The sequence below is a fragment of the Musa acuminata genome, chromosome BXJ1-11 (genome assembly GCF_036884655.1).
Source record: "Musa acuminata AAA Group cultivar baxijiao chromosome BXJ1-11, Cavendish_Baxijiao_AAA, whole genome shotgun sequence".
NCBI classification, from domain to species: Eukaryota; Viridiplantae; Streptophyta; class Magnoliopsida; order Zingiberales; family Musaceae; genus Musa; species Musa acuminata.
Window position 1 is genome coordinate 33,488,381 of NC_088337.1, and position 118,484 is coordinate 33,606,864.

Sequence of the window (118,484 nt, forward strand, 5' to 3'; positions counted from 1 at the left end):
AATAGTTACAAGTCTCCATAAGATGTCAAATCTTTCGTTCAGTCATACTATTTTGTTGTAGTGTATTTGTGTATGTAAGTTTCTTTTTTATGTTATATTCTTTGCAAAAAGAATAGAATCTATAGAAGTGAACTCTCCGTTATTATCGGTGCGTAATCTTTTAATTTTTCTTTCAAGAGTAGTTTCAACTGTTAACTTAAACGGTTGAAATTTTTAAAAAAACTTCTAATTTTTTTCTCACAAAATAGACCCAAGTGAACCTCCTAAAATCATCAATAAAGAGAAGCATATAACGAGAACCTAAATAAGATGATGTTTGAGTAGGGCTCATTAGATTGTTATGAATAAACTTTAAGGGGAATTTACATCTTGAAAGTAATCTATCAAAAGGCTGCCTATATGCTTTGCCATATTGACAACCTTCATAAACATCATTACTTCTAGAACTAATAAGTTAGGAATATCATTTACTAAGCTTTTTTGCATCATAATCTTTAATTTAAAAAAAAATTATATGACCAAGTCTAGTATGCTAGATTAGATTGATGCACCATCATTTGTACTCATCTTAACAACATAAGAGTTTGATGCACCATCATTTAAAATGTAAAATATTAATTTATCATCTTTCAAAATATATTTTAATTTTTTAACAGTGTTTTCTTAAGAATATTGTCTCCAGCAATTCTCGTGGAAGTAATAAAGGCAGGGGTGGATATGCAGGCGGAACACTTCCTTGATGATAGCTTTCAAATGGATCATAACGTTAAGCTCCACCTCTCTTACTTGTCCTTCTCCTTGTCTAACTTGGTCTTGTAATTTTCTCATCGCTTTTGGACTCCATTCGAGCTCCATCATGGCGTCCTCCAGGGTAACATACCATGAATGTGTACCAGCACTGAACATATCCTGCGAATTAAATTTGTTGAATAAACGAGAGCCCATTTGATATATCTTTTTTTCAAAAATTTTCATAGAATAATTTTTTATCCAAAAGATGATATTGGTCTCTTAATCTTCGTCTCATCTATCCCATCTCTGCTTGTACTATCGCTCATCACTCTTTATTGTTACCATAGTCATCCTCACTCACAAGCCCCAACCCCCTCTGTCAATGTGACAATGGGGATGGCGAAGCAAGGACGATTGATCCGCATGCCTCGATCGTCTCCTTCGCTCCACTATCCCTACCTTTATCGTCTTCGCTTGCCATTATCAAGATGTTCGATCATTGTCATCCTCGTCACTAAATGCACTCTCTCATTGTCGATCTGGCCGAAGTTTGTCTCATACTTTACTAAAAAAAAAAAAAAAATCTTCTTCATAACGAGCGGGCAGATGAGAACTTTTTTTCTTCTTCGTTTCTAAGAATACAAATGGGTTTTTGTCATAAACTATTAGATCAATAGTAAAACAGATAATAAATTTAAAAATAAATTAGAAAACAAAAGTTAGCTTATGTTGTCGAGTACAAGTTTATAAATTAAAAAAAAAATTTATGAATGACAGGCATATAAATTCAAAATAAGAATATCCTCTGTCACTACATAGTTTCCAATGATCTTTGGTGATTCAACTCATACTATCGCAAGGACAACGAATATGCACACACATGAACACAAACTTGAGTTCTCTCTTCTATTTTCAAAGCTTATGAAATTTTAATCTCATAATAAAGGATACTCTGACTTTAAAGTGTCAAAGGAGATGGATTGTTTAAAAGTTCTTGAGATTTTGCAGAAACAAGGTGCCACCTTCGCTTCCCGTCCCGAGCTCGCCGCAACGCAGGTGATTCTCTATGGCGCCTCCGACATCGGCTGGTCCCCCTTCACGGAGCTGCTCGGCGCCAAGCGCACCCGTTCCTCTACTCCGTCAGGATGGAACTGACCCATGAGCTGATGAGAGACATCTCCAGGTGAGAAACAGCACCCGTCAACCTGAGCGACAAGCTGTTCCGTCTCTCCAACGCCATCGTCTGCCGAGCGGCGGCTTCACCGTCGGATGGACAGAGGTCCAACGCGAGATACTCGAGGAGGGGATCCCAATGAGAGGTATAATTCTTTATTTTTTTCTTAATAATTTTGATTTATATTTTAAAAATGTTTAATATTATAATTATAAATTATAAATTCTTAATCCCAATCCCATCCAGAGGATCCCGATAAGGGGTATAATCTTTTATTCCTTTTTTAAACCATAGTTTTGATTCATGTTTTTAAAATCTTTAATATTATAATTATTATAATTTTTATGATGCATGATAATATTTAAAATTTAAAAGTTTATGATTAATAAATAATAATCTTACATTAACTCATCTAATAATAATAATAAATAACTCACGGAATTATACTGTGACTATTGATTGCTCTTCTCCCTCCCAACATTAGTGGAAGAGGGAGAGTTATAAATAATGTATTAATTATATATGTTATAAACTTACCGTTGAAAGCAAAGCATCTCAACCTTCCTTAAGAAAATGTCATATATGTTTAATTCTACCGAAATTCTTTTTATTTTTATTTTTGGTCTCGTTGCTGCTTTCTGAATTGGATTCGGGCTTCTCAACTTTGTTTTAAAGGTTATCCTCGTGACATATATATATATATATATATTACCATAAAATTGGAAACCTCATATTCTTAGTCATTTAAAGGCAAGCAAGATGAGGGCGAGTGCTCCTTGAAAGCAAAGCCTATCATTTTTTGTTATAGCGACTCTCCCTAATTTGATAACCACAACTCAATACTCACATTTATTAGTTAATACTTGTATATTCTCAACAATCAATAAATAATATTTTATATTGTAGAAATATTATTCTCTTAACTGCAAGTCTCTGATATGTCACATTTCTTTTCAAATCTTGCTTGAAATCTGAAATTAATTTGAATGAGGAAGTGAGTGAGTTTTATGGAACACTACGTTTTATTTCTTTCGAGCCCTTTTGATTTGAGAAAGAAATCCATCATAATTTTACATCTCCAATATTTTTTTTTAATATAAGAACATTAATAAACTTGTCTTCTTTTGAATGTGATTAGTCTTTTAAATCTATTGGCATAGCTTTTAACTCTGGTTCTCTCTCTCTCTCTCTCTCTCTCTCTCTCTCTCTCCCTCTCATATTCTCCGATGACAGAACCTCCGTTCTTGGAGGGCCTAAGCTAAGAGTTTAACGTTTAACTCTGATAAAGAGATAGATATATTCCTTCTTCTACTGAGACTCTTCAGCCAATTTGATCCTCTATCGAGCAAGAGGAGGATGGAGGTCAAAGCCATCCGTCCGTCTTTGGGTCATCCAATCAAGTTTGCTATCATTGCAGCTGTTGTTTGTGGATCCTGATGCGGTCTGCACCCGTTTAAGTCGTGATCTCGGGACGTCACGGCTCGGTTCAAGGGTCCGGATGCCGGAGGTCACGGGTCGATCCTCCTGGTGTCTTCGGGGTGAGCGCTCATAGCCAGCCGGCCTGCGTGTGATCCTTCGTGGTAGTCAGCTGCGGTCTCCCAGCAACGTGGTCGCCGTGTACCTGCACACAAGTCGGACCGTCCTCTGGGCCCGACCCCTCCGACGGTCTAGTTAGTCGACGAGAAGGGGGTTTTTTTGTCTTCCCCCCTTGGCCTTTTGGCCCTGGACTCTTTTATAGTTTCGGTTTGATATTACCTGATGTTCCTGCTTGTCAGAACGGGGTCGTGCCTCTGACTGGATTTGACGTTGCCATTAGGGTGGCGTGTCGGATCATCCGGCCGCAGGGTATGGGCGGCATCGATCGTCGCCCTCTGCGTTTGAGTGAACGTGTTGGGTGTGGGCGAGGGAGTCGCTGGCGGGGGGGGGGGGGGGGGGGTGACGCGGAGACGTCGAGTCGACATTAATGCCCGTTCATTCGGACAGGGTGCGGCCTGCGCGCGGAGGACATCGTGGCATGTCGCGTCGCCATCACTCCCTGAGGGGAGTCTTTTCTACTGTCCCGCCCTGGGATGACTGGCGTCATGGTCCATGTCCCCGTTGACCTTCATGGTGATTCCCCTATCACTCCCCCCCCCCCCCAGGCGGAGGTTTGCTGCATTGGTCTTTAGGGTTTCGTGGACAGAGGGCGTCCTCGTGCGTTTGGAAAGGGAAACCATAAGTCCGAGCGACTCGGAATGACTGGATCGTCGAGTTGCAGGTCGGGAACTGAACTGGAACGACTCGGGACGCCGAGGTCGTCGAGTCGTAGGTCAGAAACGGCACTGGGACGACTCTGAACGAGGGGATCGTCGAGTCGTAGGTCGGAATTTGAACTGGAACGACTCGGGATGACTGGATCATCGAGTTGCAGGTCGGGAACTGAACTGGAACGACTCGGGACGCCGAGGTCGTCGAGTCGTAGGTCGGAATTTGAACTGGAACGACTCGGGATGACTAGATCATCGAGTCGCAGGTCGGAACCTGAACTGGAACGACTCGAAATGACTGGATCATCGAGTCGCAGGTCGGGAACTGAACTGGAACGACTCGAAATGACTGGATCATCGAGTCGCAGGTCGGAACCTGAACTGGAACGACTCGGGATGACTGGATCATCGAGTCGCAGGTCGGAACCTGAACTGGAACGACTCGAAATGCCGAGGTTGTCGAGTCGTAGGTCGGAATTTGAACTGGAACGACTCGGGATGACTGGATCATCGAGTCGCAGGTCGGAACCTGAACTGGAACGACTCGAAATGACTGGATCATCGAGTCGCAGGTCGGGAACTGAACTGGAACGACTCGGGACGCCGAGGTCGTCGAGTCGTAGGTCGGAATTTGAACTGGAACGACTCGGAACGAGGGGATCGTCGTGTCTGGGACACAGGTCTTTCGCGTACCCGGGAGTTATTGCTTTGCTGTCTTCCGCGGGCGGGAAGGTGGGCGCCATGAGTTGTGGCGATGGGACGTGCGGCGCTGTGCGCCACGCGGCGCTCCGAGGGAGTGCGGTGTGGCTCCTGGGGATCAGGTTCCCTTGGGCGGGTTCTCCGAAGTCGGCGGGCGCGGGATTCTGAGGTGCCCTGCTGGCTTCGGGGGCTGCAACTTGCCTTTTCTTCCTTGGGAAGCTCGACCGTCGCCAGCGACTCCTTATATATAAGCTTTCCCCCGGGGAAGCTTCCCTGTGATCGCTTGCCTGCCGTTGTTCTGTCCGGCCGCTGCCGTTTGTTCTTTCTCGACTCAGGCCCTTCTCGCTACCCTGAGGTTAGGATGTCTTCGTCTTCTTCCTCCTCTCTTTCAACCTCTACCTCTTCTTCCGAGCGCCCTGGGGTTAGGCACTTGTCTCCGGGGAGCGTCCCCTTAGAGGTGGGAGGGAGTTCCGCCCTGCTTGAGAAGTTCAAGCAGTGGCATGACGTGGACTCGGTGGTGACGGAGGAGTTCCTGGGGGAGCTCCGGACTCGTTACTGGATCCCGGAGGGTTATACCCTGTTCGCCCCCCGTCCGGGCCAGCGCCCGTATGACTAATTTCCGCAGGGGTTTGGTCTGACGGCGGGCGCTCTCGAGGCGGGGTTACGTTTCCCACTTCATCCCGTGATTGAGGATTGTCTTCGTAAGTGGGGCATATCACCATCTCAGATGGCGCCAAATTCGTGGCGCTATCTAGTCGTCTTCCTCGGAGAGTGTCGGGCGGCCGGGGTAGATCCGTCCAGGGATCTATTTCTGGCTTGCTTTCGACTGTGTCGGGGTCGGGGCGGCTACTACCTGTCCGCACGTAGTGGGTTCAGGATCAGCGGCGCCCCTTCCAGTAATAAAGGCTAGAAGAGTCGCTTCTTCTTCGTCAGCTGTAGTCGGGGGTGGGGCTTCAGCACCGGATGGACTTCCCACACGGTCGACAACGTCCTCCCGATGCTTTCGGGCAGAGAGTCGGTGGAGCTAGATCGTTTGAGGGGCATCCTGTCCTCTTCTCGGATGATCAAAAAGATGACCGAGGAGTGGCTGGCTGACGTAGGGTTGAGCCCGGTTGCTGGGGGTATGGTTGCCTTCACGTCATGTGTCTTCTCTTCTTTGTCTTGAGTCATTTGATCGATCAGATCTCCTTTTGCAGGGATGGTGAACTTTCAGTCCGTGAAGAAGGCGTCGCTCTCCCGACCGACCGCGTCTCAACCACAGGGTGGTGCTGGCTCCGGAGAGATCCCAAAGAGGGGCGCGCCTGAGACCGTGCCGACTTCTCCGACCACGAGTCGGCCGGGGAAGAAACTGAAAACTGCGGTCAAGAAAGTGTCTGCGCGTTCGGCCGCTCGGGAGCGTGGCGCCGCGGGGTCGACGGGGGCCGCCCCGTCGGGGCAAGCGGCGGGGACCGCTAGGGGAAAGGAGGCGGTCGAGCCGGCTGGTGGCGACCCGGCTCAAGGGGCATCGGTACGCCCGAGGTCGATGCGGGACCTGTGCCGCGTCAGCCGGTTGGGGGACGAGGAGTACCAGGCCCCGATCATGGCCAACCTCCCTACCGGCGCAGCGGGAGCCTCCTACGTCCCTCAGTGGCCCGGGCTTAAGACAGACAGCAAGGTCTGGGCCGACGGATCGACGGCTCAGGAGTTTATCCGGGGGGCGCTTCACCCGCTGCTGGCCAAAGAACTTTATGGCTCCACCTCGGAGGTGTTGGCGGAACGGGCGGCGAAATCCCTGGTGTGGGTGAGTGACGCCCTTGCTTCTCCCGTTTATCCGTTACTTTGGGTGTTGATGCTGACCTGGGTGCAGGGCCAACACTATGCCATGGCGCTGATCGATCGAGTCCTTGATGCCGGGCGGCTGATCGAGCGACAGTCGAGCACTTACGCCGCGCTTCGTCTTGAGAACCAGGAGCTGAGGCAGTCGTTCGGCCCGGAGGCCGTGGCAGCGGTTGAGCAGCGCGCCTCGGTGCTGGACGAAGGGGTGAAGCGCCTGAAGGGCGAGCTGGAGGAGAGCCAGGCTCGCGCCCGAACGCTGGACGACGAACTCCAGACGCTCTCCAATGATGTTGAGTCCGCGCGGTCAGCCGCTTGGGCCGCCGAGGCAGCCTTGAAGGAGGAACAACAGGCTCTGCCCGAGCGGATAGAGAGGGCGATCGCTGAGTACAAGACATCGGACGGGTTCGAGCACGGCCTGGTGAGGTTAGGGCGGGCGACGTACGAGTTCGGGTACCGAGTAGCCTGTGCTCGCGCCCGCTCGAGTCATCCGGAGTGGGAGTTGGAGTCGGATCCCTTCGCCGACCATCCCGCGGACGAGGCGGTGGATATGCCGGCGAGCGTCCCCTTTGATGACGGGCCCGAGACACCCCCTCCGTGTTGATGTTTCTTTTTGTTTTGGGTCGGGTTGGATTTTTGGGTCTTTGTATCGCCAACCCAATGTTTGTATGAATCTTTTCATAATGGAAACAACTTATTCTGGCTATTGTCCTGCGCATCCGGCGTGATATACGTCTCTGCTTGGTTTTTTCTTACGGGTAGAATTTCTTCAGATTCATTGCGTTCCAGGTCCTTGGGAGGCGGCTTCCTTCCATAGTCTCGAGCCGGTAGGTCCCTTCTCGGACCATATCGTAGACTCTGTACGGGCCCTCCCAGTTGGGCGCGAGCTTGCCTCCCGCCCGGGTCGGGTCGGTTACTTCCACCTTACGGAGAACGAGGTCTCTGATCTCGATTGGGCGAGGACGGACTCTTCGGTTGTACATTCGTGCCACGGCCTTTTTATAGGTCAGGGCGTGCAGGTGGGCCTCGGTTCTTCTTTCCTCGAGGAGGTCTAAGCGTGCCCTCAGGCCCTCCTCGAAATCCGCTTGCTTGTAATCCGAGGTGCGAAAGGTTGGGAATACCACTTCGGGCGGTAGGACTGCTTCAGTCCCGAATGCAAGGCTGAACGGGGATTCGCCTGAAGCTGTTTTCGGGGTAGTCCGCATCGCCCAAAGAACGCTCGCCAGTTCGTCTACCCAAGCTCCGAGTGCGCCTGAGACTCGTCTCCTGAGGCCTTCCAGAACCGCCCGATTCATTACCTCGGCCTGTCCGTTGGTCTGAGGGTGTGCCACCGAGCTAAACTTCAATTGTATTCCGTACGACGAGCAGTAAGCCTTAAACTTCGCGTTGTTGAACTGGGCCCCATTGTCGGTGATAATGGCCCTCGGGATCCCGAACCGAGTGATGATGTTCTTCCACGTAAAGCCTTGAACTTGCTTCTCGGTGATGGAGGCCAGTGGTTCGGCCTCAACCCATTTTGTGAAATAATCCACCCCGACAATGAGGAAACGTCGTTGCCCCGAGGCCTGAGGGAAAGGACCGAGGAGATCGAATCCCCACTGGGCGAATGGCCAAGCGACTTCCATCGAGTTGAGAGGGACCGCCGGTTGATGCTGCAGTCGGGCGTGCCGTTGGCACGGTTGGCATTGCCGCACGTATGCCGCAGCGTCTCGGCGCATTGTTGGCCAGTAGTATCCCTGTCGGAGGGCCTTGAAGGCCAAGGTCCGACCCCAAATATGCTCCCCACAAATTCCCTCGTGGAGCTCGGCGAGGACGGTGTGGGCCTCGGGGGGCGTGAGGCAGAGCAAGAGTGGCTGTGAGAAACCTCTACGGTACAGCTTCCCACCGATCAAGCTATACCAGGCCTGCGTTCGCCTCAATCGTCTAGCCGCCGCCGGGTCATCGGGCTCCGTCCCATTCATCTTGAAGCGGAGTATCTCCTCCATCCAGTTCGGTGGGGTTCGGGTACTGACGACGCCGCAGGATGGTATGGTCGGCGCTGCTATGGGCTCGATCACGGAGGCTTTTTCTAAACCCCGTGCGGAGGCTGCTTTTGCCAAAGCGTCGGCGGATGCGTTTTGGACCCGGGGCACTTGTGTGATTGAGAACCGGCTGAAGAGACGGGCGAGCCGCTGTGTTTCCGCCAAGTATGATGCCATCGTGGGGTCCCGGGCCTCGTAGCTCCCATTCACGTGCCCTGTCACCAGCTGAGAGTCGTTGAATACCTCAAGGTTGTCTACCTGCATCTCCAAGGCGAGGCGTAGGCCATGTAGTAGTGCCTCGTATTCGGCTTCGTTGTTGGTGGCTTGGAATTGCAGTCGGATGGACCTTTCGTAGGTTTCCCCAGTAGGGCTTTTAAGGATGAGGCCGACTCCGGCCGCACCGGTGACGGCGGAGCCGTCAACATGCAGGGTCCACGCGCGGTCGGTATCCTTGCGTCCCTCTGCACAATTCTCGGGCGTTAGTTCAGAGATGAAGTCGGTCAGTACCTGGGCTTTTATGGCGTTTCGCGGAGAGTATTGGATGTCGAACTCGCTGAGCTCGACCGACCATCGTAACATTCGCCCCGACACGTCGAACTTGGATAGGATTTTCTGCAGCGGCTGGTCGGTGATGACTTTGATTGTGTGGGACTGGAAATATGGGCGTAGCTTTCGCGCTGTCCTCACCAACGCCAGAGCCAGCCTTTCGATGGGGGGGTACCGTGCCTCGGCCCCGGCGAGGACGTGGCTGACGTAATATATGGGCTGCTGCTGCGGCGGTGTTTCTCGGACCAGCACCGAGCTAACTGCCCGCGCTGACGCCGCCAAGTAAAGGCTCAAGGTTTCTCCTGGCTCAGGGGAAGCGAGTCGGGGCAAGCGGGCAAGGTATACCTTCAGGTTTTCAAAAGCTTCCTCGCACTCGGGTGTCCAGGTGAAGTTGTTGACTTGCTGCATGGCATGGAAGAAAGGTAGGCACCTGTCGCCCAACCTGGATATGAATCTACTGAGTGCCGCCAGTTTCCCTGTGAGACATTGTACTTCTTTGACGGATCGGGGTGAGCGCATCCGGGTTATGGCCCGTACCTTCTCCGGGTTGGCGTCTATTCCCCTCTGGTGGATGACGAAGCCAAGGAATCTTCCCGAGCTAACCCCGAAGACGCACTTCGCGAGGTTCAAACGCATATGGAATCGTTTGAGGGTCTGAAAAGTTTCTGCCAAGTCGGCCAGGTGCGCCTCCACGGTTTTGCTTTTTACGATCATGTCGTCCACATATATTTCCATGTTCCTGCCGATCTGGCGTCTGAACAGCTTGTCGACCATCCTCTGGTAGGTCGCCCCAGCGTTCTTTAAGCCGAACGACATCACCTTGTAGCAATATATTCCTCTGTCGGTGATGAAAGCTGTATTCTCCTGGTCCGCTGGTGCCATGCGGATTTGGTTATAGCCCAAGTATGCGTCCAAGAAGGTAAGGAGTTCGTAGCCGGAGGTGGCGACGACTAGCTGATCTATTTTCGGGAGTGGGTAATAGTCTTTGGGGCACGCCCGGTTGAGATTGGTGTAGTCAACGCACATCCGCCAGCTTCCATTAGGCTTTTTAACGAGGACTACATTTGACAGCCACTGGGGGTACTTTACTTCGGAAATGAATCCGGCCTCTGTCAACCGGTCGACCTCTTCGCTGATCGCCTTCTACCGGTCGAGGGCGAACCTGCGTGGCCTTTGCTTTACTAGCCTAGCTTCGGGATTGACGTTAAGCTGGTGTTCGGCTACCGTCCGATCGATCCCTGGCATTTCCTTGGGCGACCATGCGAAGACATCGGCGTTTGCCTTTAGGAACTCGACGAGCTGGAGCTGGTTTCCTTCGAGCTGAGCTGTGCCGATTTTCACGGTCTGACCGGGTCGGTCTCCCTTTATCGGTACCTCGGTAAGCCGCTCGGGCGGTTCAAGGTGTGTTGACATGGGGGTCTCTTCTCGTGGGTCTGGGATATGGGGGCACGCCCTTTTCGGGAGTGAGACCGCGGTGAGGTAGCACCTTCTTGACTCGCCTGGGTCGCTTCGCGATTCTCCAACCCCCGCCGAGGTGGGAAACTTGATGGCTCGGTGGTAGGTTGAGACTACTGCTTTTAGCTTGTTGAGCGTCGGGCGCCCGAGGATGACGTTGTAGGCCGAGGGCAGGTTGACCACCATGAACGTAGTCATTATTGTCTTGGTTCTTGGCTCCTCCCCAATGGAGACAGGGAGTGTGGTGGTGCCGAGCGGGGAGATTGAGTCTCCGGTGAATCCCGTGAGCGCCGAGCTCATGGGGATGAGGTCTTCAGTGGGCAAGCCGAGCCTTTTGAAGGCGTCGAGGTACAGGATGTCGGCGGAGCTCCCAGTGTCGACCATCACCCGCTTCACCCGAGCGTTGGCGATCTGGACAGAAATTACCAGAGCGTCGTCATGATGGGACCTTTCTCCCTCCTCGGCCCCAAAAGAGATTTCGGGTTCTAGTTCGGGTCGGGGGCGCTTCTCGACCGAGCTCCGGGCGTAGGATTTCCTTGCGCTTGAGCTGCTGCCGCCTGCCGCTGGTCCACCGATGATGACATCGACCTGCCTCTCCACGGGCATCCGGGGACGCGGGGTTGCTTCTCGGAGTTCCTTGAGATAACGGCCGAGGTACCCTCTTCTGATCAGTTCCTCGATCTGATTCTGGAGGTCGTGGCAGTCATCTGTGTCGTGGCCGTGGTCTCGGTGGAACCTGCAGTATTTCGATCGATTTTTGTAAGTAGCTCTCATAGGATTAGGGGGCCGCAGAAGACCTTTCTCCCTGATCTGGAGGAAGATCTCGGTACGAGGTGTGTTGAGTGGGAGGAGAGGAGGTCTCGGGAGCCGCTGCTCAGGGTGGTCGGGCCTCCGATGGGGTCGCGGGTCGACCGACGAGGTGGCGGCTCGGGGTTGCTCGGTTCGCGATTTCTTCGCGACCGGTCGTCTTCCTGCTGCTAATGCTTCGCCGGCGACGTATTGGTTGGCCCGGTGGAGCATCTCGGGGACAGTGGCGGGCGGCTTCTCGATTAGTGACCAGAAGAACCTCGAGGGTTTCAGCCCCGTCAGGAACGCCTGCATGATCAAAGAGGGGTGAGTGTCCGAATAGCCGCGGATCTCCGCGGCAAAGCGTGTCACAAACTGCGCGAGCGTTTCCTCTTCGTGCTGCGATAGTGCCAGCAGGGCGGCTACGGAAGGCCGAGGCCGCGCGCTGGTAAGGAAGTTTTGCTCGAACTCTTTGGCGAACTGGTCAAAAGATGCGATTGAGGATTGTCGCAGTCGGCTGAACCATGCGCGTGCTGGTCCTCTGAAGGTGGTCGGGAACATACGGCACATCAGCGCGTCGGATGTGCTGTAAAGGGCCATCTGAGTTCTGAACGCGGCTATATGCTCTACTGGGTCGGAGTCGCCGTCGTACGTTTCTAGGGCCGGCACCCTAAAGTTGAGGGGGGACAGGTTTTTCTTGTATTTCCTGAACGAAAGGGGACCCCCCCGAGGTGTCCTCGCTTGATTCGTCCCGCGACCTTTGGAGCTCGCGTCGGAACTCGTCCAGGCGGCGATTGACCTGGGAGAACTGTACCTTAAGGAAACTGTCTGCCGAGTCGGACGATACGGTGTCAGGCTCGGGGCGGCGCCGTGCGGCTCGAGAGGGCGCAGGAGAGACGCGCGTAGGCGAACCCTCGTGGTGGATGGCCCCGTCTCGGGTCTCACCGGTTGCATCCTGTCCCGTGCTCGGCCTTAGATGCGGTGGGTCGGCGGAGGCGTCCGTCAGTCGCCTGATTTCGGGAATGAGTGGGACAACGGTCTGCATTATCTCCATCATTCCCTGCACTTGCTTAACGAGGGCGAGGAACGCCTCGGGCAGCACGGCTGGAGGGTCGGCCGTGGATAATGGGGGTGGCATCCCTAAGTCGTTGAACAGGCGCCAATAACGATCAGGCGTTGACATCAGCATTTCTCCTTCTCCGTGGGTGACGGGTCCGAGAGGGTCGGCGTGAGGATCGTTCGGCATTCGGGCCCTCCTTCTAGCGCCAATCTGATGCGGTCTGCACCCGTTTAAGCCGTGATCTCGGGACGTCACGGCTCGGTCCAGGGGTCCGGATGCCGGAGGTCACGGGTCGATCCTCCTGGTGTCTTCGGGGTGAGCGCTCACAGCCAGCCGGCCTGCGTGTGATCCTTCGTGGTAGTCAACTGCGGTCTCCCAGCAACGTGGTCGCCGTGTACCTGCACACAGGTCGGACCGTCCTCTGGGCCCGACCCCTCCGACGGTCTAGTTAGTCGACGAGAAGGGGGTTTTTTTGTCTTCCCCCCTTGGCCTTTTGGCCCTGGACTCTTTTATAGTTTCGGTTTGATATTACCTGATGTTCCTGCTTGTCAGAACGGGGTCGTGCCTCTGACTAGATTTGACGTTGCCATTAGGGTGGCGTGTTGGATCATCCGGCCGCAGGGTATGGGTGGCATCGATCGTCGCCCTCTGCGTTTGAGTGAACGTGCTGGGTGTGGGCGAGGGAGTCGCTGGCTGGGGGGGGGTGACGCGGAGACGTCGAGTCGACATTAATGCCCGTTCATTCGGACAGGGTGCGGCTTGCGCGCGGAGGACGTCGTGGCATGTCGCGTCGCCATCACTCCCTGAGGGGAGTCTTTTCTACTGTCCCGCCCTGGGATGGCTGGCGTCATGGTCCATGTCCCCGTTGACCTTCATGGTGATTCCCCTATCAGATCCGTTGATCGAGTCCCGACTTGTCGGCCCTCAAATCCTTTTATCATGCATTATTGCACGGCCACGCCAAAGTCCACATGCGATACACTGGTAGCTGTTCTGTTCTCTCCGGATTAACCTTTTTTATATATTTTGAATTATAGCTTCGAGATGTGATATATAAGTCCAGAGGGTTTCGCCATTGCATTAGAGGTGGAAGCATATGAATAGTGGAGGTATGGGCGCCCTCTTTTTACCCTGCTTCTATGTTGCATCCCTCTCTGTGTCTCCTTAAGAGACCGACGTAAATATGGCAAACATAGCGACGTTGAAATGGAGATGCCGATATGGGTGCTGGCGCATAGATAGTCGTCGCTATTGGAGATCCAAACCTATCTGCCTGATCCGTCTTTGATTGACTTACAGTTGATACGGATGGATGCAACCCACGCCGATTGGATCTGATTAATGCCGTCGCCAAAAGATTTGTGACGGGACGGGACGTTCCAATTTATTGCTATTCGTGGTGATAGCTAAGAGGTTCCGACTTTGGGTGTCTTCCCAGTTGGTTGTACACACCAAGTCTTTTGAAATCACAAGTTTTCGACATCGTGAAGAGTGACGTCGTAGATGACTAGGATCTAAGCGAGCCACAGGAGGAATATACCATCAGCCATGTCCTTGGTGTCGTGGAGGAGAAATATGTCCCCGAGAGAATCGTGATGAGGCCACAGATATCCTTCGTCACAATCTGAGTGGAAGTTTGCCGATCTCAGTCCTGCGAGGATTAGATGATGCAGAAACACTAATACGTATCAGATTACCTGCCTTCAAGAGTCCTAAACGAAACCACAGAAATTTTGACAAAAGAAAGCATTGGGATTGGGTGGAGTTATATGGCTGATATTGAAATTTGATCTTCCTATCCCACAAATTATTCATCATGCCATTCATTCATTTCCGATTTACAGTAAGAAATTTTGTCAGCCTAAAACAAAATTGATCGTGATAGATCACAAGGAGGATAATATCATCTTTAAAAAAAATAAATAAATATTCTACGAAATTTTTTGAAATTATTGATGCTAAGAAATTTCAAAATATTTTTTTAAAAAAATTATCCTTAAAAAAATGGATAGACAGAAGAAGACGAAGACTCGACATAACTAACTATTATGTGATAGAATTAGAGTTGTAAGTGAATTTTATCTTATACTTCACTGAAAAAAAATCATACGAAACTTCGTTATTATCTCTCATAATTATTCTTGTTTAGGTAAAAATAATAATTTTTTAGAGAAAAATCGTTTTTATGATAATCCACTTTTATACTAAAAAAAAAATTCTCCAAACAAAAACTACATTGTTCAGACATAGTTAAGCGATTGATCTTTCTCGATTGACATGACTGACTGTGTTCAAAATGATTATCTTCAATAATTGAGACCACATTGTTGATTGGAGAGATAATTATCAAATCACATGACCCCATTTGTTTGTACTCTCACGTTTGTATCTTGGCCGCCACACAGTAATTCACATCATATGACTGCTTACCAATGAAGCCATGAAAAATAATTGAGATGAGCCTCATCCGTAATAGTGAAATGGTATAGGCAAAAACTTGGTTTTCAACGCTTCAACGAATCGATAATTATAAAAGAATTTTGTTTTTCCAAGTAAAAATGTACTGACATAAGTATAAAAAGTATGCACAGACGCAACTTTATTTACAAGTCACTTTACAATTCAAAACAGAAGAATATTGGATTCTTTCTTGACAATCCAAAGGAGAGTTTTTGTCTTAAACTATTATTAGATCGACATTAAAATCATGGATCCAATCAAAAAATTATCATAAATTCAAAAATAAATTATAAAACTAAAATAAATTAAAATTTATGAACGACCAACATATAAATTCAAAATAAAACTATGTCATTATGTAGATTCCAAAGATCTTTTGTTATTCAACTGACACTATCATAAAAACAAGGAATATGCACTTGCGTGAATGCAAATTTATTTTTAAATATTATAAAATTTTGATCTCATAATAAAATATATTCTGATTTAAGTGTCGAAACATTGAATTTTCCCTTTTTTTAAGATGAAAATATCTACAAATGACAACAAAAAAGGCATTATAATCAATTTAGCAGATAGAAAAGGTTGAAACTCATGCATTTTAATTTTCTAATCTCTCTATTTCTAAGTCATCACAAAAGAATTGCAAGCACATAGAGTGATTGTGGCAGACTTGTTTGTTAAATCACCCATTATAAATTATTTTCTTATATTTAACTATAATCAACATCCTGATTCTTATATTTTTAAAAATAGTATTGAGGTTCATATATTTACGAAAATAAAATATTTAATATTAATTCTCCTTTCATTATTAACTTCGTCAATGAAAAAAATGCACATGCTGTCACATACAATATGAATAAAAAAATAAAAAAATATATAATTTTATTATCTTTTAAATTATTAATTTTATATAACTTTTTGCTATGATCGATTTCCTCTTCCTCTCCTCGCCCACCAAATGACTTTATGATCGCTATGATCGATTAATTTTATATAACTTTTCGCTATTAATCCGACTCGTTTGCTGCACCTATTTGCCCATTGCACCCGCTCACCTACCGCACATGCTCGCTTGTCATACTTGCTCGTTTGTCATTCCTCTTTCCAATCTGCTTGTCTACTGCCCCATCGTCCTCACCCTGACGACCTCAACGTCGTTAGGGAAGCTTACTTTTGCTGGCACTAAGCAAGCGTCTGTGGTATGCATGGCAACTCAAGCTGCCGGATGGGATGTTGTTAAAGGGCGTAACATTATTGGCCATCAAACTAAGCGAGGAGCGGACGACGGGGGCAGCCGATGGATTTGTCGTGCACTTGATGGTTGCATGGATTTGTCGTGCACTTGATGGTTGCAAGGTTTCAGATGCCTTTGAAGAACCATAAAAGGACAGCAGCCAAGATGCTCATGAACTACAGGACTTACTGCCTCGAGATGAATTCCTTCTGAGCCCACAGAAGCCAAACCCAAGTTTAGCCCTCTACAGTTGAAAATTAAATCTTGCTCGAGTTAAAGGAGAATTCCAAGTTGAATTTGCAAGATTTTTATGGAGATAACCAAGGTTGAAGATTGCTAGGTTGTTTAATGGGAACTGGAAATTAGCTACAAGCCATCCTGTTTGTTTGTTGAAGAAAGTTAATGTTAGATCAAAAGTAACTCGGATTGTGGTTTGTGTTTGTATGTGTGTAAACAAGAATCAGAGTGGTATACATGTGCTTAACGATCGACAAATGCATTCTTTACTTACCTTTCATAAACCAAAATTGTCCGATGCAATATGTTATAACCAAAAGCATATTATAACATGATGTACCTCTTTTGTAGATTTTCTATTGTAATGCTGGTTATTTGTTCCGATCGTTGTGTAGTTGTATAGTTTTGACAGCTTATGAGCATAAATGACAGAATCCGAGAAACTATATTTGAAAAGAATTACTATGTCAATTCGGCATTTATCACCATTTTTTTAAAGAATATTTTGATTGATTTGGATCATCAACTTATATGACATTGAAGCATTGATATTATGGTCCACAATTGCGTTGTATCTTATGCGTTACGTATGATCTAAATTTTTATGTTCTTCATTCTGCCTTAGGTGTGCATATGCCTATGCTTGTATTCTTTAGAACAGAAAGCATATTAAGAATAACTTGAAATCTTTTATACTGTAGTTGTTCTTTTAGGGGCAAACATGAATGGTTACTTGATGCAGGATTAACGGTTTCTTTATGTAAAAGTTGTAGCTTTCATGGATGATGACATCTTGGGCCTCTAGCAATGATTATATGTTGTGAATGTTCGGGTGGAGCACATATGATTGTTTTGTGCTATTTTTGTTAGCATAAAATCTATAATACATTATATTAAAATATAAAAAATAATTTTTTATATCAGGATTGATATTAAATACTTAGATTTAGTTTAATGATGTGTACCTTTTGATGTCATCTGAAAAGAGATCTTTATTTGATTTGTAAAGATACCGTCTTTAATCAAAGATCGATGTCAAACTGCAAAAAGGAACTAGATCCTTCTTCCTATCTTTTTCACGAGACCACCTAGATTGATGATTTAGGGAGAAGAGTTGAGAGAAAGCTTTGATCTCTCAACTATAATTTATATTCCTCTTCTTGTATTTAGTCGTTAGAGGTTTTGTTTATATATAGACAAGAGCAGAGGGCCCGATGAGTTATTAGAAGTGTTCTTCCCATCAAATTTATCTCTTAACGAATCATACTTTAAGTAAACTTTTTTTTTCTACTGACTAATATATTTCATCAAATATAAAGGACACGAAATCTAACAATGTCTTTTATGCTACCAATGTCAAACTTAGTCGTAATTTCCAATTTAAGCTTCACTATCTTACAGTATGCACTATGTTTCTATTGGGATCAAAAATAGACTGCAAATATCAGATTGCAGTCATCCATGGCGTTCTCGGTTTATTTCCTTTCAAGTTTGCATATTTGGATACAACTTTTCTATCAATCATTTCTTTTTTTCCCCCATTTTCCTGTATGAAATGCTGCAAGTGTTTGTGCTATTTTCAGTATGTGTGATAACATCAACACAATGCTGGAATCAATGTTGTGCAATTTTCAGTATCATTGGAGTTTGAGTCAGTGTGATAATTTCCTATCAATCTCCCTTTTCTGTTGGAAGTTGTCTACATGACACCTTCTGCTACATCTGTAGTAAAAATTACAACTAAATGCACATATGAAATATAATAATCTGTCCAAAAAATCTCTATTTGTTATTCCTAATTGCATACCAGAATTTTAATTGAATGAAGAAGATTGATGAATTTACCTATATATCAGGAAAGCTTCATAATAATACAGCATACAAGTATAGATCCATGGAAAATTTACCATGACTTTGTCGTCTCACATTTATTATATCTTGGCCGCCAAACAGTGATTCACATCATATGACAGCTTACCAATGAAGCCAAGAAAAAGATAATTCTATGTTGAGCCTCATCCGTAATAGCGAAATGGTATGGGCAAAAACTTGGTTTTCAACGTTTCAACGAATCGATAATTATAAACACACGGTTAGATATTTGATTGATTAAATAATTCAAGAGTAAGGTTAACTACTTCGATTTCCAAAGAAATGGAAGAAGAAGAAGGCCGCGTCAGTTTGTGGAGGCCTCGACGGGAGACAACATCAGATAATGTTCCATAGGATTTGAAGGGCTCGTATGTGACAACTTTAATTATATGAAGATGTTATGCATACATACGTTCTTAACAACTCACAAACTTAAACCATTACCAAGTTAATATTATACATACATCACCGAGTTTCCATTAAATGGATCGATCAGCAGCAAACCCAAAGAAACATATGAATACCAGCACACGTCCTTTTCACGCACTAATCATCTGATTCCTGCCAACTTTCAGATAGTAGCGGGGACAGGAATTCTTGAAGTAGCAAGCAACTTTAGCTCAGTTTGCCTTGGTACAAGGAGTGCCATCTTCTCACGCATGTCGAGCTCCTCGGGTTTCATTCCATTGGGCATCTTCCAGTCGAAGTGGAAGAGGAGATTAGCCAGGACGAGCTCCACCACGGCCAGCCCGTACTCGATCGCCGGGCAGATCCTTCTGCCAGCTCCGAACGGCAAGTACTCGAAGTCGAATCCCTTGAAATCTATGGAACTCCCCTCGAACCTCTCCGGCTTGAAGCTCTCGGCGTCGTCCCAGTACTGCGGATCCCTGCAGATCGCCCATGCATTGACGAAGACGCGAGTGCCGGCTTCTATCTTGTAGCCCATCACTTCGCTGGTCTCCCTGCATAATCTTGGTAACAGCGGGAGTGATGGGTGAAGCCTTAGCGTCTCTTTGATAATTAGCTTCATGTAGTTTAGCTTATCCATGTCACTCTCTTCGACCCTGTTCTTTCCTTTCAGAGCTTCCCTCACTTCCTTGTGCGCTCTCTCCATGATCCAGGGGTGCCTGATCAGCTCCGACATGGCCCATTCAACGACGGTCGATGAGTACTCGGTGCCCGCCACGAACATGTCCTGCGCGCGCCAAGGACGACGAGATCGTTACACAATAATACTTGATTAGCATTAGTATGACAGGAGTTGATCCGGCCTCACCAATATCGCAGCCTTTATATTGTCCATCGTCAAGGGAATTTCCAGCTGCGGATCGTCCTTAAGCCTCAGCAGCACGTCGACCAAGTCCTCCACTCGCCCACCATCGTCGCCCGTGACGGCATCATCCTGGTGCTCCTTGAGAATCTCGTCTAGGACCTCATCAATCTGATGGTGAAGCCGGTGCATGTGTGACATGACACCGGTGAGGACGTCGAGGAACTTGAGCGACGGAAACGTGTCGGCCAATCCGAAACCTCCGAGGACATGGAACGTATCCTTGACGATCGAGACGAAACACTCTCGATGCTCACGGTGTTTACCGAAGGCCGCTCGGCAGGTGATGGCGTTGGCAAGACGGAACAGCTTGTCGCTGAGGTTGACGGGTGCTGTTCCCGACTTGGAGATGTCTCTCATCAGTTCATGGGTCAGTTCCGTCCTGATGGAGGAGAAGAATCGGGTGCGCTTGCCGCCGAGCAGCTCCGTGAAGCAGAGCCGGCGCATCTGCTTCCAGTAAGGACCAAAGGGGGACCAGCCGATGTCGGAGGCGCCATAGAGAACGATCTGCGTTGCGGCGAGCGCGGGACGGGAAGCGAAGTTGTCACCATGTTTCTGTAAGATCTCCTCGGCGGCTTCGCGTGAGGAGGCGACCGCAACGTCCACCTGGCCGATCCTGACGAGCATGAGGGGGCCGTGCTTGCGAGCGAGGTGGCGAAGTGCGCGGAAGGGTAGTTGCCCGACCAGGTGGTGCATGCTTCCGATGAGAGGCAGATTCCACGGGCCGGGGGGAAGTCTGGTGTTTGGGCCTTTGTACTTGGCGATCCATTTCTTCGTCAGGACGAGGAAGAAGAGGAGGGAGCAGAGGAAGATGGGAACGGAAGGGAGCTGAAGCAGATCCATGAAGTGGATGCGTTGGTGAAGACACCTACGTCAAAAGCCAGTTTTGGACATCTTATAATGGTTGGGGCAATCGCATGTAAACCTCATGGTGACACATGGAAACTGGTTGGTGTGTCCAACTGACAAATCTTTTGGCGACGGCATCAATCAGATCCAATCGGGGTGGGTTGCATCCATCCGTATCAACTGTAAGTCAATCAAAGACGGATCAGGCAGATAGGGTTGGATCTCCAATATCGACGACTATCTATGCGCCAGCACCCATATCGGCATCTCCATTTCAACGTCGTTATGTTTGCCATATTTACGTCGGTATCGGTGTGGGTCTCTTAAGGAGACACAGAGAGGGATGCAACATAGAAGCAGGGTAAAAAGAGGGCGCCCATACCTCCACGATTCATATGCTTCCACCTCTAATGCAATGGCGAAACCCTCTGGACTTATATATCACATCTCGAAGCTATAATTCAAAATATATAAAAAAGGTTAATCTGGAGAGAACAGAACAGCTAATCACCAGTGCGTCGCATGTGGACTTTGGCGTGGCCGTGCAATAATGCATGATAAAAGGGTTTGGTTGGTTTCTGATGTGTGACCAAACCAGCGGATAGGCTAAAAATATGAGGGCCGACAAGTCGGGACTCGATCAACGGATCCACAAACAACAGCTGCAATGATAGCAAACTTGATTGGATGACCCAAAGACGGACGGATGGCTTTGCCCTCCATCCTCCTCTTGCTCGATAGAGGATCAAATTGGCTGAAGAGTCTCAGTAGAAGAAGGAATATATCTATCTCTTTATCAGAGTTAAACGTTAAACTCTTAGCGTTGGCCCTCCAAGAACGGAGGTTCTGTCATCGGAGAATATGAGAGAGAGAGAGAGAGAGAGAGAGTTAAAGCTATGCCAATAGATTTAAAAGACTAATCACATTCAAAAGAAGACAAGTTTATTAATGTTCTTATATTAAAAAAAAATATTGGAGATGTAAAATTATGATGGATTTCTTTCTCAAATCAAAAGTGCTCGAAAGAAATAAAACGTAGTGTTCCATAAAATTCACTCACTTCTTCATTCAAATTAATTTCAGATTTCAAGCAAGATTTGAAAAGAAATGTGACATATCAGAGACTTGCAGTTAAGAGAATAATATTTCTACAATATAAAATATTATTTATTGATTGTTGAGAATATACAAGTATTAACTAATAAATGTGAGTATTGAGTTGTGGTTATCAAATTAGGGAGAGTCGCTATAACAAAAAATGATAGGCTTTGCTTTCAAGGAGCACTCGCCCTCATCTTGCTTGCCTTTAAATGACTAAGAATATGAGGTTTCCAATTTTATGGTAATATATATATATATATATGTCACGAGGATAACCTTTAAAACAAAGTTGAGAAGCCCGAATCCAATTCAGAAAGCAGCAACGAGACCAAAAATAAAAATAAAAAGAATTTCGGTAGAATTAAACATATATGACATTTTCTTAAGGAAGGTTGAGATGCTTTGCTTTCAACGGTAAGTTTATAACATATATAATTAATACATTATTTATAACTCTCCCTCTTCCACTAATGTTGGGAGGGAGAAGAGCAATCAATAGTCACAGTATAATTCCGTGAGTTATTTATTATTATTATTAGATGAGTTAATGTAAGATTATTATTTATTAATCATAAAATTTTAAAATTAAAATATTATCATGCTTCATAAAAATTATTATTTATTAATCATAAATTTTTGAAATAAAAATATTATCATGCATCATAAAAATTATACTAATTATAATATTAAAGATTTTAAAAACATGAATCAAAACTATTGTTTAAAAAAGGAATAAAAAAGATTATACCCCTTATCGGGATCCTCTGGATGGGATTGGGATTAAGAATTTATAATTTTATAATTATAATATTAAACATTTTTAAAATATAAATCAAAATTATTAAGAAAAAAAATAAAGAATTATACCTCTCATTGGGATCCACTCCTCGAGTATCTCGCCTTGGACCTCTGTCCATCCGACGGTGTAGCCGCCGCTCGGCAGACGATGGCGTTGGAGAGACGGAACAGCTTGTCGCTCAGGTTGACGGGTGCTGTTTCTGACCTGGAGATGTCTCTCATCAGCTCATGGGTCAGTTCCATGATGACGGAGGAGAGGAACGGGTGCGCTTGGCGCTGAGTAGCTCCGTGAAGAATAGCCGGCGCAGCTGCTTACAGTAAGGGCCGAAGGGGGACCAGCCGATGTCGGAGGCGCCATAGAGAATCACCTGTGTTGCGGCGAGCTCGGGACGGGAAGCGAAGGTGGCACCTTGTTTCTGTAAGATCTCCTAGGCGGCTTCACGTGAGGAGGCGACCGCAAGGTCCACCTGGCCGATCCTGACGAGCATGAGGGGGCCGTGCTTGCGAGCGAGGTGGCGGAGTGCGCGGAAGTGCAGCTGGGGGACCAGGTGGTGCATGCTTCCGATGAGAGGCAGATTCCCTGGGCCGGGGGGGGGGGGGGGGGTGGTGGTCTTGCCTTGGGGCTTTTGAACTTGGCGAACACACTCTCTTGGTGAAGACGAGGAAGAAGAGCAAGATGGGCACGGAAGGGAGCTGAAGCTGCCTCGTGGCCACGGGTCCGTTCGAAGCTGGCTGGACGTAGACGAACGGTAACTCACGTCTGTGGAAATTTGTTCCTTTGTCCAGCTCACACGACATCTAATGATCCTGCTTCGGTCCAAATATTTGGGGAACCAATTGTTGAATTAAGGATAGAAAGACAAAATATATGCACTCACTCACTCGAAAGAAACTATTGCTGCCGTTGTAGCTCTCGTTTCCAACACTCTTTTTCTCCCTACGTTTCTGCAAGTGGGAATGATATCGAGTCATTACGCGAGCCAAACCCTTTGGTTTTCTTTCGAGCATCGACTAATTGGTGTGCCGACAGATCGAGTCAAAGGCCTGCCTTCCAGGTTGAAAGATCGTAGAAGAACTACGACGCACCACCAAACTTACCAGACCGAGGGATGGCTTTCGGTGGGGTGGGGTCCTCCCTTTTTCCTGTTGCCCCTCTTTTTATCCAATCAAGTAAGGCCAAAATCCAAAGGGCGACGGACGCAGCCTCTGATGGCCCATGCTGATCTATCTATCTATCTCCTCTAATATTCGCATGCTAAAATATGTCGACGGACTCGATCAAAACTTCGTACTCACGGATGGCATCCTCGATGGTCAGCCAGCCCTTAAGCTTGGGAAAAATCTCGAGATCAATTGTTACTATCGCATCACCAGTCGATCCATAAATCACATCATAGGCCGGCCATGTCGACGACATTAAATCCATGATCTATTTACTCTAATATTCGTATGTTCAAAATATGTCGACGTGTCATGTACTCGATCAAGATTAGATATTCACGGATGACATCCCCATGATCTCGGTACCAATCGTCACTATTGCATCACCAGTCGAGCTGTAACTGCTGCAGCCGCCATAAACTATTGGAATTCCCATTCGTGTCGCCAAATATGTCACTCGAATTAGGGCCCAAATGAGAGAGAGAGAGAGAGAGAGAGAGAGAGAGAGGATGGAATGGGCAGAAGCTATGCGAGGCCTGTTCTGGCCAATAATAAATTCGATTTAGGAATTAATCGAAGATTTGACGTATTATTATTTTCTTTACATTCTGATTTTAATCGGAGAACAGAGATCAATACCGATTTTTTTGGGGAAGGAAATATCGCTGCGAGTTGACTCACTAATTTCGCTACGTGTGCGAGATATATATATATATATATATATATATATATATATATATATATATATATATATATATATATATATATATATATATATATATATATATATATATATATAGGTCTGTGGGACTTAAGATTACGTGGTTCAAAACTCGGATAATAGTGTGTGACTCCTTCCACCTCGTACTACAAAGCTGTGCAGCATTGCGTAGACAGTGTCAATTATAATCCCAACAAGCATCGTCAGACCTGACGTCGTCAAGTTTACATGCTGACTGCTTACATTTACCTTGATTGATCATTCACCGTACCAATTAATTTGATGCAAATTAATCTGGTGTCGGTTTGTGCCTCCTCGCGAAGGAAATAGGTTCTTATCTCTTTGAGCTCTCATGAGGCCATTTGTGCAATTTTTTTTGGTGGGATTCATGCATGAAGGTAGCAAAATGATATCCCTATCGACGGTGGTGTTCACGTACAGTACCAGCTCTCCTGGCCGGAAGAGAGCAACAGGAGAAGCCAACGAAACTTAAATGCAAAAGCATTCTTCCGGATCACGACAATGGCTGTCCCTACTCTTCACTGTTTATTTTGTATCATTTCTTTGTAAGTCAACAGTTACACCATCTATATACAATTTAACTAACATGGGATATTATATATATATATATATATATATATATATATATAGTCTTAGAAACAATAAGCAAGATTAGTCACGTGTTTATTCAATAGGTAAGATTAATCGCTTGTTTGATGGTGGGTTCCCAGAAAAAGAATGTTCTGCCGGCATGCCGATGGAATGCAATATGTAAACTGTGCATGGCGAATATGTTGGCAGCACACATAATTCCATATCGATGAAACGATCTGTCACTTTGTGTGCATGTCTTGTACAATTGATTGCCGCAGAAGCGAAGGGCAGTTGTCGACATGCGTCCCAGACAGTTGTTTCCGCCACGCCGCCGTCTTCCAATAATGTTGCTACCTCCAAGAACAGTCCTGATGATGCTTCACCCCATGAAAGGCCTCTGCTTACTATATGGATGTAGTATGGAATCTAACAAGAAGAAAAATCAAACTCATCCATAGAGAAGATAGAAGAAGAAGAAGAAGAATAAGAAGAAGCAGCAGCAGCAGCATGCAGAATAAGATAAGAACGATAGATTTCTACGTCGAGGAACAGTACCGATGATGTTTAATTGGTCCTAACAAAGGAAGCTGTGGCTATCGTGTAGAAGTTTATGGAAACCAACAAGAAATGATCTAGCTTTCTATCAGGACAAGTTCATGGTCGATGTCGTTGAGTTGCTAGTAAAAGTGGTTTGGAATAGTGGTCAAAAACCAACAGTCTCATAAGAATTTTAGGGATGAAATGACCTATGGTATTGTTTTTGTTTGTGTTAACAGAATATTATTTTTCTTATTTTTCAAAAATAAAGTGACCAGAAATTTTCTTAAAGCAAACATAATAATAAATGCAATAAAAAAAGGAGAGAGAGAGAGAGAGAGAAGAAGAAGAAGAAGAAGAAGAAGAAGCACAGTTAGACATGACTCTGGTCATATAATAATGGATAGAGAGGAGGCCAAAAACCAGAGGAGTGGTTCGCGTTTAATCCCATGTTTCTTAAGGGAAGGAGGGGGAGGAGTAGGAGGGTGGGCGAAGCATGGAGACAGGGAAGGGCCAAAACAGAGGGACGTGCTGCCATGATGCTGATGGTACGTAGACACATCCTCTTATTTGGACGCATCTCTCGCATCCGCGACAAGTAATTACTCCTCCCCGCCCCCACTTCTCCTTCCTCCCGGTTTGTCCCCCCTTGCTCGTACCCCCCAGGTTGGCCCCCCCCCCTCCTCCTCCTCTTCCCTCTTCTTCTTCCTCCTCTACTCATCCGTGCCATCCTTTTCTTCTTATCCTCCCGTTTTAACCAAAGTCAATATGTTGCAACGGCATGTCTTTTGTTATTCTTATCAGTACGAGAACTTACGGCATATCTATTGAGATCGAGGCACACAGGATTGCTTCACATGCCTCGGCTTTGCTCGGAACTCGGAAGTGGTAGCTAAAGCTCCTATTCATCAAAATGGCAACCAGCGATTGAGTGCATGCATCCAGCAAAAAAGCTCAGGTCTCGTCGATCCCAAGCACATAAAAGAGGGGAAGATGCGTTAAACAAATTACGCACGCTTTCCCAAGAGCTCAACTCTGTGACGTTGACATGTCTTCCCGTTCGCCGATGAAGTCAAAACACTGACCCCGGACGGGTGGCCTGCGACTCCGTCAGCTGAAGGATCGGCCACCTTTCCTCTCCTCCACTTGTTATTCTTTTCAAAGGAGGAGGCTGAGATGATGATGATGATGATAGTAACGATTAAGTCTTTGCACCCTTTTTCCTCTCTCTCTCTCTCTCTTTGTGTGTGTGGCGTCGGGAGAAGTACGCAATCCTCTCGAGGTCTCTACTCTTCTTCAGCAGTTCATCCACCACCATGAAAAGGTAAAAGAAATGGTGGGAAGAGGAATTAGAAAGAGATGAAAGGGCAGAGGATGGCGTTCGTATATGACAAGTTTGGGGGAGCGTAGGACAAGGGCTCATTAATGGTGCAAGCGTTGGTACCAGTCAGCAGATGGGGATGGGTTTTCTTGGCGCATATCCCATCCGACTTGTCCAATCCATGGTGTCCAACCCGCAGTACATCCCTAATAGTTCTTCTCCTGTTAGAATCCGACCTCTAATTATCTGCTTGCTTTTCTTGTTTTTTTTCGATGATGAGTCGCATTATTTAGTCTAATCCAATCCCCCCATCAAATAAAAAAGTAGTAGGCTATCTTGAGGTAACTCACCTTCCATCGAACATCTGATTTATGATTTGAAATGTCATCTGCAGCGTTACCATGTAAACTTAGGTCGCCCTCGATTCATAAAGAATAGCTACTAGCATCATCATCGGGCGAGTCCAACTCGATAGACTTTTACTTGTTGAAACTTCCAGCTAAAATAGTGATTCCAGGAGATGGATCGCATACTTGGTTTCATCAACTCTGTAGTATGCCACCAAGAGAAATCCCAATAATCGTGTCTAAGGAGTCCACATGTGAGATGAGAAAGGGTTCAAAGCACCCTTTTCGGAGACAGCAATATACGACAACCATTTATGCACTCCTCTCATAACATCGCTCCTTTTAGCTGTCGTCAGTAAATTTTTTGAAATAGTGCATAATTCGAAAGCTTAAAGATACTTTATCACTTCAGTTAAATCATATATCCTTCTAATTACTAATAAACATCTTCCACCGAAACATGTGTTAACCACTTTAGCCTAAAGAGTGACGTATATATTAGAAAGATCATATGAATATTTAGATTATGAAAATAATGAAGTGTTGCATCATTTGCGTGAAACATTACCATTAAGCTACCTAAGTTTATAAGGTGAACCATTGGAATGAATCGATTGCAAGTAGCCAATGCAGAATTTACTTTCTCACATATGTGGGTGTTGCTAAAAACATCACTAAGCTTGCAGGAGGTTGAATCCTCAACAAACCAGGATTTTGAGGTGTCAACTATCGGGTGCTTTAGTCCTCCTATAAACAGGGATATAATCTCCTATTATAGGCGCAGCGAGGCTACCTTTTTTCTTTAATTAATATTATATATATATATTATATTATATTATTGGCATTTGGGTTTCTTGTTTTCCAACATTATATTGATGTTTAATTTGATATTTACGAGCTTTCAAACTCTTTGCTTTTAACTATTAGGATAAGATATCCATACGAGTGAGTTGTCGTAGGTGGTGGCACTTGATTTTTCCTTTTTTTTTTCTTTTGCAAAGAATAAATAGTGAAACTTAGAACCTTACGATAAAGTAACAGCGTGGGGGAGAATCCAAGCACAGAAATCCACGCGGCTTAGGGCAGGTTCTGAATCGTTCTCAGTTGGATATGTCAACATGCACGCCTGCACGCCCTTTTGCCGCCTGAAGCCTTACATTAGACAATGAATTCGCCTCGAACGGAAGAGCGGTGTCATCAGTTGTATTTAATTCTTGTGTTCAATGAATGCTGCTTTTTTTTTTTATCCTCTCTCTCTCTCTCTCTCTCTCTCTCTCTCTCTCTCTCGTTCTCTTTAAAGAGAGCAGCAGACTAAATACGTGCAACTTTGGTACTATCAAGTGAGACCTGTTTGGAAGTTGATTTTTGCCGTGCTTGCTGCAATATGATGACTGCATACATAAAAAGGGCATATCGGAAGGGTTTCCCCGTCGAGTGGTAGCTCGAACTTGTCTCCTATTCGAAGCATCGGTGCTTTCATGACCAACAGATCGACATCCGGATCCGTACATGCCACCCCGGCCATGCATGTTCCGATACGGCGACGGACGGACTGTGGGCAGGTATTGCCGGCTTCACATGAACCACCGCCGTGGCTGCTGCAGCACGCGCGTATGCACCATTCGGATTGGTGTCGAGTCAATCGATCGCCCAATTAAACGCTGCTTCGTCGTGGAGACGTCTCTGTTCACTCTACGTGCCTCCCCTCACCTAACTCTCGGAGCCCTTGGCCGCTTGACGCAGACCCTCAGCGCGCGAGGCTTCCAACCACCCCGCCCACATTGCATTTCGCATATCCATATCTCTCTTTCTTCGATTCACTGTGACATGATCGTCCTTGGTATTATCGCCATTATCTTCCCACATAATGTTGATGGCGAGTAGAGGGATGAATTGTGGCCATCATGGCATTCATTGTGTACGCATATGGCGGGGAACTGCTGAGAGGCAAAACGGATCCATATCACGCACTGTTTGCTGACGCATTAAATGGCATATATGTATTTAAACATTTCATTTATGTCCCAGAGAGAGACACAGAAACCAACAAAGATAGACGAGGGAGAGAGAGAGAGAGAGGGGGAGACGGGTCAAGTAATCAGCGGAAGAGTCAAATCAAGACATGCTCATTCTTTTCTTACCACCCTTCCATCTCTCGATCCCATCAATTCTCTTCTTTCCTTAATAACAGTCATCGAACAGCACCCCTCTCTCCTATCCCACATCACCCACACCAACTCTATATAAATTCGCTGCCTCTCATTCTCTCTCATATATATTTTTTTGGCCGCCTCATCTCCCCCACCATCTTTTCTTTTGGTGCTAACTCTACAACTTCCTCCCTCTCTCTCTCTCTCTCTCTCTCTCTCTCTCTCTCTATTCATCCGACTCCTTTCGGCACACCCTTCCCCTCCGTTGCCGTTGGCTTCTAGTCTGACGTCGACAGGGAGGCAAGAAGGAGGCGCAGCAGCGAGCGGAGGGTACCAAACATCACGGTACATATATAGCCTATATGGTTTCGACTGTGCCATCGCCGCCGCCGTCATCGGATCCTATAAACTATATCCCATCTCTTCTTGCCCTCCTCTCTGTTACTGCAAAGTTTGTTGTAGGAGATATTGTTGCTAAATTATTCTAAATCATATCGGAATCCAAGTCCACAAGTGAAATAGTTTGACTTGTTAATTTCTATATTTGATCACACAGAGATCTCTATTATATGTTGATCAGAAAAGTTACATGTCCTTTTTAGCCAAGGGAAGAAGTTTGGGCTTCTTGGATGGCGTTGATCACATATACATCTCTGTTTATTTTCGGGTGGTTCATAAAAAGCTGTGCACTTTTTGTTGGTAGGGAATCCCTCGGTCGCCTCCTCCTCCTTCTTCTTCTTCGTCTTCTTCGTTGTCTGAGCAAATTAAAATTAACAAGCGTTCATTAGGTTTGCCGTTTTCGATGCAAGTGTGTTGTTTCCGCAAATGCAAAATCTTTCCACTTGTCTTATAAACCCCATCGACAACTGATGGCAATCATCTCTTCCTTTTCTTTTACTGCTACTCTGTCGCTCTCTCTCACATCTTCTCAAATCGGCAGCTTTCCTTCCTCAGAATCCCATAAGAAGGAGAGGGAAAACTCTGCACGATGGCGTCGTCATCGCCCCAGGTCCCGGTCTCCTCGGCCACGGCGTCCGCTTCGCCATCCTCCACCAGCTCGCCGTGCGCTGCCTGCAAATTCCTCCGCCGCAAGTGCCAGCCCGACTGCGTCTTCGCCCCTTACTTCCCGCCGGACCAGCCGCAGAAGTTCGTGCACGTCCACCGCGTCTTCGGTGCCAGCAACGTCACCAAGCTTCTCAACGAGCTGCACCCCTACCAGCGGGAGGACGCCGTCAACTCGCTCGCCTACGAGGCCGACATGCGTCTCCGTGACCCCGTCTACGGTTGCGTCGGCGTCATCTCCATCCTCCAGCACCAGCTGCGGCAGCTCCAGATGGACCTTTCCTGCGCCAAGTCGGAGCTCTCCAAGTACCAGTCAGCCGCCGCCGTCGCCGCTGCCGCCGCTGCCGGAACTCCCGGCACCAGCTTCGGTGCCACCTCCCCTGTCACCGCCGCCACCGGGCATGGGTTCATCAACGTCAACCATCCGATTGGAATGACGGGGTTCGTGTACGGGCGGGATCAATTCTTCCCGGCTGCGGCAAGGGATCCTACCCACAACCTCCACATGATGCTGAGGAATTACGACGCAGATCTGGCAACGAGGTTGGCTTCCAACGGTGCTTATGATGCAGATCTGGCGGCGGCGATGAATGCGACATCAGCCGCAGCTTTAGGACTGTTTGGCGGGCAGTTCTCGAAGCCGAGTGCGGCCGGCGGGGATGAGCGCCCAGGCATCGGTCCTTTGTAGAGATCTTAGCAGGTCTCTTCTCTGACTCTTTTTCTCTATTTGCATCTATTCTCTTCTATTCATACTTACTGTGGTAGAGTCTATTTTGGAGCTTTGTGCAGTGTTTGCCGTGAAGTCCAAAAAGATGGAGCACAAAACGATCTGTCTTTTTGTGTAAGAACTTGGAACTCTACTGTCAACCAAAGCTATAAGTAACATCTAGAGGAACCATGGAATTGATTTGGGCAGGATGTAAGAGGTGTCATGAATATAATGCATGGTTTTAGTCTTCTCAACATTTTTGTGCATGGAACCTTCCGAGTAAAGTCGGTAGTATATTTTGACATCAGATAGTTTCTTTTAGTCTCCTCTTCTTTCCCTCCTCCATTTAGAATAATCTTGTGGGAATGTTCCATTCATCGGATCGAATGACACATTGATCAGGTCATTTTGTCATCGAATCCAAAGGTACCTGCAAAGCTTAAATTAACTCAAAACTGGATAAAATTGAGCATGCCATCATCCATGATTCTCTTTATGGTTCTACCGGATTTTGAGTTGAGATTCCAGTTTTTCTTGAGTTATTGTCTGGCTAAAGTATAATAAATTGTATCATATAAATCTTGACACAAATGATAGCTGCAGACTTTACGGTGCCTAATTTATATCTTAATTGTGCTATGAGTGATAAGAGAACGATCGTGCTACACTGCAGTGTCTACAACTCTTGGAAATAGATCGCTACATGTGGATCTATTTTTGCCTTTATCTGTATACTCTACTAAATTACGGTTTATCAGGTAGCATTGTGGATCTGATTACATTAAAGGATTCGTTACGGTCAAAGTGTCGTCACTAAGAACTCCTTGTTGTTCACTGGGAAGAGGAAGAGCAGGTCGAACATTTGGATACACGATTAATTGCATGGGAGAAACTGTGACTGAAACATATGCCGACAGTCGTGGCATTTCACACAGTCAAAACACAAACAAAATGGATGTCTTCATCTTCTGCTGGTGGCTTTATGATAGATGCGAAGCGTTTTGTTTCATGACCTCCCTTTTACCCCAAGTCGGAGCATATGTTGTCATGCAAGTTTCTTTACCTCCTATTGTTGTTCTTGTTGATTTATCATCGTCTGCATATTAGCTCATGTATTTCTATTCTCTTTTTTATGTTTTTGAAGTAGAACCTAAGCATTTCACGCTTGCACAAAGCTTTTTTTGACTGTTGGCAAGCGATGCAGGTTTTAAGAGGTTTTGACTTGTAGGGTTCGCACAAATATGACCTCTGATAAGAGCTATCCTCCTGTGTTCAGGAGTTGGCTGCACAGGAGGGTGATCTTCTCTGTTCCTGCGGTAGTTGACATGGGAACTATAAACAAACATATTTCGACGAGACTGAAAGTTTCAACATGACAAGTTTTGGTAGAATCACTTGGTGTTTTTTTCATCTTGTATCAGTCACTGTATGTTTGGCATTTTCCCAGTCAGGTATGGAAAGGTACCTCGGAGTAGACTCCTCACGACATAGTCAAACAAAAGGCTGTGGTAAACAACCATTACGCACGGCCTGGAAAACTATAGATTGAATCTCTCTCCTTCATAAACTAAACATCATTTTCATGTGGATCCCAAACTTTTTGTTACTGGAACCCTGAAAAGGTCAAGATAATAATCAAGGGAGTCTGAGAGATTTAGACGGACTTCTTTGATCATAGTTCTGCTCGGTGACCAAGACGACTACAGTATGACTGTCCATCCCCGACGCGCCCTCAGAGAGAGAGAGAGAGAGAGAGAGAGAGGAAGAGTTGTTAGGCAGAAAGCACTCGGCAGAGTACAGCAGGGGACATGTCAGAGAAGACAAAAAAAAACTCTCAGACAGAAATGTTTGAGCCTATAATGAAAGGTGTCATTGAATCCTCCCCAAAAAGCCGTTCTGCAGAGAGAGAGGGGAGAGAGAGAGAGGGGAGAGAGGGGGGGGGGGGGTGAGCGGCTTTAAATGCCTTACACCATTTGTACCATCACCTATCCCTACCTCTCAGCAAAACCCTTATCAAGCAGACAAAACGGATGGAAGGAACCATAGATTTTAATACGAGAAACCGCCGATCTCTCTCTCGCTCTCTCTCGGTTCTGTGAATTCTGAGGGGACGTGATCAATAAACACAGGCTGTGCAAACTATGGCGAGCGTCTGCAACGATGACCATCCTTGAATGCGATCCACCTCGTTTCACGTCCCCGTCTCCAGACCTGCTGCTCCTGCGAGGGATGGGTCCCGACGCAGCAGACCTCATGGATGCGAACGATGCATTTCTCCGTCGTCTGCCTACTTATATCTCCTTTGATCCAGATGGACCATGTCCTCCGAGGCCACATATTTCTTCTTGGACTTGGTGTGATCCCACCTTGAACTACATCCGCTGGGTTTACTGGCGTTCTCTTCCGTCCCCCGATGCGTGCTTCTTCGTCATATCACAAAGTGTCCCCCACCGAGAGAAAGATTTAGCTCATATAATTTCTTCGTGACATTAACAAAAGAAAAAAATGATAATAACATGACATAGTTATCGACGATAGTATCTCAACACAGACCTGATTGATCTTTTTAGAGCAAAGCATAAAGCGCATCAATAACTGAACAATTGCTGGCTAATTGATAAATACAACCAACCATATTAACTCACTGTCTGCTATGCACACCTTCCTCTTCTGAGTGAGTTTTTGGGCTATCCTACTTTGGTGGTCCAAAAATGATAAGAACGAAGAGGATCGATGAAGTCAGTTAAACTCCATTCGAGTTAATCAATCCGTGGACTCTGTATCTTCGAGAACAGAAGCGAAGACGAGTCAGTGATGTACTCTTTAAGCGCCTATCTATATGATGAATCCCTGGGACTGCTTACCTTTGACCGATCTTAAGCATCTATCTATATGATGAATCCCTGGGGCTGCTTACCTTTGACCGATCTTAAGCATCTATCTATATGATGAATCCCTGGGGCTGCTTACCTTCGACTGATCTCCTTGCTCGACCAGATGAACTTACAAGGCGGTGTGCAAGTAAGTCAAGTCAAGGGAAGGGAAGGGAAGGTCAATCCTCGCGTTGCGTCCAATCAAAGAGCAAGTGTTGCACGGGCACGAATGACAACCGACCACGTACCTGGAGAAAGGTGGCCTCGGTACGTAGGACCAACTGTGCGGGAGGATTCCCGATGCTCGCTAAAAAGTCCTTCAGCTTTTCTGCCAATGGTTTCCATCGATGCGGAAGAAAGAGAGAGGATGGGACGACGTAGCTGTCACAGGGAGCAGAAAAAAGTCTCTCCGAAAAGAAATAAAAGCCTCACGGAGGGAGTAGGAACCAGAGGAGGACTGAACTCTGATCATCGCAAAGAGAATAAGGCCGACAGATGAGCAAACAAACACAGGTACGCAGTCACTTGGATCTATGCGAGTAAAATATATGATGCATACCGTATCCTTTTCTGTTTCTCAGAGTAAAGGGGTGGTGGAGTTCAAGGGGGAGGGGGAGGGGGCGGAGGCGGGGTGAGAAATGAAAGATGAGGACAGAGGCATTAATGGGACAGCGCCAAGACCGTGAGCGATCACTTATTTTGACCACTCGTGTGTGTTCCTTGGAGATCGGTGAATCGCACGCTTTCCTACACCAGTAGAGGAGGGAACAGAAAACGGATTGATCAAAGAAGACTGACTGCCCGATGTCATCCTCCTCAAATAAATACATGCTTTGTGTCCCCTGCGCCAGTAGATGACATTGAAGGCATACGGACAAAAGGGGAGAAGGGGACAGATGCATGTCCTCCTCCACCATAACCAGGCTATGAAAATGAACTCTGATGCAGCGATGTAATATCGTAGGAGTTCAGCGATGTAATAATGAACTCTGGTTGCGCCAGTTACTAAGAAGAAGCACGTAGGAGTTCAGCGACGTAATATGGTACGCGTATCGGTGCTCCGCGTGCATGCTACTTGGTTTCGGTGGGTGATGCGGTGCACTAGTGGTTTTCTAAGATGTCGTTCAACGCCAACGGGACCGGGTGGAATTGAGAAGAAAACATCTTATATCTCTTTTGATTTTGGATCAGCCAATGCATCAATTATCGATCATTCATCTGTCATCCTTCGGCAGATCGGCAAACATCTGATATATAGAGGGGGGGGGGGGGGTGGAGGAGCGAAGTAGGAAGAGAAGGTGGAGAAAGAGAAGAAAAGACAATGGGAACGAGAAGGAGTGACACGATTAAAGTTGGGTTTTATGCATCGTAGAAAGTAGCATGGTGTTAACCAAGCTTCTGTTCTTCCTGACTAGCTCAAACCAAACGCCAGTTCTACTCCACAGTGCGGTCAAAAAGATGAAGGATGGGATGCTGGATTTCTGGAGCTTTTAACGCAGAAAACAAAGGCGTGGGTTAATCGAATCCCACAATCGATGAAGGCGTGCATCCCTTTCCCGATTACTCACAGGTGCGGGAAAGCAAGGTTGATTAGCAAGCTTTTTGCCCAGTCGAAGTGACTGACCGACTGACGGCAGTGAAGAAGGGGGTCGAAGCGGTGATGTGATTGGATCAAACAAATGGTCACTGCAAAAGCTAGGATTGGGAATGGAGGAAGATCGCCACGGCTGGCAGCACAAACCATAGTTTTCTTCCTCCCATTACATCCCACCCGGTGCAAACAGCGGCATTAGATTTTGTTTGATGTATGAGGGGTTTAAATGCTGATGTGATGTGATGGTATGCTGCCACTCAACTCAAATCTCGATCGAGATGTTTTCGAGTGTGTCGTGAACCCAAAGGACGAAATCAGTCGGGCAACCATTCCATCGAAAATTTAGCTTTCGGACTGATGTCGATGTCCCATCTCATACATACTAACCACTCTCTCTCGGCAGCCAATTCTACTCGAGACTTGATTATTGTCGAAAAAATAAAATAAAACAATATAATATCGATAATAAATATGCTGAGCTAAAATTTGGAAGATCAAATTCCCCTCAACAATTCTTTTTTTCTAAAAACAAGATATTATCAAGAGGCAATCATCGCTCTGATCATGCCAATGTCGAGCGTGAAGACATGAGGGAACGATATGTCGGGCTCGAAGAAATCTGCGTCAAAGACGTGAGAGGAATCGACGGACCCAAACACCGATCTATGCGTCAGGAGCAGACACAAAACGCGTTGGATGGAAGCATGATGTCGACCTCAAGTTTACATGGCCCTAACTAAGATGACTAAACATATTATTATTAGCACGTATGATCTTTAATAAACACAAAGAAAAAAACCATAAATGTAGACATTATGAACTTCTTCTATTTCTGCTTACGAGATTGATCTATGCAAAGAAAGAAACAACCACGAATAGAATCATTCCCAACTTGTATTTCTATCTGCGATACTTTGTCCTCCTCGACTCAAAGAGTAGAGTGCAAAGTTGACCCGAATGGTCTTATTTTAAAGAATCTGTATCCCATTTAGAGTTGGGAAAAGGAAGGTTCGCTTTGAGATAAAAGCAAAATGGAGTCCCGATTAGTAAATTCGAGTTATCAAATGACTTTGGTTACTACACACATAGACAATTGGGTTTTCTGTATTCGGTCGATGGTCTTATTATTCGATGATGTATCATATGTTACAGATATATTTCATCTTGAACGGATATATTAAGCGTAACAAAAATATATTGCTTGATTTATACGCGTAGAGTATTTTAGGTGATTTTAATCCTGAGCAGTAACATTAGTAGCAGCGGGGGGATGCCTTGTCCAATTATGGCATGCTTATCTTTTGGGCAAATGCATAAAAAATAAGGGGATGTCTTGCCTAGTTAGATTAAATTATGTGTTTTGAATGCTAATCTCTCAAGCGAATGCATCTAACCTTGGAAGATACTTTTGTCTAATTACTAAACATTGGATGTTGTAAATACTTGTTTGTATGCTGTTCTTATATCAAACACTTTGAATGCTGTTGTTAAAGGCAATTATATTAGACATAGAGATGGATCGAGTTAGGATGTGCTTTGACGCGTTAGATTTATTATTATTATACGCTAGACAAATACTTCATATGTAAAAAAAAGATATATGATCTTATAGAGTTAGTGTACATCAAACACCTTTTATTTAAGTGTATAGTATACGATAAATACAATGTCTTACGTAAGGGTGGTTTTGTTTCGAGACATATTGATTAGAGGACATGAATTCCTTTAATACCTACCGGTTAAATCTGATATTGGAAGTCTATCCACATGTATGTATGCCATTAAGCAATTTAAGTTTGGTTAAAGATTAATTAATTAATTAATTAATTAATTAATTAATTTATAGAATATAAAAGAATGTAGCTAATTGAGTGGGGAAGTCTGACCCTTCCTAACCACATGTTTTGGTTCGCTGCCGTGCCAACCGTCGTATTCTTTTCGGTTATTTTGGCTCGCTTTTTCTTTTTCTTTCTTTTTGGGAGAAAAACCTTTATGGCATTTCCGAAATTTGTGACATTGAGTAGGGGGCATTCACGGGACTTCGCCTCGTATTCTACATCTTTATTTATTTATTAATATTAATATTAATATTAATATTTTGTTCCGCCAACTCACCCCACCTCGTCGATAAATTAACGCCGGTTTCGCCGTCTCCCTGCTTTCAACTCGTCCGTCTCCCCCCCAGGAAGGAACAAGAGTGCGCAACGTATGCCCCGCGCCCCCTCCTCGTCTCCCCTAGCACCTGTCGTCGCCCGTTCTCGCACCTCGTAACCCTAGAATCCCCAGCTCCGGAGCAATCGATCCTCACGGCGGCTCCTGTCCAACGACCTGGGTGGCGGCCATGTATGTCCATCTCTCATTCGGCTTCCTCTTCCCCTCGTCGTGGGAGATCGTGGTCACCGTCTCCGCGGCGCTACTCGTGATCGTGTTCTACTCCCTCTGGGGAAATTTCCCCTCCGGCGGCAACGGAGGCGAGGACGAGATGCCACTTGGCGGGGACGACCCCCCGTTGGCCGCCAGAGAGCTTCTGCTACGTCAATTGGTTGTTAAGGACAAGGTTAGTCGAATCGAGCCGGTCTCTTTGTGCGTGTCTTTTTAAACCCCGATGATGATCATAAGATGCACACTTTTGTCCTTTTTTTGTGATGGAAATTTTTTGTTTCGATGATCAATTAACTTATTTTGTTTGAATGGATTCATAAGTTGGTTGGTTTGAAGTTATTGAGACAGTAAATATGAAGAGGCTGTGATGATTCCACATAATGAGTTGCAGAGCCACGACCTCACAGAAAGCCGGCGAGTCTCACGTCGCCGAGGTGTCTTTTTGGGCCCATCTCAAAAAGACAAAACCACGATGCCCTTCATCAGACTCGGTGGAGATGTGGGGTACAAATACCCTATGGCTCTTCGACTGGACCCGCCCCCGAGAGCTTTTCTTTTTAATTCCAAATTTTACCGTGTCTTCGCGGACTAAGAAAACCCCCAATTCTGAGTCATTATGCGTGGTCATTAAATAATGGAATTGGTTGATCTAGGTATGACACCGATTTATGACCTGCGAATTCTTTTTTAACCAATGATGGTGTATCTTCATGCTAGCCTTATGACTTTGGGAACCTTCCGAAAACATGATTTCTATTTGTTTTCTCAATTGGTAACTGAACCTTTTGAGTGCCATAAGCTGTAAGACCAGCTTGAGGGCCTCTGTTGCTCTTCTCTGAAGAATGCAATAGGGAAAAATAAAATAATATTACCCGTACTTGCTTCATTAATTAATGATGAGAGCAGCAACAATGTCGAGGACTAGCGTCGGAAGTCGGGGAGAAATGTGAAGTTGCATGGGTGTGTTTATATATAAGTAAGAGTTACATTGTTCCCGGTTGAGCAATTTATAAGCGCCCTTGGTCTTTTAAAGTTGAAATGAGACAAGGAAAGAATGATAGGTCATCTGGTAGGTTGTTGCAGTAAATGATGTAATGGGCATATGGCCAACCTACTCTTGATTTGGTCTAATTCAACTTTTAAAGGTCTAAGGGCAACATAGTCCTTTCCCAGTAACAGCAACTTATAGGTTGCTTCACTCGGAGCAATATTACTCTCCCCGTATTCACTTTTTTATTTTCCTTCCTTTTTCAGCAGTCAACTTGCTTGTATAAGCATGATGGTGAAGTACTATGCTAATAACATGTGTCGATCCTCGTAGTCCTTGTCAGCTGATATAACACTGGAAGCCAAAGAACATTTAGGTAACGAACACCGAGAAAAGATGCTGTGTCTTCAAGAACATTAGAGAATGCTTTTTGTATTTTTAAGTGGAATGGTCCATGTATCCCTCCCTATATGTGGGACTAGAGCTTTTATCTTCCAATTATTGGTTTGAAACATAGATTGATGATTAACATATCCTTTTCTGTCTTATATATTTAAGTGGTCAGACAAGTTTTGGTTCATAGCATTTTGTTAATTTGTGTCTTCTTTCTGGCTTAAGTTTGTCATTCACTTGCTTGAAATTAAATGGGCTTTAGATGGAGCTTCTTTGATGTTCCTTTTTCTTGCATTCTCCTGATTTGTTCTCGTTAGGATGTTGTTTGTAAATTTTTTCTTTATGATTTTCACTATATAAGATGTCTTAAAGGGATAATTCAAGTTTTGTTGGGCTTTATCAGCTGCTTTGCATATAAAGGTTTGATAAAATATTTTTTCATTTGCTTGACATGCAGTTGTCCACTTATTTTGTAGATGAGCCATATTAAAGTTGATACTCAAGGTACTCCTGCGTATGTAGTCAAGGTACTGTTTTTTGGATATTATAAACCTCCTGAATGGGATTGAATCAGTATGTTCTTTTGCAAGTCAAGGAGACCAACTATTTGGCATGTGAAAATCTTGGAGTTTATTCTGGATCATTTAGTATCATGCTGTTTAATATTATTTTCTTTCATTTTGATATGAAAATATGGAACCTTTGTAATTCAGCTAGAGCTATTGGCTGCAAAAAACTTAGTTGGTGCTAACTTGAACGGGACATCTGATCCTTATGCAATAATTACATGTGGTGAACAAAAGCGATTTAGGTGCGTATGTATTTTATATTTATTTACCTGTAGTGTTTGTTTGACATTGCTTGAAACTAAAGTGTATTGAGATTAGTTTGTGATGTATATTTGTTAAGCTTTTGGCTTTTAGTTTGTTGAGGTAGCACTTTCATGGTTATTTTTCTGTCATAGTGGAGACAAATGGTTACTTATGAGTCATGTGAACAAAGAATATGTTGCTGAAAAAAAGGATCCATTAAATAGAAAAATAACTTAAATGTACCAACCAAACAGACTGTATTTGGACTTTTGCTGACTGATCTGATCTAAATTGGGCTCCATGTTCTAGACAGATTACACCCTTTAGCTGCATTGTTTGTGAGTAGTCAAACTTATGCTAGAATGAGATCCATAGTTTCAGTCACTTATTTTCTCTTCATCCCAAAATCATACTTGAGAATTCTTATATGCCTACCTGTCGCAATATATAAACTTCCCCCAACAGTCAACTTTATCTCTTTTTTAGTTTCTTCAACAGTTCTTATCCTTATTAAATTTAACGCAGAGTTCTCAGTTATTTTTCTTTTTAATGTCTTTTTTGTATAGTTAAGTGTAATTTTGATTTTAGGACTCTGGGGCTTAGAGATACATGGAGAGGAAGCCTTAGTGTCATGATAAAGTTACTCTCATGACCTAGGTGACCATGGTTTTAGTCATAGAAATAGTATCTTTGATTGCAGTGACAAGACTGCATACATTGGTTTCTCTCCGGACACCTTATTGACATGAGCTTTGTGTAGTGTGCCAGCCTTTTCCAACTTATTGAGATACATAGGATTATTGTTAAAATACATATGAAAGTCAAAAAGTTAAGAGCCTTTTCTTGAGTTATAAATATTTATTCTCTAATGCTCTTGTATTATTGTCTTTGAGTTGTGACTTATATATATTTTCCATTCAAGTTCAACAACTTTTATGTTATGCAGCTCCATGGTTCCTGGCTCAAGAAATCCAATATGGGGGGAGGAATTTAATTTTTTTGCTGATATACTTCCTGTTCAGGTTGTTTTAGGTTCCCGTATCTTCAAGTTCTTATCCAATCATGTTAATTGAAAATAAATTAATGAACAGTAGTTGGCATCTCTGGACCCTTTCTACAAATACCTTCTGGCCTTTTGTGCTGATTTATATTGCTGCAATTTACAATTAAGTAACTTTTTAGTATATGCATTTTGTTGCAGTTAACACTTAAAACGACATTTCAGAAGTTTTAATCTTTTGTAGTATGTTTGTACAATTTACAGGATGAAGTTTATAGTAACTATTTATATGTTATATGCTAAAACGCTACTTGTTGGATTATAGCATCTTGGTTTAATCATATTCGTGAAGTTTCGAAGATACTCCACTCAAATGATAAAAAACTCGATCAGACCAGTCCATACTGACTGGTATCTACCGGTCTGGCTAGAAAATGGGACATGGACTGAGCGATTTTGCCCTTTTTGGTTCATACAGTGCTAGCTGGTAACTATATATATGTTATATGCTAATACGTTACATGTTGGATTATAGCATCTTGGTTTAATCATATTCGTGAAGTTTCAAAGATCCTCCACTCAAATGATAAAAAAAACAATCAGACCAGTCCATACTGACTGGTATCTACCAGTCTAGCTAGAAAATGGGCCATGGGCTGAGCGATTATGCCCTTTTTGGTTCATAACAGTGCTAGCTGGTAACCCTACCAAACCAGTTACTGCTTGGTTCTAATGAATAAAACCAAGGATACTCATTACTCGTTTTTCTATATTTTTTAAGTTTTTGACAGTTGTCCTTTTCTTCTCTTTCTTTTTTCTTCTCCCTTGATGCTCCTGTATCCCTTGGTTTCTTTCTCTTGATATCACCCTCCTTTCCTTTGTTTCTTCCTCCTTGCTGCCTTGCTAGTGGGTTAACATAACTGCCATGGTGTCCCGTCTTTTCTGTCCCAATACTTCACTGCTCTGTCGCTGTGCCATTGTCGCCCCACTGTGTCACTGCTCCACCACCTCATCACCTGTTCTGCTATGTTGCCGCTTCCTCCTTCCAGCATACCGCCGCCTCCAATGCTCTTCCTCCTTTTTCCTTCTCCTGTTCTTCTTTTGCTCCCCCTCTCTTCCTCCTGTTCTCCTCTCCTTCACTCTCTCTCTTTTTGTTGGCCTGAGCCAACCTGTACACTAGCATACCATGTGTTGGTACATCAATACATACCGGATCCTTATCAGCCTGAGCTGGGATTGATATGGGACTAGGACTGAAACTTGAAACATTGTTTGGCAGTTTGGCTCAGCATTAGATAAATAAAAACAGTTCTTCTGCATGTTTAAGAGTAATCATGTTCCGTAAAACAATCTCTATGCTACCAGGCAGATGCTCACAATGTAGTTGAACCATCAAACTTTAGGAATCTGTATTTAGTGGATTTATCACACCATCTTATTATCATGCTTTTGCTAGTAGGAAATATCATGAGAACAGAAGGTCTACAGTGCTTCTAGTCATGTTTGTTTTGCCAGATGCATGCTCACATAAAAGGTTCTTTTGATATACTTGGAAACCTTTTCTATTGTATTTCTATTGCTTTATGGTGAAGATATACTAATTTTAAGAGCATTTAAATGAAAATTTTGAGAGAACCTTGAAATATTAAAGCAAGCAAGAATACTTTCTCCCAGCATAACACTGGAAGAATTCACTAGCCATTCGACTTAAATGACTCGCTATTATGCCTTCCTCTTTTTGTTGACACCTCGCATAGTTTTTGTAGTGCTCATCTTCCAAGCAATATGTTAGATGGAATACAGAATTACAGATTATGGAAGTAGTAGTCCGGAAGCATTTTATGAAAGTGCTTCTTGTTATGTTCTAGTGCCACGTAGGTTGAAAATTGATTTTGTATAACTAGTCCTTGATACCAATGATCTAGATAGTGATGTGTATCGGTTGTTTAAATAGGCACCCGGGCGCTCGCCTAGGTGCTCGAGTGAGGCAAGGCGCGGCTCGAGCACCTCAAGGCTTGCTTAGGTGACGCACTTCAGTGAAGCGCCACTTGGGCACTTGCTTGAACCTACATGTCGGGCACCTCGAGTGAGCGCTCGGTTAAAGAAAAGCTAGATTAGTTGGTTCAATTGAACCAACTAAGCTAAATAACTTTACTAAAGCTACGCACGCAAACCCAACACCCCCTCGCACGACCTCGACCCATTAACCCTACTTTGTGCATAGCCGTTGCCTCTGTCACTACCGTTTCCTTTGCCATCGACGCATAGGACCGACGCTTCCTCTGTTGCCGACGGATGGGTCCAAATGTCTAACTTTCGTGCGCAGTTCCCTTTGTTGTTGTTGCTTTCGTGTGCATCTCCTTCCATCGTCGAGGGAGAGGACCATAGCTTCTTCTGCCACTGACAGACACATTCGATTCTACCCATGATGTCGTTGTCCGCAGCTTCTGCCGCCACCGCTGTCGCTGTCTAAAGCTTTCTCCATCATTGCTACTGTCATTTGTAGCTTCCTCCGTCGTCGTTGCTATTGTTAAATAAAAAAATAGAAGAGATACAACTCAAAAATAGTACTATTTGAAGATTCTTCTTGAGGCCTATGCCTGTCTGGAACAATCTTGCAACTTGGTAGACTGCCTTTGGCTGACCAGCATTAGCTGCAGCAAGAAATAATTTGCAGGCTCTCTAAATCCCTTTTCACACCAATGCCCTTAAGATACAACACACCTAGGTTATAATAACCACCAGGCTCCTTATTTTCCACAGCTTTCTCAAAATATTCCTTTGCCTGCAAGAACAAGTTAAAATTGAAGAATGCTAATGACTATCAGTAAAATTCAATTAAAAAAGGTTAATAAGCACTAGAACATAGTAAACCAAGATTTCTTGTCAAATTAATATTCTTGAACTCAAGCCCACTTGTACAACCTGACTTCAGTGGAGAAGGATCTCAAAAGCTTGGTAATTTAATCAGACCAACTGATAAAAAAAAAAACACAGTTATGGAAAGCAAAAGATACAGTTATAGCAACATGAACATACCACAGACTATCCAATTCAAGACAAGATTTTCAACTAATGTAAGACACACAGATATGACAAAGACAAAGAATCAACAAGCTTCCTCTACCACTACTGTTGCCGTCGGCATTTTCCTCCATCGTCGCTATCGTCGTTCGAAAGTTTCTCCGTCATCGCTGCCCTCTCCTTCTCCACTTTCCACCGTCGGTGACTCTTTTCTCCCCTCTAACTACTGTTAACGGTGGATTAAATATTATTTATTAATTATATTATATATTTTTTATATTTTAATATTTCAGAGCATCTCGCTTCGTTGGGTGGGTGGGTGCCTAAGCAAGCGCCTAGCGCCTGGGGCATTTTGGGACCTTGGCACCTCTTGGCACCTATCACTTCTTAAATCACTGATGTGCATCCTTTCCGGCCATTAAGTTTTTTATTTTTACTAATCTAGGTATGTTCATGATCAAAGCGATTTCCTTCCCAATTTCCAATTCTTTTCTCACCATGTCTCAATAACCTCTTATTTGTCCTATACACAATTGCCCAAAACCTTTTTCCTTTTCTAATGCTCTCATGTGCTGAGAAGGTGTGAGAGTTTAGTAAATTGTAAAATGCAATTGTTATGTCTAATGGAGGGTCATCAGACCCTTTCTTTATAGTTAAATAACCAAGCATATTCTGGAGTTCGGTTCATGTTTTAAGGTTTTTCCTCGACTGGTACATGCTGTTATTTTTTGTCTGGGCATGAAACGGGATGCAGATTACCGCTCTTCGGGCGGTTTGGTCTAGTTTTTTTTAAATTTATTTAAAACATGGACTTAGGGTTTTGGCGCATGCAAGTAATGAACATCATGGCTTGCATCGCTGCCTACCCACCGCAGCTGTTGACGAACATCCACTACTTCTACTACCGACCCTCCTTCTCCTCCTCCTCCTCCTCCTCCTCTTCTTCTTCTTCTTCTCGTTCTCTCCGCATCCTACTCCTACTCCTCCCCTCTTCTACGTACCATGGTACATACCGGCACACTGTGTCAGTATGGACCAGAATCATATCAGTCCAATACTGGATTCTAACAATAAAAAGAATATACCTCACTTTCATCTCAGTATGCCCTGTTAACTTTGGCTATTTAGTTTCTTCTGATAAATTATTTTTCTAACAATCTTTTAATCTTAATCAGTTTTTTTGGCTCTTGGATTGTTTTTCACGTTGTTCCATATCAGTATTTGATTTTTCAACCTCTCGACGATGTTGAAACTGTCACTGATTTAATTAGCTGAACAGAATTTTTATTAGATTGGTTAATCCTTCAGAATTGACTCTCCAAAATTTAAACAACATATGCAGATTTAGTTAGAATATAAGAAAGGAATTTGATGCCTGTTATTGCCCTTTGATATGAAATCATTTTGATTTATTTTTGTAAGTTTAGGGTATTTTTTTTGCAAATGCCCTCTGTTGCTACATGGAAACATCTATTACAATCGTTCGTAAGTTACTAAAATTTCCCAATGAGTAGAAAAAGGAAGCCAAATAAAAGAAGGAACAGGACAAATCTTAGGTATGATTGAAGATTCTCAAGGAAAAGGAAGGAGATAAGTACTGTATTTGATTGATGATTTCATCTCTATGAGAAGGTTTTTCATGTTATTAAAATGAAAGTGTATAAATTAGATATATCATAAAAAAGAAGTAAATTCTCCAATCAAATTCAGAAATCTATTTTTTTTTGGAGGAAAGAGTAGATGATCTATTTGCATTGATGTAATTATAACCTTTTCTTATTTTTGTATTTTTTTTCTTGTGCATGGGTCTATAAGAGGAAAATGAATTATAATTGAACATTAAAGAATGATAGACCGTATGAAAAGTTCTTTTCCAAATTATGTGTGTGTGGTATAAGGGCACATGTATTTTTCAAATACTATGATTCTATTGTTCATATACGAGGCATGTGGAGATGTGAGGTTTTCGTCCTTGGGAGTTATTTCTTGAGCGAGAGTGAGTCTGATGGATATCTCTTCTTTTACCTAATATCTTTCACTATTATTTTCTCCCACCCCTCCCCCTGTGCTCTCTCTCTCTCTCTTAATGTCTGCGCTGCATCACCTTTAATGGAGCTTTTTGGTGAGGAATAACCATCGCAGCTGGCCCCGAGTCATTCTGAATAATGGTTCCGCTCATTGTCTGCATGATTGTGTTACTTGCAAGTTTGGCTCACATTTCTTGTGGCAACTAGTAAATCTCTTTAAGCATTGAATTGTGATCTTAGGTGCAAACTTCGTTCAGAATTGAGATCAAATTTTGCAGATTGCATAAAATGGATTGTTATTCTTGATTCCTCATTTATCAATTGGTACTTGTGGCTACTAGGAACTTTGTATTCACAATTTTTTTTTAAATGGCAGTCATTTATGTATTGTCCACACTATCTTTGAAAAACTTGTTCTTGTTCGAAATCCCAGCACATGTTATAGTATGTTAAATAATCTTAAAATCAATTGTTTAATCGAGCTGATTGATTGGTCTGTTAGCATGTGTTGGTCACTCTGCTTTTCTTGGTATTCCAACGTTGATTTATAGATATGTAATCTGAGTTTTGATTTTTTGTGTTAGCATCGCTTTGCAGTTCTGGTTCTGTTAATAGGACTAATTATTTAATAGGTTCTTTGGTTGCGATTTCATGCTTTTATTCCCTTTTGTTCACTGTATGCCACCTTGTTATATAATGTTAAAATCTTTAAGGAGTTACTTAAATGATTCCAATCTTCATATATCTGTCAAGTAAGTTATGGACAGATTTTTCTTTTTTTTGCTTAAAATGGGTTAGGTGGTCTTCCATCCTAGCTGAAATTGCTAAAAACAAACTAGTCAAAAGAATAATTCAGCTAATTTTTTTGGTCACTTTTTTAGTTATTCTCTTTTTTCACTTGGCTTTTGCTAGTTTCTGGTGTCACACTTTGTATTATCTTCATCTCCATTGTAGAGCTCCAGATTTTTGGAAATGGATGCAAATGTTCGACTACATCGATTCAACACATTGAACTTTGTGCTAATTGAAAAAAAGTTATACACTATGTTGAGATGATGAAATTTATTACTGAAGGATACTGTTTTCCTTCAAACTTACTAAAAAGGCCTTAAGCTTGGATTCTTTATTACAAATACGATATGGTAGAGTAATTGCCTACTTACTGTCTTTATTTGCTTTGACATCTGTAATAATCTGCAGATTATTGTAACAATATATGACTGGGATATAATATGGAAAAGCACTGTTCTTGGATCTGTTACTGTTCCAGTTGAAAGTGAAGGTCAAACTGGAGCGCTTTGGTACACTTTAGATAGTACATCAGGACAGGTAACATTGTAAATTTATAAATACTGAATAATATGTCAAGATATTAACAACTTCAACTAAAATATTTTCTTCCCCAGGTCTGTCTTCATATTAAAACAACAAAGCTACAAGCAAGTTTTGCCAGGTTATTTATTGCTTTTTGCTAATAAGCCTCATGGTTCTGATTTTTGTTTTTGTCACAATAATTTTGGAACATGGAGGTAAGGTTTCAAATACTGGTTGGCCCAGTACGTACTGAACGATATATATTGGTTTGATTGTAGACCGATATTTGACAATATAGGTCAGTACTGGTTTAATTCTTTTTATCCTTATTGATACTGGGCATTAGAAGTTGATATATCGGTGCCCTTCTATATCATTCTTGTGCTACTTTTTTTCTTTGTTAGTGTAAAACATGGTTCTTGTGTTACTCTTTTTTAGTTTTTTTTAAAAAGAAGATTGCTGGTCTTGAAATTGGTCAATCGCTAGGCATTTTAGCTGATTCTGAACTCTGAACCTCTGTCCTAGCTAGATATGAAAGATATATTGTCTTATCTGCCAAAAATATGTGGTTCAGAGCTTTGAATGGCTATGCTGGAGCTGATGCTCGAAGAAGATTGTCTTTGGATCAACAAGTCCCTACCTTAGTCCATCAAAAACCAGGGCCTCTGCAGACCATATTTGAACTTCCTCCTGATGAGGTGAACTTTTCCATTAATGTAATTGGCTAAATACTTACATTTGACTGAAAGCTATTAACATGAGTCACCTGATGGAGTCTTATTTCTTTTACTCAGGTTGCTGACCATAGTTATTCATGTGCTCTTGAAAGATCTTTTCTGTACCATGGACGTATGTATGTGTCTGCATGGCACATCTGCTTCCACTCCAATGTATTTTCTAAGCAAATAAAGGTTAGCTTACCCACCTTATACATTTGCTTCCAGTTTTCGTGCCGCTAAGCAATTTGTTTTTTCGTACTTCTCTTCATGGTTCTTTGCCTGTTTGATAATTTTGGAATTTATCATCCTTGTGTAAAATGTCTAATCGAACTTACATGGACTAGTTGATTAGTTGGTTTTGGAAATAATAATCCTTGTTTCATTGTTGGTTATAATATTCTTTAAACTCCACAATTTTTTTGCTGGAGGTTTAATCAATTGAAGGCTATATCACTATGCTTCTTAGTTATGTGGATATTTTTGTTTGTCCACAAATGAGCTTATTTCTTACACACTGAATTGGTATTTTGTCATTTGGCTTTAAAATTGAACTTGTTCTATTTGTGTGTAAATGTATCAGTTATTCGTTTGTTATTAGCTTTTCTCTTTGCTACTTGTGAGTAATAGTGGCTTTGTAAATGCTATCATAATTGGATGTTTTTGATAATGAATTGGTTGAAAGGCTTCACCACTGAATTATTCGTTTTTAGCTCTTCATGGAAAAATTAAGGTCATATGGTTTTGTCAGAATTAAAGACAATATTGAGAGTGTGTGATAAATCACCTTAATTTACCTATCTCGAAATTAATTGTGAAATTTACCATGATATTAATTATTAAATATCTATCAAATATTTCCAGCTTGATGTAATAGATATGTGGCTTTGGAGTTTGGAGTATTATTGGCAACATTGCAAGGCAACAAGATGCAAATTTTAAATGAAATTGTATGGTCTTTATCAATGCTTAAGCATCTTGGTTTTTGTACAATTTGCAAATGAGGATGAAGAATATGGGGGAAAAATAGATATTAGATAGGATATTCATACTAAAACACTAGCTAAAATTTGATGCATTTCGGAAAATTGTGTAAGTTCGTTAAATATAGAGGTCTGGTTTAAACTGAAAATTTTCTCAACTTAGAAGACTAATCTGTTATGTTGGGGTTTCAAGGATTGTAGTTTGAACTTTGAAGTTTGAACCATGTCATGACATCAAATATTAGCTATTGGAGACGCATAATTGTTGTTCAGCAAATATTTTAACATAGTAGCTTTTGCCTATCATTACTGAGCCTTTCATGGTGTAATGTATCACTGGGAAAAAGAAAAATCTAACATCTTTAACAAAGTTAGAAAAGGAGAAAAAACATGATGTAACAGAATGCTAGAAAAATTTCTGGTGTAGATTCCCGAATTCCCCTTTGGCTTCATCTGTTGGTGGTGCTGGTCATGTCTTCCTTTGATTCAGATGAGCAGCAAGGTGGCCGTTGGTGATGAGATTTCATTTGAGACACTTACCCTTTGCATTCGCTCCTTGGTTTTCCTAAGTCTCAAATATATAGGTTATACAAGGAAAATGAAAAGGACAACCAGTACTTTGTAGCTCAAAATGAACATTTCACACCTTTGATGTGTTGCATTGTTGTTGAGGCTATTACAAACCAATACCATATGAAACCACTGGGTCAAAACACCTGATATGAACTTGAAACGACCTGATCTCACAGAATGTTGATCGAGGAAATGGGGTTGTTGGATGGTGGAAAGCACCAGGTTTTGTTTTGGCTAAACTACTTTGTTTGGTTGCTTTTTTAGGGAATGTATAAAAATCTTTATGCATGCCTCCAATGAAGATGCAATATTTTGTAAGAACTTTATTTACCACCAATGGAATACAAGCAGGAAACATATACATCAAAGCGTCATCTGTTAGCTTGCACCCTCTTTAATAGCTCAGTTACCAATTAACAAAACTGCATAGGAATGAAAACATAAGCACAAGATGTCAAAACCAAGGTTTTGAATAGGAACACAAAAAAATCAAAATTTTGAGCCCAATGGCCAAAATATATTCCATATTATCTCAATAATGAGGTAAACATTTACTAAAAAATTATGAAGTAACCAGCTGCTTGGTTTTCAGCATAAGACCACCAAAGCAGGGCAACACAGGTTATGCGCCACAAGACAGCGGCAGGTATCTTCAAGGCAAACCATCTATGATGTTTTAAAATTAATCAAAGCAGCAATAGAACAAAGATCCATAACTTTTATCTCCAAGGAACTAATAGATGAGTAACTTAACAAACCTTTATAACTCAGCTGCAGATCCATTTCCCACAATTATAGCTATTTTTAGTTAAAAGTGAACCAATGCCAATCTGTTCAATCAGCATGATGCATAATTAATTTATAATCCCCACAACATTCTGCATTATCAGGTGCCGTGTGCATTAGGCCACAAGTTGAGTTGTGTTCAACCCACAATACCATTTAGCTAACCTGATCATCTGGTTGGGTTGTTTAAGATTTTGGTTAGTTTAAGATTTCTGGTATCTCAGTTGTGTTGGCCTTTGTAGATTCTATCCATTTCATCTTGGATTGGGTAGTAATGAATGTCATTCCGTGGCAACAGGGTGTACCATACTTTCCTTGGCACATTATGTGACACGTTATGCCAATCATCACATCCTTGTGCCACTTGGCAAATTCCTGTGCTAGTTGGCACTGACCAAAAACTGGCCTAGCCATAACATGCCTGACACAAGTTGGCATGATGCATGCTGATAGTTTTTTGCATGGACATCTCTACCCTTGCCAGTTACCACCTGTGCTTATTTAAATTGATTGGTATGCTGCATATGTAGGACAGTTGTATCATCTTTATAAGGTTTCAAGATATGTCGAATATTGGCAATATTCATATGATTTGTACATGTCCTTTGCTCCTCGAATCTATTTGAACTTAGAAGTGCTTTATGAATTTCTTCTAATCATCTGACTGGTTTTTATGTTTCTTATTAATTTCCATATATGATGATTATAAATCATATATGCTGATGAAGCATAAAAATATACATGTATCAGTTGTCATGTCCGTATTGTGTTGTGTGCTACTCTTACAAGATGTCATGTTGGTGTCTTTTGTAACATTTTGCTTTTTATCTATATTTCATAGGTTGGTTTATGATAACTCCTAGTCAATTTGATTTCAACCAGAACATAATTTAACCGGACACACATGGTTTAACAATATAAAGTGTATGATATATGTAATATGATTTGGGATCATTTTTATAATTTTGATCTCTTGTTTTTTAGCTACACAACTCGAGTAACCCAACCGAATCTAGTTCTGCTTGATCCAGTTGCTCTTCAACCTGGCCTCACCCAAATTTGATTAAGTTTAAGAATTGAGAATATGCAACACAGTGTCAGTCCGTGTTGGGTTAGGATTTACCTTTACCCTGACCCAACATACTTGAGCTACATCTTCTACATTTTATATGATGCATTATTATGCTATTATTTTATTTGTGGAAAAATAGATTTTTTAATTAAGATTTACTAGCATTTTGAATCTCATGTCCAGTGAAATTTATTGTGTTGTGGACCCAATATTCTTATTTTCTTGAGGATTTACTAGTGTTTTGATTCTCATATCCAGTGAAATTTATTGTGTTCTGGATCCTATTCATATTTTCTTTAGTATCCCAAAACACATTTATGTCTGATAAATTTGTAAAATTTTTACTAACTCTTATGGCAATAGGATCACTGATATTAATTGTAGACTCATACCCTTATGTTATTTTGCTACAATTTCCATTACACACTAATTAACTATAAATAGTTAATTTCTATTCCTAGGTGGTTATTTCTTTTGGAGACATTGCTGAGGTACGTTGGTTATTTTTTGCAACTATGTTTTATATTGTATGTAACTATGTATGCATTCAATTGTCTTTGCTATTAGTATGCAGATACGAAGAAGCCAGCATGCAGTTATCAACCCTGCAATTACAATAATTCTTCGAATGGGAGCTGGTGGACATGGTGTGCCTCCTCTAGGAAGTCCAGATGGTTGGTGATACTCTATATGGCCTTAATTCTTTTTTCATATGCTCTAAAGGTTTCATGTCTTAGGCTTTTGATGTGTACCATCTATGAAATATTTGGAGAACCATCACCTCTTACTTATTTCTTTGGGTACTTATCAAGTATATATATTATCATTCTAGAATGATATGACTGTGACTGCATAAAGATTATTCTATTTTATACATCTGAGTTGTCCTATATGAAGATAAGTTGTATTCAATGATTTTAGAAAATAGGCTGTTGGAGTATGTAGTGAATGCAATGATTTGTAGGCATGACTAGCAAAAATCTGAAACAAGTGACATTTCGTTTGTCCCATTCCATGCCTTATCTTTTTCCCTATTTTCTCATTTGGTTTCGGGAGAAATTAATGGTAGTTCTATTGCTCTTCGATACCCACAATGTTGGTAAAAGCCCCTTTAGTTAATTAACAACTGAGAATTCTCCTTTACATGCCAAGCCAATGCATCATGGTCGGTTGCTCTTTAGGTAGAGAACATTCAGATTTCCTCAAGGTACTTTTATAATAATTGTTGACTCCTGGAGGAATTTGGCCACTTGAACTAGTTACCACTTGATTGTTAGATAAAGAAACACCATCACAATTATGCTCCAATTCATCTTGGTGTTTCCATGTGTTTCCTGTAAGATTACAATTCTTTATCATATTTTCCCATTTGGTTTCAAAATTTTACACTGATTGATGGATAATTCATCTTGGTGTAAGAGGGTTATCCATTTGAACATTTTTATTTACTGAAAGTTGGATTGTTTAAATTGTTTTAGATTGGTAACATGGACATGCGCTCATAAAAGGCAATAATTTTAAATTCTTTAAATTGTCATCATAATGCACATTCAGACTTGGATTGTAGCATATATTATGCATATACATAGTACAAGAAGTATTCAGTTTTTACAACTAGTATTCTGTTAATGTGGGAGGCTCATGTCTCAGAATGAACAATAAATTTGAATCTATGTGGTATGCTATGAGTCTGTTCTTCATTTCTATGTCAAAATTAGTTATGTTCCAAAAGTCAATGCGTGAGCCTGCATGTACTGCAACGATGCATGAATGACCATGTTTGTAGTATGCATTGCACACAGAACTTTCCTTTTTGTTTGATGTGTCAATTACATGAGTTCTAACTTCTTAGGACCATTTTGGATAATCAAAGTTTCCTCTTTATGGAGTAGCAGTCTAATCATTGAAGTAATATTCTACATGGATTCATCTACTTGAATATAGCTATACTTACCAATGCAAAAATCTTGTTGTATTTCAAATCTGTTAGTTGATTTTCCAATTGTTTATCAAATGAAAGAAAGAATATTATGTGATGATAGAGATTATGGCTACCAAAATACTTATCCAAGTTTTTCCTTTGCTATACCTGTTTGTTTTCTCTCTTATATGCTGTTAGTTGTTCACAATCTTAAATGATGAGTACCTTCTTTAACATCTTATTGCAACTTTTATTTGATTAGTTTTATTTTTTAAGATCCAGGTAGAAATCTAAACTGTTCTGCCATTGTCCATTATGCAGGGAGAGTCAGATACAAGTTTGCATCATTTTGGAACAGAAATCATACTTTAAGAGCTTTGCAACGGACAGATAAGAACTTTCATGCATCAATAGAAGCTGAGAAGAAGGTACTGACCCTTCAACTTAGCTTTCTGGTTCCGCTGGCTTTTTACTTTTATGTTGTATTTTTTCTTAACCCTGAGCAGGAGGTTGTCATTGACTTACTTTGTGTGATTCTTGTGGATAACATAAATTGTGTACTTTTGTGGATCATATGAGTTTTTAATCTAAATATTAAAAAAAAAATGTAGCTTATAATCGATATTAAAGCGAGTCATGTGAATCTTTAGTCGAGAGTGGTTACATTACTTAGCTTTCTTTTTTCTTTTCATAGCTACCCTCATATTTTTTCCCTTTTAAATCCAAACATCAAGAAGTGGTAACAAGTCGGGTATTTGATAATTATTCCAATACTAGTAACTATTTGATAAATATTAAGTAGTGGTACTTATTCAGATATTCAGAGATTAAGCGTATCAGATAGGCATGGAGAGATGAAAACCCTCAACCACATTGTTATCTCTACTTTGATGGAAGTCTGTCTAATTGATGTTAAAGATTGGCAAATGTAATTTATTCACCAAAATGTACCTACAGCTATTTGTGAAAAAAACTATAGACATAATTATTCTTATTAAATTCACTCTTTCCATTGCAAAGTTCTAAAATCTTACAAAAGTACTTTTAAGCTGTCAACTCTGGTTTGGTTTTTTTCTATAACATGTATATTTGTGAAAATATAAATGTTAGGAATTACAATTTTCAGGCGGTGAACAGGAGCTTGTAGTTGACTATCTGAAAATCTAGTTGTCAATCCTGATATGACTGTTTCTGTGAACAAGTTGCAGCTGCTGTATGATTTTAAATTTTCTTTTTATGCCTTTTAATATGTATATGCTCAATTGTGACAGTGGAAAGCATAAGGGAAGACCTAAAAAGGATGGGATATCAGTTTATGCCAAATTAAGGACTTGTCCAATATAAAACAGCAAATTTGATTGTTGTTTAAGGGAGAAATTACTGGCTTAGAGGTTTACAACAGTGCTAACTTTCTAAAGCAATTTGAACTTTGAAGATCAAGTTGCTTAGTCACTGTGAGAACAAAATGGAAAATATATAGTGAGGTACTGCCAAACATGAAATGTTGTATGTAGTATGTACTAATACCTTTCGGGCATTGTACAATCTCTTCCTGTGCCTGATGACATGCCTTCATGCTTTGGTTGCCACGTCACAAAATTTGGCCTACTCATATGTCGATACATACTGCATGGATTAGCATGGCACATGCTGAGATGACCAATACAAATGCATGTCGAAAATCACGACAATTCATGCAAATAAGAGAGCAAAAGGAAATCAAGTTAGTCGAAAACTATAGAGTTAGTAGCATAGATTATAAAAGAGAGAGAGAGTGTGTAGGTTAGGGAAGAAAGAGCAATTGAAGTTAGGAAGAAAGATGCCTTGCCATTAGCAAAACCTAAACTTCTTCATTGGCATAGACTCCTTTTTTAGTAGATTCAGTGATCGTGCAAGACCTTAATCATGAATCTTACAGTAAGAAAAAAAGCTGTGGGCAAGTTTTCCCCCTTTCTAATATATAATCCTATTAGAACTCCGGAAACTTGCATCTTATTTGCAACATGACTTTTCTAATTGTAACTATCACAAGTTTGATTAAAAAACAATTGGTTTTGTCAAACATCATGTTTTATTTTTAATTTCAACTGTACCAGTCGATACAGATTAGTATTTCAATTGCTTCTAATCCAGTTTGAGATGCTGTTTCTGCCTGGTAAGCTCACTGTGTTGGGCTTATCAGGTGGTAATCCAATCGCCTGATCCTGATACTGCAGTCACTTTTTTATTTTTTTGCAATCCCAATTCTCGATAGCTATATTAGTTGTTCTCTCTCTCTCTCTCTCTCTCTCTCTCTCTACCTTTTCCTTATCCCCCCAGGATAATCAGTCCTGCTGCCTCCTCCCAACATGGCCATCTCCTTTTCCTCCTTTAGTAATCATTGCCACCACCACCTCCTTGTGTTGCTTCCTTGTCCTCCCCTGCCTCTTCCTCTCTCTCTTCTCTGGTCCAGATGATACCAACCAGTTTCCGACCCATACCGACACTCAATGTGCCGTTTGGTACTGTTGGTCCAGTTATTGATCGGTATTAAACTTCACTGAGATTTGAAATCTTGCTAGACATCATAATGATGGTTTATAAACTTCTTTCGTATGAAAGACATGTTTACATTTTGATTTGTGGCAGAAAACTTCTCTTATATTTATGGAGTTGATGATGTCTTCTAGTATTCTTTCTTCATAAATTATGATTTGCTTTGAAGTTTGAACGCTATGTCTTAATATCTTAGGATTTCCCATTGTTTATCTATGTCTTTGTTATTTGTGATCCTGCACTTGTTAGTCGTTGGAAGCCAAAACTGTTACAGCTGGCTCTTTGACTTGGAAACACAGGAACGTGCACACAGCAGCTCTGTGAGAGATAGTGGGAGACAAATAGAAGTTCCAAATGAGAGTGTTGTCGAGACTGGAAAGTTCCAAGCTTTTATAAACGAAGAAGTTCTAGTTGGCATAGTCAATGTACACTGGACTCATCCTCCTCTATTATATTCTTTTATTCCAAAGATTTAATAGATTCTGTTAATTGCTTCATTCCAGGAAAATTTCCCCTGCACAGCAGAGGAGTTCTTTTCTGAATTGTTGAATGATGACTCAAAGTTTATTGCTGAATATCGTTCAGCAAGAAAAGATACCAATCTGAGTGTAAGTGAAATATCATTATATAGTTGTCAATCGCTTTGTGGTTCTTTTGAAATTTGAACTATTAGTATTCAATTTACATTTATACTGGGCATAAAAGGGAGCGGCCTAGTGCACAAGTCTCTTGTTAAGTGCAATATGGGGATTGTCAGGACATGCAGCCTTGTCCCTGCAAGCTGTGGGGTTATTTGCATTCTGGTCACCCAGGTTGTGGAAGGAGCAACCTTAATGAGGTGGCAGCTCACTCTATATGCTGGATCTAGTTGTAATTTAACTTTAGTTCCAACTGCATCAATTTTATTGGAAATCATATGAGCTTGCTCTATCAAATGACCATTGTGTAGAACAATAGTTATATGAGAATAATGCATTTTTTATTTTAAGTAACAACGACTGATGTTTCACCCCCTGCCAGCTGTCCTTTATTGGCTGCCCAGTTTTTTACCATGTTTTCTTGTTATTGATGATTTTCATGAAATGCCTACTTGGATAACTCAGGAAACTTTTGGTGTTAATAGTGTCTTTTTCTTTATTGTTACTTCAGTTATAACTTCATCAGAGGCTTAAGCCTTGACCTTTTTCGGTTGAAATCCATTTTTATAACGTCCATAAAAGATTTACTTATTGTCCAGTCTAGTGGCCTTGGATTAGTTTTAGCAAGCTTGGAGCAATATAGATCATGGTTGAAGTTACCACCTGCGATGTCGATATCAATGATTTTTTTGTTAATATAAATGAACACAGTAAATTCAGTGGGTCATTTCTAAATGGCAACTCCATATGCCTCAGTGATGATTTTTCTTACTTGAAATAATCAGACATTTTGCTTTTATGTCTTTTGCAGTTGGGCAAGTGGCATGTTGCTGATGAATATGATGGTCAAGTCAGAGAAATAACCTTCAGATCATTGTGCCATAGCCCCATGTGTCCTCCAGACACCGCCATGACAGAGTTACAGCATGTTGTTCTGTCCCCTGATAAGAGAACACTGGTATGTTTGGTTCACTCAATCTCATGTAGTTTCTTTTTATTTTTTAACATTAGCTTCAAATGATTTACCCCAGTTTTATTATTTTTTTCATGCAAGTATGCAAACTCCTTTTATAATTTCAGTTCCTTTTTGCCTTAGGTCTTTGAGACTGTGCAACAGGTGCATGATATTCTATTTGGTTCTAACTTTGAGGTGCGTACTGAATCTCAGCTGTTTTCTTCTTAATGCACTGTGAACAGAAGAGAACTGAGTTCCTTTTTCAGTAAATTATTAGTTTTCTTATCTCTGACGGGGAAACCTATATGCGCAAAGTGGAAATGTTTTTTATGTATGACTTCTGAAAGGCAATTCTCATTAATTATATGGTATTTTCTGAGACCAATTTAATTGGAAGTAGTTATCTTCAGACAACTAAACACATATAGGTATCCTGTTGGGTTCTGTATGATAGAAGGTCAAGTCAGTCAACATATCCAACAAGGTCTTTTTACAAAGACGGAACAATGCCTACTTTATTTGGTCAGAATGTCTGAGGTTTGTCATGGAAGACCTTCATGAGCATTTGGTCTCATATATTAATTGGTATTAAAAGTTTAAAATGGAGTCAACTATGTGGCTTTTATGGATAATTTTGTTTTCAAGATTTTAAATTTTGTTTTGTGACCCGAATTAGTCCCTGGCAAGATCAGTATTGGTCTGATATGCACTGTGCCGTTGTATGGTCGGCCCAATGATAAACAAGGGAGAGAAGAGAAGAGGAGAAGATGAGCTCTATTGATAGTCAACAGCCATGCTTGTGACAGCTATCTAAATTAAGGAAAACATGTCTCAAACCGGATTGGGGGAAATTGCCTGGTACAGGTGCTGGTTCCCTCTCGGCCAGATTATATCTCGTCTGTGCAATATGACCAGTTTTTCGAACTTCGTTGTCCCTTTGTTTTGACAAAATATTGACCTAAGTTAAATTTGTGTTTATTAGCTTTCAGCTGAGGCTATAGAAATTAATGCTTCTATGAGAGCAATTATTCCAAGTTCATTGTACATTACAATTAGTGCAGGAGTTGAAGCCCATGATTTCTGATGTGCCACATGATTTTGTTCTCTACCTAAGATTTACTCCAGTTATAATAATGGACCACAATATAATGCAACGAGTTGCAATATTTGTATCCGGATGAGTGTAAAGATCAATAACCTATCTGATTAGTGCATTACTAGTATATAAAATGACACAGCTACCCATGTCTTCTGATACCATTTAATAAAACAATAAAAAACATGTACTAATATTGTTCCATATGTTTTTGATACTTGGTCAAACCAGTAAGTACCGGTTGGTATGTACTAGTCAGACTGAATTATTATGATCCTGATTTCAATTATATTGTTGTTACAAGCACTTATCAGACATTTGAGAATGGGAAGATGGGTAGTCTTTTGTGATAGAAAGAAACTTCACATTCTTATTTTTTTTCATGTACTAGTTTCAAGATTTTTTGCTGTAGATTTGGACATGATGTTTATCAAACACAATAGATTACATCAAGGTTCGCCGTACCGTACCGTACCGGCGTTTCGACCCGGGCTCGGTACCGGTACGGTACGGTATACCGCTCGGTACACCCAGGTGTACCGAGCGGTACACTCACATGTACCGAGCACTGTATGCTGCTACAGTGTTACTATACACTGCTACAGTACTCGGTACGGTACGGGGCGGTCTGCGTACCGCTGGCCTGTCGGACCGGTATGTACCGCCCGTACCGGGCGGTACAGTCGGTACGGCAAACCTTGGATTACATCAATATTTAGGCTGCACAAATGGTGGTCCTTTAAAAACATCTTGAATGTCATGAGAACTAATTGATTAAGCAATTATGGAAGCTGGAAAGGGCAGCTAGAATCTGTCAGGTAAAAAGATTTATGAAGTTGCACACATGGGTCCTTTGGCAATTTAGAATTCATCTATCAGCATGCTTTTCGCTCACTTGGATTATTTGCACAAAGTTGTTGCCAGAAATATTTAGACTGTACTTTTATGGTGGCAAAATATTCATCTTCATGGATTATGAAACTTGTCTTCACTGGTGCTCCCAAGTTCTACTTCTTTGAACTGGCATATATGACACCATAGTGGAATTATTCTAAGTTCTTAAGATCAATTCTCATCACAGGTATTGGTTTAGATGACATTGGACATGCTGGGGTTGACTATACTCGAATCATCCTCTCCAGACCACTAAATCCCATCTGGTCCCCAAACCTGAATCCAATAAAAATACAATACCATTCTCAACCTATGTAAAGATTGATTACATCTATTTTTGCCCACCCCACCTGTGTCAAATTTTGGGGTTATATGTAACTATAATGGTATATGTCTTAGTTACATTTGCAATATAATAGAGAAAATTATTTATATGCAATTGTCTGTGCTGGTGTTTCCACAAAGCAGGATGGCTAAGGATGGGATTGGTTTGTTTTAGGATGGCGTAACTGATAGTCTGATACTATTCCAGCCCTAGCTGATCCTATTTTTGAAAGTCATGCTCCAACCCTGCCTCATGCCCCCAGTCAAAATTGGTCAAACTTGACCTGTTTACTGGATCAGTCTGGGGCAACATCTCCACCATGACTGGTTAGCCTTAAAATTGCCAAAATATACACTGAGAAAACAGCCATTATATGTTATCTTGACATATTATAGTAATAAATAAACGTCATTGCCCAAGTGTTCTTTTTCATTCAAATTATTTTATTTAAATTTCATTGATGGATGAGACATTTCTGTTCGACAGGCAATTGAAAAACTCCAAATCACATGGCTGGCTTAATGTTAGCACAAATAAGAATCTGTGAATAGACATAGATGGTGCTCATAATTGCTCTGTATTATAATTTAAGTAATTTGGAAGTTATGACAAGTAAAATACATGAGTTTAATATTAAAAAGGCTCCATGTGCATTCAAGCCAAGTTAATTAAAAAGAGGTTTGGAGTTAGGAAGTTTTAGCATGACAGGACCAATTTGAGCAGATGGTCGACCACCTTCTTGTTGTCTTGTAGCAGTTAGCATTTTTGCACTGGCATGCATGTGTGATGATGACGTATGCAGAAATTTATAGTTGTAAGTTACACTGATAGTAGCATGCAACTTGTAACCTTTTGACACCTAAAATATGGTACCTTTGAGTTCATCAGAACACTTTTCATCAGAAAAGTTCATTTTCTTAAGCAGAATATATTGGAAAGGATGCTCTTTTTAACTGAGTTAATTTGTTTTACTGGTTTGGTCCATGCGAGGAATCTTTCGGCTTATCTTGCTTAATAAAATTGCATCTTACTGTTGATCTTATTAGGTTTTATCACTAAGTGGACTCTCAACTAGATCTGCAGAATTGTATCTTTGAGATGTAATTTATAATGTATTTCAGGTACATTGTAGGTGGTCAATGAATACAATCTCAGACTCTTCCTGTACTATTGATATCCGAGTTGGTAAGTTGCTAGTCGGTGTCTCTATCGTTTTCTCTGATTTTCTGCCTTCTTTTGTTGCTGTTTTGCTTCATGCAAAGCCAAAAAACGTTAAAAAAAAAACATAAATGTCTTTTTCAGGTGCACATTTCAAGAAGTGGTGCATCATGCAGTCTAAGATAAAAGCTGGAGCTGTTGAAGAGGCATGTCATCATATTGTGATTTATACTTCCTACTTTCTTGGTTGTGATTCTAGAATAATTTACATTCAATGTTTTTAACTAGAACATTCTGTCTGTGTCCAATGCCCCATCTTGGATTATGATAAGAAGGGTGCAGTGGAATGATTAAACAGAAAAACAACAAGACAAGGGAAAGAAAGGGTATATCAGGCCCCACAGACCATAATTCAAATCATAATTCAATTCGCAATATTCATGATAAAACTGAAATCCTAAATCAAGGCCAATGTGAAAAAAATAACAAATTAATCAAAAGTCAAATCAACTCAAAATTTATGACATCCTAAATCCCTAATATCTCCTAGTCAAATTATCATCTCAAAGTCTTCATAAAAAAATACTACATAAATCCCCATAAACTTGAAAAAGTCCCTTCGATTTCGTCAAGTAGACTAAATTTGAAAATTGACTATATGTTTTCTGAAGCTAACTTAATAAATATGAGTGAGCTAAGACTCAACTGTGAGTTTGACCTGCATGAGATTATAGGTAGCCCGACACACTGTGTAGCATATATACTTCAATTTAAATGGTCTGCATTAAATATGAAACTTCGTAAAATGTTCACATAAATGGTTATCATGTGTATTTTACTTTTGGCAACTCTGGTGGCAGGTATTCTTTTTTTTTTTGTCGCATTTTGATCTCCAATAATTTATGTAGCCTTGTCTTGACCAATTTTTTGCTGTTTGCCAACCATTCTATTGGAAGTTTGTGCTACTTGTTTATTTTCAACATATATTTGAAGATACATATATTTGTGGTGCAGATTCTTAAGAATAGAAACTTCCACGGTCAGATTTAATTTTTTCAATTACTATTAACCTTGCTTAGGAAATAACAGTGGACTTCTTTGTGTAGTTACGATGCAAAGTATTTTGCTACATGAAAGAGTTTCTTGTTTTCCTCCATGGTTTCTCTTCGCCGAATGAATTAAATATGATATGCACATGTTGAAATCAGCACATTGTTCCATTTTGATGTAATCTTTCGTTGCACAGTACAAGAAAGAGGTGGCACAAATGTTAGAGATTGCACGCACATATCTTGGCAAGGCAGGTTCCAGCCAGGAAAAGGTCGAGGCATCAGAAACTCCATTAGCTCTCAGTTAGTCGAAAGTAATGGGTCAGATAACAGGTCTGCCTACTTACAGAAAATTGCGCCTCTCAGCGGGTTCCATTCTTTGTCATTGTAACTGTAACATGCACAGGAATCTATGCTTTTTGTTCATGCCACCCTTCATGCAAGTGAAATAGTGGTGTCTTCTTTTATACAGATATGAGCAAACTTTTGTATAATGTTGATTTATTATCAAATACAGAGGACTCTTTTTCTTTTCATTTTTTCCCTTACAAAGTGTGACTTCCATCACCGTTTGTCACCCGCGATGCTCAGAAGTTTCTTCAACTGCTGCAGCATGTCATTTGCGGGCATTTTTTGTTATGAATTGTCTGCTGAGTTGAACCTGTCTGTACAAACAAAACAATTTGAGAAGAATGAGGCTATTGTTGCTGCACTTGTAGATCTATCTAACATGATTGTGGCCGTTTATATGATCAGTACAGTCTAAAGCTATCATCATCGCTTTTCTTCTTGACGGATTAATTGTACCTGCAGGAAAATTCAACGAGATGTCTTCCCTTTCCTGCTTTCCGGTAAAGCTCTCATTCTGTGATCGATGGAATATTTGCTGTCTTTTGGGTCACACGGGGCAGCTATACTCTTCTTGGAGGTGAAGTCCATTTAATTACAATTACGCTGGTAATTACGTCCGACGGCAAACGGTGGTAAGCACTTAAGAGGGAGACTTTTATTCGCTGGTCAATATTTCATGTCGCATATTATCTAAAAAACAAAAATAAATATAGTTATAAAATATTTTCGGATCACTTTTCAGATTTTTTTTAAATTAAATAAATTAATAGTTTAATGGTGCGATCGTCGATGACGAGCTCAAGTCAATCTCTCGAAGCTTAAGTTAGGATGAAGATGAAAAATGGAGCCTTGGGCAAATAGTAATTAATCTTGGTAATAGTAAATTGTTGGGTTTTATAGTAGGTTGTGCCAAAATAAATATTTTATTTTACAGCATGGGTAGAATATTTTCTCTCGAATTCTTTGGTGTTGTTATACTTGTTGATGAAATGATGTGTCGTGGCTGATGAGTTAGCACGGCCTGATCTACGGGTCGATGTCGGAAGTCTTAAACTGGTTGCTGAGATCGGTTACGCCCTCAGGATGGGGTGCTGATGCCAGAATGTTGATTGACATCTCTCGATCGAGGTACCGGTTGGCGACTCTCCGTCGGGATGATGGTTGACGACTTTCCATCAAGATGGTCGTAGCTCGGGGGGTGATCGCTTTCCTATACAGAAGGCCATCGTCGAGTGATTGTCGACTTTGACCTCTCAATGAGTAAGTCAGTGCTTAGTTGGTTTATTTTTTACCTTTTCTTGGGCCAGATGTCGGCAAGAAATTTTTATATTACTATACGAGGATCGATCGTACGCGTTGCGTTGATTGCGACGGTGGCTAGGCTAGGCACGGTGGTGGCGGTGGCGATTGCATGGCGTTGCCTGTGACGTGGTTCGAACCCAAAATATAACTTATCAATACTCATATGACTGTTTATGCCGTTCGAGCGTCGTCTTTCTTATTGACTAAGCAATCCCATCTCTTCAACGTTCTAAGGTGGAAAGCTGAATCGCAGTTGACAGCGTGATTGACTAAGTGAATATTCTGTAGCAACCCAACCCGATCCGTCCACGAGGGTTTGTATCGCTTGCGTTAAAGGGACCACAATTCGTAAGGGCATGGATGTCAATAGGTCGACATCAGGAATTAGGGTTTTGTCGTCGCCGTATATAAGCCAAGCCAACCCTCTTCTCCTCTGGTTCTAGGGTTTCCAGTAACGGGGGTGGGTGCAAGCGGCCGTTAGCCTTTTTCTTCGGAAACCCATCAAGATGGTAACTTTCTTACCCGCTTGGCATCTAATGTTGGTGTACTGATTCTCACGACGTATGGAATTAATGTTTCTGTGTGTGTGTGTGTTCTGTTGATTCATCCGGTGATTCGATGCCTGGGGCGGTTCTTTTTATCTACGGTGGTAGTCTCTTGTTCGATTGTTCTTTATGCAGTTGGCTTTAGAATTCCCTTTTCGAATCCGTCATTTGATGCTAAGATCTACGCGTTTTTGCTTCCCTTTTTTCGTTCCGTTGTATACAAGGATATCCTCTTTTCTTTTTTGCTTGCAAGTTGCTCTTTTTGCCGATATCCACTTGCGTTTGTGTTAGCTACTTCAAGCCAAAAATGTGATTTTTTTTTTAAAATTTGTGGATGTTCTCAGCCGAAGCAGATTCATGAGATTAAGGATTTTCTCCTCACTGCGAGGAGGAAAGATGCGCGTTCGGTGAAAATAAAGAGGAGCAAGGATGTCGTCAAGTTCAAGGTCCGCTGTTCCAAGTACCTCTACACGCTGTGCGTTTTTGACTCGGAGAAGGCAGACAAGTTGAAGCAATCTCTTCCTCCAGGTACGTGGTGGTGTCTTCAATGTCTCTCGCATGTTTCACAGCAGCAGATGATGCTCGGAGAGTGTATGAAATTTCTCCTTTTTCGAACTGGTGGATGTGGAAAGATGCTTCTGTGCTCGTACGCATTAGAATCCATTTCTCTGCGTGCTACTATTCTCGCTTTATCGCCGGGCATTCTTGGACACCTGCAAACTATAATTACTCGATTTTCCCTCGTTCTGCATTAATCCTATGCATAATTTTTTACCAAGACATGTAACACTAGACATGCATCTCGGCCTTTCCTTTCTCTACTATTTTCTTGAGCTGCCGGTAACAACTGTATCGATGATATGGTTGAGAACACTGAAGCCTTCTTAGAGCCATCTCACATTCATTCAGATACATGTTACTGAATGACGTTGTCGCTGGTGCAGCTCATCAGCATCCTTCCGGAGAACTCCAGGGCAATTTTCTGTTCTTTATCAAGCATACTTTTGACTGTAGATACATGTAAAACTTTATCAAGCTATGCCATCACACATTCATTCAGATTCTGAATCAGAATATTCTTAATGTTGGAAGCACTAGTCAGTCGTTGGGTAGGACTACCAGTATGGATAATTTCACCTCTTACAGAGACTTTATAAATGTTTTAGCAAACAGATTATAGATCAGCTAACATCAGGGTGCTATTCTTCCATCCTTGCTGAAGTCACATGGGATAGTTCACCAAAAACTAGAAAGATTTTGTGTGAATATGTCTGGGTTCATGTCTAAATTTTTATTGAAGGGTTGAATCTCTGGTTGTGTGCCTCAGGCAAGTATTATTCTCAACCAAATATATTTACACACACACCTGTGCCATGATCATGGAGAAAGAGCAATAACTACAGGTGTAATTGAAACTTCATTACATTTATGGTTTCTGCTAAGCAGCAGAGGAAAAAAAAATGCAAAGTAAAACAGGGGAGATTTGTTTACTAGCTGATTGTTTTCTTTTTTGATGAATCAAGAAAACCATATATATGTCGGTCCAGCCTTTGCTTTCTGAAGAAAGTTTTTTGTTGCGATAGTTTTCTATGTCTTGTTTAATTAATTACAGGTCCTTTACTTACCTTGTGATCCATTCACCAATGATCTCTTGGAGATGCTTCGAAATTAATAAGTTGGGTGTAATGTTGCAGGTCTGAGCGTCCAAGAAGTATGAAGTCGAAGATACCATCTCGCAGAGGAGGTTTCTTATCAGTTTCTGATTTTATTACTCATGTTTCCCCAAGTCAGACTTGAATTTGTAATCTTTAAATCAACTAATTATGTACTCTGAATGTTAGACGGAACATCAGCCATTTTATTTAATTTAATCTGAAATTTTGGTATTTGGTTTACTTTCATGTGTTGCTTATATTTCTGTGTGGGTGTGTTTGTGTGATGCATATGCTATAAGCAGTCACAGAAGGTGTATGTTTCGTTGTTATATCGAAACCATGGCTGTGATTTGACAATCAAATTCTGGGAAACAATCGAGACTGGATAAGCTGTCGGTTCAGCTATTCTCAAGTTTCCACGTTTTAAGGTTGGCTTCTTCGCCGGATTGGTACCATTTTGTTAATGTTGGCCGCCCGCCGTGTTCCCAGTATTCCAGCCGTAAACACAAGGCACCAAGCTCTTCCTTTTTCCTGGTCAGAGTTTTCCATCTCACCGGCGGTGTTTGCTTTGCTAGCGAGATCTTTCCATCTCACCGGCGGTTTGCTTTGCTAGAGAGATCGCAATGGTCATGCAAGGAGATGACATTATTAGGATACAATAAATCTTCCCTACTAATCATATGCGATCGAAGCTTCTATCAAATATAACTAAATCATCTTGACTACGCCGCCGAGCGAGCTTCTGTCGAATATAACTAACCAACAGTTAAAGATGTTGATGATTACTGGTAAGGAAACATTGTACACAGATGATATCATGTCGGCCGGCTGTCTTAATGGGTCGGGAACGATCATCGAAGAAAAGTGTCATACGAGCGTGCAAATGTTTTGGCCTCTCGTGTGGTACCTCTCTCTGCTGCACCTGTGGGGAGTACGGCACTTTGTGCAAGGTTGGAGATACTTGAGGTCTGCAATTTCACGACCGTGAGTTAAATTTGGACAGATATAGAGAACAAGGAAGGATTGGAGTATGAGTGCACGCACAGACACCCAGGCGGATCTGCCTGTGCACTTCCTTCCTTCCAAAGAGTGTCTCTCTCTCTCTCTCTCTCTCTCTCTCTCTCTCTCTGTGTTGTTTGTCTGTCTGTTGGAAATCATCGACCGGAATCGCCCTTTTCGGTGTGTGTGTCTCTCTCCTTTGTCTTGTCTACAGCTACTAAACACCCTTTTGCATGCATGCATGCATGCATCCATCCATGTTTCGGTGTACCACTGGCTGGGAAAGTTGCCGAGGCACGAAACTTAATTGGCGAGGGAGTTGAGGTATGCGCATCGACTCGGTTAAAACAAAAAATCCACATCCATATATAATTAACTAATAAAGGTGTTATTATTTATGGAGGATTAAGTATCAAAGTCTAACTCCGATACAATTCCTCCCATGCATCCTTAAGAGGAGCGGCGAATCACAACTTGGCACCAAAGAAAGGCAAAGGTACCCACCCACAACCTGAACATAAAGCAGGAATCGTGAAGTTACTAAGACCACATCAATCGTGATCTGTACTCCATCGTCGTCAAATTATATTTATCTTTACGAGTACTATAATAAAGTTGGTAACCAATTAATTAGTAATTATTGGTTTTGTTAAGAGGTGTATCAAACTCAATCATCGACTCAATTAAAATAATATTCATGGCATATGGTACTGTGTAGCCACCCCTATCTATCATAAAAGAATACAGTGTAACCATACAAAATAAGAGAGAGAGAGAGAGAGAGAGATGCGTCCACTGGGAAAGTGCAGTCCAATGCTTGCGTATACATTCCAACGAAGCACAATAATTTTTTTATGAGGTTTCACATTTTTTGTATCCTTTCGAAAGTTTACAAGAAAGAGTATATTTGACCCCCTTCAAATTTTAATATGTATATATATATATATATATATATATATATATATATATATATATATATCTCTTCAAACATTTTTCGTATATATTTATTTGACCCTAACACTTTTCGATGATCAATTTGGCTTCTCATTTCTAGGACTTCAATTTAGGATGATGAATCTAAAATATATAGAATATTTTTAAGGATTATTTATTTATAATGATTTGAGGATCAAAATCATTACGACGAGTACCAATCGATAGAGATTTATTTCCTATATTACATCCTTTTGAGTTTATATTAAAATAGTTAAATGTGAAGGGGTGTATGTGCAAATTTTCTTTAGAAAAGATCCCATCACTCTCTGGTGAGCTGACCGCTGACGGTAACCCCCAACGCCACCGCATCCGTCGGAGGCATCGACCACCGCTGAGACGCCACGCAATCGATTCCACATGACATAATCAAAACCCCTAATTATTCCCACCTAATGCCAATCGGCCCTCAAAATTACTACGAGTCACAAACTCTTCTTCTTCTTTCTTCTTCTTCTTCTGCCTCCCTTTTAATGATGATGATGTAGAAGAAATAAATTGTTAGTCCGACGAGAAAACGAAGCACAAGCGAAGAACAAATTGCAGTACATCAAATCAGAGCAAATGAGCTTAATAATCATACGATCGAAGCCTTCGAAACTGATATCTCAACAAACATAGTTTGGTACTTTTTCTCTATCTCATCCTCCTCTTTTTTCTCTTCCTCGGGTTGTAATCGATATAAAAAACAGGTTTTAATTGGAATCTCACATCTCATCAAGTTATATTCCTCGAATATGATTTAGAAAATCGAATTTTCTTATGCTTTCTCCTCTTTAGATTGTTATTAGCGAATGTGAGATTAAAAAAACAGAAACAGGTTCAGAAAAACCTTTGAGTCGCGTCAGTCTTCGGCCGCAGACCTCCCCACCAATCACACTGCTCCTCAAATACAGTAGAGAGAGAGAGAGAGAGAGAGAGAGAGAGACTTTCCCTCTGTCGAAGGCTGGTCGCGTCGTGTGTCCGGGGCGCACTGCTTTACCCCTGTTCTCGGTTGCTTATTCGGGGATGTGATCGATCATAGACCGGCTTCTTTGCGGTACGAGAGAGCGGACTACTTCCACTAAAAAGGTCCTCCCTTTGGTCGTATCAGCGGGGGATCGGAGCTCCCTTGTCACCCCATTTTCCTCTTTGAAAGACTGTGCGCCAAGGATTCGTATCTACGCCCTTCTTGAACCGGAAACGGGGAGATTGATCGGTTCCTCAGCAAGAAGATTGGGAAAGGAGGCGCTTTTGTTGGTCCATCACCGGCCCCTGGGCTCCCGGCGTGCGAGCTTTCCGCCAGAGTTTGTACAAAGGTTGGCTTTGTTGGGGCTGCGGCCATTTTTTCCCTTTTCGGATCAGTGAAATGACGAAAAGGAAGGTTTTCTTTTCCTTTGTTGATTGACTTGAATGAGGGTTTCGTCCTTGAGATCTATAAAGATCCATCTTTTTTGTCGTTGGATTTGGGATAAAGATGTTGAACTTGTTGAAAGATCGCATCTTTTTCATCCGGTCACCTTACAATACAGAGTCGTTGATCCGTTAGAGACGGATTTTGATTGTCCTTTTGGATCTCAAGAGCCAGCTTGCGCAATTTTTTACCTCTTTGATCGGTTTCACTGTGGAAAACTGTCTTCCTTTGCCCCTCACCATCTCGTGGTTGGCAGTTTTAGTCTGTATCTGCCTCGATTTGAAGTTTTCTTCTATGCTTCTTGTTGTATTAGGGCTACTCTCGCATGGCTGTTCTATGGGAAATTAACTTCATCTCTCCGTTGCGTGATTCATTGATCCGTGGATGCTCATCGTGTGGTCTATCCTAAATGATTTTGCTTTCCGGGCACTTCACTTTGTTGTTGAAGTCTGTGGTGGTCAATGTCTTAACTCATTGCACAAGATTAATTTTCTGGTCTGGCCTCTTTTGGCAACTCTGCTTACGGCCTGCCTATTTCAATTTCATTTGAAGTCTGCACATCTAGTTCATTGACTATTTCTATTAATTCCAAGCCTGCACATCTTGTTCCTTGATTGAAATGTCTGGATTTACTTCCTATTTAAAACTTCAAAGTTCTGACCTCTGAAGTTTTATGACCGAAATCTTTTGTTCCAAGTCACAATGCAAGCATTTGGTAGAATTTGCTGACGAATCACTTTTCATTACTATGGAAACCGTGCCACCGATAACCTTGTTCTCATATTGTAGTTGTAAGATATGATCTTCTCACGGTATGAAATCCCAGTTTCAGCATTCCAACATCTCAAATTCGTTGTTTATTGGTTGTATATCTGTGTTTGTTGTGATTAATACCTGATTTTGTTTGTCGGAAATACATATAGGGAATGTATTATTGAGAAGTGTTTTGTTTGCAAATAATTCTCCAACAAAATATGCAAGAACTGAACTTGATTGATTTTTGTAGGTTCTGGTTTGTGTTATGTTTTTGTGCAGCCATTACATAACCACTACTCATGCGGCTGCTTTAGAATATCAGCACCTTGTGCAGCATAAAATTGTTTTCTGTGGTGGTAATTCGATAGCAAAGAGAATATATAAGTTGAATCTGCATTGTTCTCCAAGCTTGATCAACTTTTCTATACATGCATAAGAATAACCGACAAGCCAGCAATAATCTCTATTCGTAATCACATGACTATTTTTGTGTATTAAAATTTTCTCTCCTTTCTTGCAGACTAATGTGCTTGAGAGTTGCAGCAAATGGCTTCATTGGTCCCAGGTATCCTCATCAAGCTCCTCCAGCACATGAACACTGATGTTAAGGTTGCTGGAGAGCATCGGTCATCCCTCCTCCAGGTTGTGAGCATTGTTCCTGCTCTTGCTGGGAGTGATATCTTCACCAACCAAGGATTTTATCTTAAGGTGTCTGATTCTTCCCATGCAACATATGTTTCCCTGCCTGATGAGCACAATGACCTCATCTTAAGTGATAAGATCCAACTAGGTCAGTTTATTCATGTCGACCGCCTTGAGGCAGGCTCCCCTGTGCCCATCCTTAAAGGTGTGAGGCCACTTCCTGGTCGTCACCCATGTGTTGGGAACCCCGAGGATCTCGTTGCCACCAATTCTCTTGGTTTCCTTGATGCAGAGAAACCAAAGCCATCCAGTGACTCGAAGCATAACAACAGCACATCTTCAGAAAATGAAAAGAGCAAGTTGGGGACCTCTAAGCTAACTATTAAAACACAGGATGTGGACAAGAAAAAGTCTTCACTTAGTAAGTCAAGCTCTTTTCTCTCAAAGCAAGCACAGGATGTGGACAAGAAAAAGTCTTCACTTAGTAGGTCAACCTCTTTACTCTCAAAGCAAGCATGCAATGGAAAATTGGAGGAGGACACTGTCAAATCAAGATCAATGAATTCACGGTCGATACCTTCATCACCAACCAGTGTCTATTCTTTGCCTGCATCATTTGAGAAGTTCTCCAATGAAATAAAGAAGCAAGCCCGAGCCAAGGGCCTAAAGAAGCCGGCATCACCGAGAGTTGGTCTGTTAGAGAAGGCAGCCTCTGTCTTGAAAGTAACCACCGCTGGTAGGAAGTCTTCTGCTGGGAACTTGTTAGGAGATTTGGTACCAAGCATCGAGTTAGGACCCAAGGCTTTGAGAAAAAGCTGGGAGGGGAATCTGGAGTTCAAGGGTAGAGATTGTTCTACCTTGAAAGCAACCAAACTTGACACAAAATCTGAATCTAGGAGCACCACAGTGAGTTTATTTCTGAATTGATCCTAATTGATCTCTCTCTATATATTTGTGTTTATATATCTCGGTTGCTATTATTCTATAGAACATTGTGGATTTATTAAAGCTAGTCGGCATGTCTGATTTTTTCCTTGTTTCTTTTTCGTGGAAATAAGCACATTAATGGTTAGTTTAATAGAAAAAGATTCTAATATTTTGATTGTGAAAAGCTCTCTTGTTATGTTGTTCTCATGATTGTAGAAACTTTATATACTATTAATAAGTATCTGATTCATTCTCTAAGGGAAACAGGTGGACTTTTGAAGCGGAACTTTTGTTGAGTTACAAAGTCAAATAATCAAGGCAATCTTGCAGATTTTTTTTCGTTGTACAATGAAAGCAAACTTGCAGATGCTTTTTTTAGAAAAAAGCGTGCAATTAGATACATACAGTTCCAAGATATGAATATCAATCTGTGCACCACTATATCACCCAAACATAAGAACAGTGAAGTTAGACTTATTTATTTTCAGCACATTTATAATGGATCTTTAGAAGCCAAGTATGAACTGTATTTCACTCGGGTGTCATAGCATTTACTTTTTCTAACTTGCAGGCTCCTCGACAGAAGCCATTGACAAATGACAAACTGTTACCTAAGGAGGATAGCAAGATTCAGTCTCCCATGAAGAAAAACACTGCAAGTGCTGCTGCAGATGATTCTGATAAATCCGCTAAACAGCGACCTGCTGCTGTAAAGAAGTCTTCAGAGATCACTCACAGTCTAAATTTTGCTAACTTAGTCAAAGTTGCTCCTAACAGAAAATGGACAGATGGTAGTGTCTCATGGCAACCAGTTCCATCATCTCTTGCAAAACTAGGAAAGGTATGAATGATGTTATTATGTGATCTGACAAAACTAGATTCATTATTTAAGTTGTTAAGATTGTTCTGTAGTTTGTCTAAGTTTCTAAAAAATCATCATTTTTCTGTCTTCTTTGTTGTATGTAACTAGTGGTTAGCTCTGTCTTAGACCGTTTGAATCTGAATATGTTCCTTGTAGCTTCACTATATTCTAAAGGAGCTAAGCTAGCCATACACAAAAAATATTGCTGGTACATATTTGTGTTGGCGTCTAGGTGGAGATGCAGACTGTGCTATTGTGAAACTGCAATCCGTGGTTCACATAGGTTTCATATGACACCCGTAAGTGCCACTTGGCACAATGTATGTATCAGCCGTAGGCTGACACATCAAGCATTCCTTCTGTGTAACCATGTCTCTATGATTTACAGAGTAAAAGGATCTTGGTTATGCTATGTGGTGGTGACCTGGACTAACAGATCATTTGTAAATTTTTAGGGGCTTTTGAAGTACAGGGATGCAGCACAACTGGCTGCTGTTGAGGCTATGCAAGAGGCTTCTGCAGCAGAGACCTTGATTCGGTGCTTGAGGTAATTACCATTAGAAGTTATTTGTCGTAACTTTTATCGTGCAGCCATCTATGTATTGGTTGTCAAGATCTCTGCATATCATAGGATCTTTCATGGCGTGCTACGTGAATTTCTACTTGTAGATTCTTTTATTCACCTTGATCTAATTTTGTATCCTTGATAGATAGAGGCTGTCCATGATATTCTTGTCCTAATTTGAGGCATCTGACTCTTTTAACATAACCTTCTTGTGATAGAATGCCTCCCATTTTACACGTTGGAGTTTCTACATGATAATTATCTTTTGATGATCTGCTTTGTCCAGTACAAGTTATATCCCTTGACAATTACCTGATCTAAAACTATTACTGCTTCATCAGCTTTGCTGTGAAAATTTCTCAAGCAAAAGTTCATCTTAAAAATATTCTTTGTCATGTATATTTTTGTTTTACATTTAGCTATCAGATTTTTGTGAACTACATCCATGCAAAAGTAAATTTGCTTGGCACCTTCCAATCTATGAGGATATTTGAGTTTTGTTTTATGACACTGACACTAGCTTGTTGGTGATCATATTTGTGGGGTCTGTATATAGAATTTTCTCGTGAAGATTGGACACCATGAATTGTTCTTTTTCTTGCACTGCTAGTGACTGTAAGGCTCTGCCCTGTAACTAAATTCAAATAAATATTTCAACTATTTCTCTTTCTTTTTTTTTTTCACAAACAAACTGGTGCAAGATTGCTTTATTGTGTTAGCACAAAAGGCTATTGAATGCTTAGTAGGCTGAAGTTTTCCTGCTATTATCATCATGTTATTCTCGATGGTAGGATAACCTTTAAGTGAAAATTGTCAGTCTAACTGGCTTCTACATACATCATTTAAAATTCTCAGGAGAGTTTTAGAATCCCTTGGACCATAATTAATCCCTGTCATAATTAGATACTGCAGAATTAGGGGAGCTTAGTGTGATTTCGGGAGAGTGAATGAATCCAGATTAGATGTGGCAGGAGTGACAGAAAACTGAGTGAGGATCAATTAGAATAATGAGTGGAAATATATATAGTCACCTTGAAAGCTCAATTGTCGAAAATGGTTCATCTCACGGAAACTTTTGGAAAAAGAACTGATCTTTTGTTTTTGTAATCTGAATCTTTGCATCGTTAACATCCAATATCTTCTTCTGTGTCCTGCAAGTTGCTAGATTTTCCACAGATTTTGTGTTCTGGATATCTCCAAACTGATACTTTTGTGTTTTTTTGTTTTTCCCCTGCGAAGTGGCACAGATGAGTTTTGCGTTGAACTGACGTTGATTACTTGTTTGTTCTGTCACAGTATGTATGCTGAGCTAAGCACCACGTCCAAGGAGGACAACCCGCAGCCGGCCGTGGAGCACTTCCTCGCCCTGCACTCCTCACTCTCTCGTGCCGCCACGGTCACCGACTCCCTCTGCAAGACCAAATCCCGGAGCCTGGCAGCAACCTCACCGGAGACGCTCCCGGGCGTCGACCCAATCCCGGAAGAAGTCCTGAGAGCCTCAGCTGACAGCCGACGCCACGCCACCTCCTGGGTCAGCGCCGCCCTCGCCACCGACCTCTCCCCCTTCTCTCTCTACGACCACAAGCCCTCACCTGCCTCCGCTGCGTCATCGGCGGTGGTGGTCCTCGAGGGTTCATCCAAGACTGCGGTCGCTTCCTCGAAAGTCTCCCATCAGTCGAAATCCAGGTCGTCCCCGGCGTTGGCGTCGGCGACCAGGGGGAAGGCGCGGGGAGCGGCGCCTCCGTCGCCGCCTCCGGAGTGGCAGCGCGGTGGAGGGCTGGAGGAGGGGGCGGCGCTGGCACGGGCGTTGGAGGGGGAGGCCCAGGTATGGTTCCTGGGGTTCGTGGAGAGGTTCCTCGACGCCGACGCGGCCGCGCCGGGGCCGTCCGACCGGGAGCAGGTGGCCGCGATGCTGTCGCAGCTGAAGAGGGTGAACGACTGGCTGGAGGCGATCGGCCGCCGGCGAAGCGAAGGGGAGGCCGATTCGGAGCCGGAGGACGGCGAGGGTCCTGGCGAAGGCGTGCCGACGGAGACGGTCGAGCGGCTTAGGAAAAAGATCTACGAGTACCTGCTTACCCACGTCGAGTCCGCTGCCGTCGCGCTTGGCGGCGGGGTCCAGCTCTCGGCGCCACAGCCGCCGTCGCCGGCGCCGCCCGCGAGCGCAGGCCGGCCGGGTCGAAGGGGATGACAGATATGGGACTGCACGAATCACGAAGCAGGCGACGGCCGGGACTTGTTGAGTTACCGGACTACGTTTCAGGATCCTATTGCCTAGAAATGCTGTTGCGTGATCTAACCAAGACCATGACCCAGCATCTGATCCCTCGAGTGGAGCATCCTAAGGGTGTGTAATAGAGTCGATTCTTTGCTAGTCTATCGTTTAATTTCTCGTGGTGTTTAACACCCCAAGCATATGGTGGTGTTTAACTCTCTGGTTGCCTATGCTGCTGAACTAATTGTACTTACCGGTGACGAACGATTTGGAGGTAGTCAGCCTATTACCATGACACCACGTACAGATCGATATTGCAATCGAATTAATGAAGTTTTGTTCTAGCCGAGCATGCTTTAGATTTCAGCAAAAAAAGAATTGATATCTGGAGACGTTCTGATGGATGGAAAAGGGTGTGGTTTCTTCAAACAAGTAGTAGTTCTGTGCGTGCAAAACACGTACAATAAATTAATTAATACGAAGACGAAGATAATAGGCATAAGACTTTTAAGTTTTCCCCTCGAGCACGTGACCGGAACAGACGGGCCGGTTATTGGTTCTTACGGCCCAAATTGTTATGGGCTCCAAAATTCCAGATGTTGAACCTCAAAACGGGTCACCGTGAAAGCGCTCGAAACCCGTCACGCACCTATAAAACCCTAAAACCCTATCGGTTTGTTTTTTTCTTCTACTCCTCGCTGCAGAAACCCCAATCCTCGCCAGGGGCTTCGCCACCCATGGCGGCGCCGACTCCACTGGCCCTTAAGCGGAGCTACCGCTGCGTGTCGTCGCTGCAGCAATTCTACAGCGGCGGCCCTTTCGCCGTGTCCTCCGACGGCGCCTCCCTCGCTTGCGCTTGCGGCGACGAGATAAAGATCGTGAACTCCTCCGATGCCTGCGTACTGGCGAGCCTTGGCTGTGATTCAGAGTCTGTTACCGCCTTCACCTTCAGCCCCGATGGCTGCTTTCTCTTCTCCGCAGGCCACAGCCGACTGATCCGGGTTTGGGATCTTTCCTCCCGCAAGTGCGTTCGTTCTTGGAAGGTACGTAGGAACAATAGGATGCACCGATGAAAGCTAATAAAGCTCGACTTTTCATCCTTCTAGGTTTTTAATACAAGAAACAAAATGTTCACAAATTTAAGTTTGAAATTTTGAAAGCATCTTTGATCCTTATCGTAGAGAAACTAAAATTTGGTAATTTGTGGTTTTGGTCAGATATGACTCCCTTGTTTTTCATTTTTTAAACTAACTTAGGGATGCATATCACATCGTGCTCTTTTTCATTTTCTCTGAAAGGTCTGATCTTTTTTTCTGCAGATTTCTCATTTCAACGACTTGTACTCTGTCTCTCTTTGATTTTTTTTTTTCTTGTGGAGTCGTGTCCTCTTAAGAAGGATGATTCTGGGAATAACTGTTTAAACTTTTTTTTTTCCAAAACTGTTTAATCTTTTATATGTGGTTCCCTACAGCTCTGATAGACAAATCATGAGTAGTCTATTGGATGATTAATGGAGAAAGTGAAAAAAAAGCATCATTCAACCTCTACTATCAAAATTTGCCTATTTAGTAATCTAATTGATAATTATGTTGGACCATGTCCTTATCATTTATTAAATTTTGAGTTAAAATTTATCACATGGAAAAAAATAAGTGGTCAATTTTTTGTGAGCAGGGCCATGATGGTCCAGCTATGAGCATGGCATGCCATTCTTCTGGTGGTTTGCTAGCAACAGGAGGAGCAGATAGAAAGGTTTGTGTTTGGGATGTAGATGGCGGTTTTTGCACGCATTTCTTCAAAGGTCACCAGGGAGTTGTGACATGCATCAAGTTCCACACCGACCCAAACCGGTTACTTGTAAGATTTACAATACTTTCTTTTTCTATCAGTTGCTGCTAATAGTAAACCATGGTTTCCGAAATCTTTTCTCTTAACAAATTCGTCAAGTTAGCTAGCGTAAACCATAATTTTTCATCAGTTTCTATTTCTATGTAAAGATGTTCTATGAGAGTTGCATGTGCTATAATTTGAGTTCATTATTTATATTTTGATAGCAACAGATAGGAGTAAGGTTGAACTTGAAGGACAAACTAATTAACATAAGTATAGAATCTTTCTAAATCAAAAGCATGGACTTAAAAATTTTAGGGATTAACCACATTAGTAGAAATAGCTTGCCTTTTCAAGATAAATGACAGGTCTTGGTAGAACTAAAATGAATATTGCTATGATTGATATAATTGTTTAGTTGATTATTAGGAATTTGTTTCTTTGAATAGAAATGCTTAAAAGCTCTCAACTGCTCTTAAATTACATGGTCTACGTAGATTGCTTTATAGGAAACCTTGAAATTGTGAGGGTTATTCTCCAATCTTCATAACATTTTTCATAATAAGTGAAGAGTTTATTCTTTGTTTGAGAGCAACAAGTGACAATCATCGGTCTCTCCATGGAGTATGATGAGAGGCGGTTATGTTCAAGGAGTATTAGTGTAGTTGCATCTAACGTTTGTTTATACTATCTTGTTATTTATCTGTCCTGGGTGGATCAACAGTTTCTACTTTGTACAAGTTGAGAAACATCAGCCTTTTAATATACCAATGTGAAGAAGTTAAGGGACTTAGGAGAGTTAGTGGAAGCATGTTGTAGTTAGTGTTGTTAAAGCCACTAGATGCTATGCAAGGTGCTTGCCAAGTTTCCAAAATGCTTGAGGTGTTAGGTGCTCGTGCGAGCTAAGCAAGGTGCCTACCTTAAAAAAACAATGAGAAAATATAGTTAAGGATAAAGGTAATAATTAGAAAATGAATTCAATCAAACAACTAAAGAGCCATGTTAGATAAGATTGAGAGTATGGTTATATACAATACAAAACTGTAACCGTGCTTGGTCTGGAGAGGCTTGAGGTGCTCGAGCCTTGCCCTACCTTGCTCGAGCTCTTAGGCAGGTGCCCAATCACCTTTTGGCAACATTGGTCTTAACGTGTTCTTTCCATTCTTGAATTCTGTCAATGCATGTTATGGAATAATCTTTTTTGGAAGAAAGTTGATGTAGTTATCTTGTTAAGAAATAACTTGCAATTGATCGGAAAAATGAAGTGGTCTATAGCAAGGAAAAATGAAGCATGACTCTTTTTTAACACCCATCCATTTTTTGTATTGTCAGTAGAAGTTTGAATGATGATCATATTCAACTTATAGCTTGATGCTATGCAGAATATTCTATGGGTCCCAGTATACTCTCGATGTGGATGATAGCCTCCATACAATGTTTATCTGTTAATTCACATTCTCCTTAACAAGAGGCTTCTTATTTATCAACTGAACATTGCAATATGATGATCTTGATTCTATTTTTACCTCCTTAAAATGTGTTTGAATCTTTCATGTGTTGATCATTGTGTGCTGGATATACCAGCTATTCTCAGGTAGTGATGATGCCAGTGTTCGAGTTTGGAATCTTGAATCTAAAAAGTGTGTTGCAGTGCTGGAAAAACATTTCTCTCCAGTGACTTCATTGGCATTATCTGAAGATGGCCAAATTTTACTGAGTGCTGGAAGAGATAAGGTATGATCTAAACTTCAAAATTATTGTCCTTGATTTTAATTGTATTAGAATCTTAATATTGATTTTGCTGCTTTGATTACCGCAGGTCTATCTTAGGCAATTCATTTGCAAAGATAATTTTCACTTTAAAAAATCAACATGATTCATGTTGGAGAATTATACCTTGTTTATAATTTTTTGGTGTGAGGAACTCATTTATTCTTTTGTGATTAATGGTGTTCTTCCTTTCCCTATCTAAATTAATTAAGCTATCTTATTTGGACTGAAAGATTGCTGCCAAAATTGATCCCAAGCAAGGACAAATTGTAGGGATATGAAATTTGATTAATATCAAATTTAAGGAAAGAGAAGGCCAAGAAAACACCAAAGTAGGTGCCTAAGCTCTCAAGCAAGATTAGCTGGGACAACTAGATTTGTGTTCGGCAGCTGTGGGATCCTAAACCACCATGATGGCAATGAAGACCTCCGCTTGGACAAGGGCCTTTCAATTTGATTTTCTGTTTGTCTTGTTTTTTTGTATGAATGTTTGCTCACACTTTTAGATATTATAGTAGATTGTATTTTAATTTTGGTTAACAATACAAACCCATGAACAAGGCTAAAGCCTTGTTTAATTTATTCAATCTATGTCAATAATTCTGCTTTTAAATTTGATTTTGTTGATGTATCAGTTTTTGTATCTAGCTTGAGGAAACAAGTCAACTATTCTTTAATTTTTTTTTTTTTTGCTAGATGGGTCTATTAAACTGTCATTTTCTTGCTCTTTTGCCTATCATAATGTAAATTTGCTAGTGGTGACTTTATCTGTAATTTGATACATTTGTAGTTACAAATTCAACCATATATTTTCTGTGCACTATGTCGTTGTATTCAATATTGTTTCCGTGTTGACCAACAATAAATTAATTTGAAAACCATACAGGTTGTGAACAAATGGGACCTGCGTAACTATAGCTTTAATATGACAATACCAACATATGAGATGGTGGAAACCGTTTGCATCATTCAACCTGGTAATTGTTTGTCTGCCCTTTTGGAAACCAGTGGGCATAGAAAACCTGGTGCTTCAGCTCCAGTTTACTTTCTGACTGTTGGTGAACGTGGGATTGTACGTATATGGAGCTCGGAAGGGTATGATTATCAAACAAAACTTGTAGCACTTTCTTGTCCTTTTTCTATGCTTAGGAGATTGTTTTATGAACTAATTCTGTAGGTCTCTTTTGCAACAGTGCAGTTTGCTTATATGAGCAGCAATCTTCAGATGTAACCCTTGGCTCTGATGAAGATGACTTGAGAAGGGGATTCCTATCAGCTGTTGTATTACCTTCAGATTTAGGATTGCTCTGTGTAACCGCTGACCAGCAGTTTCTGTTTTATTGCCCTATGAAATCTGCTGGAGGAATGCTTCAGTTGAACTTGTACAAGAGACTTGTAGGATATAATGAAGAGATTCTTGATATGAAGTTTCTAGGTGATGATGAACAATATCTTGCTGTTGCTACAAATCTGGAACAGGTAAACTTTTGAATTGGTTCTTTTAAATTTGATGATCCAATAAATACTTGTATTCAACATACTGATCAGTCGGCATCCATATTGGTATTCTTCTCCTTAATTATTATACTAGCTTGATTGTAGGAGTCTTAATTTGTGATGTTTATTTACTTTGTGATGCATAATGGTGGTCTAAGAATATTGCATTTTGATTTTCTAAAATTGTGTATCTGAGCAAGAGAATTATGTATTCATCCATTGTTGGATAAAAGCAAGTCGGTTTTTCATATTTGATCTTGACCATGTGCAGGTGCGAGTATATGATGTTGCATCCATGTCATGTGCCTATGTTCTAGTGGGGCATACAGACATTGTTGTCTGCATTGACACTTGCATTTCAACTTATGGGAGAACGATGTTGGTAACAGGAAGCAAGGATAATAGTGTGAGTGACATTCCTGCTTGCTTACAGTGCTGTTCAACCGTTATTTCAATTTTTTCTCTTTTGAAACACAGAATGATTAGGGCTTAGATTACCATGTCAAATGATCTCTATGTTGAATCTTGGACCCGTAAGGCTACAAACTTGTGCTTATGATGGCATAGCTTGAAAATTCTGCAAACCTTGTCTCATAATCTAATATTTTTGTTGTTGAATTTTATACCAGAAAACATTTAAGTACCTTGTTGTCTTTCAAGTCTTCAATCGACTTAATGTTGGAATAGCAAAACACGTACTAACATTATTAATTTTACCATTTCGTTGGACTCAATCCCAATGAAATGCTAGTTTCTAGTGTTTTATTAGACCAAGCCCATCAATCTTTCTTTTATTTTGTTTCATTTTATTTAAAGCAGTAATGTTTATCTCTTCGTGGCTATAGGTCCGGTTATGGGATGTCAAAAGCAGACATTGTATCGGAATTGGTAGAGGTCATATGGGCGCTGTTGGAGCTGTAGCTTTTTCTAAGAAATGGAAGAATTTTTTGGTTAGTGGTAGCAGGTGAGTCTGTAAAGTGAACAGGAAGGTCCATCCTTGACTCTCGTGCTATACTTTGTCTGTTCATTTGTGGTACAGATTTGGTTACTTGATGTTATTATTATCATTTTGTGTTTTAGTTTTTGATGTTTAAGCTATTGCTAAGTTATATGCTGTTTTAATATGTGAAGTGTATTTTAATCTTGGAGAATATCTTGAACAGTTATTCTGTACTGCCTCAGAGATCTCAGAAAATCTTAAATTAGACTATTAAAAAAAGAGAATAAGAATCTCTGATGTAGGAGAAATAAAGGTTTTCCATTCAAATCAATGTGTATGAATCGTTACTCTTTGATTTTATTCATTCCTTTGGAAAAATGATGATTCTTAAAGCCTTTATTTTTGGTCATCCATTTTTCCACTTATGCATGCAGGATTCGTCATGCTTTTGAAGTAAAAAGTAAACATCATCCTGCTTGGTTGTATTGCTTATGTTGAACAAACATCTTTTGAATTTTCTTTTTCATAGCGGGCTTTTCTTCTGCGACAAGTATTTAGCTGCATGTAGGCATGATTGCTAGTGCTTCTGCTTCAAATACAAATTTTAAACCAACATTTTATTGTTTCTTTCTTGGTTTCATATTAGTTTTAGTGGGTCCTCATCTTTTTCTTTCTTTTCTTGTTGTTGGAGATGTTTGTTCTAGACTATGCTGATCGTGTTTTTATTTACTGGTGCATTAGCTGGTTACTTTGACCATCTCAAGATTATAAGTTTTCATATTCATTTGGTTAGTTCTTTTGCACATCTGACTACGCTCTTCTCCATTGTCTACATTATGATTTTTGTGTCCTGCTTACTCATGAAGCAGACTCTCTTTTGAATTTTGTTACCGCTTTTATGGTTCTTGTCGTGATCTGGTCAAATAAGAGCATTGAACCATTCTCATGATGAACTTAAAACATGTCTTCATTTATACATTAAATAATATGGCACATTTTAACTCAATTGCAACTCCGAGGACATGAGTCATCTCTATATCTGCTATTCATTTAAATGGGAGGACACTTGGCGCTTTACCATTATCCATACCCTCTCTAATATATGTTCTATATATTCAATCCATTATTACCTGCTAAGGTGACCCTTTCACAATTGATTTGGACTTAGGGCCAGTATCAGATACCTCACTGTTCATTAACTACAGTAATAAAATATACAATTTTCAATGACAGCATGAGATGACCTTTTCTAAAAAAGATTATAATAGATTTAGAACATTGTGCTTGTTGGTTCACATCATAAACTGTTATAGTAGTCCCCTAAAAGGCTAAAACAATGGTTATTTTAATCATTATTCATTTAATTCTGTATGGAGGGTTTCCACTGACAATATATATGTATGTTCTGTTTTCTTTTCTTGCCCTTTTCCATTGAACTTGCTGCCACAAGCCTTGATAATACTAGTATACGGATAGTTGTCTTGAGTTTTTTTTTTGTCTATTTCTTTGATATTCTTACCAATATCATCTTATATTAGTGATCGGACCATTAAAGTCTGGAGCTTTGAAGGTGTCTCTGAAGATGGGGATCAGGAGATTGCACTTAAAGCAAAGGCAGTTGTGGCTGCACATGATAAAGACATCAATTCTCTTGCCGTCTCACCCAATGATAGTCTTGTTTGTAGTGGTTCTGAGGTTAACAACTGGTTCAAATTTTAGTTATTATCTGATTCACCAGTAAACCTATTTTTTGGTTGATTCTCTAATATATACTTCTTTCACCTTTTTATTACTTAGGATCACACTGCTTGTATTTGGAGACTTCCTGATCTAGTATCTGTAGCTGTGCTTAAAGGGCACAAAAGGGGAATCTGGTCTGTGGAGTTCTCTCCTGTAGATCAATGTGTAATAACATCATCTGGTGATAGAACTATAAAGATATGGGCTGTTTCTGATGGCTCATGCTTAAAAACATTTGAAGGCCATACTTCAAGTGTATTACGAGCTTCATTTCTTTCACGTGGGACCCAATTCGTTTCATGTGGTAAAGAAAGACAAATTGTGATCAATCTTCATATGTTTTTAATTTTCTAGAAGTATCTTCTGAAGCAGAATATTTCCACTTTCAGGTGGTGATGGCTTAATTAAACTCTGGACAATCAAGACAAGTGAGTGCATTGCAACCTATGACCAGCATGAAGGCAAGGTACTAATTTCTGTTTGTCTGCTGTTATACTCTCTGAGATAGGTGATGTTGTACTGTAAGCTTTTTGTATTCATATAATTTCTTGCCTGTGTTTTTAGTTAATTTAGTAATTGCAATTTTTTTATAAGTCACCATGCATTGTAAATCGGCAGTCATTACATGATTTGCTTCTCATGCTGTGAAGGAAAGACTGAAAGAGCCCAACCGAAGATTATGTGAACCCAACCATCCTCCAAAATTCATGTCAAAATTTTGTTATATTCAGCTTACCTTTCTTCTCGAAGTTGCTTATACTGTCTTCTAGTTTTTTTTATGCACAGCTTTTCTTAGTTCAAAAATGAGAAAATCTTATTATAAAAATATGCCATGCATCTTAAAGCAAAATAGAGGAATTCTGAAATACTATCCCAAGGGAAGTTCATTACTTGTTATGTGACTTGTTTATTTGATAATCTAATCTGTCTTTTACTAGCCCATTGTACGAGTTCTCAAATTTGAAGTGCGAGTACCTCATGCCTAACTGAATGTTTCTTATGTTAGTTTCATTGAAGTGCAAGTTGCTTTTCTAAGGGACAGGTGCATGGTACATTATTTTTTAATAACTTAGGGCTCAAAGTAAAGGATCATTAGGTTCAAGTGTTCCAAACCTTGGTTGATTGTCTTTTTAAGACTGTACTCTATGATTTGACTAAAAGGGCTGGCATTTAAGTCAATATATTATTTGCAATATTGAAACTTTTGGATATTCCTGTGTTTATGGCCTGATATCATTTTTATCGCTATGGGAACTTATGCATAATTCCCAATCACCAACTGCTGCCTCACCAATCCTGCTAGTCATCCATCATTTCCAAGCTTTTGGAAATATATGAGCTTAAAATTCGATAACTGAAATATTGAAGGGATCTTAACCTTTGATTGATGATAGTAAGCAGAAGAATGCTAAACCCATTAACCAACTGGAACTAAAAATCAGATTGGTGATTACTGTGATGAGTGTCCATGAACTATTAGAACTTGCTTGAGCCTACAACACTTCATTTGGTGGTCTAATTGGTGTCTGACATCGAAGTTACACTTTCATGCTAAGTTTGATATAATTTTGGAGTTAAATTTTATCAATCTTGTATTAGTTGACATTTGAAGCTTATATTTATAGCAATCTTTCTAGATAACATCAGCAACCTAGAAATTTACAAATCTTGAATTAGCCTTCTGGTTTGGTCTGTGTGATAGGATGTCAATATGCCAAAATTAATAAACCAACCAGGTTCCCACACCCAAAAATAGGGTCTTGGACTGGCTTGTCAAGTTCAAATCAGCCAGCTTTCTTAAGGTTTTCAACCCAGAACTGGGCTATTAAGAATATTTTACTTATCCAGGTATTCAGCAGATGAAATAATAGGATTGGTCCCGTTCAACATTATTTGTTTTGTTGAGAATTATAAGGGATAATCCCTAGCTCGGTGATTGTCATCTTACTGCCTGGTGCTAGCTAGCTTCCCGAGGCTGGATGAGGGTTGAGAAGTGACCTATATCTAAGCCCAGTTGTATATATTTTTTTCTTTTTCTTTATTTAGTGCCAAGATTGGTTGGAGTAGTTTGACAGCATCCCAATCAATCATGTTGTGCCAATGTCACATTTTTGGTGCTTAAAATTTTAGTGCTTTCTGCCCATTAGATGAATTGATGTCTTGAAAATTAATGCTTTGGTTCTTGCTGGCCATTGCATGCCCTAATTTAGTTTTTCTCCTCTATCCCAAATATGTACGATATTTATTGGCAATGATTGCTGTATATCAAGAGTTCTGTTGCTGCCTATTTTCCAACATAATTAATTAGCTTCAAACGTGCAAAGAGTAGTTTGGCTTTTACATATTTTCACTTTTGTTTTATTTTGCAGATTTGGTCATTGGCTGTTGGGAAGAAGACAGAGATGCTAGTGACTGGTGGTACAGATGCCTTAATTAATTTTTGGCATGATTCAACTGCTGCAGATAAGCAGGAAGCCTTTCTCAGAGAGGTGAGTCAAATTTGCTTTGGGAGTCAAATTTGTCTAGTACTTCACGATTCAAACATATTTTTTTGTCCTTGCACCCTATTAGTCAATGCATATTGCTTTTTACAAATGTGATTCGTCAGCATAGTATTAAATATTTCTATATATGCTTTTGTAAAATCTTTTCAGTGCTAAAGCACTCTTTAATAGAGATGTTAATCTTTTCCAGGAACTTCTGTCATGCTAAACATTATGGTCAACACTCGGTTATATGCTTGATATTGTAGAATTTTGTTGACATGTAAATTTGTAAGTGTTTTGAGAACTGTATGTGAGAATGTTCTTGGATCAAACCACCATCATGACATGATTGTACTGAGGCACATGAAAGATGCATTTGCTAAAGAAACTTATAGTTTGGCGCCCTTTAGATGATTTTAGCATCTCAGCCATATTAAATGTGCAGTGCCGTTACATCATCTTGTTCATTTGTTATAATCAGCTTACGTTTCTTGTGGTTGAATAGCCAAAGATTAAGCAGAGTATGAATAGGCTAAAATTTATTACAAAATGATGTTTGCCAATCTTAAACAATTCCAAGACATACTGGAATTAGTATTTGATGCACTTGGTATATTATCTTATGAGAGAATTTGCTGCTTTGCTTTCATGTGTCATAAATATCCTTGCATTGTGTATAGACATATACTGTATCAACTTACATTGTAACTGGATGACATGATATACTGCATCATCAACTATTCATAGGTATTCAATGTGTGCAATATTCTTGTTATCCTATGACCTAACCCTAGTGGTAGCTGTCAAACTCTGTGAACAGTCTAATGATATGCTGCTTTTTCTGCAGCAACTTGGTGTTCTACATTATATAAATTGCCTTTTTAATAGAAAAGGGCCCAGTGGATAAGGCACTGTCATGTTTAGACTACAGAACAATCTTGTTTTACTAAGAAGTTTGCCACCACCCTTATTCTGGTGGGTATGTTCGTGGTCTACCCTATGATTGTTAGGCAAAGCCAATAGGGATGCATGGCACCATAATTGAACTTGTGTGCCTTAGTACGTCCACGGTGGGAAACTACTATGGTTCTTTATGTTTATTGTTTTGTACAATGACTATGGAATTAGCACTTGAAGTAGAAGTCTGACTCAGTAACACATGATGTATCTGGACATTATTGAAATAGCAATTGTATTTGGAACAGTGATTGCAAAAGGCGCTCAGGCGCTCGCCTAGGCGCTCGGGCGAGGCGAGGCCCGAGCGCCTCGCTAATGTCCCAGGCGCTGGGCGCTTCGGGCGAGCGCCTGGGTAAACCGAACCAGAATTTTAGGTCTGGTTCGGTCCTGGTTCGGTTGTTAGTTGGTTCGACGCCCGAGCGCCTCGCTAATGTCCCAGGCGCTGGGCGCTTCGGGCGAGCGCCTGGGTAAATCGAACCAGAATTTTAGGTCTGGTTCGGTCCTGGTTCGGTTGTTAGTTGGTTCAATCGAACCAACTAAACCAATATAACCCCAACCCTAACCCTAACCCTAACCCAACACTAACCTGTTGCCGTTGCCGATCCCGATCTCGTCGTTCGCTGCCGCTGTCGCTGCTCGCGCCTCCTGCGAGCCCTCCTGCTGCTCGTGCCTCCCACGAGCCCTCTCGCTGCTCGCGTCTCCTACGAGCCCTCCCGCGAGCCTTCCTGCTGCTCGCGCCTCCCTCGAGCCCTCCCGCTGCTCACGCCACCCGCGAGCCCTCCCGCTGCTCGCGCCTCCTGCGAGCCCTCTCGCCTCCTTCGAGCCCTCCCGCGAGCCTTCCCGCTGCTTGCGCCTCCCTCGAGGCCTCCCGCTGCTCGCGCCTTCCGCTCCCTTTCCCGCTGCTGCTGCCGCCGCTCGCCGCTGCTGCTGCCGCTGCTTCCTCTTTCTCCGTCAGCAGGTTTATACTGTTAATGTGATTATATTTATTAATTATATTATATATTTTTATATTTTTATTTAAAATTTTAAATAATTATATTTATTAATTATATTTTATATTTTTATATTTTAGCGCCTCGCTTCGCTCGGGCGAGCGCCTAGCGCCTCGGGCGTTTTTGGACCTTGGCGCCTTTTGGCGCCTAGCGCTTTTTAAATCACTGATTTGGAATTTTGTTAGGCTAATCTTTGTTTGGAAAATTGTGGTCTGTGTTCCCGTACTAGACGGTTGTTTCTGTGGTTCTGGTATATATAAGATAACACAATGAATTGATATTGCTGATTACCCTGTCAAGTAGATGATCTTTTGGGCTGTTAGGCTTATTTTTATTTTAAAGCAGTGACAATCCATTTGAAAACTGAGAGGTTATTAGTTTAGTAAAAAAATGTTTCTTGGTTTCTAAGATCACATGGAGTTTCTTGCTTTCGTTGACACTTGTTGATAAGACAGATAATTATGGCTTTTCTGCTTTCAAAATTTTCTTCAAGGTTCCCCTAGCTGTAAAAAAACCACATTTATAGTATGATCTTGTTGCTGGTGCCAATGGTATAGACCTACTAAGTTAATAACTTAGTTACCCATTTGGCTAGGTTTTGTGCAACTGCTTCAGCAGCCATGGTAACTTCAGACAAATTTATGTTGGTACTTATTGCTTTGGTAAGCAAAATCAATTTAGCCTTTTGACTTGCTGCTACTTAACATCAAAAGCTCTTCTTTGCATTAGTAACAGTATGCTGTTCATTGATTCTTTTTTCCCTTCCATTAGTAAAATTTACGGATTGGTTTTGAGTGCACATATATTTATCTCAAGTTTAGGTGGTTACCCTCCCTTGAGACCCTTACCCAATTAGTACTGTTCATTTTCATGTAACAGCATGCTGTCGCCGATTCTGTTTTCCCTCCATCAGTAAGATTTATGGCTTGGTTTTGAGTGCACATATACCTATCTGAAGTTTCGGTGGTTGCCTTTTCTTGGGAAGACCCTTACCCAATTCACAAAGGAACATCTAGTGGCACTGTGTATAATACGTACTGTAAGGGTCCCAGATCTTAAAAATCTCACCTTGAGTTTCCAGATACATCTTTAAGATCCCATATCATGTGATTTACGTATTTCTGCAAAATCATGCACGGATCAGTTGATTTGAAGCAAACATCCCTTGTTCAACATATGAGTGAAGGGAACTTATGGTTGCTTTTCGCTTTTCTCATATATTTTGTGCACTGAGTTTTTCTCTTGGTACAGGAAGAAGCAATTTTGAGGGCGCAAGAACTGGAAAATGCTGTGTCAGATGCTGATTATACAAGGGCGATTCAACTTGCATTTGAACTTCGGAGACCACACAAACTCTTTGATCTATTTTCACGTCTTTGCAGGTTAGCAACAATCAATGTACCTCTTTTTTGCTTATTGTCCATCCCTACAAACATTTGTGGTGTTGTGCAGGAGAAGAGATGTTGAAGACCCAATAGAGAAGGCTCTTGGTGGTCTTGGAAAGGAAGAAATCCATGTGCTTCTTGAATATGTACGGGAATGGAACACAAAGCCCAAACTGTGTCATGTTGCACAGGCGGTTCTTTTTCGAATGTTCAGAATCTTTCCTCCGACTGACATTGTGGAGGTATCTTCCTGCCCTCAGAAATGTTTGTGAGATCCAAAGCCACATCCATGGTCTTCACTTTGTGATGAATTAATGATAAACTTTTGTTCAATTTATTCTAGACATTTTTCTGGTTCACCCAAATTTAGGTTTCTCTGCCTCCATTATCTATATGCTGCTTGCTCATTTCTTGATAACCAATTAAATATCACACACGGACATGTGCTATCCCCTTTTTAGAGAAAGGTTTAGGTAATTAGGACAAAGTGAATTCATTAATCTTGAAGGACTAGTATCAGTTGTTTGACCTTTTTAGCTATTTCTTTTTCAGGTTAAGGGTGTTAGTGAACTCCTTGAGGGTCTTATACCTTATTCGCAGAGGCATTTTAGCAGGATTGACAGGTTCGTGAGAAGCACCTTTTTGTTGGACTATGTTCTGACCAGGATGTCCGTTGTCGACCCAGAGGAGACGAACCTTCCAAATAATGGAGAACATCCTATGGCTTCAGAGAATGGTGTGGCTGACGAACAAGATGCACCTCAAAGTAATAGCCAAGTAGATGAGATATCGTGCAAAGGTGACACAGGCAAATCATCGACCTCTAACGAGATGGACAGTATGACATCTTTGAAGAAAAGAAAATCAAGAAAATCGAAGAAAGGCTCAACCAAGAAAGTCAAGTTGACAAAGCACAAGAACAGTTCAACCATTTCAGTGGAGGCCTGAATTTTTGTTCCTCGTTCTCCATGCCACCTTCCTCGTCTCACAAAAAGAGAATTTTGGTAGCTAGCGTTACAAGTTCGGTCAGCCGTTTCTTTTGGTGTATTATGTAAGAGTATTTTGTTTTCTTGTAGATCATACAGTAGAGATTCCTCCGCTGATGCCAGTGCTGCTCTGTTTTTTCTTTTTTGGGACTTGTAACATATATTGATTACATTAGATGCAGTGTATTATTATTACCATACAAGAAAATGAACTTGTTTCACGTTTATGGCGTAGTTGGTGTATTCATAGATAACTGGGAAGTCCTTGATGAGATGGCTATTTTGTCTGTCCCAACCTACAAACTATTGCCATCTTCCCAAACTCATAGCATGCCGTATTTAATTAATTGCAAAATATATTGGCTTAATTCTTGTGATTGGTTTGGTCCATACATGGTAGATGCGACCACTCTACTCTCACCAACCTTTTTATCGTAAATGCAACTCTGAAAAGGATCTTTTAATCTGTTTGATCTCCCCGACTTTTTTTTTTTTATCATAAATACGACTCTAAAAAGTCTCTCTCCGTCTCTGTCCACCTTCTTCAAGTAAGAACATCGGGACGACAATGTTCTCAACCTCTCGTGCTCATCATGTTGTGCTTGGCATTTTCCCAAGCAAGTTAGACTGAATCTAAGCATGTGAAACAACCATTCTACCAAGTTGTTACTCTGATGGTGACCGTGACCGTGACCGCAACATTTGCTCCAACTCCGTGACCTGCACGCACCCCGACGGCCCACCAAACTACCGTGAGCTTTGAATCTTGCATGGAGTTCTCCGGTGGCGGGTTTGAACAGCTCGTGGAGGACTTGGAATTTAGAGTCAGGCGGAGACTTTTGAACTCACTGTGGTTACCCCTAAAGTCTGCCACTCTATGCCATCTCATTGGCCAATACTTGGAATCAAGAGCTAATGCAGTCTGCAAACTGAGTCTGCTCGCAAACAGCGTCACGCCTCAAACACTCGCGAGTCCATCATCCCTCCTTCCACAGTTTTACTACGTATGATGTCTATTCTTTCATTCCTCCCTTTTCAACCGCCTGTGCGTGTCAATGAAGCCATCCACCACGCCACCCCTATATAATAATAAACACTAATCCTCCCTCGTTCATGCATCACTACGACTGCACACACCCACACCCGCACCATTAGGACTCCCCACCTACACCCATCATCGACGTGTAGTTCTCCAACGTTTCATAGTAATCCGAGCGATCTTCTCGTGGTTATTCCTCTCTTCCTACCGAAACCTTGGACCGGTTTCCTCCATTCTCCGACGGCAACGTCGATGAGGCCTCGCGCGGCTGGTGCACTCCTGCTCACTATCGTCGTCGCCTCGACCGTCATCGAGCCGAGCCTGCAAAGGGTTGCAGCAGCGAGGCTGGTGCCGGATGACACTGGCGGGAGCTACGTGGCCTCCGAGAGCACCGGCCGGGAGGGAGGAGCCACCCTTGCGGTGTGGCTGGAGGCGTTGTCACACGGCCCCAGTGCCAAGGGTCCGGGCAACGGATGAAACCAAGCCATACCCAAAGCTCCGTCATACGATCAATAATCACCATGATGTGATCCCCAAGTTACATATATTCCTTCACAGAAAACTTTCTTGTATACATATATGTTCTTCGCAATTATCAACTGAAAAAAAACTCTGTTGACCTTCGTATTCTCATCTCTCTTGTCGACGAGGTCAAAGTGGACGGGCATCAGATCAAATGGAATTCTTTCTTCTTCCTACACCATATTTATTTGCTCAAAGGCCTTTAGAATCTCATTTCAGCGTGCATCGATTTAGATATCTTTAGCATGTCGATATTGACACGCATTGCGCACGGTTGTGCACTGTTGTAATGTTAATAGACTTCAAGTCGGAGTATCAGTTTGTATGCAATTTAATGGTAATGAAAATAAATTATTTTTTTTTTTAAATAAATTTCAGCAATCCGATTTCCTTAGCTCTCCGAGTTCAACATGCTCTCGATCTAATATCGAGATTAACTGATGATGACGACGACGACGATGATAATAACATTAATAAAAAAAATTAATAAATAATTATATGCAAGCAAAACATTAATAATAAATTATATGTGATGACGACGACGATGACGACGATGATAATAACAAAACTATAAATCTTAACTACTAAAAATCGATATTTTAGTGCCATTGGATTATGTAAAAAAAGCTATATATATTTAGCTAAGTTAAAAGTAAATCTTTATTTATAGATCTTTTAAATATGTCAATGTCATCTTAAATAATTCTCTTAATTCTATCAAAAAAATACTTAATTATTTATAAATAAAAATATTTTTTTCTTATCTTTCCTAATAAGCTTCACATATCCACAATATATCCACAATTATAATATGTTAAAAACTAAATAAAAATTTATTTCTTAAAGTGTCTCTTCTGGTTCAAAATGGTGATGTAATATATCCCCTTTTGTTGTGGTTATAAAATAGATGAAATAAATCAAAAAATAAATTTTTATTCAAGAATGAAATCTTATTGAAACTGTCCACATCCGATTCATCCTTCGAAACCACATTACTTGTCGAATTTGATGAAATAGGATGAATTGAGATGATATTTTATAAATATGTAATTATCTTGAATATATCAATCATGTTTTTATTTTTTGATCGGTTGGAAGTAATAAAGGGAAAATCTTATTTTTTCTTCAAATATTTTTGATCTCTTGTGGACCTCTAAATATAATTCAAACCCAGATGAAGTTCCGATCATCTGTTTGAGAAAAAAGAATGAATTGATCTCGTAGGATTCCCAAGAAATTTTTCGATTTCTTTCCGAAGTAGTTATTATTCATCTACTTCTCAAATTCGATGAATAGTTGGGACATTGAGAAAGATCCACAAAGGTATTTTGGGAATCGATCGGAGTCTATCTCTATTTGTTCCATTTGAAGAAAGGAAGGTTCCTAAAGAGTTGATCTTTCTTTTAGTTGCTGAATCTTTGTTTGAACGTTAAACATGGGATATTCCAAATCATTATTTCTAATAGAATCGAAATAATCTATGTATCGATTAGAAGATCTTTTTAATTGACTTAAATCCCTTAAACAAAAGTAAATCTTATATAATTATATTGAATATTTGATAATACATTCCGTATATTACTTAAAAATCAATCCTTGGTTACTGACTATATATTGTCTAACAAAATCATATTTTCTCTCAATATATTCCTTAAAAAATTTGATTTATGCTAATTCTTCCCCCGCCTAACAAAAAGATTTTATCGGAATTATCACATATGAAATTGAGCACAATTTTATAAAGAAATACTGTATTTGTTTATCGAGAAGTGATGGAAAACATACTCAGTATCATTTGATTGAATAGTTGCCTCAGCTTCTTATCGTTTAAAGAAATCGTTCGAGATAACAAATCAAAGTCATTCTTAAGATTTTGAATATCTGCCCCAAATTTAAGTTGATTATATTTTACTTCTTTTCTCATAGGAAGATGATCAAACAATTCCCAATCATAGTCTTTGCCGATCGAATCATCCATATACGATAAAAAAAAACCCTAGATATTTGATATCGGTCTCTTTGAATGAGATATTAATGCTAGCTATGATTTCATTAGATATCTTACAATTAGAATCTCTCATTTTTTGATCTATTCCTCCACTACTACCATTAGATTTAGGCATGATATACCTTTTATTTATTGGGAGAACCTAAGTACTCTCTTGTGGATCCATGAAATAACTCTCAAATTTTGTTCCCTTTTGGAAGATATAAGAACAAAACAATTATTTTTCCAATATCTCATTTGTTAATCTAATGGAATTCATAGGTATAAAAAAAGCCCTATCAAAGAGAGATTTTTCTTTTGACCATGTTTCGATTGTTAGTACGATATATAAAGATCGCTACTGCAAGTAGCACTACATCTTTGATCATAAAATATCAATGACTTATCGAAACTTATGAATAATGTAAAAGTAAGATACTCTAAATTTCAAGGTTCACAGAGTTTAAGAAAATATTTTTAAAGAAAATAATAGTGAGTGAAAGATGCCATTGGATTGAATATAATCTATGAATATAAGAAATAGTGAGAATTTTTTATGATCTAGAGTTTGAGTTGGTATTGTTTCATTGATCCCTCCTAAAGATTTTATATTTGATTAAAATTTGGTTATTCACAATGTACGATGATCTCTATTAAGTATCCATGGCCTGAATGGTTAAAGTACCAAACTTATAATCTGCAGATTTATAGGTTCAATTCCTATTGGATGCATGCCAATGGGAACATTCAATAAGTTTATTGGATTAACTCTATAAATAGAATCTCATTATCCATACATAATGAATTGATACGTTATATTCATATCATAATATATGAATAGTAAGAACTAATATTCTTATCAATATCAATATCGTAACTCATAGAAAAAAAGATAAATTTATTGTACGACATAATTTGATTTGTGGACAACATCGGTATAGTAAAATATCATAATACCAGAGGAATCATTATTGTACGACATAGAGGAAGAGATCATAAGCGTTTATACCATAAAATCAATTATTGACGGAATAAAAAATCATCTATACGAGACTATTTATTGCTCTGATCGAATAAATGTAAGCAAATTATAAATTAATATAATATTTTATGATAATAATAATAAAATCATAAGTCTTAATTATTAGAGATTGCATAGATATTTTAGCATCATCGGGTTACGTTAAAAATTATATATTTAATTAAGTTAGAAGTATTTAAATCTTTGTTTATAGGTCTTTTGAGGATGTTAACCTCGTCTTAAATGGTTTCTCATTATATTCTCTATCAAAACGATACCTAATTGATTACAAATAAAAGTATTCCTTTTTATCTTTCCTAAGAGACTTCACACATTCACAATATATTAAAATTTTATAATATATATATATATAAATAAATCAAAATTATTTGACTATTGTGTTGGTTGAATATGCTAAATACTTCTATTCCTAAAAACATATTAAATAAGTAAATAACAACAATGATAATGACAACGGAATTTGTGTAGATTTCAATTATTTATGATTTAGTAAGGATCGTAAGGGAAAGAAAATGAAATGTCATCAGGGGAGAGCATGAGAGTGATTTGTGATATTACGATCTACACATTGCATTGAGGGAGAGAGAGAGAGAGAGATCTGGAGAGAGATCTGGAGAGAGCGATTTCCGAGACATGACATTTAGTAAAGATTGTGAAGGAGACAAATGAAATGTCATCAAGAGAGAATGAGAGAGCGATTAATAACATTACGACGATATATACAGACAGGGGTGGTGGCATCTTCTTCTTCTTCATCCCCAACTTGTCGTCATGATGGAGAAGAAGACTCAAACCACAAAATGGAATTGTGAAAAAGACTGTGAGGGAGAAATGGAAATATATCATGAAGGGAGAGAGTAAGAGAGCAATTTACGATCTACATGTGAGATGATGGAAAAGCTCGTCACTTAGTTGGGAACACATAAGTAAACTACCTTACGTACCTTTGCTGCTCCGATCCAGTAAAAGACCTATGTAGAATAATATTATAAATTGAGTTAGCTATTATGTATGAGCAAAGACATGATCAAATTATTAACGTCGCTCCTTAAGCTCAAGCATTGAGATCATGTAAGCTAAACAGGAACAAAGGTTGCTTCTTCCCCGGGAGGACTTGGCTATTCGAGAGTGAGGCTCTACGAAAACTCTGGCTGGCTCTTGAGCTCCGTTTGATGGAGATGATATCCCCATCGGCATTTAGGATTCATTAGTGGAGCTGCTCTTAAAGATATCATCATCAACCAAGGATTCAAACCTCCATCCCAAGTAGACTTTGATTGTGACAGGAGGTGTGCCTGCCGTCCGTTCATTGGCCATCGGACAAGAGAGATGCTGCTGATAAGGCTGCTGCGACGGACCAATCGACAAATCATATTATTTTGTTTACTTCTCGAGGAATGAATGAATGAATCAATCCTGAAGCATCTGCGTTACGAAGCCACTTCGAGACGATGCAGCAGCTTTGCTCGTGGCACGAAGCGACCTGGAAAGCACTCAGGAGGCAGGCCGGCCTTTCCACATTCCTCGTCGCCGGTACCACCCCGGGAGCATCGCGACATGCAAGAAATGTGAATTCTTCCGACTGCAAGACGAACGCATCTCCAACTTTTCCTTTCGAAAAGAGAACGTAGGGAAGGGGCTCAATAGCTGCGTAGAATCTATTCTCAATGATTGGGTGACTGCAAAGCATCCGATAAAGGCGAAAGTGACCACCTAAAATAGCTATCTCAACAGCCTTTGCAAAGGAAGAAGAACATAAAAAAAAGAGTCGCTGCAAACAAAAAAATTTAGCATCTTTTGTATCATTAGAGAGAGGAGTTCCGAACGAACAACATCACTCGCACGGCTGACTGACTGCTTCCGCCGAAACACAAAACAATGACCAACACTTCATTCACATGGATCTTGTTCTCCGTAGACCAGTTCATGCTACCAGCAGATACATCGAGAGGATTTAACTGTTGTGGCATAGTTATGCAAACTTAAAAGAAGATGGTCATGCAAACTTCCATACGATGTTTGTTCTCTATTAAACGAACGAATTTTGTGGATCCGGTTTAAGCATATTCATAAGATTAGAAAAGAAGATGAACCAGCAGAACAACACCAAGAACAGCAGCATAACTCATCTATTACTTGGTGTTGTTGCATTATCTGAATTCCAGCAAACCAGCATTTTTTTTTCAAGGGCAACCAGAGAGATTGTTGGTCTAGAAAGAAAACAAAATTCCCATCAGACCAAACAGATGACAATAAAGGGAAGCATGAACAACAAATTAAACCCGACGGCAGCAAGCTTGAAATCCAATCACCAAGCCAACTTCAATCAAAAGCAATTCACATTGCAGCCATATCTCCTGCTGAATGTTTACAACATCAAACTTTTCTAATCCAACACACTCGGAGACGAGCAAGCCCAGTCAAAAAGAAAACCTCAGATTTTAATGACCTTAGCAGCTCTTATGAGAGGGTTGGCCTTGGCAATCTGCTCTCTTCCGGCGGCTTTGTAATCGAATGAGCAGTCGTGGGTGTCGGAGTATCGGTGGCTGGCGCAGAAGAGATCCCCGCACCGGCACCGGAAGCCGGTGAGCCCCACCCTTTTCCGGCAGCTCGAGCACCGGCTGACGAGACGAACAGGCGGCAGGGCCTCTTTGCTAGAGTGCGACTCGCAGGAGAGAGTGGCGCCGGAATCGGCCACCGCCCCGTTTCCAAAACTCCCAGGCGTCTTCGGAACCGGAAGCTCCGGTGGAGGGTTCACGCAAACAGAGGGTGGGGAGGGTGGTGGAGGCGGAGGAGAGGGAGAGGGAGATGGAGATGGAGATGGAGATGGAGAAGGGGATGAAGAGGAGGAGGGTTTGAGGATCTCGGCTTCGTCTTTGTCAAGGTTGCAGCTTTCCCTTGCCATCTTACAAAATTCAAGAATAATCCAACAGGTAATGGGCAGAAATCCTAATAAAAGCCAACAATTCCGAGCGGAAATCAAGAGAAAAGAGATGGATGCAAGTTTTAGACGAAGATTCCACGAAACGAACAAGGAAGACACCGTTCCAACGAGATCAGAGACAGAAGCAGCAAAGATGACAATAAAGCTGACACCTTTCTCCACGGATTTCGGGAGAAAAACCAGAGCTGGAAAAAGATATTCGGCGGAGAATCGAGATCAGAGGTCGAATCGAGATGGATTGGGGCGAAACCCCAGAGGAGAAAAACGGATGGAGCTCACCCAAAGGGAACTTTGACGAAGCTTTCAGGCGAAATCAAGGACTGGGGAGGGAGCTGATCCCGGAAATCCCCTGGAAATGGACCACCCTCGATCGGAAGATGGAGGCCGAGGGCGTCGGGTTGGAGGAGCCGGTGGTGGCTTCCTAATATATCGACGCCATTAGTCTCCATAATAAATAATAATAAACCGGGATTTTAACTTTTTTAAGATATGGAAGGATTTCATGTATGCCATGAAATTTCAAGTTTACCCCTCCGAGTGTTCATTTTCCGAATGACTCCAAATTTAGATTCCCAAGTGTCGAAGTCAGTTAAACTAAAGTCTGACCATCCAAGTATACCCATGCGCTTTAATCATAAATATCCGATATTTCTAAGATGGTCTTTTCGTTTGATAATATTCGATAAGAATATAAATACAAATTTATTAATATATATATATATATATATATATATATATATATATAATTAAGCAATGCTTCTGAACTAATTAATAATACATAATATATGCTATTTTGAATATTTTCTACGGCAATCGATATGATCGATTTGATAAAACAGGTTTTAACATCGATGTGAAGAACATTCTAGTGTTCTTCACATCTTTCACGAGCCGAGCACGAGGTATATAAAATATTCGAAATTAACGTCAAATCAATATAATATATTATCTTCTTATTAGTATTTTAATACTTGCTAAAATAAGGGAGACAAAGAAACAAAACCATGCAAGATCTTGATAACACGGATTAACCACTATTTTCTGATATGATTTTGTTGTCGTTCGAGTTCAATATCATCGCAGTAGGCTCGAGAATATTCCTCTTTTTACCTGTTCGAATAAAAAAAAAAAGAAGGATAATGTAATTAATATTACACAAAAAGTGACGTCGATTTTTTATTTTTCTTTTCTTTTTATATATATATATATTGGTGATTATATATCTGAATAATAAACTCGGTGACGCGGAGAGTAGGCAGCCTCCGTGGCATCTGATGCACGCTCCCCTTGGGCCGCCGCAAGAGAAGAGAGCGGGTGGCCCCCATTTCTCTTGCTCATCATCGCGTTCCCACGGCTCCTCTTGACTCTGAGGAGCCCTAGCTCGATCTCTCCCTCCCTTTCTCCGTCTGAGCCCTAACCCTAGCCATCCCATCCCCGGAGGAATGTCAAAGGCTTGGGGCGGCGTCGGCGCCGGCGCCTGGGCTCTCGACGCCGAGCGCGCCGAAGCCGAGGAGCGCGAGCGAGAGGCTGCGGAGCCGCCTCCGTTGAGCTCCCTCCTCGCCGGGGAGCCAGTCCAGAGCTTCCCGAGCCTCAAGGAGGCGACCTCATCGAGGCAGCAGAAGAAGAAGAAGCCCGTCGCGCTCTCCCTCGCACAGTTCAACGCGGGAAACTTTGGCGGCGCCGGCGGCGGACGCCGAGACCTCTCCTTCGAGTCGAAGGGTCTCACCCCCGATGAGATGCTCCGCCTCCCCACCGGCCCTAGGGAGCGGTCCCAGGAGGAGATCGAACATGGCCGCCTTGGTGGGGGATTTCGATCGTATGGCGGCGGTGGGGGTGGTCCTCGCGGAGGATTTGCTAGCAATAGGGCCGAAGAGGGCGATGGTTCGTGGGGCGGTGCCGGTGGTGGAAGGAGGGGCTACGGTGGTTTCAATGACGAGCAGCGGAGGGGTCCGCCTGCTAGAGCACTGGATTTTGACCAGCCATCTAGAGCCGATGAGGTCGATAATTGGGGTTCCGGTAAGAAGTCATTTGTTCCTCCGCTGAGTGAGGGTGGGCGGCGTGATTCCTATGGCTCGCTGGGTAGTCGCGGTCCATCTAGGGCTGACGGCATAGATAACTGGTCAACTGCGAAGAAGCCACTACCATCCAAGTACCCAAGCTTTGGATCAGGGTTTGGGGATTCTCGTGCTTTATCCGATTCTGATCGATGGGGAAGGAGTAGAGAAGGATTTATACAGAATGATCAAGGGAGACCAAAACTCGTTTTAGATCCACTAAAGAAGAATGCTGATGTGCCCATTGAGCCTGCAAGGACTCGGCCAAGCCCATTTGGGACAGCACGACCAAGAGAGGAGGTCTTGGCCGAGAAAGGTTTAGACTGGAGAAGGATGGAATCTGAGATTGAGATCAGGAAGACCAGCAGGCCCACTAGCTCACATTCTAGCAGACCTTCTAGTGCACAGTCAAGTAGGCCTGTGAGCCCAGGAGTGCAATCAGCAGCTCCGGCAGCAGAAATAACAGTTAAACCTGGACCGAAGGTGAACCCCTTCGGTAATGCAAAGCCCCGGGAGATTCTGTTGCAGGAAAAGGGAATAGATTGGAGGAAAATTGACATGGAGCTGGAGCATCGCAGTGTGGCAAGGTTTAGATTCTCTATTTCCTCAAGTTATACTGTTTCCTACTTAGCTAGCTATAATTTGTAGATATTATACCGTAGTGTCTGCAACTTCAAATAATTTTTGGTTGTTATGCATATATGCTTCTCTGCTATTTAATTGAATTAATTTAATGCAAATCGCCTCTAGTTCTGTTGACATAAATGCATGTTGAGATGTACCGTTCATGTGAAGTAACACTGCTCTTTGGCCTTAAAACTGCAATGTTATCCTTGAATATCTCATGTGAGCTCATTAGTTTTGCCAGGGTTCTCAATGACTTCACAATGAAAGCTGTAACTATTTACTCTTCATGATTTGGTAGGAGATACTGACTGTACTGTTAGATTCAATAACTGTTGAAATTCATATATTAGCTATTTAAAATGATTAAAATTGTTGAAAACTTGAAATTCATATATTAGCTATTTCAACTGTTAAAATTCATATATTAGCTATTTCAAATGTTGAAATTGGACCGATGCTTGATCCAATAGCAATATATTAGTGTTTGTTAGTGGCTATACTTATTGCACATTTGACTTTTGTGCTTTTGGATGAAAATTGTTCTTCCATGATTCTAATCATCTTTGAAAATTAGTTCATAACTATGAAGTTCTAAATTTGGTAGTTTCACTCAGAGTCTCGTTGTCACTATTTTAAACTATGACAAGGAAGAAAGTGGGGGAAAAGGTTAATACAACTTGAAAGACCAAAAGTATATTGAGGGTGGGCCTAGGTACAACGCTAAGGTTGCTCCTTTGCGATTTTGGAGACTAGGGCCCAAGTCACGGAAATAACCTTTTTAAATATTTAAAGGTAAAACTGCGTATATTGACCCTCCTCAAATTCTGCATTGGTGGCAGCCTCATGCACTGGGTATACCATTTTGAAAGACAAAAAGTATATCTACTGCATATTTTAATGATATCATTGTAAATATAGTCACATGGTTTTAGGTTTTTAGAATGCTGTTTTCTGATGACATGCCATTTATAATCAATAGAATGACGTAAACCATGAAAAATGAACACTATAACCATGGACTAATTAGGAGCTAAGTTTCAGACGTATTAAACTCCAGACAGATTGCTCAAATGTCAGGGCTACTTCTCCTTTTTCATATTCTTCACTTTACCTCATATATCATGGCTAAGTTTAATACTCTTCACTGTGTTAAACTATAGACAGATTGCTCAAATAGAGTCACTTTGTGTGTGTGTTTTGTTTTGTATCATAGCCGGCTAACTTTCAGTGGTTTGTTTCTTTCGGTTCAACCTGTAAAGTAGATTACTTCGTTTTCTTAACACCTATGATGCAAGGGCTTCTCTTGTAGTTAACGATAAAGTAGTTTGTATCTTGCCTATGTTGATTGATAATTACTATGGTTCTGCTACATTATATAAGCATAAAACAAGATTCTAGTTATTTTATGCCGACAAACAATGCTAACTAGATAGATTGTCTTGGCTGTTCACTTTTCAACTCAAATAGGGCAATCATATCCTAGCTGTATATAGTGCGTTATCTCTCAATAAGCTATTGACATGTTGTATACCATTTTAAGGTTGCGTTTGGGAATACATTTGCATTTTTAATGTACATTTGGAAAAAAAAAAAGCCTTAGTGAATATGTAGTTGTGGAATTGCTTTGAGTGCTTGGTGAACAATATATGAAAAATGAATTTTAAATGTACATTGACATTAGTATTGTTTGGTAAAATGATATTTCAAAAGTCCATTGAATATTATGTGACAAAATTACCCTTCCAATATTTTTAATATTTATTCAAAATTGAATACATATTCTTTATTCAAATTAATAAGTAAAAATAAAATAAATAATTGAATGTATGTAATCTGACAAAAATAAATTTGTATGGTTTAGATATATAATAAATAAAAAATATGATCATACAAATGAATGTTAAATAACCTTTGAAAATAAATAAATAAAAATTTTGCTTATAGAAGATATAAATCTTGTTGGTTTCCCACTAAATCGCATTGGTAATCTTGTGATTTTAGAAAATGTCATAGGGTATTTTGTAAATTTGAAAAATTACATTAGCATTCTGCAAATGCACAAATGTTGATGCTAAGGTAGCATTAGTGTTTGAGCATTTGCAATATAGCATCCAGGCCAAATGCGATTGGAAAAAAAATTATGAAACACCAATTCATAGTTGAAATGTGCATCGGGTCTTCAATGCGCATTTCAAATGCATTCTCAAATGCACCCAAAGTTGGTGGCGAATTTGTTTTATAGACGGGAAGAAAGGTCTTAAATAAAAGATTGTTGTGGCAGCTGAGCATGTCATTGCATAGTGCATATACATTATGCAGGTGCATATGTGGATTCCATTTTAATATATAAAAATAAAATTAAGCTTTAAAAAAATGTAAAAATATAAAGAAATATATTTTAAGCAATATATTCCCTGTCCATTTTAGATGACTGCATATCTAACCATGATCAAGCATGCTAAGGCAAGTTACACCCAAATATTCAAAACTGTGATGAAGAACTACAAACTGTCTAAAAAATTTATTGCCTGTTAACCATGAGGTAAAGCTATATATACAAGCTTTTTGGAAGTTCCAAATATTATATTAAAAACTCAAACTTTCAAAGAGATTTAAGTGGGAATTTAAATATCCAACTGTAGTCCAAATTTTTAGCCACTGTGTACCTATGCAGCCTTATGTGGTGTTATATGGTCAATTATGTTATATGTGGTCTGAGTATGAAAATGACCGCATATTTCTGCTACATTTGGCGTATGCAGTGTGGCTTACTAACTGAATCATATAGTCTGCTGAATAGACCACTGTATAAAACTATGGGGAAGATTCAAGATTGTGATCAAATTTTATCTCATAATTGATTGATGTCACAGTGTTATCAAGTCAATGCTAATGGGGTAAGATGCAAGAAAGCTGGTAAGTTGGAGGATGCAGGAAGTTTGTACTATCGGATCATGCTAATGAATTATGAGATCACTATCATGCTCACATGGAACTAAGAGTTTTTTTATGAGGCCTGACTTTAGAAAAGGTAAGTAACATAGAGCTGTTTAGCGAGTTGGGCTTCTCATTCCTTGGTTCTAAAGAGTTGGGCAATTGTCTTGCCTGATTGCTGTGCTGCCCCTGGAATCCTCCTGATAAGTGAGCCCGTCATCTTCCCTTCTGACTGTGCAGATTGAGTGATGAGGTTTGGGAAGCTTGGATATACTATGATGGTTTTAGTTTTCTTTTGGCCTTCTCCCGGTAGCCAATTCTGGTTGCAAAAAAAGAATGATAGGAGTTATTTTAATTTATTAGCAAAATATGTACTAGTTCTACAATACAAACAGACGTAGGATGATTATATAAAAAACAAATAAGTTGGAAGATGAGTGAAGAGAAATAATATAGAATATATGTCTTTTATCCAAAAAAATTGAATTCTTCTGAGGTACTTCTGGAGCACCAAAAACAGAATGCCAAGTGAAAGCCTTCTTGCAAAAGTCTATCACTGTATATCCTGCAAAATTGTTTGTAGTAAAATTTGAAATCCAGAACCCTTCTAAAGCTGAGTTGGAGAGTAATCAGAGAATTTTCTGTCAACTTTTGTCAATTTTATCTGCTTGATACATGGAAGGAGATCTTGATGAGGATAATTATACTGGTTCAATGTTGTCATTATAAGTGATTAGATTGATGAACATCCATGTAGTACATTTGCATGGGTGCTAGTTCATGTATTGCAAAATAGTCAGTTGATATGAATTGGATGTGGATATCAAACAGATACTAAATTTGTAACAATATTTGACTATAATGAACATTGATAGATAACATCAGTATAGATACACACTGGATTTTAGACATATAGATGTAAACAATATATGAATCTAGGATAAGATAAAATAAATAACTAAGAAACTAATCAAATCTGTAGTTATATTTGTGTTTAAAAATTTGAAACAAATCCAAAAAACAGAAGCATGGAAAAAATATTATAGCCAAAAAAATCAACCAAATATGGATATTTGATGGATATAGATAAATGTCATCATATCCAGCTCCACTCAGATACAAAGATGGATTGAAATAGGTATTATCACCCAAAAGTCACATGTTGATTGGATGTTTTTTTTTGATAAAATATCCCATTTTAACTGCTTGTTTGGTCTCAGAGCATTGAATAACGACTAACTTGCATAATAAAATTGTTAGGATAAAATATATTTACGTTAAATATATTGTATTTATGACAAATATGTTTTATTTCTTTTATAGGTAGTGATGATATAATACTCTATTTGGTTAAATTTGGTCAGTATTCTTATAAACCGAAATACAACTGATAGTTATTCAGTTTTTAATCCTCCAAACTGAGCCAAAATTGTTAAAAGAATAACCTGAATCAAACCGAGCCAAATATTTGCACCCCTCTTGTCTAGGATTCAGAAGCCTCGACTGTGATGTTTTACATTAATTTTGGTATGAGCATTCTTTGTATTTTCAGTATTAGATGGAGAGTTTTTCTGGATTGATGTGATCCACACATCCAAATCTGTATATATTAAGGTTTTTGGAGACACAAAAATTGTTGTTTTGGACTCTTGAAATGAAGTATTGTCCTTCCTCTTATGTTTTTTTCTATTAAGATGGAATTTATTAATTTGTGAATTGTTTCGCAGATCTGAGACTGATGAAGAAAAGCTGCTAAGAGAAGAGATTGATTATCTGAAGTTATTGACTAAAGAAACTGAGGGGGATCTAAATGGCGAACTCACAAAATTATCTTCTGAAGAACTTTCTAGGCTTTGTGAGGAGATATCTAGGAAGGAAAAAGATCTAGAGCTTCTGGCCCATCAGTTAGATGACAAGGTTCGGTTTGGTCAAAAAACCACAGCCAGCATTAGACCAGGATCTGGGGCTGGCAGGAGTGATACATCATCCACGAGACCACCATCTCGGTCTGGCATGTCTGAGGGGTCTAGGAGCATTGAGTCTGTTGATAGACCACAATCACGTGGTGGGACTGGAGATGCATGGATAAAGCCCATGGATGACAGGCGAGCTTTTCAAGGTGGTAGGGATAGGGGCTTCTTTGATGGCAGAAATGGGGACAGGTATGCTCTATATTCCATCTATTGACATATATCTGCCATTTTTTTAGTTTTCTTGTTTGCTTATAGAGATGTTTAATTATTGGTGACATCTGAAAGCTGCTTGCATTACAACATTGTTGATTTTTGTTTTCAATGTATATGAAAGTATTAAATTAACAAAAAAATATTTTTTTACATTTAATCTAAAATTTCTCACTATTTTCTGTCCATTTTATAGCTTGCTTTGAGTAGACAATCAGTCATGTGATCCCTTACCAGTTACATAGGCCATGGTTATAGGTATGAGAATAATTTGGTCAGAACTGAACTATAAACTAAAACATCCCTATTTTGGTCAAGTTGTCTCAGTTATTTAAATAGTGGTTGGATTCAATTTAATTTTACAATATTTTGATTTTTCATTAGTCGGTTTTGTGTTTTGGAATGAAAACAGTATAAACCAAACTATGATTTGAGCCAGTCTAGTTCAAAAGTTTGGTCCAGTGTCTACACTAAATGGAATGGTTTGGTATTGTCTAAAGTCAAGCTGATGGCTTTGCTACCCATGATAAGCTGTTTCGTTTATTCTGTAGAAATCGCTTTCTGCACTTTACTGCTAGTAGCAACTCTCTGACCTTGCTGCAATTCAAAGTGGTATTATTGCTTTTTTTCCATGCCAAATTGGTAACTTCTATATCAAGTTGCAAGTGCTTTAGTTGCAGCCTAGCTGTGAAATCCAAATGTCCCTGGAAACTCCGGTACATGATAAAATTTAGTTTGTTGTATTTGCAAATGCAATTTTACTAAAGACTAAAGCGACCAAGTTGCAAATTGGGTATGGTTGGTTCGGGTTATAGTGTAATATGTGATATGGTCAGTATGGATTATGATGTAACTTTGTTCCGTTTGGACGAAAGTGACCAAATGCTCACCCCTGCCTGGTCATCATGTTTATCTTATTTGTATCCATTAGAAGATAATGCATGAATTATTTTGACCATCCATTTTAACATTTCTGTTGCTTTGTTGGACTGGTGTTATTTTTTATTCAGAACCAGTCAGTCCCATTCAAGATATTAATGGGTCTTGAGACCTGGACAAGTAGGACTGTTCATTCAGTGGCTAGTTGTTTATATTGTAGTCAGATGGTGGTGTTCATTTCACAAGAAGTATCCAATCGCTATTGAAAAGTAAGTTGCAAAGGCACTTCAATTATTAAAATTTCTGATTATCGTTGTTGTTTCTCTATTTTTTTCAGGTCAAGTTCTAGGGAGCGGTGGTAAATGTTGGCTTGTATTGATTGGGTTTCTTGACAACAAAGTCTAAATGTGACTTGTTCATTTATCCCTTGTCTTGTTTGTTTTTTGTTTTTTTTTATGAGGAAAAAATTGGTGATAAAACATGAATAGTGAGTGATGAGAACTAATTTCATCACATAATTTATTGCCGCACTGATGCGGTGTAAGGTTTACATTTTTCTCATGTTGGGGCAATCTACCTCCTACTTTACTACTGCCCGTTGAATCTATCTATGTTTCTAACAAATTGCAGCAATTTCTTTTATGCCGTTCTACTTTTCTGGTCTTGTTCTTTTTTTGGTGGATTTGTAATTATTCTAACAAATTGCAGCACGAAGATTCATAGGTATTTATTTAAATTGATATTGATATAGATTTTATTTTTAGGATACCTAAATGGAATGGAATGGGTGATTTACTTTGGAAAAACTAAAAAAATTTATCAAGAATATATTTGGAAGAATTGTTTCGTAAAATGTTATTTAACTCCAAAGAGGCATCCATTGGGATTGTCATATCTAATATCATCATCCATTTCTCTTTACCTTTTATTTTCTCCATTGATGATCTTCCTTGGGGTTACCCCTTTCCCCTTATTCTCTTCCCATATCGATGATCTTTGACTTCTCTTGCAATCTCTTTGTTACACATATATCGAATTAAATTTACAAAGGACAAAAAAAAAAAAAGAGAGGAGTATTACTATTTATATGTTGTTATCATTATTATTTTGTTATATTCGATCTATCATACCACTAAAATGGGTGTTTGACATCGCCCATTCCATTCCGCCACGTCGTTCCAAAATTAAGAGGGCGTTGCCCGATATATATTAGAAAGAAATTATATAGGATAATACAAAGCCCAATTCCAGGCCCAAGCCTTCCTTCGGGGTGGGGTGCGTAAACCTCGTGGCGGTGATGCTGCCTCCCCTATAAAAGCCGTCCCTAGGTAGGGGTCTTCCACCCCGCACACACTTTCCCCCTTTCTTGACTCTATTTGGGGGATTAGGGTTCCCTCTGTTGGTATTCGATCCTCTCTTCCTCAGCCTTCTTCTCGGCTCCAGGTTCTTGTTCGACGGCCATGGAGATGGAGCGATTCGCGGAGTTTCCCTATGCTCACATGGATCGACGCCCCAGGAAGCGGCCAAGGGTAGGCTGGGAGGCCGCGCAGCATCCCAAGGTACAACTTTTTTCTCCCGAATCTCTCGAAGCTTTGTCCTTTTTTTGTCCCAGTATTGTAGATCCGTTGGGGTTTTATTGGATTTAGGGATCATTTAGGTCAGGTATGATTAGATCCATTACTAGGTTGACTTGACTGTTACCGTGGGGCAACTGCTGGATCTGGTAAGGATCTACATGCATCTCATCGAAATCGTCTTGTTGATTCTTGTTGTTTTTTCTTGGTTTGGTACGAGCACGTCTTGGATCTTAGATGAAAATGATCTGTTGTACAAATTTGGTCTTCTTTTTGTTATACGCTGTGATTGAGTTTATTTTTTGATCTGATAATTTGGTTCTGCTAGTGGGTTGAATTTGTTGCAAGTTTTTTGTTGCATCGGATTTTCGTTCTTCTCAGGTCGGCTATTTTTATGTTGGTCAGCCATCGATTTAAAGTATATACTTTTATTCCTTCTTTCTGGAAATTTAGGTGAAGTAAGATCTCGTGCAATTAGAATTCTGCCTCTATCATTTTCGCTGTCCGGATGCACCGATCAATAGTTTTGTTGCTTGTTTGTTGCTGTTGACATGAGAACGGTAGCTTTTAAGGAACAATTTTTTCGTGGACATTTAACGTTGATTTGGATATTTAATTTTTGGTGCAAATTACTGTAATTTCTTTATTAGGTATCTTAGAGGTCACTTCTTTAACTCTGGATGCATATCTTCGAGCTGCTATCTCTGTTTGATTCATTGTGGGATTAATATATTTGCTGAATTAACTATTTGAAAGGATATTTTGAGGGAATAAGTGAAATCATAATCACGTTTTGTTTTTCAAGTGAAAAAAATGAATGAATGGCTGTGTGTAGGCTCAAATAGGAATGTTATGTGGGCAAGAAGTTGGAGATGTGACCAGCTTGATTTCATCAACGGCACCTTCAGACCATACTTGTTCTTCTCTGTATTCGAAGGGAGTGGCTCGAAATGCTTCCCCCCCTTGGAGAGAGGATGATAAAGATGGGCATTATATGTTTGCTGTCGGAGAGAATTTGACTTCTCGCTGTAATTACTTATTTACCAATATTTTATCGTTTAAGCTTTTTCAATATTCTTTGTTCTTCCATTTTGTGATTGGGCATTCTAAAGGTTTTAGATGAGGATGATGCATGTGTGTGTGTGTAGATTTTAAATTTTGAATTCCTGTAAATATTTTCTTCATTCTATTCAGTCGCATTGGCTTATTTTTGTTTCTTTATTGGTGCTATAATATTCAATGTGTAAAGATTTTGAAGTATGTTTTCTGTAACGATCCTAGTATGTTATTCTAGGAGGCATATTCTGCTTTCTCCGGGATTGTTTTGCCAGTATTGGCAGTTGGCTGATTATTGATCTTGATATGTTCTATGTGCTGGCATAAAAGTTTTCCAAAATTCTTTACAACACATTTGACGTGGAAGTGCTTTAGTGCCTGACTGTAGTATTTTTTATTTCTCCCTGATGTTTCCAAATGTTTTCAATGAAACCTTCTTGTAAAACTATTTTCACAAATGGTTGCATGGTCTCCTGCTCTCGACTTGAACGTGTTTTAGAACTTTGAATTAGTTTTTGAGAATGACACTTTTTATAATTTATTTTTTAATTTTATATATCTATTTTGCTTTCTAAAGTTGAAAGAGTTCTTTTTTTGAGTAGTTGATGTACTTCTCTTGAATGTTATTCTTTAATCTGCAACACATGCAAACATCTTATTCTTTTTTTTTTCTCTTGATCTTTGGTTGCAGATAAGATCTATAGTAAAATTGGTGAAGGTTGGTTTCTTTTCTTTCAATATCAATAGAGTTGTGCCGTTTAGTTCTGGAAAACCTTAAAACAAATTTCTGAACATCGATGCTTTTTGGGCATTGCACAGGTACCTTCGGTCAGGTTTTGGAATGTTGGGATCGAGAAAAGAAAGAGATGGTAGCAATTAAAATTGTTCGTTCCATAAAGAAATATCGGGAGGCTGCCATGATAGAGGTTGATGTGCTTCAGCATCTTGGGAAACATGATAAGACTGGCAATCGGTGAGTTTCTGTTTCACCTGGTTTCCTAGGTTAACTTTTTGTCCTTATATCTGGTTTGCATTTTAATAGAGTTAAGGTTACATGTGAAAATGGGTCTATTTTGCAGTTGTGTGCAAATACGGAACTGGTTTGACTATCGTAACCATATCTGTATCGTAAGTATATGATTGCTTTGTAGCAGTTTCCCCAATTTACACGATCCTCTTGGGGAGTTAAATTATCCAGGAATCTAAATGATTTTAACAGGTATTTGAGAAGCTTGGACCAAGCTTATACGATTTCCTACGGAAAAATGCTTTTCGCCCATTTCCCATTGACCTAGTTCGCGAGATTGGGAGACAACTGTTGGAATCTGTTGCATGTGTGTAGAAAGCACTTCAAACCTTTTCTTTTCCATTGGGCTTACTTCTGTCAGTGATTTCCTTTTTCTTTCTTGTGGCTGTATTTCTTCCTGCCCTGTGGGTTTTAACTAGTTGTTTTCTGATCGTTTATCATTTCTTCTTTTGGGTTAGTTAACTTCTTGTTTGTCTGCTTCCTTTTCAGTCAACTGAAATGTTGAAGTGGTCTCTTGTGCTCTTGTGCCATTTGTTTTGTTGAAGTGGTTTATGCTTTTCTTAGTTGTTTCTTGGTGTTGTTACAGTTATGCATGACTTGCACCTCATTCACACGGATTTAAAACCTGAGAACATCCTTTTTGTCTCCCCTGAGTACATCAAAGTATCTGAGTATAAGGTATTTGCTTGTACTCTTCATTTGTGGAAAACTTGCTTTATGTTGGTTGTCATTTTCTGTTGCGGTTATTTGATCTAGTCAAACTAAAATTATCTTTTCCCTGTATTAAAAGGATGGTTCATTCTCCAAGCGATTGCCAAAATCTAGTGCTATCAAGTTAATTGATCTTGGCAGTGCAACCTATGACCGCAAGGACCATACTTACATAGTTTCCACAAGGCATTATCGTGCTCCGGAGGTTATCTTGGGTATGCATCTGATTTTTGACCAGTCATTCATTGCTTAATCTGTCAAATGTATTAACAGGCTGTGCTTTGTGAACTTTGTCGTCAGGACTTGGATGGAGCTATCCATGTGACATGTGGAGTGTTGGCTGCATCCTTGTAGAACTGTGCTCGGTATTATTGTCTTCAAATTTTCTCTTTTTGTTTGAAAGCTTATAAGCCTGATGGTTGTCCCGCTTTGTTTCAAGGGGGAGGCACTGTTTCAGACCCATGAAAACTTAGAGCACATGGCCATGATGGAAAGGGTATTAGGTCCTCTGCCACAGAATATGCTGAAGAGAGCCGAGTAAGAATTGTGAACAGCAAGAGTGCTTTATGTTTCCTCTCTTGTGAGTCATATCGCTCCATAATTGATTACTTCCGTTTGTGGTATAAATAAAACAGCCGACATGCCGAGAAGTACGTCAGAAGAGGTCGGTTGAACTGGCCAGAGGGTGCTGCATCCAGGGAGAGTATCAAAGCCGTTCAGAAACTACCTCGTCTTCAGGTGAGCAGGGCAGGGCAGGGCATTTATAGTAGGTGGTGAACACAAACTAACCCTAAGTCGGCATATTCATGAACATTGCACTTTAGATTTCTTTGCTGGTAGATTTTACTGAAGCATGATGATCTGATGGATTCCAACTCTTTTAACATGCAGAACATTGTTATGCAGCATGTGGATCACTCGGCAGGCGATGCTATAGATCTTTTGCAAGGCCTCCTTAGGTACGAGCCCTCAGAACGAATGACGGCTCTAGAAGCCCTCGGGCATCCGTTCTTCACCAAGAATCGCCATAGATATTAGACAGCTAATCGTCACCTGGTGTGGTCATGAGAGCTACGAGAACCCACCTGTATGGCTAGCCCAATTAGTCTTGTTTGTTGTTTTGTTTTCCCATATTTAATTCCTCGAAGAAGTAGTATGGAATGAAAATGAAAATGAATCGACGTTCTCGTTGGAACGTGAATTACTCACTGGTGGGAGATTGTGATGATGTTGTGGGCTCACCAATGGTTCCGGTAAATCTGGTATGTATTGTTCTTTAGGTGATAATGTGGGAAGTGTGATCGATCGAGCAAATGAAAGATAAAAGAGTATTGAACTGATAATGCAAATAAACGAGAATTACACACTGGTGAGAGATTTGCGACGATGTGTTGTGGGCTCACCAATGGTTCCGGTAAATCCGATATGTATTGTTCTTCTTTTGGTAGGTGATAATGTGGGTAGTGATCGATCGAGCAAACGAATGATATGTATTGTTGTTCTCTCGGTAGGTGATAATGTGGGAAGTGATCGATCGAGCAAACGAAAGAAAAAGGAGTATTGAATTGATAATGCAAGTAAACGAGCGTCCGAGGGAGTAGTAATGTGTAAAAGAAAACACGTTTCAGAAATAAGGAAGATTAGTAGAAGAAAGAAAAGGCGGCGGCGGCGGGAGTAATAACGAGACGGCGGTGCTCTCCGTATCAGTGCTTGGTGGTGCACCTACTGGACAGCAGCGCTCCGTTTGGCGGGCCCCCGACGAAGATGTCGCAGCGGCCATGCAGCCAGTACGTGTAGTGCAACCAGCTCCCCAGATCCAATCTGATGCGGAACGAGCCGACCAACTCCAGGGACAACCCTTCCCCCATCTTTCCACCCCGCAACGCGTCGGCCACCTTCCCCGGCAGCGGCACCTGGCTCGATATCATGTGCACGGTCCGCAGCACCGACTCCCCCCTCCCCTCCTCGAACGGCTCCACGGCCTGCGTCGCGATCATGGTGCCTTGGTAATACAGGTCGAGCTGCATGTAGCTGAAGCTCACGTACACCTTCTCGTTGGGGTTGGAGAAGTTGGCGAGGATGGTCAGGTCGGCGTTGAGGGTGCCGACGTCGACGTAGGCACCGTTGAGGGTGACGCTGGAGATCTCGAGCCGGGGATTCCTCGGCCGGAAGACGAGGTAGATGATGAGGACGGCGAGCCCGCCGAGGATGATGGCGACCCAGAGCAAAGTGCAGAACGCCGCCGCGAACCATGCGACAGGGTGAGTCGGGGGCGACGCTTGCGGCCGGATGATGAGCTTGGCAGTCTGCGGCTGCTGGGGCTGCCCCTGCGCCGGCTGGTGGTGAGACGAGTGGCCTGCTCGGTTCTCACCGTGCATGGTGAGGCGGAGCAAGGAACTGGAGGATGGATCATGGAGGAGGCGAGACAAAAGAGTGGTGGTGCTTCTATAGAGGGCTAGAAAGCCAAAAGAAGAAGAAAATAAAAAGAAAGGAAGGGGGATGTGAGGAGGCAAGGCATCAAACGGTTCGCAAACAGGGCCATGTCTTCTGGTTCTACAAGCAACCCGTGGATGCCATTCAGCTGCGATGGTTGACGCCATACTTTAAATCATTATAATGCGACCGGGAACTTGCTGTGTGTGTATATATATATGCTACTGTTTTGTCCTTTTTAATCTGGGAGATCCTATTGGATGGATAAACACACCTCAGTATTTAGAGAATCCTTAATCAGTAAATGTATCATCAAAGAAGATTGATCAAAGGAACGTGAATTGATATAAGAAGAAGAAGAAGAAGAAGAAGAAGAAAAAAAGGATAAAGATCTCCCATACGTATATAAAAATCCATACAATAAATCGAAATATCAATGATATAAGAAAAAGAAGAATAAGGTAGGTAGGTTGATGGTATCTCCAGCGGCCCAAGATAAACCTTCACAGATACACAGATACAGATAATAAAACAAAAGACATTTTCCAATCCTGAGCAATGCTATCATCAACTGAAAGAGGCACATCTCCTTTTGGCAGAGAAAACATGGTCCAACTCTTCTGAAAACACTGGATCGAAGAAAGCAAAAAATCAGCCATGCAAGTAAAACAAATACCCTTTCAAGTGATGACGAAATCCTAAACAGTAAATCCTCCAGGCACAATGCCTCCGGACTTATTTAAGCAGCAGAGATTGAAGATCCCTGGTTCCAGCATTACTTCAAACTCAGATGTCATGAAAAAAAAATGGTGTTGGTAGAAAGTGATCGATACTTGTAGTCCTTGACATGGAGGCTCTCTGAGACACCCTCACCCCCTGCAGCATCACCCTTGTATGACCCAAGTGTTGCCTCTGAGTTTGCCTTGCACCTGGCGAGGAAGGCAGTCCTTGCCTTCTCAACATTCTCCTCCTTACCTGCCCATGCCAGAGTGTGCTTTGCTGCAGAGCCCGACCGAACGAGAAGGACAGCAACCGTGGCTTCTTCCCCTGCAGCTTGTTCATAGCATTCAGGTTCAGTGTAGCCTCCTCTTCGCTTTGTCCTCCTGAAAGGAAGACGATCGCAGGGACAGCAGCAGGAACGGTCCTCTGGAGAGCTTGCACAGTATGCTCAGCAACCACCTCAGGAGCTAACTTTGCTGATTCTGACCCTGGTGTCACCATGTTTGGTTTCAGCAGAGATCCCCCAGAAGAACATGGTGGTCATTTAGTGCCTTGTAGCATGCAGCGAGCACCCGCTCTGTAATCTTAGCACATTTTGCAATATCATGTGGCCCATCGACAAGGATCTCTGGTTCTACGATTGGGACGAGACCATTCTCCTGACAGATGATAGCATAGCGTGCCAATCCATTATCATTTGCGTCGATTGCCAGTTGCGATGGTTCATTTGAGCTTGATCTTGAGAACAGCACGCCACTTGGCAAAGCGAGCCCCTGCCTCATAGTACTTTTTGCAGCGTTTGCCCAGGTCAGCCCAGGTCATCATGACCCTGGGTAGTCGTCTCGCCATTGGTACCTGCAAGTTCAATGGTACCCTTGTCTACCTTGGTACCAGGAAGGACTCCCCCCTCCTTGAGGACTTTGACGAAAGGCTTCCCACTGGCTGTCTTCTGGTAGAGGGTCTCCTCGAAGAGGATGACACCACTGAGGTACCGGAGGGCTCCAGGGGTGCAAAAGAGAAGTTCGCGGAGAGCTCGGCGATTCTCCTCGACATTCTCCACATTGATGCTGGAAAGGCGCTTGCCAATTGTGCCAGTGGACTCATCAGCAGCAAGGATACCCTTGCCAGGGGTGCCAATGTATGCAGCATTGGCAATAAGCTCATCTGCAAAATGAAGGAATGCGAACTGGTATTCATTTGTGCATAAATTTACATATAACAGGAAAGAACGCATAAACAATCGGATAAAACATTATGATAAAAAATATATAAATAAAAATATCATTTATGTTGAAAAACTTGAGTTTAACCATTTTTGAGTTAGTAGTTAGTTAATGGATCAATTATCCTATCAAACCGGATAATAACATATGTTCTGGAAGGAATAGGAAATAGAAGCACAAATGTGAAAAATGTAAAGAAGAAAAAGGTTATAAGAGGCAATACAGAATAAATGGACAATATCTAATTAAAACTTGTGTCAGCCTGATTCTAAACAACATAATTTACCTTCTTTCTTGCAGTAATTGCAAGAGTGAACCATGAAACCACTGGATGAACCAATTGAAACCAATTTTACAATTAGCTACTGTAAAGCTTTGCTCATTTTTAAAAATATTTCAGTGTCATCTCAAAAAACTCGACCCACATGTTGATAGTTCATTATTACTAAGCATTCTTCAGAAGGTTCAAGATTATTAGTACTGCCAGGAACTCCAGGCTGGTTACAGAAGAAACAAAACAGTTATCAGCAACAACTCAGAGTCTCGCTAAGATTTCTAGCAGTAGTTAAAATGTATTGACACACAGCAGCAAACATAACTTCTCCTTAAATTAAATGCTGATGGACATATTGGAGTTGATTAGTCTTCACTGAGTACTTTTTTCCCTTGGACCTAAGTACATGAGTGATTAAAATCAAAAACAGCTTCCAACAATGTTGTAAGGAAACTACATGTTGATGCTTGTGCAGGTTTAGACATCTGACCAACATAATTATGATGAAAGGGCAATAACAGATGCAGATTCCCAAGCACTCATATACAATCAGCATAGTTGGAATCAGTAGCCAACCATGAAGATATTGCGAGTGCATAAGCTGCTTCATAATCATCCATCACCATCCCAATGCAACTTTTTTCTTCACAAATAACTACTGTCGTTAATATGCTCCACATGGACCATGTTGACATGTGATAGTATGCCATGGTTTTTTAGACATTTACATATTGCCTATACATGTCACTATACCAGCTTTGTAAATGAGTAGGATTTCCAAGAACATTTGCTCCTCTGATTCAATACGATCACATTTCATCATGAAAAGATCAAATTCTATTGCATACTCTTAAAAGGAAGGCTCCTTCTATCTAAGGTTGTGAAACTTGAGAAAAGCATGTTGCCTATAATTGTCAAGAAGATATATCTTCTTAAGTTAGTCTTTATTTTCTCTCATGTCAAGAAGATATAACTGTCAAGAAGATCTCTTTATGAGCATGATGCTCTTTGACATTATGATCATGTTGGTGATGCCCAATCATGACAACCAAAGCCCTAAAACAAATTTTGATGATGAAATGGAGAGGAAAGAAATAGAAAGGGTTAGAGGGAAAGTAAGCAAACTAACAATCTAAATAAAATACCCAAGAGATACAAACTAGGGATACAAGACATAGGAAGTACTCACCCTTAAGGAATCCATTGTATGAGAAGGAGACAACCTCTAAAAAAAGCTAGACTTGTCTTCAAATTATTTTATGCTTGCAAGACATGATATACATAATGGTTAGATTGGAAAAAATCCTTCAAGTATATGCGATTCTCGAGGCACTAATTTTTCATCATTTTTAAGAAAAATATAATTGTAAAACTAATTAAAGGCTTATAGAATAATTAAAAAACTCTTCAGGAGCTTCAAATAGCGATAAAATATTCTTTAATTCTTGGTTAGATTAACAACCATGACCTTTATAGAGAAAAATGAACATGACTTCTTTTAGAAAACTTCAAAATAGAGTTTGTGAAATGCTTCAGATTCATGACTTATTGAGCTTTCTAACTGTGTATAATATGCCTCATAAATATATGAGGCATTAGTCTTAGAATTAACATGAAATGAGTCCTAAAGTGTTGGTTATTAGAAACCAAGAGATTAACGTGAATATTTTAAATTATCTTGATTAAAGGCCTAGAAACACTCGGAGTCTTCCAAGTATATACTTAATTTTGCATAATATCTTTTCTGTTGCTTACTCTTTTTCCAAAACAAATAAAAAGTTTCTTCCATTACAATAAACTGCATACAAGATGTTTACATGGATTCAAAAATGAAACCTCTCATTTGTGCAACAGTGCGTCTCAACATAGACTTACATTACCTACTTGTTACTGGAAAAGCATGGGGAATGAAAGATTGGATAGGATTATTTATACAAGACCAGTAGTATAGAACCTTTTATATCACTGTGACAAAGCTAACGCTAGTCAAATTGCTAGATCAGAATAATGGGTTTACGGTAAAAAAAAAAGAAAAATAAAAAGAGAATATCATATTATATAAAGAAAATTACCAATGTCAGATAGTTGCTTGAAAAATAATTAACAGCTCACGTGGACAACACTAATTCAAGAACGATTTTTAGCAGTTAAATATATTGGAAGAACGGCAAGAATTAGACTCCTCAACTGAATCTTTTGACTGTTTGATTTGATGGTGTGAAGAGTATTAAGATACAATTGTGACCATAAACGAATCATACAGAGAAAATATAATATAGTACATAACAGACAAAAAAGTGCAGCAAGAATACAGATAATTGGGTTGGAAGAACTACGATAGAAGGAAGAAACAAAAGTGAGACGGCAAAATTCAGGATATGTAGGTGTCAATGTAATGCAGATGGTTAGAACATTTTTCGTCATAAAAGCTTGAACCCTAAAGACCAAGGTGGTTTCCGGATAAACAGCAGCAAAATAGGATCATGGGCCATACATATAATTAACAAAGTAATCATACGAAGTAGAGCTATAAATAATACGGCCCGACCATCAAAGATAGACGCTGTTAAGCTAAATATGAAGCCACGAAACCTGGATTCCCCATACTCTGATCGATCCATAATAGTAAAAGAAACTATCATATTTGTGCAAAGGTTTAAAAAGAACTCAATCGATAGATGCAACCCAGTTCAAATCTACGAAAAACACAAATCCAACGAACAAACCAACCAAAGTTTCCTGCTTTATGAAATCCAGCCGGTGAAGATCCAGAAAACCACGAGGTAGGATTAAAAAAACATCAAATGTCCCCCAAAGAAAGAAGAAGCAAAGAAAAAAATAATTCGTGAAAACCTACGCTGTCGGAGAGGAGGAGGAGGAGGAGATGTGTCAGGGGTAATACCGTGATACTGGCCGCAGTAGGCAGACATCTCGGATCGACAGGTTGATCGAAAGAGGGTGGGTCAAGATTGGGCGCGGTGCACAGAGAAAGGGTTTGAAGGAGTCGATTTTAGGTGTCAAATGGAGGCGGCGATCAGCGAGGAATCGATGGGTGCGGTCAGCAGATTCGTCGCCATAGGTGAGGGTGCTGCTTTTGGGTAACACAAGTGGGTGGCAGCTCTGATACTCCTTCAGCCACCGACAATTACCGGCATCACCTACCAGAGGGCTCCTGCGTGGGTCCCGCTTACCCTCGTGACCAACCACCGCGTGTGTGGACCAATCGGTAGAGGAAGGTCAAGTAGACGGACGCGGAGGACGCTGCGTGAGATACACGAGCGAGTCAGCCCCGGCAATTTTCAGGGTGACACGGTCATTGGGCCCCCGTATGCCGAGGGATCT

At 40.8% G+C, this 118,484-nt stretch overlaps 9 protein-coding genes and 2 pseudogenes across 18 annotated transcripts; 7 read left to right on the plus strand and 4 right to left on the minus strand.

Annotated features, from left to right (window-relative positions):
• Positions 1–18,696: 18,696 nt before the first annotated feature.
• LOC135597822 (premnaspirodiene oxygenase-like) lies at positions 18,697–20,543 on the minus strand. Its single transcript, XM_065091348.1, has 2 exons — positions 19,617–20,543; positions 18,697–19,535 (listed from the first exon to the last, which is right to left on the minus strand). The coding sequence occupies exons 1-2, from the start codon at positions 20,511–20,513 to the stop codon at positions 18,912–18,914; spliced, it is 1,521 nt and encodes a 506-aa protein (XP_064947420.1). The 5' UTR covers positions 20,514–20,543; the 3' UTR covers positions 18,697–18,911.
• Positions 20,544–29,375: 8,832 nt separating this feature from the next.
• Positions 29,376–31,341, plus strand: LOC135597824 (protein ASYMMETRIC LEAVES 2-like). Of its 2 annotated transcripts, none has more exons than XM_065091350.1 (3): positions 29,376–29,594; positions 30,204–31,011; positions 31,101–31,341. In XM_065091350.1, exon 2 carries the CDS (start codon positions 30,238–30,240, stop codon positions 30,997–30,999), a length of 762 nt encoding a protein of 253 aa, XP_064947422.1. In that variant the 5' UTR covers positions 29,376–29,594; positions 30,204–30,237; the 3' UTR covers positions 31,000–31,011; positions 31,101–31,341. The 2 variants fall into 2 exon arrangements, with proteins under 2 accessions (XP_064947422.1, XP_064947421.1); XM_065091349.1 differs by having other exon boundaries at positions 29,377–29,594; positions 30,190–31,011.
• A 6,267-nt stretch (positions 31,342–37,608) lies between these two features.
• On the plus strand, positions 37,609–62,664 carry LOC135597823 (BAG-associated GRAM protein 1-like; annotated as a pseudogene). Its single transcript, XR_010481422.1, has 18 exons — positions 37,609–38,044; positions 39,708–39,777; positions 39,964–40,061; positions 41,009–41,084; positions 47,314–47,442; positions 47,520–47,566; positions 48,002–48,125; positions 48,222–48,338; positions 52,019–52,048; positions 52,132–52,231; positions 53,800–53,906; positions 56,313–56,438; positions 56,517–56,621; positions 57,463–57,609; positions 57,748–57,801; positions 61,043–61,106; positions 61,224–61,285; positions 62,326–62,664. The product of XR_010481422.1 is annotated as a BAG-associated GRAM protein 1-like (transcript).
• A 1,487-nt stretch (positions 62,665–64,151) lies between these two features.
• On the plus strand, positions 64,152–66,221 carry LOC103972498 (large ribosomal subunit protein eL38z/eL38y). The gene is made up of 3 exons (XM_009386854.3): positions 64,152–64,290; positions 64,671–64,854; positions 66,021–66,221. Exons 1-3 carry the CDS (start codon positions 64,288–64,290, stop codon positions 66,041–66,043), a joined length of 210 nt encoding a protein of 69 aa, XP_009385129.1. The 5' UTR covers positions 64,152–64,287; the 3' UTR covers positions 66,044–66,221.
• A 2,236-nt stretch (positions 66,222–68,457) lies between these two features.
• On the plus strand, positions 68,458–75,674 carry LOC135597825 (uncharacterized). 2 transcript variants are annotated; one of them, XM_065091352.1, is made up of 5 exons: positions 68,458–68,598; positions 70,643–71,670; positions 72,263–72,532; positions 73,009–73,100; positions 74,415–75,547. In XM_065091352.1, the coding sequence occupies exons 2-5, from the start codon at positions 70,669–70,671 to the stop codon at positions 75,304–75,306; spliced, it is 2,256 nt and encodes a 751-aa protein (XP_064947424.1). In that variant the 5' UTR covers positions 68,458–68,598; positions 70,643–70,668; the 3' UTR covers positions 75,307–75,547. The 2 variants fall into 2 exon arrangements, with proteins under 2 accessions (XP_064947424.1, XP_064947423.1); XM_065091351.1 differs by lacking the exon at positions 68,458–68,598 and adding an exon at positions 68,871–69,271 and having other exon boundaries at positions 74,415–75,674.
• Positions 75,675–76,004: 330 nt separating this feature from the next.
• Positions 76,005–90,134, plus strand: LOC135580754 (protein TORMOZ EMBRYO DEFECTIVE-like). Of its 2 annotated transcripts, XM_065091353.1 has the most exons (14): positions 76,005–76,373; positions 77,005–77,187; positions 78,745–78,894; positions 79,817–80,025; positions 80,124–80,409; positions 80,699–80,833; positions 81,273–81,391; positions 82,906–83,062; positions 83,165–83,411; positions 83,497–83,573; positions 85,477–85,596; positions 88,794–88,924; positions 88,995–89,169; positions 89,480–90,134. In XM_065091353.1, exons 1-14 carry the CDS (start codon positions 76,068–76,070, stop codon positions 89,873–89,875), a joined length of 2,691 nt encoding a protein of 896 aa, XP_064947425.1. In that variant the 5' UTR covers positions 76,005–76,067; the 3' UTR covers positions 89,876–90,134. The 2 variants fall into 2 exon arrangements, with proteins under 2 accessions (XP_064947425.1, XP_064947426.1); XM_065091354.1 differs by lacking the exons at positions 88,794–88,924; positions 88,995–89,169; positions 89,480–90,134 and adding an exon at positions 88,138–88,424.
• A 6,666-nt stretch (positions 90,135–96,800) lies between these two features.
• On the minus strand, positions 96,801–97,888 carry LOC135597826 (zinc finger AN1 domain-containing stress-associated protein 15-like). Its single transcript, XM_065091355.1, has one exon. The coding sequence runs from the start codon at positions 97,406–97,408 to the stop codon at positions 96,938–96,940; it is 471 nt and encodes a 156-aa protein (XP_064947427.1). The 5' UTR covers positions 97,409–97,888; the 3' UTR covers positions 96,801–96,937.
• An 819-nt stretch (positions 97,889–98,707) lies between these two features.
• On the plus strand, positions 98,708–106,766 carry LOC103972502 (eukaryotic translation initiation factor 4B1). 2 transcript variants are annotated; one of them, XM_009386860.3, is made up of 3 exons: positions 98,708–100,088; positions 104,790–105,224; positions 106,462–106,766. In XM_009386860.3, the coding sequence occupies exons 1-3, from the start codon at positions 98,890–98,892 to the stop codon at positions 106,484–106,486; spliced, it is 1,659 nt and encodes a 552-aa protein (XP_009385135.2). In that variant the 5' UTR covers positions 98,708–98,889; the 3' UTR covers positions 106,487–106,766. The 2 variants fall into 2 exon arrangements, with proteins under 2 accessions (XP_009385135.2, XP_064947428.1); XM_065091356.1 differs by lacking the exon at positions 106,462–106,766 and adding an exon at positions 106,256–106,416 and having other exon boundaries at positions 98,764–100,088.
• A 691-nt stretch (positions 106,767–107,457) lies between these two features.
• LOC135597827 (serine/threonine-protein kinase AFC2-like) lies at positions 107,458–111,700 on the plus strand. 5 transcript variants are annotated; one of them, XM_065091357.1, is made up of 12 exons: positions 107,458–107,683; positions 108,534–108,726; positions 109,446–109,472; positions 109,574–109,727; positions 109,834–109,882; positions 109,974–110,088; positions 110,368–110,459; positions 110,572–110,707; positions 110,793–110,857; positions 110,932–111,029; positions 111,128–111,230; positions 111,384–111,700. In XM_065091357.1, the coding sequence occupies exons 1-12, from the start codon at positions 107,585–107,587 to the stop codon at positions 111,528–111,530; spliced, it is 1,278 nt and encodes a 425-aa protein (XP_064947429.1). In that variant the 5' UTR covers positions 107,458–107,584; the 3' UTR covers positions 111,531–111,700. The 5 variants fall into 5 exon arrangements, with proteins under 5 accessions (XP_064947429.1, XP_064947430.1, XP_064947431.1 ...); XM_065091358.1 differs by lacking the exon at positions 109,446–109,472; XM_065091359.1 differs by lacking the exon at positions 108,534–108,726 and having other exon boundaries at positions 107,482–107,683.
• Positions 111,701–112,057: 357 nt separating this feature from the next.
• LOC135597828 (NDR1/HIN1-like protein 13) lies at positions 112,058–113,207 on the minus strand. Its single transcript, XM_065091362.1, has one exon. The coding sequence runs from the start codon at positions 113,090–113,092 to the stop codon at positions 112,196–112,198; it is 897 nt and encodes a 298-aa protein (XP_064947434.1). The 5' UTR covers positions 113,093–113,207; the 3' UTR covers positions 112,058–112,195.
• A 270-nt stretch (positions 113,208–113,477) lies between these two features.
• LOC135597829 (fructose-bisphosphate aldolase 1, cytoplasmic-like) lies at positions 113,478–118,244 on the minus strand (annotated as a pseudogene).
• Positions 118,245–118,484: the final 240 nt, after the last annotated feature.

Coding starts and splice junctions, on each gene's coding strand:
- LOC135597825 (XM_065091352.1), top strand. CDS start 70,669: ATGGCTTCATTGGTCCCAGGTATCCTCATCAAGCTCCTCCAGCACATG. Junction 72,533..73,008: donor CTCTTGCAAAACTAGGAAAG/GTATGAATGATG, acceptor GTAAATTTTTAG/GGGCTTTTGAAGTACAGGGA. Junction 73,101..74,414: donor ACCTTGATTCGGTGCTTGAG/GTAATTACCATT, acceptor GTTCTGTCACAG/TATGTATGCTGAGCTAAGCA.
- LOC135580754 (XM_065091353.1), top strand. CDS start 76,068: ATGGCGGCGCCGACTCCACTGGCCCTTAAGCGGAGCTACCGCTGCGTG. Junction 83,412..83,496: donor GACCCAATTCGTTTCATGTG/GTAAAGAAAGAC, acceptor TTCCACTTTCAG/GTGGTGATGGCTTAATTAAA. Junction 88,925..88,994: donor CTATTTTCACGTCTTTGCAG/GTTAGCAACAAT, acceptor GGTGTTGTGCAG/GAGAAGAGATGTTGAAGACC.
- LOC135597826 (XM_065091355.1), bottom strand. CDS start 97,408: ATGGCAAGGGAAAGCTGCAACCTTGACAAAGACGAAGCCGAGATCCTC.
- LOC135597822 (XM_065091348.1), bottom strand. CDS start 20,513: ATGGATCTGCTTCAGCTCCCTTCCGTTCCCATCTTCCTCTGCTCCCTC. Junction 19,536..19,616: donor ATATAAAGGCTGCGATATTG/GTGAGGCCGGAT, acceptor TGGCGCGCGCAG/GACATGTTCGTGGCGGGCAC.
- LOC103972502 (XM_065091356.1), top strand. CDS start 98,890: ATGTCAAAGGCTTGGGGCGGCGTCGGCGCCGGCGCCTGGGCTCTCGAC. Junction 100,089..104,789: donor GAGCATCGCAGTGTGGCAAG/GTTTAGATTCTC, acceptor ATTGTTTCGCAG/ATCTGAGACTGATGAAGAAA. Junction 105,225..106,255: donor GATGGCAGAAATGGGGACAG/GTATGCTCTATA, acceptor TTTTTTATTCAG/AACCAGTCAGTCCCATTCAA.
- LOC135597824 (XM_065091350.1), top strand. CDS start 30,238: ATGGCGTCGTCATCGCCCCAGGTCCCGGTCTCCTCGGCCACGGCGTCC.
- LOC135597828 (XM_065091362.1), bottom strand. CDS start 113,092: ATGGCGTCAACCATCGCAGCTGAATGGCATCCACGGGTTGCTTGTAGA.
- LOC135597827 (XM_065091357.1), top strand. CDS start 107,585: ATGGAGATGGAGCGATTCGCGGAGTTTCCCTATGCTCACATGGATCGA. Junction 110,460..110,571: donor TCAAAGTATCTGAGTATAAG/GTATTTGCTTGT, acceptor CTGTATTAAAAG/GATGGTTCATTCTCCAAGCG. Junction 111,030..111,127: donor AATATGCTGAAGAGAGCCGA/GTAAGAATTGTG, acceptor TAAATAAAACAG/CCGACATGCCGAGAAGTACG.
- LOC103972498 (XM_009386854.3), top strand. Junction 64,855..66,020: donor GAAGCAATCTCTTCCTCCAG/GTACGTGGTGGT, acceptor GTAATGTTGCAG/GTCTGAGCGTCCAAGAAGTA.